This window comes from Musa acuminata, chromosome BXJ3-5 (genome assembly GCF_036884655.1).
Source record: "Musa acuminata AAA Group cultivar baxijiao chromosome BXJ3-5, Cavendish_Baxijiao_AAA, whole genome shotgun sequence".
Lineage (NCBI taxonomy): Eukaryota > Viridiplantae > Streptophyta > Magnoliopsida > Zingiberales > Musaceae > Musa > Musa acuminata.
The window spans coordinates 7,297,948-7,427,500 of NC_088353.1; the positions used below are offsets into that span (position 1 = coordinate 7,297,948).

The 129,553-nt window shown below is 37.1% G+C and overlaps 14 protein-coding genes and 1 long non-coding RNA gene across 31 annotated transcripts in view; 10 read left to right on the forward strand and 5 right to left on the reverse strand.

Moving 5' to 3' along the window:
• The first annotated feature begins 8,503 nt into the window (after positions 1 to 8,503).
• Positions 8,504 to 9,458, forward strand: LOC135638492 (uncharacterized). The gene is made up of 2 exons (XR_010496616.1): positions 8,504 to 9,130; positions 9,215 to 9,458. It is a non-coding gene; the product is annotated as an uncharacterized LOC135638492 (long non-coding RNA).
• Positions 9,459 to 14,729: 5,271 nt separating this feature from the next.
• On the forward strand, positions 14,730 to 17,842 carry LOC135637844 (protein NRT1/ PTR FAMILY 2.11-like). Its single transcript, XM_065150677.1, has 4 exons — positions 14,730 to 14,881; positions 14,960 to 15,177; positions 15,805 to 16,361; positions 16,671 to 17,842. Exons 1-4 carry the CDS (start codon positions 14,788 to 14,790, stop codon positions 17,563 to 17,565), a joined length of 1,764 nt encoding a protein of 587 aa, XP_065006749.1. The 5' UTR covers positions 14,730 to 14,787; the 3' UTR covers positions 17,566 to 17,842.
• A 6,326-nt stretch (positions 17,843 to 24,168) lies between these two features.
• Positions 24,169 to 27,447, forward strand: LOC135638149 (protein NRT1/ PTR FAMILY 2.11-like). 2 transcript variants are annotated; one of them, XM_065151123.1, is made up of 5 exons: positions 24,169 to 24,193; positions 24,349 to 24,477; positions 24,556 to 24,773; positions 25,401 to 25,957; positions 26,276 to 27,447. In XM_065151123.1, the coding sequence occupies exons 1-5, from the start codon at positions 24,184 to 24,186 to the stop codon at positions 27,168 to 27,170; spliced, it is 1,809 nt and encodes a 602-aa protein (XP_065007195.1). In that variant the 5' UTR covers positions 24,169 to 24,183; the 3' UTR covers positions 27,171 to 27,447. The 2 variants fall into 2 exon arrangements, with proteins under 2 accessions (XP_065007195.1, XP_065007196.1); XM_065151124.1 differs by lacking the exon at positions 24,169 to 24,193 and adding an exon at positions 24,212 to 24,229.
• Positions 27,448 to 33,773: 6,326 nt separating this feature from the next.
• On the forward strand, positions 33,774 to 37,051 carry LOC135638171 (protein NRT1/ PTR FAMILY 2.11-like). 2 transcript variants are annotated; one of them, XM_065151159.1, is made up of 5 exons: positions 33,774 to 33,798; positions 33,954 to 34,082; positions 34,161 to 34,378; positions 35,006 to 35,562; positions 35,880 to 37,051. In XM_065151159.1, the coding sequence occupies exons 1-5, from the start codon at positions 33,789 to 33,791 to the stop codon at positions 36,772 to 36,774; spliced, it is 1,809 nt and encodes a 602-aa protein (XP_065007231.1). In that variant the 5' UTR covers positions 33,774 to 33,788; the 3' UTR covers positions 36,775 to 37,051. The 2 variants fall into 2 exon arrangements, with proteins under 2 accessions (XP_065007231.1, XP_065007232.1); XM_065151160.1 differs by lacking the exon at positions 33,774 to 33,798 and adding an exon at positions 33,807 to 33,834.
• A 6,326-nt stretch (positions 37,052 to 43,377) lies between these two features.
• On the forward strand, positions 43,378 to 46,655 carry LOC135638156 (protein NRT1/ PTR FAMILY 2.11-like). Of its 2 annotated transcripts, none has more exons than XM_065151131.1 (5): positions 43,378 to 43,402; positions 43,558 to 43,686; positions 43,765 to 43,982; positions 44,610 to 45,166; positions 45,484 to 46,655. In XM_065151131.1, the coding sequence occupies exons 1-5, from the start codon at positions 43,393 to 43,395 to the stop codon at positions 46,376 to 46,378; spliced, it is 1,809 nt and encodes a 602-aa protein (XP_065007203.1). In that variant the 5' UTR covers positions 43,378 to 43,392; the 3' UTR covers positions 46,379 to 46,655. The 2 variants fall into 2 exon arrangements, with proteins under 2 accessions (XP_065007203.1, XP_065007204.1); XM_065151132.1 differs by lacking the exon at positions 43,378 to 43,402 and adding an exon at positions 43,411 to 43,438.
• A 6,326-nt stretch (positions 46,656 to 52,981) lies between these two features.
• LOC135638180 (protein NRT1/ PTR FAMILY 2.11-like) lies at positions 52,982 to 56,260 on the forward strand. Of its 2 annotated transcripts, none has more exons than XM_065151171.1 (5): positions 52,982 to 53,006; positions 53,162 to 53,290; positions 53,369 to 53,586; positions 54,214 to 54,770; positions 55,089 to 56,260. In XM_065151171.1, the coding sequence occupies exons 1-5, from the start codon at positions 52,997 to 52,999 to the stop codon at positions 55,981 to 55,983; spliced, it is 1,809 nt and encodes a 602-aa protein (XP_065007243.1). In that variant the 5' UTR covers positions 52,982 to 52,996; the 3' UTR covers positions 55,984 to 56,260. The 2 variants fall into 2 exon arrangements, with proteins under 2 accessions (XP_065007243.1, XP_065007244.1); XM_065151172.1 differs by lacking the exon at positions 52,982 to 53,006 and adding an exon at positions 53,015 to 53,042.
• Positions 56,261 to 62,525: 6,265 nt separating this feature from the next.
• Positions 62,526 to 65,893, forward strand: LOC135585879 (protein NRT1/ PTR FAMILY 2.11-like). 2 transcript variants are annotated; one of them, XM_065151410.1, is made up of 6 exons: positions 62,526 to 62,612; positions 62,768 to 62,896; positions 62,975 to 63,192; positions 63,820 to 64,376; positions 64,694 to 64,928; positions 64,994 to 65,893. In XM_065151410.1, exons 1-6 carry the CDS (start codon positions 62,603 to 62,605, stop codon positions 65,648 to 65,650), a joined length of 1,806 nt encoding a protein of 601 aa, XP_065007482.1. In that variant the 5' UTR covers positions 62,526 to 62,602; the 3' UTR covers positions 65,651 to 65,893. The 2 variants fall into 2 exon arrangements, with proteins under 2 accessions (XP_065007482.1, XP_065007483.1); XM_065151411.1 differs by having other exon boundaries at positions 62,604 to 62,648; positions 64,994 to 65,892.
• Positions 65,894 to 78,477: 12,584 nt separating this feature from the next.
• On the forward strand, positions 78,478 to 82,467 carry LOC103984989 (LRR receptor-like serine/threonine-protein kinase FEI 1). The gene is made up of 13 exons (XM_009402589.3): positions 78,478 to 78,717; positions 78,815 to 78,953; positions 79,035 to 79,106; positions 79,344 to 79,415; positions 79,612 to 79,683; positions 79,768 to 79,839; positions 79,925 to 79,996; positions 80,196 to 80,302; positions 80,430 to 80,615; positions 80,700 to 81,032; positions 81,288 to 81,542; positions 81,905 to 82,038; positions 82,137 to 82,467. Exons 1-13 carry the CDS (start codon positions 78,591 to 78,593, stop codon positions 82,356 to 82,358), a joined length of 1,863 nt encoding a protein of 620 aa, XP_009400864.2. The 5' UTR covers positions 78,478 to 78,590; the 3' UTR covers positions 82,359 to 82,467.
• Positions 82,468 to 83,483: 1,016 nt separating this feature from the next.
• LOC103984990 (uncharacterized) lies at positions 83,484 to 87,055 on the reverse strand. The gene is made up of 2 exons (XM_009402592.3): positions 86,614 to 87,055; positions 83,484 to 83,749 (listed from the first exon to the last, which is right to left on the reverse strand). The coding sequence occupies exon 1, from the start codon at positions 86,924 to 86,926 to the stop codon at positions 86,630 to 86,632; it is 297 nt and encodes a 98-aa protein (XP_009400867.2). The 5' UTR covers positions 86,927 to 87,055; the 3' UTR covers positions 83,484 to 83,749; positions 86,614 to 86,629.
• Positions 87,056 to 87,706: 651 nt separating this feature from the next.
• LOC135638026 (probable 1-deoxy-D-xylulose-5-phosphate synthase 2, chloroplastic) lies at positions 87,707 to 91,527 on the reverse strand. The gene is made up of 10 exons (XM_065150953.1): positions 91,368 to 91,527; positions 91,077 to 91,232; positions 90,787 to 90,951; positions 90,550 to 90,700; positions 90,138 to 90,409; positions 89,370 to 89,643; positions 88,975 to 89,282; positions 88,603 to 88,884; positions 88,218 to 88,502; positions 87,707 to 88,113 (listed from the first exon to the last, which is right to left on the reverse strand). Exons 1-10 carry the CDS (start codon positions 91,449 to 91,451, stop codon positions 87,967 to 87,969), a joined length of 2,124 nt encoding a protein of 707 aa, XP_065007025.1. The 5' UTR covers positions 91,452 to 91,527; the 3' UTR covers positions 87,707 to 87,966.
• Positions 91,528 to 95,300: 3,773 nt separating this feature from the next.
• Positions 95,301 to 100,210, forward strand: LOC135639043 (uncharacterized). The gene is made up of 5 exons (XM_065152760.1): positions 95,301 to 95,459; positions 98,400 to 98,572; positions 98,701 to 98,799; positions 98,905 to 99,056; positions 99,367 to 100,210. The coding sequence occupies exons 2-5, from the start codon at positions 98,402 to 98,404 to the stop codon at positions 99,749 to 99,751; spliced, it is 807 nt and encodes a 268-aa protein (XP_065008832.1). The 5' UTR covers positions 95,301 to 95,459; positions 98,400 to 98,401; the 3' UTR covers positions 99,752 to 100,210.
• A 642-nt stretch (positions 100,211 to 100,852) lies between these two features.
• LOC135637891 (uncharacterized protein C6C3.02c-like) lies at positions 100,853 to 105,229 on the forward strand. The gene is made up of 5 exons (XM_065150758.1): positions 100,853 to 101,004; positions 103,655 to 103,714; positions 104,430 to 104,507; positions 104,616 to 104,791; positions 104,878 to 105,229. The coding sequence occupies exons 1-5, from the start codon at positions 100,884 to 100,886 to the stop codon at positions 104,974 to 104,976; spliced, it is 534 nt and encodes a 177-aa protein (XP_065006830.1). The 5' UTR covers positions 100,853 to 100,883; the 3' UTR covers positions 104,977 to 105,229.
• A 6,518-nt stretch (positions 105,230 to 111,747) lies between these two features.
• Positions 111,748 to 116,662, reverse strand: LOC103984993 (uncharacterized). 3 transcript variants are annotated; one of them, XM_065150833.1, is made up of 6 exons: positions 116,405 to 116,662; positions 116,233 to 116,307; positions 114,894 to 115,221; positions 114,344 to 114,635; positions 112,363 to 112,413; positions 111,748 to 112,211 (listed from the first exon to the last, which is right to left on the reverse strand). In XM_065150833.1, the coding sequence occupies exons 3-6, from the start codon at positions 115,190 to 115,192 to the stop codon at positions 111,807 to 111,809; spliced, it is 1,047 nt and encodes a 348-aa protein (XP_065006905.1). In that variant the 5' UTR covers positions 115,193 to 115,221; positions 116,233 to 116,307; positions 116,405 to 116,662; the 3' UTR covers positions 111,748 to 111,806. The 3 variants fall into 3 exon arrangements, with proteins under 3 accessions (XP_065006905.1, XP_065006904.1, XP_009400870.3); XM_065150832.1 differs by having other exon boundaries at positions 114,894 to 115,224; XM_009402595.3 differs by lacking the exons at positions 116,233 to 116,307; positions 116,405 to 116,662 and having other exon boundaries at positions 114,894 to 116,221.
• A 1,157-nt stretch (positions 116,663 to 117,819) lies between these two features.
• Positions 117,820 to 123,781, reverse strand: LOC135639074 (threonine dehydratase 1 biosynthetic, chloroplastic-like). Of its 10 annotated transcripts, none has more exons than XR_010496843.1 (9): positions 123,573 to 123,781; positions 123,361 to 123,444; positions 123,171 to 123,242; positions 121,796 to 121,922; positions 119,867 to 120,116; positions 119,710 to 119,800; positions 119,485 to 119,595; positions 118,480 to 118,614; positions 117,820 to 118,164 (listed from the first exon to the last, which is right to left on the reverse strand). XR_010496843.1 is itself a non-coding variant. In XM_065152820.1 (9 exons), the coding sequence occupies exons 5-8, from the start codon at positions 119,945 to 119,947 to the stop codon at positions 118,573 to 118,575; spliced, it is 315 nt and encodes a 104-aa protein (XP_065008892.1). In that variant the 5' UTR covers positions 119,948 to 120,116; positions 121,796 to 121,922; positions 123,171 to 123,239; positions 123,361 to 123,444; positions 123,573 to 123,781; the 3' UTR covers positions 117,820 to 118,164; positions 118,480 to 118,572. The 10 variants fall into 10 exon arrangements, 3 of the variants coding, with proteins under 3 accessions (XP_065008892.1, XP_065008891.1, XP_065008890.1); XR_010496844.1 differs by having other exon boundaries at positions 119,710 to 119,806; XR_010496841.1 differs by having other exon boundaries at positions 119,710 to 119,787; positions 123,573 to 123,780.
• Positions 123,782 to 124,497: 716 nt separating this feature from the next.
• LOC135639075 (threonine dehydratase 1 biosynthetic, chloroplastic-like) overlaps positions 124,498 to 129,553 on the reverse strand; it is a 6,522-nt gene continuing 1,466 nt past the window's right edge. Inside the window, exons 3-9 of the mRNA XM_065152821.1 lie at positions 129,373 to 129,553; positions 128,285 to 128,491; positions 127,735 to 127,983; positions 127,581 to 127,654; positions 127,256 to 127,373; positions 125,189 to 125,323; positions 124,498 to 124,876 (exon numbers count right to left, since the gene is read on the reverse strand). The exon at positions 129,373 to 129,553 is cut by the window's right edge and continues 89 nt beyond it. Coding sequence (XP_065008893.1) covers positions 124,736 to 124,876; positions 125,189 to 125,323; positions 127,256 to 127,373; positions 127,581 to 127,654; positions 127,735 to 127,983; positions 128,285 to 128,491; positions 129,373 to 129,553 — 1,105 coding nt within the window. The 3' untranslated portion in view covers positions 124,498 to 124,735. The remainder of the gene's footprint in view (positions 124,877 to 125,188; positions 125,324 to 127,255; positions 127,374 to 127,580; positions 127,655 to 127,734; positions 127,984 to 128,284; positions 128,492 to 129,372) is intronic.

Sequence of the window (129,553 nt, forward strand, 5' to 3'; positions counted from 1 at the left end):
AAAAATTTAATCAAAATCTCTCTAGTTATAAAAGTAATATATATATATATATATATATATATATATATATATATATATATATATATATATATATATATATATATATATCCTAGTGTCATCAATTTTACTAACGAAAATACGAGAATACGAAAATAATGGGCAAAAAACTAATTTAAGCATTTTAGGTAGTGGTGAACATAGCAATGGATGACAACACCATTGGGGGGCGACGAGAGATGAGGACCATTCTGCATCTGCATTGACGTCGATGTAGTTGCCGAGCGACGAAAGGGCTGTTCGACATTTGCATTGACATCGGCACATAAGCAAAGTAGCATTGCTTGGCAATTGCATCAATACTGATGCATATATTGAGTGGTAAAAGGGCTACTCATTGTGTCGACATTGACGCAATTGCCGAGCAGTGAAAGGGCCGCTTGGCATCGACATCGGTGTTGACATAGATGCAAAGCTACCCTTTCGTCGCTCGGTAATTGTGTCAACACCGATGCAGTGAGAAGCCCTTTTGTCGTTCGATAACTATATTAATGTCGATGTAGTAAATAACCCTTTCCTCACTATGCATTTGACGCAATTACCGAGCGACAAAATGACTTCTCGATAATTGCATCAACGACCCTTTCGCCACTCGGCAATTGCATCAACGCCAACGTAGATGCAGAACCACCCTCATATCTCATCATCGCTTTCCTCATCCGCAACAGCCACCCATGACCCCTAGCGACCTCGTCGTCCACTACCACTATCTAGAACATTGTAATTACTTTTTTTCTCATTATTTTCATGTTTTCGTCAGTAAAATCAACGACGTTAGGATAAATGGACCTAGATTTTTCACTTTTATAACTATAAGGATTCTAATATAAATTTTTTAACTTTAGATATAAGAATGCTATAGAGGTTTAATTAGATAAAGTAACATGTAATTAGTTCCAAAACAAATGAGGTGAGATCATGTGCAATATTATCTTGCATAGTTTGATTATTTTTGTGACTCAAAATCCAATCACTTGGATCATATAGGAAAAATCTTATTATGCCCTCCCATTATGTCGATAATGTTGGGCTGACAGTCCAAAGTGGGTTCAACCCATGGTGAGCTTTATCAACCCACAACCCACACCCCTTTGACCTAACCCCAGTTCAATATAAGGGGGGTGTGGTGGCTGCATTTTTATAAGAAGGTGGCTGTGTTTTTTGGGCAGAAAAAGGCAGTAACGTGGTGATCTTTGCAACAACAAAGAGGAGAAGAAAAAGGCAGAAAAATAAGAGAAAGAAATGGAAGAAAACAAGGACAACGCAAAGAGACTGTTCTCAATCATTTAGCAGTGTTCTCATCTCATGTTAGATCAAATCTACAGTAGACTCTTGCTGTGATTACTTTGGGAGGTTTTTAATATCGTGGACAGTGACGTGATCCTTGTATCCCAGTTGTTCTCTTGTGATTGTTGCTAGGGTTTAGGGCAAGAGATTGAGATTTGTATATTCATTATTCTCATAGTGGATTATCTCTAGTTTGCCCCGTGGTTTTTACCCTTCACATTGAAGGGGTTTTCCATGTATATCTTGGTGTTCTATTTGATTGTGATTTCATTTAATTATGCTGCATATCATGGTCTGCTAGTATTTGTTCATATACAAAGGTTATTATGCTTTATATCTCCATCAACTAGTATCATAGCAAGGGTTTTGGTGATTTAATTTTTGTATTTGAACATGGAGGCCAGTAATGTTTCTCGCATGATTTGTTTAATAGAAACAATTGGATGATATGGAAACCAAGAATGGAAGATCTCTTGTATTGCAAAGATTTGTATAGACCTTTGCAAGGGGATAGTGCAAAACCCACAACTATGACAGATGATGAGTGGAAGAGGTTAGATCGAAAAACAATTGTGTTTATTCGATAGTGGCTTGATGATAGTGTCTTTCACCATGTTTCTATTGAAATTTCTGCATATTCTCTTTGAAAAAAGTTAGAAAGTCTCTATGAAAGAAAAACAGCTGGCAAGAAAGCTTTTTTGATTAGAAAACTTGTGAACCTAAAATATAGAGAGGGTGCTTCTATTGTTGAGCATTTGAATGAAATGAAATGTATTACTAACCAGTTATCCTCTATGAAAATGTCTATTGATGATGAGTTGTAGGCATTGTTACTTCTCAGTTCATTACCAGAAAGTTGGGCGACACTAGTGGTTTCCCTTAGTAATTCTATGCCAGATGGTATTATCACCATGAGTCAAGTAATAAGCAGTTTGTTGAATGAGGAGTTGAGAAGAAATAATTCAACAACATCTCAGAATGATTCACAGGCACTTATCTCAGAGAACAGAGGAAGGTCAAAGTCTAGAAGCAGTTTACGCATGAGTAGGAGCAATGTAAGCAACCTAAGAAGAACAAGAAAAAGGAAAAGGAAGTGGAGTCTATAGAGTCAAAAGATAATATCACAGCTATAGTGCAGGGTGGTGATTATTTGATTTTGTCTCATTCTGATGATTTTTTTTCTTGTGTGTGTCAGGATCTTGAGTGGATGATTAACACATGTGCTTCTTATCATGCTACACTACGGAGGGAGTTTTTTGCTACATACAGGTCTGAAAATTTTGGTGTTGTCAAGATGGGCAACTATGGCACAACATACATCATAGGCATGGGTGATATCAATTTAAAGACCAACCTTGGCTGCAAGTTGGTGCTTAAGGATGTGAGGCATGTGGTTGATTTGTGGCTGAATTTAATTTCAGTTGGAAGGCTAGATGATGAAGACTATGATAACAGATTTCATAGAGGGCAATGAAAGCTCAGTAAGGGTTCTCTTGTGATAGCTAATGGAAAGAAATGTCATTCTTTGTACATGTTGTAGGCTAAAGCTTATGGTGAGTAGTTAAATGCTATAGAAAAAGACTTCAGTATGGAGTTGTGGCATAGGCGACTGGGACACATGAGCGAGAAGGGGCTACAAGCTCTTTCCAAGAAAGAGGTATTACCAGACCTCAGAGGTATACATCTGAACCCTTGTATTGATTGTTTGGCAAGTAAACAACATAGAGTTTCATTTGCTAGTCCTGTTTTGTCTAGAAAAATGCATATCTTAGACCGTGTTTATACAGATGTATGTAGCCCTTTGAGGACAAAAACTCCTGGTGGATCTGTTGATGTTCTTGGTATAAGTGGTGCACTTTATTTTGAAACTTTTATAGATGATTTTTCCAGGAAAGTTTGGGCCTATGCTTTGAAGACCAAATATCAGATTATTAATGTCTTCAAAGAGTTTCATGCCAAGGTTGAAAGGGAGACAGAAAGGCAATTGAAATGCATAAGATCAGATAATGGTGGTGAGTATACAGGATTATTTAATAATTATTGCAGGTCACATGGAATCCAACATGAGATGACAGTTCCTGGTGCACCTCAGCATAATGCAATTGCAGAAAGGATGAACTGCACCATCATGGAAAAGAGCAGATGTATGCTTTCACAGGCCAAGCTACCCAAAAGGTTTTGGGATGAAGCTTTGAGGACTGCAGTTGATGTGATCAACTTATCACCATATACAGCCCTAGATGGTGATGTTGCAGAGCATGTATGGTCAGGGAAAGATGTTTCCTACAAGCATTTGAGAGTGTTTGGTTGTCGTGCATTTGCATATATTCCAAATAATGAAAGGTCCAAGCTGGATAGTAAGTCTAAAGAATATATTTTTCTTGGCTACTCACATGATTATTTTGGTTACCGGCTTTGGGATCCAGAAAAGCAGAAGGTGTTTAGAAGCAGAGACGTAGTCTTCTTTGAGGATCAAACTTTTGAAGATTTGAAGAAGAAGGCACCAGCCAATACTTCTGTAGAAGGATTAGCATATTGTAATTCAATTACTCATCTAGTATATCAAGGTGATGGGGGAGATGTGTATGAAGATAGTGTAGAGCTTGATGTTGATCTACCTACAAGACATGTTGAGCAAGAAGAAGTTGGAGAGCAACTTCCCGCAGAGCCTCAGTTAAGAAGATCTTCTAGACAACGTCAACCTTCCAGAAGGTACTATACAGATGAGTATGTGATGCCTACTGATGCAGGTGAACCAGAGAATTACCAGGAAGTAATTGAAAGTGAGCAGAAAGAGAAGTGGTTAGTTGCTATGCAGGAAGAGATGGATGTTCTTCAGAAGAACCACACTTATGATTTGGTGCTACTACCAAATGAAATGAAGGCCTTAAAGAACAAGTGGGTTTTCAGGTTGAAGACCAAATAATATTGTTCGCAACCAAAGTACAAAGCTAGATTGGTTGTGAAAGGTTTTGGTCAAAAGAAAGGTATTGACTTTGAAGAGATTTTTTCTCTTATTGTTAAAATGTCTTCTAGTCGTGTTGCTCTTGGTATTGCTGCTAGCCAGGACTTGGAGGTTGAACAGTTAGATGTGAAGACAGCTTTCCTTCATTGGGATTTGGAGAAGGAAATTTATATGGAGTAACCAGAAGGCTTCAAAGTCAAAGGTAAAGAGAACTTTGTTTGCAAATTGAAGAAGAGCTTGTATGGGCTAAAGCAAGCTCCAAGACAGTGGTACAGAAAGTTTGATTCATTTATGACAGAAAATGGATACAAAAGAACGGCTTCAGATCATTGTGTGTACATCAAATGGTTTGGTGAGGATTTTATTATTCTCTTACTTTATGTTGATGACATGTTTATTCTTGGAAAAGATATATCTAAAATTGACAAATTGAAGGAGCTAGGTGAGTCTTTTGCAATGAAGGACATGGGGCCAGCAAAGCAAATACTAGGTATGCAGATTTCCCGTGACAAGAAAAATAAGAAGATTTGGTTGTCATAGGAGAAATACATCGAGAAGATTTTGAAAAGATTTAGTATGAGCAATGCAAAACCAGTTGGTTCTCCTCTTACATGTCACTTCAAGTTGTGCTTAGAACAAAGTCTGTCAAGTGATGAGGAGAAGAAGAAAATGCAAAAGATTCCTTATGCTTCAGCAGTTGGAAGTTTAATGTATGCAATGGTATGTATGAGGCCAGACAATGCATATATAGTTGCTGTTACTAGCATATTTCTTGCAAATCCAGGCAAAGAGCACTGGGCAACAGTGAAGTGGATTTTTAGATATCTCAAAGGGAGCTCTAAGGTTTGTTTAAGCTTTGGAGGTAGACCACATGTGTTGACAGGTTACACAGATGCTGATATGGCAAGAGATATAGATACAAGGAAGTCTACTTCAGGTTATGTACTTACTTTTGTAGGGGGAGCTGTGTCATGGCAATCCAGGTTGCAAAGGTGTATTGCTCTCTCTACCACAGAAGCAGAATATATTGCTGCTACAGAGGTATGCAAAGAAATGTTGTGGATGAAAGAATTCTTACAAGAATTGGAGCTGAAACAGAAAAATTATGTGGTGCATTGTAACAGCCAGATTATCATTCATTTGTGTAAGAACCCAATGTTTCATTCTAAGTCAAAGCATATAGATGTCAGATACCACTGAATTCAAAATGTATTTGAAGAGAAGTAGTTGCAGCTTCAGAAAATTCACATAGATGATAACGGAGCAGACATGTTGACAAAGACTTTACCAAAAGAAAGATAGGAGATATGCCGACAGCTGGTCATCATGGCTTCACATTGAGGAGTCATGAGACAGCCTCCCTTATGGGCTGAAGGGGGAGGTTGTTAGGCTAACAGCCCAAAGTGGGTTCAGCCCATGGTGGACTTTATCATCCCACAGCCCACACCCCTTTGACCTAACCCTATATCAATATAAGAGGGGTGTGGTGGTTGCATTTTTATAAGAAGGTGGCTGCGTTTTTTGGGCAGAAAATGGCAGCAACATAGTGATCTTCGCAGCAGCAAAGAGGAGAAGAAAAATGTAATGTAGAGAGAAAGAAAGGGAAGAAAACAAGGACAATGTAGAGAGACTGTTCTCAATCATCTAGCAGTGTTCTCATCTCAGGTTAGATCAAATCTACAATAGACTCTTACTGTGATTACTTAAAGAGGTTTTAGATATCGTGAACAGTGTCGTGATCCTTGTTTCCCAGTTGTTCTCTTGTGATTATTGCTAGGGTTTAGGGCAAGAGATTGAGATTTGTATATTCATTATTCTCATAGTGGATTATCTCTAGTTTGTCCCGTGATTTTTACCCTTCACATTGGAGGGGTTTTCCACGTATATCTTGGTGTTCTATTTGATTAGGATTTCATTTAATTCTGCTGTATATCATGGTCTGCTAGTATTTGTTCATATACAAAGGTTATTCCACTTTATATCCCCATCAGATAATGAATTACAAATACTAAAAATCACTTTTTAGGAGATATTCTCATGCTCATTAGACGTTATATGTACATTTAATAAATCCGACATCATCTTTTGTGATGGTTGAATAGAAAGAGCCAAATATGAAAAATCATATATATATATATATATATATATATATATATATATATTCTCAAATAATTATCAAAATGTAATATAAAATTCTTTGAGGGGTGACTTAGAAGACGCATTCCACGTGAATAAACTTAACTTCAGAACACGAAGAGCACCGCTGTGGACTGTCCGTTCGCTAGAATTATAACCTCCCCAACATTCAAGAACAATACCACGTTGTCATTCACTCCACCAAAAGAAGTTGCACCAAACAGAACACGTCCACGTGAGGGCTTACTTTGCTACCTCGAATACGTCTAGCCACTTGCTCGGTAATTATATTAAAGAAGATGGAAGAAAAAATATTCACCTCAATTAGAACTCGTCGTATGTGCCGGGTAAGCTTGGTAAAAAAGAAAAAAAAATTATATATCATCTATGTTATCGAGGGATTAAGTTGTTGATATACTGGTCGGTTGGACGTGAGTCGAACCGTATATGTAGAGAGCGATTATTTGACTCGATCCCTCTAATGTCCAAGTTAGTAAGTAGTTTGAAGCATTATCGTACTGAGCTTCTTAACATGGTTGGGAAGGTGTAACATATCAGGGCGTTTGAAGTGTCATACAATAATATTTCGATATAAAAAGTTGTAATGTGTTCTATTGGGTCGGCATTGCTATCAAATGCCTCCAAAGATGGGAGGCAAAAGTTTGCTAAAATCAGTTCTTCTTGGATTTTCAGAGTAAATGGCGACCGACCTAAGGTGGGGTTGACCAATGCTTCCTCTTTGGATTGTCAAAACTTCATCGCATCTCCTCCAAACATCGGTCCATCTATCGTAGTTGTATCTCTAGGAAATCCTCTGTTGAATCCATCGATTAAGTCTTAAATTCAGGCAAGATAGAGTAATGGTGTGGTCCGTTGAATTCCATGGTTGGTGAGCAAAGTGCACCCCCCCCCCCCCCCCCGATTGACGGTTTGACAAGTCTCAGATGCTCATAGGATGTCATCAACATTACGTCAAGTGGGGGAACCACGATGGATACCAATGTCGGTGGCGGTTGAGCTGATGATCGTGGCTGGGCTAGTGGCATCACTTATTGGGTTAATTAAGGCAAAAGGAGCGATAACATGTATTATGCCTGTTAGCATTTATACTTACTGGGTGAGATTTAAGAACACATTGGTGGGAATGAGTAGGTGGCTCGATGTCGTCCTTTGGAGGTGAGAGGCCTTGGTCATTGAATAGACGCCAATATTGCATCGGCATTTGCGCTAAAGTGGATGTATTCATCTATGGAAAGGATGGCTACTGCCCCTCTTGAGTGAAAGTATTGTAAGTCGGGGGCAAAGCTTCCTTGCTCGAGCGTTCATTAAGAGAGTCGATGGATAGGTGTTACTATGACATTGGGCTCTCTTTTTAGCATAAAAATATTGAGGAATTAAGTCATTGATATCCTAATCAGCTTGACGTGGTTTGGACTTATATGCGTAGGATTATCCGAGGTGCCTCTAAAATTAAAACACTAAACTCCCGAGGTGCCACCTATACGAAGATCGAGATCGCGAGGTTTTTTGACTTGATCCATCCGATACCAAGTTAGTAACCCAAGGTATATGAGTGCAGACTCGAGTGATAAAAAAAAAAGTAAGCCCATTTTTATTATGTGAAGATAAGATTTTATACCTAGTCATAAAAGAATAGAATATTTCATAAAATATTCTGTAAGAAAGCAACTTCTAATCGTCTACCTTGAACTCTTGCCAACGTGTGCAAACAGGTGGAGAAGGGCATCCGTCTTCTTTTTCTATCATGGACACTACGTTATGATAAGTATCGAATGAAGAGTGAATGATGTTATATTCCCTATTATCCATCACATTAGTAGAAATTGAACATAAGATAATCTTATCGAAAGAATATTTTTCTTTTAATTTTGATTGTAAAAAGGAGTTTATCGTCTCTACACCATATAGATATAATGTAATTTTTTAACATAGATACCAAAGGCACCTTGTCAAGACGTGCTCCCGACACACATGCAGATGCGTTGGAGCGTGTTTCGACCTCGACGATCTTTACCTCCAACATTCGAGGACTAGTCCAACAGCAATTCTCATGTTATGCGAGGATTCAAGGTTGAGACGATGGATACGCCCTCCACACCCCGAGCTGCTGGAGAATCTGTGTCATGTCACATCACACTCTCTCCTAAATGCCTAACCCACCACAATCTCCCTTCCTCTTCCCGCTTCCCATTGCCTAACTGTAACCGAAGGCCGCCCAACTCCTTACTCTCCTCCGTGTACTCCGTCCATGTCTCCCAGCTCAATTGCCTCCCCATGCAGACACTTTGCGGGCGGCAAGGGGCGGCGCAGCGTCCTCTGCTCGCCGTGGATCACTCGGTTGCGCTCTCCCAACTGGAGAAGAAACTAGGAAGGATGAGCACGGTGGAGGTGGACGGTTCATGTCTGCATCAGCTGAGCGGGATCCAGATCGGGGGAAGGAGGTCGTAGGCGTGAGATTGTCCCTGCTTTTCCGGATTTCGCGTGCTTCGGATTCTCCAGCACAGCACGAAGATAAGGAGATCTCCGAGCAGGACCAAGTCAGCATGCGGCTCGCAGGTGCCACCAAGTGCTCGTCGTCGCCCGTGTTCTGTTCTCGCCTGCTGGGAGTCATCGGTGGCATGCGGCGGCCGTCTCATCACTTCGGCATGGAAGCAAGGAGCAGAGGTGTGAGTCCTCCTCGGCTTCTCGCATAGTTCTTTTGGTGTATTAAGTCCGAAATGGACTCTTTTAGACTGCACCAATTCGCAGATACTGTCAGACGACGGTGCTGGTGATGCTCCTGCAAGCAGGAATCTCAGAGTATGACGCTGTCGACGACGATGCCGATGACGTTCCTGCAAGCAGGAATCTCAGAGTAAGATTGACTCTCCTCTTGATCGAATCATATTGTCTAATTCGCACTATGCTTCGCTAAGTCTTTTTATCTGAAGATGCTGAAAAACTTTATGTAGCTTAATTTGCTAGACAACATTTGTGTTTTGATTTCTTTTGATGACTAGTCTTTTCCTTATAGTTTAACCTTCTGGAAATAGTCACCCAATCAAAATGTTTATCACGGTACAGATCAAGTCATGAGTTCAAATACTATATCAACTACTTCATATTTCGTCCTCTCATGGACAGTAGTTGTGCACTTGCAATACTTTCGTCAACAGACTGTTCGTCACTTTTATTTACTTGTACATATGTTTGGCAGCATATTTTTTCTTGTATTTGTATGTTTTTACTTGAAAACTATGAGCATGAACAATTTATAGGGTTGCAGAATGATCGCTTACTAGAAGAAGCAAAATTATCCCAAAATGACCTAGTTTTCACATGCCATAGCTTTTTTTGTGTAGGCTGCGGTGTGGAATGAAACGTCATTTATCTCAGCACCCGAAAATCACTCAGGTGTTATAGGGCTAGATGGGGGTTTGGGGTAGTGTTGGGCGTTGATTCGATTCACAAGTTTGCACATAAGGCCTATGGGAACTTACGTGCAAACTTGTCTACCGCTTGTGTTCAGAATTAATCAATTTGCTCTTTTACAAGTCTTTTGGGGCTTGAACGAGATTGCAACTAAGCTAACCCTTTGCAGACAAATAATACAAGGGTGCCTCACGACTTAGGTAATTCTAGTTAAGTCCATGATAGTTTGATGTTTAATTAATATTTGTACAATACATACCCTTCTATCTAATTGGTTTGCACTATGCACTTGGGTTTAATTGCTTGTGTAAGCCTGATCTGACTTGAACATGAAAGGGAATGTTAGAATTTAATATGGTTGATCTTTTCCTAATAACTTAAGTTTTAAGATTATCATTAGCGACTACTGTACATGAACATTTGCGCTTGAAGTTCTCCTCAAAGAACTTCACTCGAACTCATTATACCGAAAAACATCAAAACCAACCTGAGTGACCTCTCATGATTAACATGCTTACTGTATCTTCTGGTAATAAAATTTCTGAATTCATGATGGTGGATCATATTTGTTTGAGACTGTCCATTGATTTGCTCACCCAGACTCACTTGATGCAGAAAGTGGTATCTGTATCTACTAGATTTCACACGGTGTCTTGGGAACTTTTTTCTTTATTCCCAGAGGAGATTCTAAATTGATACAGTGTTTTAAACATACCTTAAGGCAGTAATTTTCTTGGTGCTAGTCATATGCTGATGAAAAGACAAGAAACACTAGTAAGAGTCTAAAATTTGTTCTACAACATTAGCTATGCCTCGAGAGTAGAATAAGTGTCTTTGAGTATATTTAGTCGATAAGAGATCATACTTCAAGTTGACTATGCTCCAACAGTCAATCTGAATTTGTATCTATCTAGATGCTTACGATGTTTCATGACACTGGGATGTGCTTTTAACCTCTTGCAAGGTATTATTATTCTGTGCCGCATTGGTTAGCACATATGGGTCAACTGACACAGGCTAAAAATTAGCCTAGTCATATATTAGCACCATCAATTCAAGACAGCCAGGGGTGTGCCAGTAACTTTCTCCCACAGTTATGTTTAGGGCTGTGCCGACATGTACCGATCGACATCCTAATCTTTCAATTTCCAATATCATAAGTATTATGATGAAAAAGCCCCCTAAGCATATCAGTATGATCGATCGATCGTCTGTGGTTTATGTATGCATGTGTTTTTTCAAAATCATGTGTATCTTATCTGTTATTTATGGATCATTTGGAAGTGAAATGATCGATTTCCTTTTGTGTAATTTTGGCATATACAACCAATTAAGGATTTTTATGCCATGTGAGTTGGATACATTCTGCATGACTTGCCGTGCCATGACGCGCCGTATCAGCCTGTGCCATTTATGTGCCAGACATGTCCAGACTCTGAATATGAGCACAACCCACAGCAGCACTGCAATCCTGATCAAACAGGTGATGCTATTTATTACCATCTTATATACAATATTAATTGTGAAACTTCCCTCTATATTCTGATAACAGCTCTATAAAGTCAGAATAAAAAGGATTCATGTAAAGAAGAGACAGTTTAAGTAAGCACATGAAATTAAGCATCCGATGATTGATTTGATTGCTCTGAGTAAGTATCGGTGCACAAGAGCTTTTTATGCATCTCTGACCAATATTAAATGATTTGCCACCCTTTTTTGCTCAGTTTCATCAGTATCATCTCTTTATCTAAGGCTTATGTGATTGAAGCAAAAATTTCAAAACCATTAAACATGATCACTGTTATCATTTTATAACAACATCTCAACTGTTCCTGAAACTTTTGGAAGATAATTGTTATTTTGTCAATAAAATCTCAAAAACAACAGTCATGATTGGAATGTGCCCTGCTTCTTGAATGAATACCCTTCCTCTTCTTCCATGTGGATCAGATCAAAATTTGAAAATTGTCAAAAGGGCCCAGTAAATAAATTTGAAGTTTTTTTGCAATATAGTATAAAAGTTTAACTTGATGAATTTATCTTGTTTGAAATTATTTCTCCACTGCTGGCAGGACTGTCCGAGTCCTGGTGAACAATACGGTGCCATATCAACCTAACAGAAAGTCTCCAATTTGTGTGAACGAAACAGAAAAACACATTTAATTTTGAAACACGAAAAGGTCTACGGTGAAAAGCACCATTTCTTCCGACAGTGCAGAAGTTACCTTCAAAATGAATTTTGATGAGAGAAGAATCACTGGCATGGAAGAATTCCTTCCTTCAAAGACCATGAAGCTGACCAGCGAGTAGCAGTGTTACTGAATTCTTATGAGCTGCATGTTCAGAAAAGAACCGAAGGATTAGTGTCAATGAACTCAGAGGATGTCTTATAATACCATTCAATGACAGCATCAGATATTTCTGAATCAGATGTGAGTTGAAACTCTCTTTCACACCCTTATCCTCTGATAATTTGAAGACAAATGATCTGATATCATGATGACCAAGAATCAAATGTGAGCATCAGATGACTTCAGAATCAGATATGAAGTGGAACTTTCTCTTCCAGGCAACAAAGTCTCCTCAAATTGTCATCAGTTATAATGTAAGGCAATCATTTCTTTCTAAAACAAGTTATCTGGTTCCATGATGACAATGACGAAGTAATTGATTCTTCAACAATAACATAGGAGCTTGCAGATAATTGTCATGGAAGCTTGCCAATTCTCCAACTTATTAGTTTGATCTGACACCTGCTGCAACTAAGATGCTTTCTTTGCTCATCTATGTTTCGTTTGACATCTACTAGGTAGAGGTGTGACCCTCAACTTTGCATACACCTTTTCATAAATCATGATTGAATGGAGGCAATGCCTCTTTTTATTCCATAAAATGATTATATTACTAGTTATATCTTACTCTGAACTATCTCATAAACCTTAGATCAATGTGAAATTGTGTAAATCTGCATAACATGTAACCACAGGTCTAACCTCACTGATCCATGTTTACACTCCTATCCGAATGCTTTGATATTCCAAACTAGTGGACTTTGGCACATCCCTCTAAACCTTGAAACTTCAAAGGGGGAAAAAAGTAGCTGGTGGCAATCTCTCTCTCTCTCTCTCTCTCTCTCTCTCTCTCTCTCTCTTTCTCTCTCAAAACCATCCACCAAAATTCTACATTATTTCATATATATTCAATTTAGAAGCATAGAGAAAGTGTAGTCCTTACGTCGAGCTCAATTGACTACTCTACTGACATTAACTTGGATCGAAACAGTTTGAATTAACGGTCCAGTAACATCGGCTATTACTATCATCTTATAGCAATCCACATGAGTGTTAGGTTGTCTATCTTGGAAAATTTTGAACCAATAATTCAGTGACATCGGCTATTACTATCATCTTATAACAATCCACATAGCGTTAGGTTGCCTGCCTTGGATCTATCTGAACTCTGCACTCAACTCGAAGTTTCGTGGATAGTGTACGATTGTAAGATTAGACCGGCTTTAATTGCCGTGCCATCACTGCTACATCATTGATTTAGCAGCAGTAATCTCCATCTTGAAATCCAAGCAAACAAACAAAGAACTGTAATCTCCTCCCTGTTTCCCACTTCAACATGGTGGTGGAAGGATGCATGACCACACGATGGGTATGTGTGGTCTTTCTCACAGAAACAAACAACCGCGGGTATCGGCGTCATCTCCATCAAGATGGTGTCTGTGTGTTCAACATAGTCACATGGCCTCCCCTTGCTTTCTTCTTCTTCTTCTTCTTCTTCTTCTTCTTCCTCTCGGCGTCATCTCCATCAAGATGATACGTATGTGTGTGTTCAACATAGTCACGTGGCCTCCCCTTTCTTTCTTCTTCTTCTTCTTCCTCCTCCGCCTCCCGAAGTAAAAAGAACACATATCGAAGTCGATATACATCTCAGACTAATAGATTTTTGGATGTTCTGATCTCTGCAAAGTCGATATACATGTCAGACTAATAGATTGTTGGGTGTTCTAATTCCTGCATAGTGGGTAGACATAAATGAAATTTGGAGGTTTGTGGAAAGTGGATGATGGCATACGGCACACCGATGGAACATCAATGTGGAAAAAAGCAAGAAGAGACAAGAAGATGATTGGCACCCATTCTGGCCCGATTTAGATATATGACATTCTTTTCATGCTTTCGGGAGTCAAAAGATTCTCAAAAGGAGAGAGAGGAAAAAAGAAGAAGCCCCAAGTGACCACCGCACCACTTTCCTCCAACGATGATCTCTATTTGAGTTGTATTTGGGACTCCAAATCACTGTTCATAAGAGAGTATATAGTTTAGAGTTAGGAATGCCTCGTCGCATGCATTCGATGCATCCAACACCAATCATACGAGAGACTACGATAACGTCAATTGGATGTCGGGAATCTTACGGTGTCATCTTAGAATTGTTAAATGATATTTATGTACGAAAAAAGAATTAAAAATTTAAGAAAACAATCTTATATTGATAAATATCATGAGAGCAGATGATATATATATATATATATATTCGAATATAACTCATAATCAATTAACTTAAGTTTTTGGATTAAGTTAATATTTAATTTAATCTAATTAATTTAATTCATTTATCATTAATGAATTTTTAACCGGAAAGATTTTCCCGCCAAAAGGCAGATTCATACTTCGTGTGTGGAGGATCTCACTTTCGTCCCTTTCCCCACCTTCTTTTAAGGGTAGTGGACTGACTGCTTTGAACGGTACTCCGTTTTTGTGTGGTCGATCTCGGCTGTCTCTTTCTCTAGACTGTGCAGGCTCTCGAAGGAAGTAGAGCTTGGATTCCCTATATCTATCTCTCGCTCTCTTCTATACTGTGTCGTTCATCAGAAGAGAGAGGAGAAGGGAACACGAAGCATGACGACGTCGACGCCGGAGGAACCACAGAATGGGGAAGCAGCGAAGCCTGTGATCAACTACAGAGGGTGGAAAGCCATGCCATACGTGATAGGTACGTGGAACACATGCTCACCCTCCACCTTCGCCCACGCACCACTTGACATCTCACGAGAAGGAGAATTCTGGGCAGGAAACGAGGCGTTTGAGAAGTTGGGGACGATCGGCACCTCCGCCAACCTCTTGGTCTACCTCACCACCGTTTTCCACATGAAGAGCGTCGCGGCCGCCACCCTCATCACCGTGTTCAACGGCACCACCAGCCTCACCCCCCTCCTCGGGGCCTTCCTCGCCGATACCTATCTCGGCCGCTACGCCACCTTGGGGGCCGCTTCGGTTGCTTCTTTCTTGGTATGCTACCACCTTGAAGAGCTGCCATTCTCTCTCAGTAGCTCTTCTCATCTTCTTCGTATGTGTTTGATGAAATGCCAACCAAATAAAACTCCCAGAGAGTAAGCTGAAGATGAACTTGTGTTCGGACAGTTCTACTGACATGCATTAGAGAAAGAAAAAGAGAATAACATTTAGAAATAGACTATGTACTGACAAAAGGGGAACAAAAAGTAAGCATAAATAAGATCAAACTTTTTGCCACCCACCAGATATTAAAAAAGAAAAAAACAGAAACAGCTATTTTATCAAACACTTGAAGAGACACCACCGAGAGTTGCATGAAATTTGTTGGTCCTTTTGTTTAGATGCTTGAAGGGGTAACAAGTCATGTGAGCTTTGATATGATGCAAAATGATAGGGCCCAATATATTAATAAATGATCTGTACAATATGATTGATATAAGCCTTCGTGATAAATAGTACACAATGAGACATGTCGGCACATGTTAGCCATCATTGAAAGCCAGTAAAGCTGGTCCCGGGACGGTCACGCTTGTTGGTCATCATACTCCAATTATTGATAGTAAGCCTATCAGATTGCTGTCTTCTAATCCTACGTGTCCATGACGATTGATGATGTTGAAGGGCATGCTCATTCTCACACTCACGGCTGCCGTCTCCAAGCTTCACCCTTCTCCCTGCAGCAGTCATGGCGACGCATGCCACGGCGCGAACCAAACTCAGCTGGCCGTCCTCTTCGCCAGCTACGTCTTCATGGTCATCGGAGCCGGCGGCATACGCCCCTGCAACCTGGCGTTCGGCGCCGACCAGTTCGACCCCACCACCGAGGCGGGGAAGCGGGGCATCGCTAGCTTCTTCAACTGGTACTACATGACCTTCACCTTCGCCATGATGGCCTCCTCCACCCTCGTCATCTACGTGCAGAGCAACGTGAGCTGGTCGCTGGGGCTGGCCATTCCCACGGCGTTCATGTTCATCTCCAGCGTGCTCTTCTTCGTCGGGACCAAGATCTACGTGAAGGTTCGGCCGGAGGGCAGCCCGATCACCAGCATCGCCCAGGTGCTGGTGGCGGCGTTCAGGAAGCGAGCGCTGAAGCTACCTGATGACCTCAAGGGCTCTCTTTTTGACCCTCCACATCTCAGTTCTCTGATCTCCAAGCTGCCGCACACCGACCAGTTCAGGTACTTGGGAGCACAAGAAGTGAGATTTCAACTCAGAAGAACGCACCAAACCTATATTTTGATGGCATAAGATGATCTAATAAATTAGTGGAACAATTTAATTAACCTCAATCCATTTGTAACACTTCCTTCGAAGTTGATAACATCCAAACTATTGCAGTCCAAAGCTACTACAATTTGCTTCATGAGGTTTATAATAAAACTATCACTAAGTTTACTATATTCTAAGAAAAATAAAGTTATCAACTTGATATGTTCAACTATCACTACTACACGTGAATTTTTTTTGCTTTTTGCTTACAATTGCAGTTTTCTTGACAAAGCTGCGATCATAACCCCCATGGACGATATCAAACCGGATGGCTCAGCTTCAGATGGATGGAGATTATGTAGCTTACAGCAAGTGGAACAGATGAAATGTTTAGTAAGAATCATCCCTGTTTGGTCTTCATGTATCATCTTCGAGGTTACCGTCGTTCTGACATGGACTTACGTCGTCTTCCAAGCCCTTCAATCCGATAGACATCTCGGGCACAGTAATTTTGAGATTCCTGCTGCAACTTTTACTGTGTTCGCCATGGCGGCCATGACCATTTGGTTGCTTGTTTACGACCGTTTCGTCGTCCGATTGCTTCAGAGGGTTACTGGAAAGGAAGGTGGCATCACGCTGCTTCAAAGGATGGGGACTGGCATTGCTCTTTCGGTCGTGATGATGATTGTCGGTGGCTTGGTAGAGGAACGGCGGCGGAGTTATGCGCTTCACAAGCCGACACTGGGGACTGCATCCAATGGTGGTGCCATTTCATCAATGTCCAGCCTCTGGTTGATCCCTCAGCTCGTTATTGCTGGTCTTTCGGATGCTTTCAACCTCGTCGGCCAAGTTGAGTTCTACTACAAGCAATTTCCCGAAAACATGAGGAGCATGGCAGGGGGTCTGCTCTTCCTGGGTTTTGCATGTTCCAACTATCTGGGCACCTTGATAATAACTATCGTCCATCGAACAACTGGTGGACATCAGAAGAGCAATTGGTTAGCAGAAGATCTTAACCAGGGAAGACTAGATCTTCTCTACTTCTCGATCGCATCATTATCTGCCGTTAATTTGGTCTTCTTCATTGTATGTGCAAAGTGGTACAAATACAAAACCTCAGACAAAGACCATGAGATTGCTCTGCAAACAAAGGAGATCAGAAGTTCTGTATGAGCAAGTATCTGATGCACTGGATCTTTACAGTGCACAAGAATAAAGAACAAGGATATGGAATCAGGTTTCATCAGAAGAGAAGTAACAGTTCTGTTAATCATGCCTTTTCCTATGTACTGTTGATTCCTCTTTTTTCTTTTTATTACTATTTGAAGCTGCAAAACTTTTATAAGAGCAGAATGCTGTTCATGGTAGATGCACAAACAGTGGTTCACCCTCTCTACATGTTATATATGCTAATATCAGATAATTTCCATTGTGAAACTTTTTGTGCTCATTGATATCTATTTTGAACTCAACTGATAAGTCGCTTGATAAACCTAACATACTCCAAGAAATAGGCATTATTTATATTCCTGTGCCGAGTAGTTTGCCCAGATAGGCCTGCTTCTAAGACTAAAAGATCTTCACCAAGATAAAGTGGGATAGATCATGCAGATACATGCAGTGTATCAAAGATAAAGCTGTGTAACTCTTAATTGATGTCAGTCTAGCCTGCCTTCAATTGGTTTGAACTTCAAATTATGACATAAAAGTAAGCACCCATCATATATGCAAGTAAGATGAGCATCCTATCCCCAGATCTCACATTGGCAGGAGCCTCATGCACCGCACCGGGTATGTCCTTTTCTTTTACAAATCATCTGCTAATACGAAAAGTCATCACTAAGTTGTAAGTTCATGAACCTGTACCATTTATGTGCCAGACGACTCTGAATATGAGCACAACCCACAGCGGCACTGCAATCCTGATCAAACAGGTGATGCTATTTTTTACCATCTTATATACAATATTAATTGTGAAGCTTTCCTCTATATTCTGATAACAGCTCTATAAAGTCAGAAAAAAGGATTCATGTGAAGAAGTGTTAATTTAAATAAGCACATGGAACTAAGCATCCAATGATTGATTTGATTGCTCTGAGTAAGTATCGGTGCACAAGAGCTCTTCCGACAGTGCAGAAGTTAGCTTCAAAATGAAGTTTGGCGAGAGAAGAATCACCAGTATAGGAGAATTCCTTCCTTCCAAGACCAGGAAGCTGACCAGCGAGTAGCAGTGTTTCTGAATTCTTACGAGCTTCATGCTCAGAAAAGAACCGGAGGATAAGCGTGAGTCTTAGAATACCATTCGATGACAGCATCAGATATTTCTGAATCAGATGTGAGCTGAAACTCTCTTCCAAACCCTTATCCTCTGACAATTTGGAGACAAATGATCTGATACCATGACGACCAAGAATCAAATGTGAGCATCAGATGACTTCAGAAACAGATACGAAGTGGAAGTATTAAGTTTTTTGTATTGATTAATATTTAATAATTATTATAATTATTATTTATTATTATTAAATTATTTCTGCATAAATTAGATTAAAGAATATTTTGTGAATATAATTTATAATTTATATTCCGATGTTTTATCTAACTAGTAATTATCAAAATAGCTTAAGATGATAGAATTATTAGATATAAATTATAATAAATAATTTCTTATTTATAAGATATTTTAAAGTATATTTTAAATTATTGTATTGGTTTTGTGACCACTAAAGTGGTCTAGACTAATAACTTATAAATTTATATCAAAAATTAGTTCTAAATGATATTAAGAAAAATAATATTCATAATGACATAAGAGATATAGATAATTCAATCTATTTTGAATAGTTATATGGTATGGTAGGATTATATTATTTTGGATATCTTTACGGTTAGAGTTGCATATCGAAAGATAATAATACTATTCTATAATAATGATATCAATTCTTCGCAATGATAAAATCTTGTATGAATATTAGATATATCAATATCTCACCTAAACATAAAATCGAAATGATATCAATAATACAACATCTATCGAAAAACTTAAAAGTATTAATATTATATTATTTTATTAAAATGATACTTCATTAATTGTATTCTTACGAACATTCATATATTTTTTAGATTAAATTATTATGACTTAAGTATGTACAATTTATACTAAGAGTTAGATATTAACCTTATTTGTTGAAAGCATCGTAGACTTAAATACTAAAAGTTATGTGAGATAAATAATTGAATTATTGAAAAGGGTATAAAAGGTTTAGTTTTAATAATTATTAATAATGTTTAGACTTTATTACATAATATAACTAGCACATTGAAATATTAAAAAATTGATCTAAAATGATTAATAAGTCAGTATCTTAATAAAAGAATTAACTATAGCTCAGTATTACAGTATTTGAGGATTTCTAGGATATATCCTTGTTATTATTGATAAAACTACAAAACTTAACGAATTTATATTTAAGAACTATTTTTAGGTATTTTTATTATTTATGTAGAAAAATTGAAAGAGATATAAATTTTATTGTCCTAATTATAATATAAGGATAGTTGAATCTAATAATATAAGATTCTTAGACAATAGTGAATCAATGAAGGTGAAAATTGTAAAATTTAATCTTGATAAGGAGATCCTTTATCATTTTATATTTGAGAAGTTGTTCCTCAAAATATTTTATATATATATATGAATCATATTATAATATAGGAATCTAAAGGATCCCTTATTGTTTTCACAAATTATGAAAAGTGATAATTCTGAAAAATAGTATGATGCAATAAAAGAAAAGTTAAAATCGATAAATTAGAATGAAGTTTGAGAATTCATCGAATTGTCTAATAATTATAAAAGAATCATAAGAATCATGAGTCTTTAAGATAAAATATAACTCAAGGAAACATTGAATATATAAAGTCAACCAAGGTTTTACTCGGTTTATCTAATGGACTCATTAGGAATCATTATTACATTAGTAACATATATGCTTTTAAGTTACATGGATGTAAAGTTAATTTTTTTGAAAAAATATAAATTTACAGAGAAAAAATATAAAATTTGGCATGTAAATTTAGAAAATTTATTTATAATCATAGTATATAAAGTTTCATGATACCATTAGCTTCTTCATATTTAAGAAAAATACGATGACCATACTTTATATATGAAGATTATTATGAGCAAACTTGTTATATTGGTATAATATTCTGTTTATTAATTGTGATATTTATTTATTACACGAACAAATAAATTTCTTATAAAAAAATTTAAGATGATTAATATAATTGAGAAAACTTATCTTATTGATAAAGATATTTAAAGATATCTTAATACTTATTAAGACGGTATTATAAATAATTTATTAATTGAGTCTTGAAGAGATTTAATATGTAGTTTTATTTAGCAAATGACATATGTGTAATATTCAATCAAAACCATTGTTTTCTAAAATTAACTTAGAAAAGAATCAAATAGAGTAATAAATAAAAAAATATTACTTATGCATACACAATTGGAATCTATTATATACTAAAGTCTATCTCAAACCATATATCAGTTTTGTAGTTGGAATACTATGTAAATATTAGAGTTAAACATGATATAAAATATTTAAAAGTTATAAAGAAAGTAATAAGAAATCTACGAGGGACGAAAGATTATATGCTTATATGAAATCAAATTAATTTAAAATAATTATATTTTCAGATATTAATTTTATAAATTATCTCGATAGCAAGAAGTTCACTTCTTAAATAATATAACATAAATTAGAGGGGCAATTTGTAAGAATAATATAACATAAATTATATTATCAATTGTAAAAGCTAAATTCATGACATGCTTTCAGGTTATTAGTTAAGCTTTATAATTATGAAATTTCATCTGAAGACTTGGTGTGATTATACTTGATTATCAAGTCATTAAAGATATTTTGTAATATACCACAATAAATTTTTTTCTCTAAGAATGACAAATACTATACAAGTTCTAACCATGTTGAAATAAAATAGTCAGTGGTCAAAGAATGAGTACAATAACAACTAGGGTGAATTAAGAATCTAGGTTCCACTATATTGATTATCGATCCATTTATTTTGATCTTACTACCTAAAGTATTTTAAAAAAATAATCTTATAATTTATTTTGTAAGCAAATTATAAAAGATTTAGTGATGCATATTTAAGTGAACATTATAATTCATATTTTTGTTTACATAATTAAAATTATTTATTTTTACTATATTATTAACATTTATATATGTATATATTTTGGTTAAATATGAATAATAGGATTGTCTTAATAAGATAAATTACAAAGGTAATTATAGACTATCATAGGAAAGACTAACAATGTTGTATTATAAGAGAGTATAATATTAATGACATAGAACCACTATAACTCATATTAGTAAATAGATTTAATAAAGTATTATTGTATCTTTTGGATTTATTGGTTTATTTTAAAAATTCATGACTATGTATAAAATACTTTTTATAATTTTTAGAATCTAATTATGTAAAATTATTTTAAAATAAAATTTTGTTTTATTTATTTTAATTTTAAATTTTATTATATTTTACCAATTAATGGGCTAAATGAAAGAATTTAGATTATACGATTTTATCTAATTAGATAAAATATATTATAGATCTGATTAAATTATGATTACAATCATCATTAGAAAGTTCAATTATAGTAAGATTTCTTAGGAGATCATCTTAATGGAAGGAACTCGTGTAATTACGTCATAGACCCTTTATTTTCACCTATAAATGAATAAGATCTTCTAGGGACAAAACATCATAAATTGAGAGTATAAATTTATTCTCAATCTCCAAGATCTATTCTCAATCTCCCTATGTTTCTATTCCATCATAGTAATATTGAGAAACACATAAGAAGAAAGGAGATCAAAGTGTTGATAATCAGATAAATATTTTTTTGAATGACATTGAATGGTACGCACATCTTGACCTTAATATATATTTTTTAATTAATTATATATATATATAATAATATTATAATTATAAATTTTATGTTTATATTCTTTGCTTATCTATCCCTTAGTTTGAGATCTAATATATAGAGGTGTGACCCTCACCTTTGTAGACACCTTTTCATAGATCTTGATTCAGCTGAGGCAATGCATCCTTTTATTCCATAAAATGAGTTATATCTTACTCAGAACTATCTTATAAACCTTAGATCAATGTGAAATGGTGTAAATCTGCAGAAAATGTAACTACTGGTCTAACCTCAATCGTCCATGTTTACACTCCTACCCGAATGCTTTAATCATCCAAGCTAGTGGACTTTGGCACCTCAGTAAACCTTAAACATACAAAAGGGTAACTCTCTGTTTCCCAAAACCATCCATTATTTCATATATATTCGATTTAGAAGTAAAGAGAAAGCTTTATTCAGACACCTAAGTTCAGTCTTCACGTCGACATCAACTGAATGAATTATAGAATGTGAGTGCGTCATCTACTGACATTAACTTGAACCGAAACATTTTGAATTAATAATTTAATAACATCGGTTATTACTATCATCTTATAGCGATCCACAGTGTTTTAGGTTGCCTGTCTTGGATCCATCTGAACTCTGCACTCAACTCGAAGTGTATGATTGTAAGATTAGAGCGGCTTTAATTGCTGTGCCATCACTGCTACATCGTTGATTTAGCAGCAGGAATCTCGATCTTGAAATCCAAGCAAACAAACAAAGAACTGTAATCTCCTCCTCGTTTCCCACTCGAAGAAGGTGGTGAAAAGATGCATAAATACACGATGGGTATATATATGCGGTCTTCCTCACAGAAACAAACAACCACGGGTCTCGGCGTCATCTCCATCAAGATGGTCTGTGTGTTCAACACAGTCACGTCGCCTCCCCCTGCTTTCCTATTCCTCCTCCTCCTCCTCCATTGAAAGAACACATATCGAACACAAGACCTGCTTTCCTTTTTCTCCTCCATTGAAAGGTCACATATCGAACACAAGGACGACATCTCACACTAATAGACTGTTGGGTGTTCTGATTTCTGCATAGTCGATAGAAATGTGGACATAAATGAAATTTGGAGGTTTGTGGAAAGAGGATGGCATCCAGCACACCGATGGCTGGGTTTCCAATGGATTTATCCTTGAAGAACATCAACGTGGAAAAGCAAGAAGAAAGAAGAAGATGGTTGGCACCCATTCTGGACCGATTAAGATATAAGACATTCTTTACATGCTTTCAGGAGTCAAAAGATTCTCATAAGGAGAGAGAGAGAGAGAGAGAGAAAAGAAGCCCCAATAAGACAAGTCCCAAGTGACCAAACCACTTCCCTCCAATGATAATCTCAATTTGATTTCTTATGTGGGAGTCTAAATCACTGCTCATAAGAGAGTGTATATAGTTGGAGTTAGGAATGCCTCGTCGTAAGCATTCCATGCATCCAATACTAATCATACGAGAGACTACGAGCACGTTGATTGTATGTGACATTCTCGTAGTGTCATTCCTAGAAATATTATTAGAAGATAAAGAGATTAAAAAAATTAAGAGAATAATTTTACATTGATAAATATCAGCTTAAGTTCTTAAATTAAATTAATATTTAACTTGATATATATATATATATATTAATGTTGATTAATTTAAGTCACTCATCATTCATGCATTTGTAAGAAAGATTTTCCTCTCCTACATGTTTAGATTCTGCAACCTACAAGTTAGATAAATACTTCGTGCAGAGGGTTGGATCCCACTTTCTCCCTTTCTCCATCTTAACGGTGTTCATGCTCGCTGGTACTGGTTATACTTACTCGTAGACTGCTTTGAACGGTACTCCGTTTTTGTGTGGTCGATCTAGGCCGTCTCTCTCTCCACACTGTGCAGGCTCACGAACGATGTAGAGCTTGAATTCACTATATCTGATTCTCGGTCTCTTCTACACTGTGTAGTTCATCAGAAGAGAGAGGAGAAGGGAACGCGAAGCATGACGACGTCGACGCCGGAGGAACCACAGAATGGGGAAGCAGCGAAGCCTGTGATCAACTACAGAGGGTGGAAAGCCATGCCATACGTGATAGGTACGTGGAACACATGCTCTCCCTCCACCTTCGCCCACGCACCACTTGACATCTCACGAGAAGGAGAATTCTGGGCAGGAAACGAGGCGTTTGAGAAGTTGGGGACGTTCGGCACCTCCGCCAACCTCTTGGTCTACCTCACCACCGTCTTCCACATGAAGAGCGTCGCGTCGGCCACCCTCGTCACCGTGTTCAACGGCACCACCAACCTCGCCCCCCTCCTCGGGGCCTTCCTCGCCGACACTTATCTCGGCCGCTACGCCACACTGGGGGCCGCTTCGATTGCTTCTCTCTTGGTATGCTACCACCTTGAAGTGCTGCCATTCTCTCTCACTAGCTCTTCTCGTCTTCTTCGTATTTGTTTGATGAAATGCCAACCAAATAAAACTCCCAGAGAGTAAGCTGAAGATGAACTTGTGTTCGGACAGTTCTACTGACATGCATTAGAGAAAGAAAAAGAGAATAACATTTAGAAATAGACTATGTACTGACAAAAGGGGAACAAAAAGTAAGCATAAATAAGATCAAACTTTTTGCCACCCACCAGATATTAAAAAAGAAAAAAACAGAAACAGCTATTTTATCAAACACTTGAAGAGACACCACCGAGAGTTGCATGAAATTTGTTGGTCCTTTTGTTTAGATGCTTGAAGGGGTAACAAGTCATGTGAGCTTTGATATGATGCAAAATGATAGGGCCCAATATATTAATAAATGATCTGTACAATATGATTGATATAAGCCTTCGTGATAAATAGTACACAATGAGACATGTCGGCACATGTTAGCCATCATTGAAAGCCAGTAAAGCTGGTCCCGGGACGGTCACGCTTGTTGGTCATCATACTCCAATTATTGATAGTAAGCCTATCAGATTGCTGTCTTCTAATCCTACGTGTCCATGACGATTGATGATGTTGAAGGGCATGCTCATTCTCACACTCACGGCTGCCGTCTCCAAGCTTCACCCTTCTCCCTGCAGCAGTCATGGCGACGCATGCCACGGCGCGAACCAAACTCAGCTGGCCGTCCTCTTCGCCAGCTACGTCTTCATGGTCATCGGAGCCGGCGGCATACGCCCCTGCAACCTGGCGTTCGGCGCCGACCAGTTCGACCCCACCACCGAGGCGGGGAAGCGGGGCATCGCTAGCTTCTTCAACTGGTACTACATGACCTTCACCTTCGCCATGATGGCCTCCTCCACCCTCGTCATCTACGTGCAGAGCAACGTGAGCTGGTCGCTGGGGCTGGCCATTCCCACGGCGTTCATGTTCATCTCCAGCGTGCTCTTCTTCGTCGGGACCAAGATCTACGTGAAGGTTCGGCCGGAGGGCAGCCCGATCACCAGCATCGCCCAGGTGCTGGTGGCGGCGTTCAGGAAGCGAGCGCTGAAGCTACCTGATGACCTCAAGGGCTCTCTTTTTGACCCTCCACATCTCAGTTCTCTGATCTCCAAGCTGCCGCACACCGACCAGTTCAGGTACTTGGGAGCACAAGAAGTGAGATTTCAACTCAGAAGAACGCACCAAACCTATATTTTGATGGCATAAGATGATCTAATAAATTAGTGGAACAATTTAATTAACCTCAATCCATTTGTAACACTTCCTTCGAAGTTGATAACATCCAAACTATTGCAGTCCAAAGCTACTACAATTTGCTTCATGAGGTTTATTATAAAACTATCACTAATTTTACTATATTCTAAGAAAAATAAAGTTATCAACTTGATATGTTTAACTATCACTACTAGACGTGATTTTTTTTTTTTTTTTTTGCTTTTTGATTACAATTGCAGTTTTCTTGACAAAGCTGCGATCATAACCCCCATGGACGATATCAAACCGGATGGCTCAGCTTCAGATGGATGGAGATTATGTAGCTTACAGCAAGTTGAACAGATGAAATGTTTAGTAAGAATCATCCCAGTTTGGTCTTCATGTATCATCTTCGAGGTTACCGTCGTTCTGACATGGACTTACGTCGTCTTCCAAGCCCTTCAATCCGATAGACATCTCGGGCACAGTAACTTCGAGATTCCTGCTGCAACTTTTACTGTGTTCACCATGGCGGCCATGACCATTTGGTTGCTTGTTTACGACCGTTTCGTCGTCCGATTGCTTCAGAGGGTTACTGGAAAGGAAGGTGGCATCACGCTGCTTCAAAGGATGGGGACTGGCATTGCTCTTTCGGTCGTGATGATGATTGTCGGTGGCTTGGTAGAGGAACGGCGAAGGAGTTATGCGCTTCACAAGCCGACACTGGGGACTGCATCCAATGGCGGTGCCATTTCATCAATGTCCAGCCTCTGGTTGATCCCTCAGCTCGTTATTGCTGGTCTTTCGGATGCTTTCAACCTCGTCGGCCAAGTTGAGTTCTACTACAAGCAATTTCCCGAAAACATGAGGAGCATGGCAGGGGGTCTGCTCTTCCTGGGTTTTGCATGTTCCAACTATCTGGGCACCTTGATAATAACTATCGTCCATCGAACAACTGGTGGACATCAGAAGAGCAATTGGTTAGCAGAAGATCTTAACCAGGGAAGACTAGATCTTCTCTACTTCTCGATCGCATCAGTATGTGCCGTTAATTTGGTCTTCTTCATTGTATGTGCAAAGTGGTACAAATACAAAACCTCAGACAAAGACCATGAGATTGCTCTGCAAACAAAGGAGATCAGAAGTTCTGTATGAGCAAGTATCTGATGCACTGGATCTTTACAGTGCACAAGAATAAAGAACAAGGATATGGAATCAGGTTTCATCAGAAGAGAAGTAACAGTTCTGTTAGTCATGCCTTTTCCTATGTACTGTTGATTCCTCTTTTTTCTTTTTATTACTATTTGAAGCTGCAAAACTTTTATAAGAGCAGAATGCTGTTCATGGTAGATGCACAAACAGTGGTTCACCCTCTCTACATGTTATATATGCTAATATCAGATAATTTCCATTGTGAAACTTTTTGTGCTCATTGATATCTATTTTGAACTCAACTGATAAGTCGCTTGATAAACCTAACATACTCCAAGAAATAGGCATTATTTATATTCCTGTGCCGAGTAGTTTGCCCAGATAGGCCTGCTTCTAAGACTAAAAGATCTTCACCAAGATAAAGTGGGATAGATCATGCAGATACATGCAGTGTATCAAAGATAAAGCTGTGTAACTCTTAATTGATGTCAGTCTAGCCTGCCTTCAATTGGTTTGAACTTCAAATTATGACATAAAAGTAAGCACCCATCATATATGCAAGTAAGATGAGCATCCTATCCCCAGATCTCACATTGGCAGGAGCCTCATGCACCGCACCGGGTATGTCCTTTTCTTTTACAAATCATCTGCTAATACGAAAAGTCATCACTAAGTTGTAAGTTCATGAACCTGTACCATTTATGTGCCAGACGACTCTGAATATGAGCACAACCCACAGCGGCACTGCAATCCTGATCAAACAGGTGATGCTATTTTTTACCATCTTATATACAATATTAATTGTGAAGCTTTCCTCTATATTCTGATAACAGCTCTATAAAGTCAGAAAAAAGGATTCATGTGAAGAAGTGTTAATTTAAATAAGCACATGGAACTAAGCATCCAATGATTGATTTGATTGCTCTGAGTAAGTATCGGTGCACAAGAGCTCTTCCGACAGTGCAGAAGTTAGCTTCAAAATGAAGTTTGGCGAGAGAAGAATCACCAGTATAGGAGAATTCCTTCCTTCCAAGACCAGGAAGCTGACCAGCGAGTAGCAGTGTTTCTGAATTCTTACGAGCTTCATGCTCAGAAAAGAACCGGAGGATAAGCGTGAGTCTTAGAATACCATTCGATGACAGCATCAGATATTTCTGAATCAGATGTGAGCTGAAACTCTCTTCCAAACCCTTATCCTCTGACAATTTGGAGACAAATGATCTGATACCATGACGACCAAGAATCAAATGTGAGCATCAGATGACTTCAGAAACAGATACGAAGTGGAAGTATTAAGTTTTTTGTATTGATTAATATTTAATAATTATTATAATTATTATTTATTATTATTAAATTATTTCTGCATAAATTAGATTAAAGAATATTTTGTGAATATAATTTATAATTTATATTCCGATGTTTTATCTAACTAGTAATTATCAAAATAGCTTAAGATGATAGAATTATTAGATATAAATTATAATAAATAATTTCTTATTTATAAGATATTTTAAAGTATATTTTAAATTATTGTATTGGTTTTGTGACCACTAAAGTGGTCTAGACTAATAACTTATAAAATTATATCAAAAATTAGTTCTAAATGATATTAAGAAAAATAATATTCATAATGACATAAGAGATATAGATAATTCAATCTATTTTGAATAGTTATATGGTATGGTAGGATTATATTATTTTGGATATCTTTACGGTTAGAGTTGCATACCGAAAGATAATAATACTATTCTATAATAATGATATCAATTCTTCGCAATGATAAAATCTTGTATGAATATTAGATATATCAATATCTCACCTAAACATAAAATAGAAATGATATCAATAATACAACATCTATCGAAAAACTTAAAAGTATTAATATTATATTATTTTATTAAAATGATACTTCATTAATTGTATTCTTACGAACATTCATATATTTTTTAGATTAAATTATTATGACTTAAGTATGTACAATTTATACTAAGAGTTAGATATTAACCTTATTTGTTGAAAGCATCGTAGACTTAAATACTAAAAGTTATGTGAGATAAATAATTGAATTATTGAAAAGGGTATAAAAGGTTTAGTTTTAATAATTATTAATAATGTTTAGACTTTATTACATAATATAACTAGCACATTGAAATATTAAAAAATTGATCTAAAATGATTAATAAGTCAGTATCTTAATAAAAGAATTAACTATAGCTCAGTATTACAGTATTTGAGGATTTCTAGGATATATCCTTGTTATTATTGATAAAACTACAAAACTTAACGAATTTATATTTAAGAACTATTTTTAGGTATTTTTATTATTTATGTAGAAAAATTGAAAGAGATATAAATTTTATTGTCCTAATTATAATATGAGGATAGTTGAATCTAATAATATAAGATTCTTAGACAATAGTGAATCAATGAAGGTGAAAATTGTAAAATTTAATCTTGATAAGGAGATCCTTTATCATTTTATATTTGAGAAGTTGTTCCTCAAAATATTTTATATATATATATGAATCATATTATAATATAGGAATCTAAAGGATCCCTTATTGTTTTCACAAATTATGAAAAGTGATAATTCTGAAAAATAGTATGATGCAATAAAAGAAAAGTTAAAATCGATAAATTAGAATGAAGTTTGAGAATTCATCGAATTGTCTAATAATTATAAAAGAATCATAAGAATCATGAGTCTTTAAGATAAAATATAACTTAAGGAAACATTGAATATATAAAGTCAACCAAGGTTTTACTCGGTTTATCTAATGGACTCATTAGGAATCATTATTACATTAGTAACATATATGCTTTTAAGTTACATGGATGTAAAGTTAATTTTTTTGAAAAAATATAAATTTACAGAGAAAAAATATAAAATTTGGCATGTAAATTTAGAAAATTTATTTATAATCATAGTATATAAAGTTTCATGATACCATTAGCTTCTTCATATTTAAGAAAAATACGATGACCATACTTTATATATGAAGATTATTATGAGCAAACTTGTTATATTGGTATAATATTCTGTTTATTAATTGTGATATTTATTTATTACACGAACAAATAAATTTCTTATAAAAAAATTTAAGATGATTAATATAATCGAGAAAACTTATCTTATTGATAAAGATATTTAAAGATATCTTAATACTTATTAAGACGGTATTATAAATAATTTATTAATTGAGTCTTGAAGAGATTTAATATGTAGTTTTATTTAGCAAATGACATATGTGTAATATTCAATCAAAACCATTGTTTTCTAAAATTAACTTAGAAAAGAATCAAATAGAGTAATAAATAAAAAAATATTACTTATGCATACACAATTGGAATCTATTATATACTAAAGTCTATCTCAAACCATATATCAGTTTTGTAGTTGGAATACTATGTAAATATTAGAGTTAAACATGATATAAAATATTTAAAAGTTATAAAGAAAGTAATAAGAAATCTACGAGGGACGAAAGATTATATGCTTATATGAAATCAAATTAATTTAAAATAATTATATTTTCAGATATTAATTTTATAAATTATCTCGATAGCAAGAAGTTCACTTCTTAAATAATATAACATAAATTAGAGGGGCAATTTGTAAGAATAATATAACATAAATTATATTATCAATTGTAAAAGCTAAATTCATGACATGCTTTCAGGTTATTAGTTAAGCTTTATAATTATGAAATTTCATCTGAAGACTTGGTGTGATTATACTTGATTATCAAGTCGTTAAAGATATTTTGTAATATACCACAATAAATTTTTTTCTCTAAGAATGACAAATACTATAGAAGTTCTAACCATGTTGAAATAAAATAGTCAGTGGTCAAAGAATGAGTACAATAACAACTAGGGTGAATTAAGAATCTAGGTTCCACTATATTGATTATCGATCCATTTATTTTGATCTTACCACCTAAAGTATTTTAAAAAAATAATCTTATAATTTATTTTGTAAGCAAATTATAAAAGATTTAGTGATGCATATTTAAGTGAACATTATAATTCATATTTTTGTTTACATAATTAAAATTATTTATTTTTACTATATTATTAACATTTATATATGTATATATTTTGGTTAAATATGAATAATAGGATTGTCTTAATAAGATAAATTACAAAGGTAATTATAGACTATCATAGAAAAGACTAACAATGTTGTATTATAAGAGAGTATAATATTAATGACATAGAACCACTATAACTCATATTAGTAAATAGATTTAATAAAGTATTATTGTATCTTTTGGATTTATTGGTTTATTTTAAAAATTCATGACTATGTATAAAATACTTTTTATAATTTTTAGAATCTAATTATGTAAAATTATTTTAAAATAAAATTTTGTTTTATTTATTTTAATTTTAAATTTTATTATATTTTACCAATTAATGGGCTAAATGAAAGAATTTAGATTATACGATTTTATCTAATTAGATAAAATATATTATAGATCTGATTAAATTATGATTACAATCATCATTAGAAAGTTTAATTATAGTAAGATTTCTTAGGAGATCATCTTAATGGAAGGAACTCGTGTAATTACATCATAGACCCTTTATTTTCACCTATAAATGAATAAGATCTTCTAGGGACAAAACATCATAAATTGAGAGTATAAATTTATTCTCAATCTCCAAGATCTATTCTCAATCTCCCTAAGTTTCTATTCCATCATAGTAATATTGAGAAACACATAAGAAGAAAGGAGATCAAAGTGTTGATAATCAGATAAATATTTTTTTGAATGACATTGAATGGTACGCACATCTTGACCTTAATATATATTTTTTAATTAATTATATATATATATAATAATATTATAATTATAAATTTTATGTTTATATTCTTTGCTTATCTATCCCTTAGTTTGAGATCTAATATATAGAGGTGTGACCCTCACCTTTGTAGACACCTTTTCATAGATCTTGATTCAGCTGAGGCAATGCATCCTTTTATTCCATAAAATGAGTTATATCTTACTCAGAACTATCTTATAAACCTTAGATCAATGTGAAATGGTGTAAATCTGCAGAAAATGTAACTACTGGTCTAACCTCAATCGTCCATGTTTACACTCCTACCCGAATGCTTTAATCATCCAAGCTAGTGGACTTTGGCACCTCAGTAAACCTTAAACATACAAAAGGGTAACTCTCTGTTTCCCAAAACCATCCATTATTTCATATATATTCGATTTAGAAGTAAAGAGAAAGCTTTATTCAGACACCTAAGTTCAGTCTTCACGTCGACATCAACTGAATGAATTATAGAATGTGAGTGCGTCATCTACTGACATTAACTTGAACCGAAACATTTTGAATTAATAATTTAATAACATCGGTTATTACTATCATCTTATAGCGATCCACAGTGTTTTAGGTTGCCTGTCTTGGATCCATCTGAACTCTGCACTCAACTCGAAGTGTATGATTGTAAGATTAGAGCGGCTTTAATTGCTGTGCCATCACTGCTACATCGTTGATTTAGCAGCAGGAATCTCGATCTTGAAATCCAAGCAAACAAACAAAGAACTGTAATCTCCTCCTCGTTTCCCACTCGAAGAAGGTGGTGAAAAGATGCATAAATACACGATGGGTATATATATGCGGTCTTCCTCACAGAAACAAACAACCACGGGTCTCGGCGTCATCTCCATCAAGATGGTCTGTGTGTTCAACACAGTCACGTCGCCTCCCCCTGCTTTCCTATTCCTCCTCCTCCTCCTCCATTGAAAGAACACATATCGAACACAAGACCTGCTTTCCTTTTTCTCCTCCATTGAAAGGTCACATATCGAACACAAGGACGACATCTCACACTAATAGACTGTTGGGTGTTCTGATTTCTGCATAGTCGATAGAAATGTGGACATAAATGAAATTTGGAGGTTTGTGGAAAGAGGATGGCATCCAGCACACCGATGGCTGGGTTTCCAATGGATTTATCCTTGAAGAACATCAACGTGGAAAAGCAAGAAGAAAGAAGAAGATGGTTGGCACCCATTCTGGACCGATTAAGATATAAGACATTCTTTACATGCTTTCAGGAGTCAAAAGATTCTCATAAGGAGAGAGAGAGAGAGAGAGAGAAAAGAAGCCCCAATAAGACAAGTCCCAAGTGACCAAACCACTTCCCTCCAATGATAATCTCAATTTGATTTCTTATGTGGGAGTCTAAATCACTGCTCATAAGAGAGTGTATATAGTTGGAGTTAGGAATGCCTCGTCGTAAGCATTCCATGCATCCAATACTAATCATACGAGAGACTACGAGCACGTTGATTGTATGTGACATTCTCGTAGTGTCATTCCTAGAAATATTATTAGAAGATAAAGAGATTAAAAAAATTAAGAGAATAATTTTACATTGATAAATATCAGCTTAAGTTCTTAAATTAAATTAATATTTAACTTGATATATATATATATATATTAATGTTGATTAATTTAAGTCACTCATCATTCATGCATTTGTAAGAAAGATTTTCCTCTCCTACATGTTTAGATTCTGCAACCTACAAGTTAGATAAATACTTCGTGCAGAGGGTTGGATCCCACTTTCTCCCTTTCTCCATCTTAACGGTGTTCATGCTCGCTGGTACTGGTTATACTTACTCGTAGACTGCTTTGAACGGTACTCCGTTTTTGTGTGGTCGATCTAGGCCGTCTCTCTCTCCACACTGTGCAGGCTCACGAACGATGTAGAGCTTGAATTCACTATATCTGATTCTCGGTCTCTTCTACACTGTGTAGTTCATCAGAAGAGAGAGGAGAAGGGAACGCGAAGCATGACGACGTCGACGCCGGAGGAACCACAGAATGGGGAAGCAGCGAAGCCTGTGATCAACTACAGAGGGTGGAAAGCCATGCCATACGTGATAGGTACGTGGAACACATGCTCTCCCTCCACCTTCGCCCACGCACCACTTGACATCTCACGAGAAGGAGAATTCTGGGCAGGAAACGAGGCGTTTGAGAAGTTGGGGACGTTCGGCACCTCCGCCAACCTCTTGGTCTACCTCACCACCGTCTTCCACATGAAGAGCGTCGCGTCGGCCACCCTCGTCACCGTGTTCAACGGCACCACCAACCTCGCCCCCCTCCTCGGGGCCTTCCTCGCCGACACTTATCTCGGCCGCTACGCCACACTGGGGGCCGCTTCGATTGCTTCTCTCTTGGTATGCTACCACCTTGAAGTGCTGCCATTCTCTCTCACTAGCTCTTCTCGTCTTCTTCGTATTTGTTTGATGAAATGCCAACCAAATAAAACTCCCAGAGAGTAAGCTGAAGATGAACTTGTGTTCGGACAGTTCTACTGACATGCATTAGAGAAAGAAAAAGAGAATAACATTTAGAAATAGACTATGTACTGACAAAAGGGGAACAAAAAGTAAGCATAAATAAGATCAAACTTTTTGCCACCCACCAGATATTAAAAAAGAAAAAAACAGAAACAGCTATTTTATCAAACACTTGAAGAGACACCACCGAGAGTTGCATGAAATTTGTTGGTCCTTTTGTTTAGATGCTTGAAGGGGTAACAAGTCATGTGAGCTTTGATATGATGCAAAATGATAGGGCCCAATATATTAATAAATGATCTGTACAATATGATTGATATAAGCCTTCGTGATAAATAGTACACAATGAGACATGTCGGCACATGTTAGCCATCATTGAAAGCCAGTAAAGCTGGTCCCGGGACGGTCACGCTTGTTGGTCATCATACTCCAATTATTGATAGTAAGCCTATCAGATTGCTGTCTTCTAATCCTACGTGTCCATGACGATTGATGATGTTGAAGGGCATGCTCATTCTCACACTCACGGCTGCCGTCTCCAAGCTTCACCCTTCTCCCTGCAGCAGTCATGGCGACGCATGCCACGGCGCGAACCAAACTCAGCTGGCCGTCCTCTTCGCCAGCTACGTCTTCATGGTCATCGGAGCCGGCGGCATACGCCCCTGCAACCTGGCGTTCGGCGCCGACCAGTTCGACCCCACCACCGAGGCGGGGAAGCGGGGCATCGCTAGCTTCTTCAACTGGTACTACATGACCTTCACCTTCGCCATGATGGCCTCCTCCACCCTCGTCATCTACGTGCAGAGCAACGTGAGCTGGTCGCTGGGGCTGGCCATTCCCACGGCGTTCATGTTCATCTCCAGCGTGCTCTTCTTCGTCGGGACCAAGATCTACGTGAAGGTTCGGCCGGAGGGCAGCCCGATCACCAGCATCGCCCAGGTGCTGGTGGCGGCGTTCAGGAAGCGAGCGCTGAAGCTACCTGATGACCTCAAGGGCTCTCTTTTTGACCCTCCACATCTCAGTTCTCTGATCTCCAAGCTGCCGCACACCGACCAGTTCAGGTACTTGGGAGCACAAGAAGTGAGATTTCAACTCAGAAGAACGCACCAAACCTATATTTTGATGGCATAAGATGATCTAATAAATTAGTGGAACAATTTAATTAACCTCAATCCATTTGTAACACTTCCTTCGAAGTTGATAACATCCAAACTATTGCAGTCCAAAGCTACTACAATTTGCTTCATGAGGTTTATTATAAAACTATCACTAATTTTACTATATTCTAAGAAAAATAAAGTTATCAACTTGATATGTTTAACTATCACTACTAGACGTGATTTTTTTTTTTTTTTTTGCTTTTTGATTACAATTGCAGTTTTCTTGACAAAGCTGCGATCATAACCCCCATGGACGATATCAAACCGGATGGCTCAGCTTCAGATGGATGGAGATTATGTAGCTTACAGCAAGTTGAACAGATGAAATGTTTAGTAAGAATCATCCCAGTTTGGTCTTCATGTATCATCTTCGAGGTTACCGTCGTTCTGACATGGACTTACGTCGTCTTCCAAGCCCTTCAATCCGATAGACATCTCGGGCACAGTAACTTCGAGATTCCTGCTGCAACTTTTACTGTGTTCACCATGGCGGCCATGACCATTTGGTTGCTTGTTTACGACCGTTTCGTCGTCCGATTGCTTCAGAGGGTTACTGGAAAGGAAGGTGGCATCACGCTGCTTCAAAGGATGGGGACTGGCATTGCTCTTTCGGTCGTGATGATGATTGTCGGTGGCTTGGTAGAGGAACGGCGAAGGAGTTATGCGCTTCACAAGCCGACACTGGGGACTGCATCCAATGGCGGTGCCATTTCATCAATGTCCAGCCTCTGGTTGATCCCTCAGCTCGTTATTGCTGGTCTTTCGGATGCTTTCAACCTCGTCGGCCAAGTTGAGTTCTACTACAAGCAATTTCCCGAAAACATGAGGAGCATGGCAGGGGGTCTGCTCTTCCTGGGTTTTGCATGTTCCAACTATCTGGGCACCTTGATAATAACTATCGTCCATCGAACAACTGGTGGACATCAGAAGAGCAATTGGTTAGCAGAAGATCTTAACCAGGGAAGACTAGATCTTCTCTACTTCTCGATCGCATCAGTATGTGCCGTTAATTTGGTCTTCTTCATTGTATGTGCAAAGTGGTACAAATACAAAACCTCAGACAAAGACCATGAGATTGCTCTGCAAACAAAGGAGATCAGAAGTTCTGTATGAGCAAGTATCTGATGCACTGGATCTTTACAGTGCACAAGAATAAAGAACAAGGATATGGAATCAGGTTTCATCAGAAGAGAAGTAACAGTTCTGTTAGTCATGCCTTTTCCTATGTACTGTTGATTCCTCTTTTTTCTTTTTATTACTATTTGAAGCTGCAAAACTTTTATAAGAGCAGAATGCTGTTCATGGTAGATGCACAAACAGTGGTTCACCCTCTCTACATGTTATATATGCTAATATCAGATAATTTCCATTGTGAAACTTTTTGTGCTCATTGATATCTATTTTGAACTCAACTGATAAGTCGCTTGATAAACCTAACATACTCCAAGAAATAGGCATTATTTATATTCCTGTGCCGAGTAGTTTGCCCAGATAGGCCTGCTTCTAAGACTAAAAGATCTTCACCAAGATAAAGTGGGATAGATCATGCAGATACATGCAGTGTATCAAAGATAAAGCTGTGTAACTCTTAATTGATGTCAGTCTAGCCTGCCTTCAATTGGTTTGAACTTCAAATTATGACATAAAAGTAAGCACCCATCATATATGCAAGTAAGATGAGCATCCTATCCCCAGATCTCACATTGGCAGGAGCCTCATGCACCGCACCGGGTATGTCCTTTTCTTTTACAAATCATCTGCTAATACGAAAAGTCATCACTAAGTTGTAAGTTCATGAACCTGTACCATTTATGTGCCAGACGACTCTGAATATGAGCACAACCCACAGCGGCACTGCAATCCTGATCAAACAGGTGATGCTATTTTTTACCATCTTATATACAATATTAATTGTGAAGCTTTCCTCTATATTCTGATAACAGCTCTATAAAGTCAGAAAAAAGGATTCATGTGAAGAAGTGTTAATTTAAATAAGCACATGGAACTAAGCATCCAATGATTGATTTGATTGCTCTGAGTAAGTATCGGTGCACAAGAGCTCTTCCGACAGTGCAGAAGTTAGCTTCAAAATGAAGTTTGGCGAGAGAAGAATCACCAGTATAGGAGAATTCCTTCCTTCCAAGACCAGGAAGCTGACCAGCGAGTAGCAGTGTTTCTGAATTCTTACGAGCTTCATGCTCAGAAAAGAACCGGAGGATAAGCGTGAGTCTTAGAATACCATTCGATGACAGCATCAGATATTTCTGAATCAGATGTGAGCTGAAACTCTCTTCCAAACCCTTATCCTCTGACAATTTGGAGACAAATGATCTGATACCATGACGACCAAGAATCAAATGTGAGCATCAGATGACTTCAGAAACAGATACGAAGTGGAAGTATTAAGTTTTTTGTATTGATTAATATTTAATAATTATTATAATTATTATTTATTATTATTAAATTATTTCTGCATAAATTAGATTAAAGAATATTTTGTGAATATAATTTATAATTTATATTCCGATGTTTTATCTAACTAGTAATTATCAAAATAGCTTAAGATGATAGAATTATTAGATATAAATTATAATAAATAATTTCTTATTTATAAGATATTTTAAAGTATATTTTAAATTATTGTATTGGTTTTGTGACCACTAAAGTGGTCTAGACTAATAACTTATAAAATTATATCAAAAATTAGTTCTAAATGATATTAAGAAAAATAATATTCATAATGACATAAGAGATATAGATAATTCAATCTATTTTGAATAGTTATATGGTATGGTAGGATTATATTATTTTGGATATCTTTACGGTTAGAGTTGCATACCGAAAGATAATAATACTATTCTATAATAATGATATCAATTCTTCGCAATGATAAAATCTTGTATGAATATTAGATATATCAATATCTCACCTAAACATAAAATAGAAATGATATCAATAATACAACATCTATCGAAAAACTTAAAAGTATTAATATTATATTATTTTATTAAAATGATACTTCATTAATTGTATTCTTACGAACATTCATATATTTTTTAGATTAAATTATTATGACTTAAGTATGTACAATTTATACTAAGAGTTAGATATTAACCTTATTTGTTGAAAGCATCGTAGACTTAAATACTAAAAGTTATGTGAGATAAATAATTGAATTATTGAAAAGGGTATAAAAGGTTTAGTTTTAATAATTATTAATAATGTTTAGACTTTATTACATAATATAACTAGCACATTGAAATATTAAAAAATTGATCTAAAATGATTAATAAGTCAGTATCTTAATAAAAGAATTAACTATAGCTCAGTATTACAGTATTTGAGGATTTCTAGGATATATCCTTGTTATTATTGATAAAACTACAAAACTTAACGAATTTATATTTAAGAACTATTTTTAGGTATTTTTATTATTTATGTAGAAAAATTGAAAGAGATATAAATTTTATTGTCCTAATTATAATATGAGGATAGTTGAATCTAATAATATAAGATTCTTAGACAATAGTGAATCAATGAAGGTGAAAATTGTAAAATTTAATCTTGATAAGGAGATCCTTTATCATTTTATATTTGAGAAGTTGTTCCTCAAAATATTTTATATATATATATGAATCATATTATAATATAGGAATCTAAAGGATCCCTTATTGTTTTCACAAATTATGAAAAGTGATAATTCTGAAAAATAGTATGATGCAATAAAAGAAAAGTTAAAATCGATAAATTAGAATGAAGTTTGAGAATTCATCGAATTGTCTAATAATTATAAAAGAATCATAAGAATCATGAGTCTTTAAGATAAAATATAACTCAAGGAAACATTGAATATATAAAGTCAACCAAGGTTTTACTCGGTTTATCTAATGGACTCATTAGGAATCATTATTACATTAGTAACATATATGCTTTTAAGTTACATGGATGTAAAGTTAATTTTTTTGAAAAAATATAAATTTACAGAGAAAAAATATAAAATTTGGCATGTAAATTTAGAAAATTTATTTATAATCATAGTATATAAAGTTTCATGATACCATTAGCTTCTTCATATTTAAGAAAAATACGATGACCATACTTTATATATGAAGATTATTATGAGCAAACTTGTTATATTGGTATAATATTCTGTTTATTAATTGTGATATTTATTTATTACACGAACAAATAAATTTCTTATAAAAAAATTTAAGATGATTAATATAATCGAGAAAACTTATCTTATTGATAAAGATATTTAAAGATATCTTAATACTTATTAAGACGGTATTATAAATAATTTATTAATTGAGTCTTGAAGAGATTTAATATGTAGTTTTATTTAGCAAATGACATATGTGTAATATTCAATCAAAACCATTGTTTTCTAAAATTAACTTAGAAAAGAATCAAATAGAGTAATAAATAAAAAAATATTACTTATGCATACACAATTGGAATCTATTATATACTAAAGTCTATCTCAAACCATATATCAGTTTTGTAGTTGGAATACTATGTAAATATTAGAGTTAAACATGATATAAAATATTTAAAAGTTATAAAGAAAGTAATAAGAAATCTACGAGGGACGAAAGATTATATGCTTATATGAAATCAAATTAATTTAAAATAATTATATTTTCAGATATTAATTTTATAAATTATCTCGATAGCAAGAAGTTCACTTCTTAAATAATATAACATAAATTAGAGGGGCAATTTGTAAGAATAATATAACATAAATTATATTATCAATTGTAAAAGCTAAATTCATGACATGCTTTCAGGTTATTAGTTAAGCTTTATAATTATGAAATTTCATCTGAAGACTTGGTGTGATTATACTTGATTATCAAGTCGTTAAAGATATTTTGTAATATACCACAATAAATTTTTTTCTCTAAGAATGACAAATACTATAGAAGTTCTAACCATGTTGAAATAAAATAGTCAGTGGTCAAAGAATGAGTACAATAACAACTAGGGTGAATTAAGAATCTAGGTTCCACTATATTGATTATCGATCCATTTATTTTGATCTTACCACCTAAAGTATTTTAAAAAAATAATCTTATAATTTATTTTGTAAGCAAATTATAAAAGATTTAGTGATGCATATTTAAGTGAACATTATAATTCATATTTTTGTTTACATAATTAAAATTATTTATTTTTACTATATTATTAACATTTATATATGTATATATTTTGGTTAAATATGAATAATAGGATTGTCTTAATAAGATAAATTACAAAGGTAATTATAGACTATCATAGAAAAGACTAACAATGTTGTATTATAAGAGAGTATAATATTAATGACATAGAACCACTATAACTCATATTAGTAAATAGATTTAATAAAGTATTATTGTATCTTTTGGATTTATTGGTTTATTTTAAAAATTCATGACTATGTATAAAATACTTTTTATAATTTTTAGAATCTAATTATGTAAAATTATTTTAAAATAAAATTTTGTTTTATTTATTTTAATTTTAAATTTTATTATATTTTACCAATTAATGGGCTAAATGAAAGAATTTAGATTATACGATTTTATCTAATTAGATAAAATATATTATAGATCTGATTAAATTATGATTACAATCATCATTAGAAAGTTTAATTATAGTAAGATTTCTTAGGAGATCATCTTAATGGAAGGAACTCGTGTAATTACATCATAGACCCTTTATTTTCACCTATAAATGAATAAGATCTTCTAGGGACAAAACATCATAAATTGAGAGTATAAATTTATTCTCAATCTCCAAGATCTATTCTCAATCTCCCTAAGTTTCTATTCCATCATAGTAATATTGAGAAACACATAAGAAGAAAGGAGATCAAAGTGTTGATAATCAGATAAATATTTTTTTGAATGACATTGAATGGTACGCACATCTTGACCTTAATATATATTTTTTAATTAATTATATATATATATAATAATATTATAATTATAAATTTTATGTTTATATTCTTTGCTTATCTATCCCTTAGTTTGAGATCTAATATATAGAGGTGTGACCCTCACCTTTGTAGACACCTTTTCATAGATCTTGATTCAGCTGAGGCAATGCATCCTTTTATTCCATAAAATGAGTTATATCTTACTCAGAACTATCTTATAAACCTTAGATCAATGTGAAATGGTGTAAATCTGCAGAAAATGTAACTACTGGTCTAACCTCAATCGTCCATGTTTACACTCCTACCCGAATGCTTTAATCATCCAAGCTAGTGGACTTTGGCACCTCAGTAAACCTTAAACATACAAAAGGGTAACTCTCTGTTTCCCAAAACCATCCATTATTTCATATATATTCGATTTAGAAGTAAAGAGAAAGCTTTATTCAGACACCTAAGTTCAGTCTTCACGTCGACATCAACTGAATGAATTATAGAATGTGAGTGCGTCATCTACTGACATTAACTTGAACCGAAACATTTTGAATTAATAATTTAATAACATCGGTTATTACTATCATCTTATAGCGATCCACAGTGTTTTAGGTTGCCTGTCTTGGATCCATCTGAACTCTGCACTCAACTCGAAGTGTATGATTGTAAGATTAGAGCGGCTTTAATTGCTGTGCCATCACTGCTACATCGTTGATTTAGCAGCAGGAATCTCGATCTTGAAATCCAAGCAAACAAACAAAGAACTGTAATCTCCTCCTCGTTTCCCACTCGAAGAAGGTGGTGAAAAGATGCATAAATACACGATGGGTATATATATGCGGTCTTCCTCACAGAAACAAACAACCACGGGTCTCGGCGTCATCTCCATCAAGATGGTCTGTGTGTTCAACACAGTCACGTCGCCTCCCCCTGCTTTCCTATTCCTCCTCCTCCTCCTCCATTGAAAGAACACATATCGAACACAAGACCTGCTTTCCTTTTTCTCCTCCATTGAAAGGTCACATATCGAACACAAGGACGACATCTCACACTAATAGACTGTTGGGTGTTCTGATTTCTGCATAGTCGATAGAAATGTGGACATAAATGAAATTTGGAGGTTTGTGGAAAGAGGATGGCATCCAGCACACCGATGGCTGGGTTTCCAATGGATTTATCCTTGAAGAACATCAACGTGGAAAAGCAAGAAGAAAGAAGAAGATGGTTGGCACCCATTCTGGACCGATTAAGATATAAGACATTCTTTACATGCTTTCAGGAGTCAAAAGATTCTCATAAGGAGAGAGAGAGAGAGAGAGAGAAAAGAAGCCCCAATAAGACAAGTCCCAAGTGACCAAACCACTTCCCTCCAATGATAATCTCAATTTGATTTCTTATGTGGGAGTCTAAATCACTGCTCATAAGAGAGTGTATATAGTTGGAGTTAGGAATGCCTCGTCGTAAGCATTCCATGCATCCAATACTAATCATACGAGAGACTACGAGCACGTTGATTGTATGTGACATTCTCGTAGTGTCATTCCTAGAAATATTATTAGAAGATAAAGAGATTAAAAAAATTAAGAGAATAATTTTACATTGATAAATATCAGCTTAAGTTCTTAAATTAAATTAATATTTAACTTGATATATATATATATATATTAATGTTGATTAATTTAAGTCACTCATCATTCATGCATTTGTAAGAAAGATTTTCCTCTCCTACATGTTTAGATTCTGCAACCTACAAGTTAGATAAATACTTCGTGCAGAGGGTTGGATCCCACTTTCTCCCTTTCTCCATCTTAACGGTGTTCATGCTCGCTGGTACTGGTTATACTTACTCGTAGACTGCTTTGAACGGTACTCCGTTTTTGTGTGGTCGATCTAGGCCGTCTCTCTCTCCACACTGTGCAGGCTCACGAACGATGTAGAGCTTGAATTCACTATATCTGATTCTCGGTCTCTTCTACACTGTGTAGTTCATCAGAAGAGAGAGGAGAAGGGAACGCGAAGCATGACGACGTCGACGCCGGAGGAACCACAGAATGGGGAAGCAGCGAAGCCTGTGATCAACTACAGAGGGTGGAAAGCCATGCCATACGTGATAGGTACGTGGAACACATGCTCTCCCTCCACCTTCGCCCACGCACCACTTGACATCTCACGAGAAGGAGAATTCTGGGCAGGAAACGAGGCGTTTGAGAAGTTGGGGACGTTCGGCACCTCCGCCAACCTCTTGGTCTACCTCACCACCGTCTTCCACATGAAGAGCGTCGCGTCGGCCACCCTCGTCACCGTGTTCAACGGCACCACCAACCTCGCCCCCCTCCTCGGGGCCTTCCTCGCCGACACTTATCTCGGCCGCTACGCCACACTGGGGGCCGCTTCGATTGCTTCTCTCTTGGTATGCTACCACCTTGAAGTGCTGCCATTCTCTCTCACTAGCTCTTCTCGTCTTCTTCGTATTTGTTTGATGAAATGCCAACCAAATAAAACTCCCAGAGAGTAAGCTGAAGATGAACTTGTGTTCGGACAGTTCTACTGACATGCATTAGAGAAAGAAAAAGAGAATAACATTTAGAAATAGACTATGTACTGACAAAAGGGGAACAAAAAGTAAGCATAAATAAGATCAAACTTTTTGCCACCCACCAGATATTAAAAAAGAAAAAAACAGAAACAGCTATTTTATCAAACACTTGAAGAGACACCACCGAGAGTTGCATGAAATTTGTTGGTCCTTTTGTTTAGATGCTTGAAGGGGTAACAAGTCATGTGAGCTTTGATATGATGCAAAATGATAGGGCCCAATATATTAATAAATGATCTGTACAATATGATTGATATAAGCCTTCGTGATAAATAGTACACAATGAGACATGTCGGCACATGTTAGCCATCATTGAAAGCCAGTAAAGCTGGTCCCGGGACGGTCACGCTTGTTGGTCATCATACTCCAATTATTGATAGTAAGCCTATCAGATTGCTGTCTTCTAATCCTACGTGTCCATGACGATTGATGATGTTGAAGGGCATGCTCATTCTCACACTCACGGCTGCCGTCTCCAAGCTTCACCCTTCTCCCTGCAGCAGTCATGGCGACGCATGCCACGGCGCGAACCAAACTCAGCTGGCCGTCCTCTTCGCCAGCTACGTCTTCATGGTCATCGGAGCCGGCGGCATACGCCCCTGCAACCTGGCGTTCGGCGCCGACCAGTTCGACCCCACCACCGAGGCGGGGAAGCGGGGCATCGCTAGCTTCTTCAACTGGTACTACATGACCTTCACCTTCGCCATGATGGCCTCCTCCACCCTCGTCATCTACGTGCAGAGCAACGTGAGCTGGTCGCTGGGGCTGGCCATTCCCACGGCGTTCATGTTCATCTCCAGCGTGCTCTTCTTCGTCGGGACCAAGATCTACGTGAAGGTTCGGCCGGAGGGCAGCCCGATCACCAGCATCGCCCAGGTGCTGGTGGCGGCGTTCAGGAAGCGAGCGCTGAAGCTACCTGATGACCTCAAGGGCTCTCTTTTTGACCCTCCACATCTCAGTTCTCTGATCTCCAAGCTGCCGCACACCGACCAGTTCAGGTACTTGGGAGCACAAGAAGTGAGATTTCAACTCAGAAGAACGCACCAAACCTATATTTTGATGGCATAAGATGATCTAATAAATTAGTGGAACAATTTAATTAACCTCAATCCATTTGTAACACTTCCTTCGAAGTTGATAACATCCAAACTATTGCAGTCCAAAGCTACTACAATTTGCTTCATGAGGTTTATTATAAAACTATCACTAATTTTACTATATTCTAAGAAAAATAAAGTTATCAACTTGATATGTTTAACTATCACTACTAGACGTGATTTTTTTTTTTTTTTTTGCTTTTTGATTACAATTGCAGTTTTCTTGACAAAGCTGCGATCATAACCCCCATGGACGATATCAAACCGGATGGCTCAGCTTCAGATGGATGGAGATTATGTAGCTTACAGCAAGTTGAACAGATGAAATGTTTAGTAAGAATCATCCCAGTTTGGTCTTCATGTATCATCTTCGAGGTTACCGTCGTTCTGACATGGACTTACGTCGTCTTCCAAGCCCTTCAATCCGATAGACATCTCGGGCACAGTAACTTCGAGATTCCTGCTGCAACTTTTACTGTGTTCACCATGGCGGCCATGACCATTTGGTTGCTTGTTTACGACCGTTTCGTCGTCCGATTGCTTCAGAGGGTTACTGGAAAGGAAGGTGGCATCACGCTGCTTCAAAGGATGGGGACTGGCATTGCTCTTTCGGTCGTGATGATGATTGTCGGTGGCTTGGTAGAGGAACGGCGAAGGAGTTATGCGCTTCACAAGCCGACACTGGGGACTGCATCCAATGGCGGTGCCATTTCATCAATGTCCAGCCTCTGGTTGATCCCTCAGCTCGTTATTGCTGGTCTTTCGGATGCTTTCAACCTCGTCGGCCAAGTTGAGTTCTACTACAAGCAATTTCCCGAAAACATGAGGAGCATGGCAGGGGGTCTGCTCTTCCTGGGTTTTGCATGTTCCAACTATCTGGGCAGCTTGATAATAACTATCGTCCATCGAACAACTGGTGGACATCAGAAGAGCAATTGGTTAGCAGAAGATCTTAACCAGGGAAGACTAGATCTTCTCTACTTCTCGATCGCATCAGTATGTGCCGTTAATTTGGTCTTCTTCATTGTATGTGCAAAGTGGTACAAATACAAAACCTCAGACAAAGACCATGAGATTGCTCTGCAAACAAAGGAGATCAGAAGTTCTGTATGAGCAAGTATCTGATGCACTGGATCTTTACAGTGCACAAGAATAAAGAACAAGGATATGGAATCAGGTTTCATCAGAAGAGAAGTAACAGTTCTGTTAGTCATGCCTTTTCCTATGTACTGTTGATTCCTCTTTTTTCTTTTTATTACTATTTGAAGCTGCAAAACTTTTATAAGAGCAGAATGCTGTTCATGGTAGATGCACAAACAGTGGTTCACCCTCTCTACATGTTATATATGCTAATATCAGATAATTTCCATTGTGAAACTTTTTGTGCTCATTGATATCTATTTTGAACTCAACTGATAAGTCGCTTGATAAACCTAACATACTCCAAGAAATAGGCATTATTTATATTCCTGTGCCGAGTAGTTTGCCCAGATAGGCCTGCTTCTAAGACTAAAAGATCTTCACCAAGATAAAGTGGGATAGATCATGCAGATACATGCAGTGTATCAAAGATAAAGCTGTGTAACTCTTAATTGATGTCAGTCTAGCCTGCCTTCAATTGGTTTGAACTTCAAATTATGACATAAAAGTAAGCACCCATCATATATGCAAGTAAGATGAGCATCCTATCCCCAGATCTCACATTGGCAGGAGCCTCATGCACCGCACCGGGTATGTCCTTTTCTTTTACAAATCATCTGCTAATACGAAAAGTCATCACTAAGTTGTAAGTTCATGAACCTGTACCATTTATGTGCCAGACGACTCTGAATATGAGCACAACCCACAGCGGCACTGCAATCCTGATCAAACAGGTGATGCTATTTTTTACCATCTTATATACAATATTAATTGTGAAGCTTTCCTCTATATTCTGATAACAGCTCTATAAAGTCAGAAAAAAGGATTCATGTGAAGAAGTGTTAATTTAAATAAGCACATGGAACTAAGCATCCAATGATTGATTTGATTGCTCTGAGTAAGTATCGGTGCACAAGAGCTCTTCCGACAGTGCAGAAGTTAGCTTCAAAATGAAGTTTGGCGAGAGAAGAATCACCAGTATAGGAGAATTCCTTCCTTCCAAGACCAGGAAGCTGACCAGCGAGTAGCAGTGTTTCTGAATTCTTACGAGCTTCATGCTCAGAAAAGAACCGGAGGATAAGCGTGAGTCTTAGAATACCATTCGATGACAGCATCAGATATTTCTGAATCAGATGTGAGCTGAAACTCTCTTCCAAACCCTTATCCTCTGACAATTTGGAGACAAATGATCTGATACCATGACGACCAAGAATCAAATGTGAGCATCAGATGACTTCAGAAACAGATACGAAGTGGAAGTATTAAGTTTTTTGTATTGATTAATATTTAATAATTATTATAATTATTATTTATTATTATTAAATTATTTCTGCATAAATTAGATTAAAGAATATTTGGTGAATATAATTTATAATTTATATTCCGATGTTTTATCTAACTAGTAATTATCAAAATAGCTTAAGATGATAGAATTATTAGATATAAATTATAATAAATAATTTCTTATTTATAAGATATTTTAAAGTATATTTTAAATTATTGTATTGGTTTTGTGACCACTAAAGTGGTCTAGACTAATAACTTATAAAATTATATCAAAAATTAGTTCTAAATGATATTAAGAAAAATAATATTCATAATGACATAAGAGATATAGATAATTCAATCTATTTTGAATAGTTATATGGTATGGTAGGATTATATTATTTTGGATATCTTTACGGTTAGAGTTGCATACCGAAAGATAATAATACTATTCTATAATAATGATATCAATTCTTCGCAATGATAAAATCTTGTATGAATATTAGATATATCAATATCTCACCTAAACATAAAATAGAAATGATATCAATAATACAACATCTATCGAAAAACTTAAAAGTATTAATATTATATTATTTTATTAAAATGATACTTCATTAATTGTATTCTTACGAACATTCATATATTTTTTAGATTAAATTATTATGACTTAAGTATGTACAATTTATACTAAGAGTTAGATATTAACCTTATTTGTTGAAAGCATCGTAGACTTAAATACTAAAAGTTATGTGAGATAAATAATTGAATTATTGAAAAGGGTATAAAAGGTTTAGTTTTAATAATTATTAATAATGTTTAGACTTTATTACATAATATAACTAGCACATTGAAATATTAAAAAATTGATCTAAAATGATTAATAAGTCAGTATCTTAATAAAAGAATTAACTATAGCTCAGTATTACAGTATTTGAGGATTTCTAGGATATATCCTTGTTATTATTGATAAAACTACAAAACTTAACGAATTTATATTTAAGAACTATTTTTAGGTATTTTTATTATTTATGTAGAAAAATTGAAAGAGATATAAATTTTATTGTCCTAATTATAATATGAGGATAGTTGAATCTAATAATATAAGATTCTTAGACAATAGTGAATCAATGAAGGTGAAAATTGTAAAATTTAATCTTGATAAGGAGATCCTTTATCATTTTATATTTGAGAAGTTGTTCCTCAAAATATTTTATATATATATATGAATCATATTATAATATAGGAATCTAAAGGATCCCTTATTGTTTTCACAAATTATGAAAAGTGATAATTCTGAAAAATAGTATGATGCAATAAAAGAAAAGTTAAAATCGATAAATTAGAATGAAGTTTGAGAATTCATCGAATTGTCTAATAATTATAAAAGAATCATAAGAATCATGAGTCTTTAAGATAAAATATAACTCAAGGAAACATTGAATATATAAAGTCAACCAAGGTTTTACTCGGTTTATCTAATGGACTCATTAGGAATCATTATTACATTAGTAACATATATGCTTTTAAGTTACATGGATGTAAAGTTAATTTTTTTGAAAAAATATAAATTTACAGAGAAAAAATATAAAATTTGGCATGTAAATTTAGAAAATTTATTTATAATCATAGTATATAAAGTTTCATGATACCATTAGCTTCTTCATATTTAAGAAAAATACGATGACCATACTTTATATATGAAGATTATTATGAGCAAACTTGTTATATTGGTATAATATTCTGTTTATTAATTGTGATATTTATTTATTACACGAACAAATAAATTTCTTATAAAAAAATTTAAGATGATTAATATAATCGAGAAAACTTATCTTATTGATAAAGATATTTAAAGATATCTTAATACTTATTAAGACGGTATTATAAATAATTTATTAATTGAGTCTTGAAGAGATTTAATATGTAGTTTTATTTAGCAAATGACATATGTGTAATATTCAATCAAAACCATTGTTTTCTAAAATTAACTTAGAAAAGAATCAAATAGAGTAATAAATAAAAAAATATTACTTATGCATACACAATTGGAATCTATTATATACTAAAGTCTATCTCAAACCATATATCAGTTTTGTAGTTGGAATACTATGTAAATATTAGAGTTAAACATGATATAAAATATTTAAAAGTTATAAAGAAAGTAATAAGAAATCTACGAGGGACGAAAGATTATATGCTTATATGAAATCAAATTAATTTAAAATAATTATATTTTCAGATATTAATTTTATAAATTATCTCGATAGCAAGAAGTTCACTTCTTAAATAATATAACATAAATTAGAGGGGCAATTTGTAAGAATAATATAACATAAATTATATTATCAATTGTAAAAGCTAAATTCATGACATGCTTTCAGGTTATTAGTTAAGCTTTATAATTATGAAATTTCATCTGAAGACTTGGTGTGATTATACTTGATTATCAAGTCGTTAAAGATATTTTGTAATATACCACAATAAATTTTTTTCTCTAAGAATGACAAATACTATAGAAGTTCTAACCATGTTGAAATAAAATAGTCAGTGGTCAAAGAATGAGTACAATAACAACTAGGGTGAATTAAGAATCTAGGTTCCACTATATTGATTATCGATCCATTTATTTTGATCTTACCACCTAAAGTATTTTAAAAAAATAATCTTATAATTTATTTTGTAAGCAAATTATAAAAGATTTAGTGATGCATATTTAAGTGAACATTATAATTCATATTTTTGTTTACATAATTAAAATTATTTATTTTTACTATATTATTAACATTTATATATGTATATATTTTGGTTAAATATGAATAATAGGATTGTCTTAATAAGATAAATTACAAAGGTAATTATAGACTATCATAGAAAAGACTAACAATGTTGTATTATAAGAGAGTATAATATTAATGACATAGAACCACTATAACTCATATTAGTAAATAGATTTAATAAAGTATTATTGTATCTTTTGGATTTATTGGTTTATTTTAAAAATTCATGACTATGTATAAAATACTTTTTATAATTTTTAGAATCTAATTATGTAAAATTATTTTAAAATAAAATTTTGTTTTATTTATTTTAATTTTAAATTTTATTATATTTTACCAATTAATGGGCTAAATGAAAGAATTTAGATTATACGATTTTATCTAATTAGATAAAATATATTATAGATCTGATTAAATTATGATTACAATCATCATTAGAAAGTTTAATTATAGTAAGATTTCTTAGGAGATCATCTTAATGGAAGGAACTCGTGTAATTACATCATAGACCCTTTATTTTCACCTATAAATGAATAAGATCTTCTAGGGACAAAACATCATAAATTGAGAGTATAAATTTATTCTCAATCTCCAAGATCTATTCTCAATCTCCCTAAGTTTCTATTCCATCATAGTAATATTGAGAAACACATAAGAAGAAAGGAGATCAAAGTGTTGATAATCAGATAAATATTTTTTTGAATGACATTGAATGGTACGCACATCTTGACCTTAATATATATTTTTTAATTAATTATATATATATATAATAATATTATAATTATAAATTTTATGTTTATATTCTTTGCTTATCTATCCCTTAGTTTGAGATCTAATATATAGAGGTGTGACCCTCACCTTTGTAGACACCTTTTCATAGATCTTGATTCAGCTGAGGCAATGCATCCTTTTATTCCATAAAATGAGTTATATCTTACTCAGAACTATCTTATAAACCTTAGATCAATGTGAAATGGTGTAAATCTGCAGAAAATGTAACTACTGGTCTAACCTCAATCGTCCATGTTTACACTCCTACCCGAATGCTTTAATCATCCAAGCTAGTGGACTTTGGCACCTCAGTAAACCTTAAACATACAAAAGGGTAACTCTCTGTTTCCCAAAACCATCCATTATTTCATATATATTCGATTTAGAAGTAAAGAGAAAGCTTTATTCAGACACCTAAGTTCAGTCTTCACGTCGACATCAACTGAATGAATTATAGAATGTGAGTGCGTCATCTACTGACATTAACTTGAACCGAAACATTTTGAATTAATAATTTAATAACATCGGTTATTACTATCATCTTATAGCGATCCACAGTGTTTTAGGTTGCCTGTCTTGGATCCATCTGAACTCTGCACTCAACTCGAAGTGTATGATTGTAAGATTAGAGCGGCTTTAATTGCTGTGCCATCACTGCTACATCGTTGATTTAGCAGCAGGAATCTCGATCTTGAAATCCAAGCAAACAAACAAAGAACTGTAATCTCCTCCTCGTTTCCCACTCGAAGAAGGTGGTGAAAAGATGCATAAATACACGATGGGTATATATATGCGGTCTTCCTCACAGAAACAAACAACCACGGGTCTCGGCGTCATCTCCATCAAGATGGTCTGTGTGTTCAACACAGTCACGTCGCCTCCCCCTGCTTTCCTATTCCTCCTCCTCCTCCTCCATTGAAAGAACACATATCGAACACAAGACCTGCTTTCCTTTTTCTCCTCCATTGAAAGGTCACATATCGAACACAAGGACGACATCTCACACTAATAGACTGTTGGGTGTTCTGATTTCTGCATAGTCGATAGAAATGTGGACATAAATGAAATTTGGAGGTTTGTGGAAAGAGGATGGCATCCAGCACACCGATGGCTGGGTTTCCAATGGATTTATCCTTGAAGAACATCAACGTGGAAAAGCAAGAAGAAAGAAGAAGATGGTTGGCACCCATTCTGGACCGATTAAGATATAAGACATTCTTTACATGCTTTCAGGAGTCAAAAGATTCTCATAAGGAGAGAGAGAGAGAGAGAGAGAAAAGAAGCCCCAATAAGACAAGTCCCAAGTGACCAAACCACTTCCCTCCAATGATAATCTCAATTTGATTTCTTATGTGGGAGTCTAAATCACTGCTCATAAGAGAGTGTATATAGTTGGAGTTAGGAATGCCTCGTCGTAAGCATTCCATGCATCCAATACTAATCATACGAGAGACTACGAGCACGTTGATTGTATGTGACATTCTCGTAGTGTCATTCCTAGAAATATTATTAGAAGATAAAGAGATTAAAAAAATTAAGAGAATAATTTTACATTGATAAATATCAGCTTAAGTTCTTAAATTAAATTAATATTTAACTTGATATATATATATATATATTAATGTTGATTAATTTAAGTCACTCATCATTCATGCATTTGTAAGAAAGATTTTCCTCTCCTACATGTTTAGATTCTGCAACCTACAAGTTAGATAAATACTTCGTGCAGAGGGTTGGATCCCACTTTCTCCCTTTCTCCATCTTAACGGTGTTCATGCTCGCTGGTACTGGTTATACTTACTCGTAGACTGCTTTGAACGGTACTCCGTTTTTGTGTGGTCGATCTAGGCCGTCTCTCTCTCCACACTGTGCAGGCTCACGAACGATGTAGAGCTTGAATTCACTATATCTGATTCTCGGTCTCTTCTACACTGTGTAGTTCATCAGAAGAGAGAGGAGAAGGGAACGCGAAGCATGACGACGTCGACGCCGGAGGAACCACAGAATGGGGAAGCAGCGAAGCCTGTGATCAACTACAGAGGGTGGAAAGCCATGCCATACGTGATAGGTACGTGGAACACATGCTCTCCCTCCACCTTCGCCCACGCACCACTTGACATCTCACGAGAAGGAGAATTCTGGGCAGGAAACGAGGCGTTTGAGAAGTTGGGGACGTTCGGCACCTCCGCCAACCTCTTGGTCTACCTCACCACCGTCTTCCACATGAAGAGCGTCGCGTCGGCCACCCTCGTCACCGTGTTCAACGGCACCACCAACCTCGCCCCCCTCCTCGGGGCCTTCCTCGCCGACACTTATCTCGGCCGCTACGCCACACTGGGGGCCGCTTCGATTGCTTCTCTCTTGGTATGCTACCACCTTGAAGTGCTGCCATTCTCTCTCACTAGCTCTTCTCGTCTTCTTCGTATTTGTTTGATGAAATGCCAACCAAATAAAACTCCCAGAGAGTAAGCTGAAGATGAACTTGTGTTCGGACAGTTCTACTGACATGCATTAGAGAAAGAAAAAGAGAATAACATTTAGAAATAGACTATGTACTGACAAAAGGGGAACAAAAAGTAAGCATAAATAAGATCAAACTTTTTGCCACCCACCAGATATTAAAAAAGAAAAAAACAGAAACAGCTATTTTATCAAACACTTGAAGAGACACCACCGAGAGTTGCATGAAATTTGTTGGTCCTTTTGTTTAGATGCTTGAAGGGGTAACAAGTCATGTGAGCTTTGATATGATGCAAAATGATAGGGCCCAATATATTAATAAATGATCTGTACAATATGATTGATATAAGCCTTCGTGATAAATAGTACACAATGAGACATGTCGGCACATGTTAGCCATCATTGAAAGCCAGTAAAGCTGGTCCCGGGACGGTCACGCTTGTTGGTCATCATACTCCAATTATTGATAGTAAGCCTATCAGATTGCTGTCTTCTAATCCTACGTGTCCATGACGATTGATGATGTTGAAGGGCATGCTCATTCTCACACTCACGGCTGCCGTCTCCAAGCTTCACCCTTCTCCCTGCAGCAGTCATGGCGACGCATGCCACGGCGCGAACCAAACTCAGCTGGCCGTCCTCTTCGCCAGCTACGTCTTCATGGTCATCGGAGCCGGCGGCATACGCCCCTGCAACCTGGCGTTCGGCGCCGACCAGTTCGACCCCACCACCGAGGCGGGGAAGCGGGGCATCGCTAGCTTCTTCAACTGGTACTACATGACCTTCACCTTCGCCATGATGGCCTCCTCCACCCTCGTCATCTACGTGCAGAGCAACGTGAGCTGGTCGCTGGGGCTGGCCATTCCCACGGCGTTCATGTTCATCTCCAGCGTGCTCTTCTTCGTCGGGACCAAGATCTACGTGAAGGTTCGGCCGGAGGGCAGCCCGATCACCAGCATCGCCCAGGTGCTGGTGGCGGCGTTCAGGAAGCGAGCGCTGAAGCTACCTGATGACCTCAAGGGCTCTCTTTTTGACCCTCCACATCTCAGTTCTCTGATCTCCAAGCTGCCGCACACCGACCAGTTCAGGTACTTGGGAGCACAAGAAGTGAGATTTCAACTCAGAAGAACGCACCAAACCTATATTTTGATGGCATAAGATGATCTAATAAATTAGTGGAACAATTTAATTAACCTCAATCCATTTGTAACACTTCCTTCGAAGTTGATAACATCCAAACTATTGCAGTCCAAAGCTACTACAATTTGCTTCATGAGGTTTATTATAAAACTATCACTAATTTTACTATATTCTAAGAAAAATAAAGTTATCAACTTGATATGTTTAACTATCACTACTAGACGTGATTTTTTTTTTTTTTTTTTGCTTTTTGATTACAATTGCAGTTTTCTTGACAAAGCTGCGATCATAACCCCCATGGACGATATCAAACCGGATGGCTCAGCTTCAGATGGATGGAGATTATGTAGCTTACAGCAAGTTGAACAGATGAAATGTTTAGTAAGAATCATCCCAGTTTGGTCTTCATGTATCATCTTCGAGGTTACCGTCGTTCTGACATGGACTTACGTCGTCTTCCAAGCCCTTCAATCCGATAGACATCTCGGGCACAGTAACTTCGAGATTCCTGCTGCAACTTTTACTGTGTTCACCATGGCGGCCATGACCATTTGGTTGCTTGTTTACGACCGTTTCGTCGTCCGATTGCTTCAGAGGGTTACTGGAAAGGAAGGTGGCATCACGCTGCTTCAAAGGATGGGGACTGGCATTGCTCTTTCGGTCGTGATGATGATTGTCGGTGGCTTGGTAGAGGAACGGCGAAGGAGTTATGCGCTTCACAAGCCGACACTGGGGACTGCATCCAATGGCGGTGCCATTTCATCAATGTCCAGCCTCTGGTTGATCCCTCAGCTCGTTATTGCTGGTCTTTCGGATGCTTTCAACCTCGTCGGCCAAGTTGAGTTCTACTACAAGCAATTTCCCGAAAACATGAGGAGCATGGCAGGGGGTCTGCTCTTCCTGGGTTTTGCATGTTCCAACTATCTGGGCACCTTGATAATAACTATCGTCCATCGAACAACTGGTGGACATCAGAAGAGCAATTGGTTAGCAGAAGATCTTAACCAGGGAAGACTAGATCTTCTCTACTTCTCGATCGCATCAGTATGTGCCGTTAATTTGGTCTTCTTCATTGTATGTGCAAAGTGGTACAAATACAAAACCTCAGACAAAGACCATGAGATTGCTCTGCAAACAAAGGAGATCAGAAGTTCTGTATGAGCAAGTATCTGATGCACTGGATCTTTACAGTGCACAAGAATAAAGAACAAGGATATGGAATCAGGTTTCATCAGAAGAGAAGTAACAGTTCTGTTAGTCATGCCTTTTCCTATGTACTGTTGATTCCTCTTTTTTCTTTTTATTACTATTTGAAGCTGCAAAACTTTTATAAGAGCAGAATGCTGTTCATGGTAGATGCACAAACAGTGGTTCACCCTCTCTACATGTTATATATGCTAATATCAGATAATTTCCATTGTGAAACTTTTTGTGCTCATTGATATCTATTTTGAACTCAACTGATAAGTCGCTTGATAAACCTAACATACTCCAAGAAATAGGCATTATTTATATTCCTGTGCCGAGTAGTTTGCCCAGATAGGCCTGCTTCTAAGACTAAAAGATCTTCACCAAGATAAAGTGGGATAGATCATGCAGATACATGCAGTGTATCAAAGATAAAGCTGTGTAACTCTTAATCGATGTCAGTCTAGCCTGCCTTCAATTGGTTTGAACTTCAAATTATGACATAAAAGTAAGCACCCATCATATATGCAAGTAAGATGAGCATCCTATCCCCAGATCTCACATTGGCAGGAGCCTCATGCACCGCACCGGGTATGTCCTTTTCTTTTACAAATCATCTGCTAATACGAAAAGTCATCACTAAGTTGTAAGTTCATGAACCTGTACCATTTATGTGCCAGACGACTCTGAATATGAGCACAACCCACAGCGGCACTGCAATCCTGATCAAACAGGTGATGCTATTTTTTACCATCTTATATACAATATTAATTGTGAAGCTTTCCTCTATATTCTGATAACAGCTCTATAAAGTCAGAAAAAAGGATTCATGTGAAGAAGTGTTAATTTAAATAAGCACATGGAACTAAGCATCCAATGATTGATTTGATTGCTCTGAGTAAGTATCGGTGCACAAGAGCTCTTCCGACAGTGCAGAAGTTAGCTTCAAAATGAAGTTTGGCGAGAGAAGAATCACCAGTATAGGAGAATTCCTTCCTTCCAAGACCAGGAAGCTGACCAGCGAGTAGCAGTGTTTCTGAATTCTTACGAGCTTCATGCTCAGAAAAGAACCGGAGGATAAGCGTGAGTCTTAGAATACCATTCGATGACAGCATCAGATATTTCTGAATCAGATGTGAGCTGAAACTCTCTTCCAAACCCTTATCCTCTGACAATTTGGAGACAAATGATCTGATACCATGACGACCAAGAATCAAATGTGAGCATCAGATGACTTCAGAAACAGATACGAAGTGGAAGTATTAAGTTTTTTGTATTGATTAATATTTAATAATTATTATAATTATTATTTATTATTATTAAATTATTTCTGCATAAATTAGATTAAAGAATATTTGGTGAATATAATTTATAATTTATATTCCGATGTTTTATCTAACTAGTAATTATCAAAATAGCTTAAGATGATAGAATTATTAGATATAAATTATAATAAATAATTTCTTATTTATAAGATATTTTAAAGTATATTTTAAATTATTGTATTGGTTTTGTGACCACTAAAGTGGTCTAGACTAATAACTTATAAAATTATATCAAAAATTAGTTCTAAATGATATTAAGAAAAATAATATTCATAATGACATAAGAGATATAGATAATTCAATCTATTTTGAATAGTTATATGGTATGGTAGGATTATATTATTTTGGATATCTTTACGGTTAGAGTTGCATACCGAAAGATAATAATACTATTCTATAATAATGATATCAATTCTTCGCAATGATAAAATCTTGTATGAATATTAGATATATCAATATCTCACCTAAACATAAAATAGAAATGATATCAATAATACAACATCTATCGAAAAACTTAAAAGTATTAATATTATATTATTTTATTAAAATGATACTTCATTAATTGTATTCTTACGAACATTCATATATTTTTTAGATTAAATTATTATGACTTAAGTATGTACAATTTATACTAAGAGTTAGATATTAACCTTATTTGTTGAAAGCATCGTAGACTTAAATACTAAAAGTTATGTGAGATAAATAATTGAATTATTGAAAAGGGTATAAAAGGTTTAGTTTTAATAATTATTAATAATGTTTAGACTTTATTACATAATATAACTAGCACATTGAAATATTAAAAAATTGATCTAAAATGATTAATAAGTCAGTATCTTAATAAAAGAATTAACTATAGCTCAGTATTACAGTATTTGAGGATTTCTAGGATATATCCTTGTTATTATTGATAAAACTACAAAACTTAACGAATTTATATTTAAGAACTATTTTTAGGTATTTTTATTATTTATGTAGAAAAATTGAAAGAGATATAAATTTTATTGTCCTAATTATAATATGAGGATAGTTGAATCTAATAATATAAGATTCTTAGACAATAGTGAATCAATGAAGGTGAAAATTGTAAAATTTAATCTTGATAAGGAGATCCTTTATCATTTTATATTTGAGAAGTTGTTCCTCAAAATATTTTATATATATATATGAATCATATTATAATATAGGAATCTAAAGGATCCCTTATTGTTTTCACAAATTATGAAAAGTGATAATTCTGAAAAATAGTATGATGCAATAAAAGAAAAGTTAAAATCGATAAATTAGAATGAAGTTTGAGAATTCATCGAATTGTCTAATAATTATAAAAGAATCATAAGAATCATGAGTCTTTAAGATAAAATATAACTCAAGGAAACATTGAATATATAAAGTCAACCAAGGTTTTACTCGGTTTATCTAATGGACTCATTAGGAATCATTATTACATTAGTAACATATATGCTTTTAAGTTACATGGATGTAAAGTTAATTTTTTTGAAAAGATATAAATTTACAGAGAAAAAATATAAAATTTGGCATGTAAATTTAGAAAATTTATTTATAATCATAGTATATAAAGTTTCATGATACCATTAGCTTCTTCATATTTAAGAAAAATACGATGACCATACTTTATATATGAAGATTATTATGAGCAAACTTGTTATATTGGTATAATATTCTGTTTATTAATTGTGATATTTATTTATTACACGAACAAATAAATTTCTTATAAAAATTTTTAAGATGATTAATATAATTGAGAAAACTTATCTTATTGATAAAGATATTTAAAGATATCTTAATACTTATTAAGACGGTATTATAAATAATTTATTAATTGAGTCTTGAAGAGATTTAATATGTAGTTTTATTTAGCAAATGACATATGTGTAATATTCAATCAAAACCATTGTTTTCTAAAATTAACTTAGAAAAGAATCAAATAGAGTAATAAATAAAAAAATATTACTTATGCATACACAATTGGAATCTATTATATACTAAAGTCTATCTCAAACCATATATCAGTTTTGTAGTTGGAATACTATGTAAATATTAGAGTTAAACATGATATAAAATATTTAAAAGTTATAAAGAAAGTAATAAGAAATCTACGAGGGACGAAAGATTATATGCTTATATGAAATCAAATTAATTTAAAATAATTATATTTTCAGATATTAATTTTATAAATTATCTCGATAGCAAGAAGTTCACTTCTTAAATAATATAACATAAATTAGAGGGGCAATTTGTAAGAATAATATAACATAAATTATATTATCAATTGTAAAAGCTAAATTCATGACATGCTTTCAGGTTATTAGTTAAGCTTTATAATTATGAAATTTCATCTGAAGACTTGGTGTGATTATACTTGATTATCAAGTCGTTAAAGATATTTTGTAATATACCACAATAAATTTTTTTCTCTAAGAATGACAAATACTATACAAGTTCTAACCATGTTGAAATAAAATAGTCAGTGGTCAAAGAATGAGTACAATAACAACTAGGGTGAATTAAGAATCTAGGTTCCACTATATTGATTATCGATCCATTTATTTTGATCTTACCACCTAAAGTATTTTAAAAAAATAATCTTATAATTTATTTTGTAAGCAAATTATAAAAGATTTAGTGATGCATATTTAAGTGAACATTATAATTCATATTTTTGTTTACATAATTAAAATTATTTATTTTTACTATATTATTAACATTTATATATGTATATATTTTGGTTAAATATGAATAATAGGATTGTCTTAATAAGATAAATTACAAAGGTAATTATAGACTATCATAGAAAAGACTAACAATGTTGTATTATAAGAGAGTATAATATTAATGACATAGAACCACTATAACTCATATTAGTAAATAGATTTAATAAAGTATTATTGTATCTTTTGGATTTATTGGTTTATTTTAAAAATTCATGACTATGTATAAAATACTTTTTATAATTTTTAGAATCTAATTATGTAAAATTATTTTAAAATAAAATTTTGTTTTATTTATTTTAATTTTAAATTTTATTATATTTTACCAATTAATGGGCTAAATGAAAGAATTTAGATTATACGATTTTATCTAATTAGATAAAATATATTATAGATCTGATTAAATTATGATTACAATCATCATTAGAAAGTTCAATTATAGTAAGATTTCTTAGGAGATCATCTTAATGGAAGGAACTCGTGTAATTACGTCATAAACCCTTTATTTTCACCTATAAATGAATAAGATCTTCTAGGGACAAAACATCATAAATTGAGAGTATAAATTTATTCTCAATCTCCAAGATCTATTCTCAATCTCCCTATGTTTCTATTCCATCATAGTAATATTGAGAAACACATAAGAAGAAAGGAGATCAAAGTGTTGATAATCAGATAAATATTTTTTTGAATGACATTGAATGGTACGCACATCTTGACCTTAATATATATTTTTTAATTAATTATATATATATATAATAATATTATAAAATATAAATTTTATGTTTATATTCTTTGCTTATCTATCCCTTAGTTTGAGATCTAATATATAGAGGTGTGACCCTCACCTTTGTAGACACCTTTTCATAGATCTTGATTCAGCTGAGGCAATGCATCCTTTTATTCCATAAAATGAGTTATATCTTACTCAGAACTATCTTATAAACCTTAGATCAATGTGAAATGGTGTAAATCTGCAGAAAATGTAACTACTGGTCTAACCTCAATCGTCCATGTTTACACTCCTACCCGAATGCTTTAATCATCCAAGCTAGTGGACTTTGGCACCTCAGTAAACCTTAAACATACAAAAGGGTAACTCTCTGTTTCCCAAAACCATCCATTATTTCATATATATTCGATTTAGAAGTAAAGAGAAAGCTTTATTCAGACACCTAAGTTCAGTCTTCACGTCGACATCAACTGAATGAATTATAGAATGTGAGTGCGTCATCTACTGACATTAACTTGAACCGAAACATTTTGAATTAATAATTTAATAACATCGGTTATTACTATCATCTTATAGCGATCCACAGTGTTTTAGGTTGCCTGTCTTGGATCCATCTGAACTCTGCACTCAACTCGAAGTGTATGATTGTAAGATTAGAGCGGCTTTAATTGCTGTGCCATCACTGCTACATCGTTGATTTAGCAGCAGGAATCTCGATCTTGAAATCCAAGCAAACAAACAAAGAACTGTAATCTCCTCCTCGTTTCCCACTCGAAGAAGGTGGTGAAAAGATGCATAAATACACGATGGGTATATATATGCGGTCTTCCTCACAGAAACAAACAACCACGGGTCTCGGCGTCATCTCCATCAAGATGGTCTGTGTGTTCAACACAGTCACGTCGCCTCCCCCTGCTTTCCTATTCCTCCTCCTCCTCCTCCATTGAAAGAACACATATCGAACACAAGACCTGCTTTCCTTTTTCTCCTCCATTGAAAGGTCACATATCGAACACAAGGACGACATCTCACACTAATAGACTGTTGGGTGTTCTGATTTCTGCATAGTCGATAGAAATGTGGACATAAATGAAATTTGGAGGTTTGTGGAAAGAGGATGGCATCCAGCACACCGATGGCTGGGTTTCCAATGGATTTATCCTTGAAGAACATCAACGTGGAAAAGCAAGAAGAAAGAAGAAGATGGTTGGCACCCATTCTGGACCGATTAAGATATAAGACATTCTTTACATGCTTTCAGGAGTCAAAAGATTCTCATAAGGAGAGAGAGAGAGAGAGAGAGAAAAGAAGCCCCAATAAGACAAGTCCCAAGTGACCAAACCACTTCCCTCCAATGATAATCTCAATTTGATTTCTTATGTGGGAGTCTAAATCACTGCTCATAAGAGAGTGTATATAGTTGGAGTTAGGAATGCCTCGTCGTAAGCATTCCATGCATCCAATACTAATCATACGAGAGACTACGAGCACGTTGATTGTATGTGACATTCTCGTAGTGTCATTCCTAGAAATATTATTAGAAGATAAAGAGATTAAAAAAATTAAGAGAATAATTTTACATTGATAAATATCAGCTTAAGTTCTTAAATTAAATTAATATTTAACTTGATATATATATATATATATTAATGTTGATTAATTTAAGTCACTCATCATTCATGCATTTGTAAGAAAGATTTTCCTCTCCTACATGTTTAGATTCTGCAACCTACAAGTTAGATAAATACTTCGTGCAGAGGGTTGGATCCCACTTTCTCCCTTTCTCCATCTTAACGGTGTTCATGCTCGCTGGTACTGGTTATACTTACTCGTAGACTGCTTTGAACGGTACTCCGTTTTTGTGTGGTCGATCTAGGCCGTCTCTCTCTCCACACTGTGCAGGCTCACGAACGATGTAGAGCTTGAATTCACTATATCTGATTCTCGGTCTCTTCTACACTGTGTAGTTCATCAGAAGAGAGAGGAGAAGGGAACGCGAAGCATGACGACGTCGACGCCGGAGGAACCACAGAATGGGGAAGCAGCGAAGCCTGTGATCAACTACAGAGGGTGGAAAGCCATGCCATACGTGATAGGTACGTGGAACACATGCTCTCCCTCCACCTTCGCCCACGCACCACTTGACATCTCACGAGAAGGAGAATTCTGGGCAGGAAACGAGGCGTTTGAGAAGTTGGGGACGTTCGGCACCTCCGCCAACCTCTTGGTCTACCTCACCACCGTCTTCCACATGAAGAGCGTCGCGTCGGCCACCCTCGTCACCGTGTTCAACGGCACCACCAACCTCGCCCCCCTCCTCGGGGCCTTCCTCGCCGACACTTATCTCGGCCGCTACGCCACACTGGGGGCCGCTTCGATTGCTTCTCTCTTGGTATGCTACCACCTTGAAGTGCTGCCATTCTCTCTCACTAGCTCTTCTCGTCTTCTTCGTATTTGTTTGATGAAATGCCAACCAAATAAAACTCCCAGAGAGTAAGCTGAAGATGAACTTGTGTTCGGACAGTTCTACTGACATGCATTAGAGAAAGAAAAAGAGAATAACATTTAGAAATAGACTATGTACTGACAAAAGGGGAACAAAAAGTAAGCATAAATAAGATCAAACTTTTTGCCACCCACCAGATATTAAAAAAGAAAAAAACAGAAACAGCTATTTTATCAAACACTTGAAGAGACACCACCGAGAGTTGCATGAAATTTGTTGGTCCTTTTGTTTAGATGCTTGAAGGGGTAACAAGTCATGTGAGCTTTGATATGATGCAAAATGATAGGGCCCAATATATTAATAAATGATCTGTACAATATGATTGATATAAGCCTTCGTGATAAATAGTACACAATGAGACATGTCGGCACATGTTAGCCATCATTGAAAGCCAGTAAAGCTGGTCCCGGGACGGTCACGCTTGTTGGTCATCATACTCCAATTATTGATAGTAAGCCTATCAGATTGCTGTCTTCTAATCCTACGTGTCCATGACGATTGATGATGTTGAAGGGCATGCTCATTCTCACACTCACGGCTGCCGTCTCCAAGCTTCACCCTTCTCCCTGCAGCAGTCATGGCGACGCATGCCACGGCGCGAACCAAACTCAGCTGGCCGTCCTCTTCGCCAGCTACGTCTTCATGGTCATCGGAGCCGGCGGCATACGCCCCTGCAACCTGGCGTTCGGCGCCGACCAGTTCGACCCCACCACCGAGGCGGGGAAGCGGGGCATCGCTAGCTTCTTCAACTGGTACTACATGACCTTCACCTTCGCCATGATGGCCTCCTCCACCCTCGTCATCTACGTGCAGAGCAACGTGAGCTGGTCGCTGGGGCTGGCCATTCCCACGGCGTTCATGTTCATCTCCAGCGTGCTCTTCTTCGTCGGGACCAAGATCTACGTGAAGGTTCGGCCGGAGGGCAGCCCGATCACCAGCATCGCCCAGGTGCTGGTGGCGGCGTTCAGGAAGCGAGCGCTGAAGCTACCTGATGACCTCAAGGGCTCTCTTTTTGACCCTCCACATCTCAGTTCTCTGATCTCCAAGCTGCCGCACACCGACCAGTTCAGGTACTTGGGAGCACAAGAAGTGAGATTTCAACTCAGAAGAACGCACCAAACCTATATTTTGATGGCATAAGATGATCTAATAAATTAGTGGAACAATTTAATTAACCTCAATCCATTTGTAACACTTCCTTCGAAGTTGATAACATCCAAACTATTGCAGTCCAAAGCTACTACAATTTGCTTCATGAGGTTTATTATAAAACTATCACTAATTTTACTATATTCTAAGAAAAATAAAGTTATCAACTTGATATGTTTAACTATCACTACTAGACGTGATTTTTTTTTTTTTTTTTGCTTTTTGATTACAATTGCAGTTTTCTTGACAAAGCTGCGATCATAACCCCCATGGACGATATCAAACCGGATGGCTCAGCTTCAGATGGATGGAGATTATGTAGCTTACAAGTTGAACAGATGAAATGTTTAGTAAGAATCATCCCAGTTTGGTCTTCATGTATCATCTTCGAGGTTACCGTCGTTCTGACATGGACTTACGTCGTCTTCCAAGCCCTTCAATCCGATAGACATCTCGGGCACAGTAACTTCGAGGTTACCTTTGTTCTGACATGGACTTACGTTGTCTTCCAAGCCATCTCGGGCACAGTAATTTTGAGATTCCTGCTGCAACTTTTCCTGTGTTCACCATGGCGGCCATGACCGTTTGGTTGTTTGTTTACGACCGTGTCGTCGTCCCATTGCTTCAGAGGGTTACTGGAAAGGAAGGTGGCATCACGCTGCTTCAAAGGATGGGGACTGGCATTGCGCTTTCGGTCGTGATGATGACTGTCGCTGGCCTGGTAGAGGAACGGCGAAGGAGTTATGCGCTTCACAAGCCGACATTGGGGACTACATCCAGTGGTGGTGCCATTTCATCAATGTCCAGCCTCTGGTTGATCCCTCAGCTCGTTATTGCTGGTCTTTCTGATGCTTTCAACGTCATCGGCCAAGTTGAGTTCTACTACAAGCAATTTCCCGAAAACATGAGGAGCATGGCAGGGGGTCTGCTCTTTCTGGGTTTTGCATGTTCCAACTATCTGGGTAGCTTGATAATAACTATAGTCCATCGAATAACTGGTGGACATCAGAAGAGCAATTGGTTAGCAGAAGATCTTAACCAGGGACGACTAGATCTTCTCTACTTCTCGATCGCATCATTATCTGCCGTTAATTTTGTCTTCTTCATTGTATGTGCAAAGTGGTACAGATACAAAACCTCAGACAAAGACCATGAGATTGCTCTGCAAACAATGGAAATCAGAAGTTCTGTATGAGCAAGCATCTGATACACTGGATCTTTACAGTGCACAAGAAGAAAGAACAAGGACATGGAATCAGGTTTCATCAGAAGAGAAGTAACAGTTCTGTTAGTCATACCTTTTCCTATGTACTGTTGATTCCTCTTTTTTCTTTTTATTACTATTTGAAGCTGCAAAACTTTTATAAGGGCAGAATGCTGTTCATAGTGGATGCACAAACAATGGTTCACCCTCTCTACATGTTATATCTGCAAATATCAGATAATTTCCATTGTGAAACTTTTTGTGCTCATTGATGTCTATTTTAAACTCAACAGATGAGTATCTTGATAAACCTTACATGCTGCAAGAAATAGGCATATTTATATTGCTGTGTTGATGAACCTTTACGCCATAGTCGAGATGTCAGCACGGTTCGGTCCAATCCCGGATGTGCAAGGTTGTCCATACAAAAGCTTAGGTGGAAGAAGTGGTCGTCGGGTCACGTTGAGCTATGGGCCTCGTCACCTGCTTTTTCGTCGTCGAGTTCTTGCCCTTAGCTCGAGGTCGGGAGGGGGATTTCCTGACTCGACCTCTCCGAAGTTTAAGTTAGGATGGAGTGGAATAACATAGAGTTGAGTATTCAATCCCCCCAGTGCTGGCCAGGTGGTGGGTTTTCATACCTACACACGGGGGGTCGATCGTACCTCGTTTGTTAATGACTACTGATCCCTTAAGCGGTCAGCCTATGCCTTTCGTGCGGACGCTGATCGACCTGCACGGATCGACGTCAAGTGGCACCGTCCCGAGCATTCCAGGGCGGCTCTGTACCCGACGACGTCGTTCTGAACCTTTCGGGACAGCTTCGTACTCGACGATGCCGCTTGCACAGCCTTGTACAGCCCAGGAGGATGATTGTGTTGTCTAAGTCCGATGTGTTGCTCCGACGTGGTCCACCACATCAGCTTTGAAGTTCCATGTTGGTGCTATCGTGACCGTGGAACGCTGCCAAAGACCTTGCTACCAAATTGTGCCCAATCACTGTGCTAGTTTCCCCATATTGGCTTCTAAGACTGAAAGATCTCCACCAAGGTGGAGTTAGGTCATGCAGATGCATGCAGTATATCAAAGATAAGGCTGTGTAAATCTTAATTGATGTCAGTCTAGCATGCCTTCAATTGGTTTTCAGCTCAAATTATGACATAAAAATAAGCACCCATCATATATGCAAGTAAGATGAGCATCCTATCCACTAGGATTTGTAAGCTTAAATGGTGGGACCTATGTAAATAAGGCCCACACCTCATCCTGACAATTTTATAGGCGATTTGATCCATCAATATAGCATGGTCCACAGTCCAGAAAAGTGAGAACAATACTATTTGTGCCTTTCGACTGCCCTCTTAAAATCGCTTATAACATAGAACAGGTGCTAAGTGATATCTAAAATCTGCAATGAGTTACCGATCAGTAACAGATCAAGATTCGCTTTCCGGTCTCTATTAATATGAATGATAATAATTTTATTGAGACCTTCGGTCTAGTGGTTAACCTAACGGTAATTCAACTCATTATGAGTATGGTTATTACTCTTGATATGTATGTTAACTAAATGTTAACAATGATTTTTTCATAATATTTTAATTGAAATTGACTTTATGTAAGAATCCTCCGGTTTCATTTATCTTTAATATTCAAATCATATTTATAAACTATGAAAAATTATTTATAAACCTTGCTAAGTTTCAAAAGCCTAATATATGGAACTTTGACTCATTTTTGTTGTTAGTCAGCTTCGTTAACTTCAAATCCGACAGTTCTTTATTTCTATGACACTAAAAGAGATGTATTATATATCTACGAATGATATTATCATCACATGCAATAATTCTATGGAGATTAATCAACTCATTAAACAATTAACAGTTTAATTCTTCATAAAAAATTTATAAACCTTAAGTTATTTTCTAGAAGTGGAAGCGATGTTAAGGACTTTTCTTTATCTCAAAGGAAGTATATTCGAGATCTATTATTAAAAATAAATATATAAAATATTAAAGAAGTTACTTTCTCACTCTCATCCACTCGATCACTCAGATTATATAATGATAACTCTACTAGGAATCTCATATAATACTAATAAGTACTTGATTTCTTGTAATATTTATCTCTTACATATCTATATATTTTATTTGCAATCACCAAATTATCACGATTCATGCATCAGCCCTCCGCTATATATTGGCTAGCACTAAAATATATCATATGATATCTTAAAGGAACTCTCAACTTATTCATCGTAAACACTCATCCCTGATAGAAGATAAGATTTCCCCAATTATATGAGGAAATCTCTCTATTCTGTTTAAGAGAAATTCTTCCTCCTAATCTGTATAAATAGGAGAGGGAACATGTTAATAGATTCAAGCTAAAGCTATTTCACTTCTTTAATAAAGCTTCATTCAATATTTGTTCTTATCTTTTATTCTTTTTATCATAGTATCAGAGCAGTGAGAAAAGCGAAGCTTCGCTCTTACCTTTGGCCAGCGACCAACGTCGCTGAGAAAAGCGAAGCTTCGCCTTTGTCTTCGGCCGGCCAGCGACCAACGCCGCTGCAGCCACATTCCTGAGAGGCTTCACGGCCAATCCTCATCTTCCTCGCCGTGGTAGTTTTCGCTGATCTGCCAACAGTCGGCGGACTTAAGGAGAACGAAGGGCGGATGTAAGGAGAACGAAGGGAATGCCTATGCCCTCATAGCAACAGCAACAACGATATGCTCTTGCCCTACTCACGAAGCCTTTTGCTTTAAACCATTCTTTCGATCCAAGATTGGTATCATTGTTAGGAGCACCATCTTGCGGGGGCATGATAGAAGATAAGATTTCCCCAACTTGATAGAGGATAAGATTTCCCCAATTATATGAGGAAATCTCTCTATTCTGTTTATTCTGTTGAGGGAAATTCTTCCTCCTAATCTGTATAAATAGGAGAGGGAACATGTTAATAGATTCAAGCTAAAGCTATTTCATTTCTACAATAAAGCTTCTTCAATTATTATTCTTATCTTCTATTATTTCTATCAATCCCTTCATCTCAATGTCTTCCTCAATGCCGATTGAACAAGTAATACTAATGATTATTCATCTATATCAGCTTAATTTCTTCCTTAGAGCAAACTTGATTAGTTGGAGTTCTAAAAAATAGAACACAATCGTAAGATCCATCACTAAAGTTGAATACCGGACCATCACCACCACCACTACAAAACTCAACTACGTCATCAATCTACTATATGAACTTGGTATCACCTCCCAATCCACTCCAATAATATACTGTGATAATGCCAATGTCACTTACCTATGCTCTAACTCGATGTTTCACACTCGTATGAAACATATTGTCATCAACTTCCACTTTGTCAAAGATCAAATTGTCAAACATCAACTGCAAGTTTCTCATATCCATACTTCTAATAAATTAGTTGATTCTCTCCTAAAGACATTCACTCATTGGATATTTCAATTACATCGTCTCAAAATTGACATCCTTGATGGAAGTTCAATCTTACGGGAGAGCATGATAGAGGATCATAATATAAACAAATATGGAATAATAACTTTCCATTTCTTATATGTTTTAATCCTCAACCAATATATGATTTGATGATCAATTAAATATATGATTAAGGAAAATCTCTCCCTCAAAATCACTATAAATATATATTATTTCACCGAATGAAACCATCTCTTTGATAGTAAATTCTTCACCTTCCGTCTAGTTGATGTATGAGAAAAAGAAGGGAAAAAACACTAACCAATTTGAAATCACTTCCATATATTTGGCCAATAATCATAAGTTGGTTAGAAAAAGATCAAGTCAAGTTTGTATTTAATTATTATAAATCATTTATTATCTTCGGATTCTATATTGACAGGAGTCTCGTTCACTATATACGATATTTTTTTTATAAATCATCTGCCAAAAGTCATCACTAAGTTCACTAACTCGTAATTTTTTTTTATTTGATCTATTTAGTTATAGAGAAGATATATATAATGCATCGTCCTTTTTACATGGTCAATTCGTACATATTTTTCGTACCTAAATTTTATGCAATTATACATTGAAGATTGCAACTGTGTTTTGAAACATATTGTAGTACAGTGATACCTTCTAGATCTATCAAGGTGATAGATGCATGCAGGGAATGGTGATCCTGACGCTGACGGCCGCAGTCCTCCGATGTGTAGACAAGTGGAACAAGGCACTCGGTGTTTGGGCCTCTTCCATTCTATTCTCAGTGGGTGGGCGCTATTCCTCTGCCTCGCCTCCTTTGTCTCGGCTCCACCAGCGTTCACCCCTGCGAAGTCTTCGGCATCGACCGATTTGACTGCACCATAAAGCAGGAGCAGTGTGGCCACAGCAGCTTCTTTAGCTGGTACAACTACACCACTGCAGCATGGTCACGGCCTTCACGATTATGGTCTAAATACAAGAAGGCTTCAGCTGGGCTTGTCAGTTTGGCATCCCGGTGGCCGGATGCTCCTCCCATCATCTTTGTGCTGCCCAAGAACAGCGTGTTCTCAGGTGTTGTGCAGGACCTTGTGGCTGTGTTCAGGAAGAGAACATTCTCACTGCGGCGCCACAAGACAAAGTGGAAAAGACTGGTTGCATTACAACAAAATATCCAGGAAGAATACATTAGTGATATAGCTTCCCTTCACACTTCAGTTCAAGTAAAAATCTGTCAGCTTTGAGATCCCTTCTACAGCTGATCTTGTCATCGGATGAAACCGAGTATTAATTCGTACTTATCACTAGGTTCTTGAACAAAGCTTTCTATAACGTGAAAGGGAGATTAAGGAAGGCGGCTCACCTGTAGATTCCTGGAGATTATGCAGCGAGCAGCGGTGGGAATAAATTTGTGCGCTTTCCTCATCATTGTCATACGAAGGAGCACTGGCAATCTGGATGATAACATTAACATTGGCAGGGTAGAATACTAGTACTACCTGAGAGCCATGTTGGGCTTGAGTAATCTGCTATATTTCCTGGTTTGTGGTCACTCCAGAGTGAAAGAAAGAAGAGAGGCATGACCCCATGAAGTATCTCCAGGAGCAGAGCTGCAAATAAGAGGGTTATAATCAGAAGCCTACTGAAGGCTTAGACATTGTAAAGACCAAAGGGCAGACATTGTGCCAGAATCCATGACACTAATATTATAATGCTAAAGCTTTCTAGTTCTTTGTGCCTAAGCACGTTGAAACCTTTCGATGATAATTTCAACTAGCAGTAAAAGGTGTTCCTTAGTTTCCTAGCTATCTGAAGTGAAGATTTTCTCTATCCTCTGTTGCAACAGCAGAAAATTTCCCTTCCTCCCTCATGAAGGTTCGCACACGATTGAGAATGGTGCAAACACAGGAGGAACAACAAAAGATCCTATCGATAAGGATCCCAACGAGGACGTTCTTAAAGCACATTCTGGGAAATGCCAAACCAGATGTAGTCGCTGGTTACACTTAAATGCTCGAGTGTGATGCACCATAAACAATCATCATATTCCGAAATCATCTAGAGGTCTCAATATAAATTGAACCAAGTGAGATTTATTAAGAACAATGATCTATTTAGGCATTTTTGTTGGGGTTCTTTTAACATATCAAATATGGATCAAACAATTGTTTTATAGAATCAAAACCTTCGTCTTGATTCAAAAACATACTTTATAGATCCAAAATAATGGATTAAGAATATTTACATAAAACTTATTTAATCCACTATAATATGTATAAAATCCTACAATAATTAATAAACATATTAACACGGAAGCGTACCTGATGAATCCATTAGAGTATTTTTCTGAATTGATTAGTGATTTGGTCTTCCAATTGCAAAGTATCTTTTGAACTTTAGATTTCTCTTTGACGGGTGAATAGAAACTTCATTCGATACTACAACCGGGGACCATAACCTTATTTATAGTCATAACTGATGAATCTACAATTATGTCTCAAGAGTTTCATATTCCTAACTTATCTCGTCATTAAGTTAGGAATATGACTGGTGGTATCCACATAATTAATTTTTATAATAATTATGTCCCTTAGCCAAATAACTTTACTTTAATTAGATTACTTTAATTTTGGCTAATCAAAATAATGGCTTAACACATTTAATTATACATGTGTGACTCTTAAAATTCTAACAATCTCCCACTGAGTCACATATGTATCCTTATAAATGTGATATTCTTTATGAGCTCAAAACTATTGTCATTATTAAACAGGACATACAAAACAATCTCATCCATTAACCATATTAATATAGGACCAAAGTGATTTTCGCTATATCAATCATAGCTAAACCCATCAATGATCACTAATATTAACATAACCAAATGACATAGATCAATTATGAAATGTGTAGCATGAAAATTACATGAGTGTGATATGTACATGTCAATTTTCAACTGGTCCAACTTTATCTTTATGAGATCATTAATAACTTTAATAGCCATAATGTACAAAGTATAATAAACTGAAGCTTTATTTCTGATCAGAAAATATGTCTGTACAAATACATAATTTGGTATAGAACATACAACAAACATATGATAGGCTCCCACTAAACTGAAGTTTCCTCAAATTCTGATATACCCATATGAGCAGTATGCTCATGAAAGACCTTGGGCGGTAAACCTTTTGTGAGAGGATCTGCCAACATAAAGTTTGTTCCCAAATGTTCTATAGAAATTTGTTTACTTTGTACCCTTTCTTTCACAACTAGGAACTTGATGTCAATGTGCTTTGACTTAGTCGAGCTCCTATTGTTGTTGGAGTATAAAACAACTGATTTGTTATCACAGTATATCTTTAGTGGTCTTTCAATCCCTTGTACTATTTGCAGCCCTGTGACAAAATTCCTCAGCCAAATTCCATGATTAGACGTCTCAAAACATGCTACAAATTCCGCTGCCATAGGGGAAGAAGCAATAAGAGATTGCTTGGCACTACGCCAAGAAATCGCCCCACCAGCCAACATATAAATGTAGCCCGAAGTGGATTTCCTATTGTCTTGGCATCCAGCAAAATCGGAGTCAGAATACCCAATGATCTCCAAATTATCTGATCTCCTATATGTGAGCATATGATCTTTTGTCCTCTTTAAATATCTCATGACTCTTTTAGCTGCCTTCCAATGATCCATTCCAAGATTGCTTAAATATCTACCTAACACTCCAACAATGTACGCTATATCCGGACGCGTACAAACTTGTGCATACATTAGACTCCCTACAGCTAATGCATAGGGAATCTTCTGCATTTCTTGAGTTTCCATATTTCCTTTAGGGCACTGATTGAGACTGAACTTGTCTCCCTTTGCGACAGGGGTGTCTCCTGATTTACAATCATGCATGCTAAACCTTTTGAGTACTTTATCGATATAGCTCCTCTGTGATAATCCTAGAATACCTCGGGATCTATCTCGGTGTATTTGGATTCCTAATACAAAAGAGGCGTCACCAAGATCTTTAATCTCAAAAATTCTAGATAGAAATCTCTTGGTTTCGTGCAATAAGCCTATATCATTTGTGGCAAGCAGAATATCATCCACATACAATATCAGGAAAATGAATTTGCTCCCACTGAATTTGTGATACACGCAATCATCAACAGCGTTCATCTCAAAACCAAATGAGATAATTACTTGATGAAATTTGTGATACCACCGACGGGATGCCTGTTTTAGTCCATAGATGGATTTTATCAATTTACAAACCATTTTCTTTGGGTCTCCTGACACAAAGTATTCTGATTGCACCATATAAATTATTTCATCAATGTTTCCATTGAGAAATGCTGTTTTAACATCCATCTAATGAAGCTCTAAATCAAAATGTGCAGCTAGAGCCATAATTGTCCTAAAAGGGTCATTCGTTGAAACCGGAGAGAAGGTCTCTTTAAAGTCAATCCCTTCCTTTTGAGCATAGCCCTTTGCCACAAGACATGCTTTATACCTCTCCACATTACCTTTAGAATCCCTTTCGGTTTTAAAAATCCATTTACAACCAATGGGTTTCACACCTTCTGGTAATGGGATAAGTTCCCAAACTTTATTGTCTTGCATAGACTTATACTCTTGATTCATTGCTTTAATCCACTTATCCGAATTAGAATCCTCCATGGCTTGACGGAAGTTGATTGGATCATCTTCTATTATACCACTACTTTCTTCATGTTCTTGGAGAAATATCATATAATCATCCGAAATGGTACTCCTTCTTTCCCTAGTGGATCGTTGCAAAGATATTGGCTCTTGCGGCACAGATTCTTGAGGATGTTGAGTTTGTTCCTTATGAATAATTTCTTCATACGAGTTGAAATGACTATATCCTTTTGAGGTATAGATTTTGCCATATTAGTAACAACTATATGAATCAGATCATACTGAACCAATTCTTCCTCGAAGGTAAAGTCTTTAATCTTATTTCTCCTCCCAAACTCAATATCCTCAAAGAATGTAGCAATACCTGTCTCAAAAATATTTCTTGATTTGGGATCATAAAATTTATACCCCTTAGATCGCTCAGAATAACAAATAAAGTAACCGTTCATTATTCGGGGTTCCAATTTATTTTCATTAGGCCTGTAAGGCCTTGCCTCAGCTGGACAACCCCGTATATGAAAGTGTCTTAAACTAGGCTTTCTCCTAGTCCAAAGTTCATAAGGAGTTTTTGCAGTTGCTTTAGTTGGTACTCTATTAAGAATGTAAGCTGCAGTTTTTATTGCTTCTCCCCAGAGTGACTCTGGCAAAGTAGATTGAGAAATCATACTTCTTACCATATCCTTAAGTGTGCAGTTTCGTCTTTCAGCTACACCATTCATGCTAGGTGACTCAGGCATTGTATATTGAGGGACAATTCCACACTCCTCTAGGTATAAAGCAAATGGTCCTGGACGTTGTTCACCTGAGCCGTCATTTCTGTCGTAATATTCCCCTCCACGGTCAGATCTGACGCTTTTTATCCTTTTGCTGAGTTGATTTTCAACTTCAGCTTTAAATGCTTTGAACACATCCAAAGATTGAGATTTTTCATGTATCAAATACAGGTATACATATCTAGAGTAATCGTCTATGAATAATATAAAGTATCATTGACCATTCCATGAAGGTGTAGGAAATGGTCCACAAATATCTGTTTGTATCAATTCTAAGACGTCTGTAGCTCTATATGCACCTGATCTCTTAGGTTTGGTTTGTTTACCTTTAATGCATTCAACACAAACATCTAGACCTGATAAGTCAATGGGATCAAGAATCCCATCTGACACAAGTCTTTCAACTCTATTTCTAGAGATATGACCCAAACGTTTATGCTATAATATACCAGAATTTTCAATTTTATATTTAGTACCTCGCAATTCTGCATTCAAGGTTTCATGATAGAATGCTATAGTATCAAGTAAATGTAGATTGTCATAAGTCATAAGTGAACCAGTTCCAATCATATTTGAATTTAAAGACAAAGTAAATTGATTGTTTCCAAATAAACAAGAATAACCAGATTTGTCCAAATAAGAAACAGAAATTAAGTTCCGTTTAAATGACTGTACAATAAAAGTATCTTTTAAATCCAAATAATATCCGGTACATAATAACAATCTAAATATGCCTATAGCTTTCACATCTATCGATTTTTCGTCCCCCACATAAATGCTTCTCTCAGCGTTATTGGGCCTTCGGTAGCTTAGGCAACCTTGCATTGATACACTGATGTTAGTTGTTGCACCGGAGTCTAACCACCAAGTGTTTCTAGGTACTGAAGTTAAATTGACTTCTGAATAAACCAAAGTAAGGAATGTTCTCTTTTTAGCATGCCAAGCATGATATTTAGCACAGTCCTTCTTTAAATGCCCAGATTTCTTGCAGAAGAAACAAGTATCATCCTTATTTTGTTTCTTCTATACTGGACCCTTATCAGTCTCATTCTTTCCACATTTGTGTTTTCTTTTCTTGCCCTTAAAGTTGGTTTCGTTTAAAACCAGTACTGGATTGAGGTTAGCAGATATTTTTATAAGAGAATCTAAATAAGATAACAACAGATAACCAGAAATTATGCTCATATTTATTACCATAAACTTAAGTAAATTCAAATAATGATATAACTCATCTTAAGATACCAAGTGCAACATTAATATCTTGTCTTTGGACTTCAATATTAATTGCTAGTGGTAGTCTTGTTGTAATGATCAAATACTGATAATAAGGCATGTCAAATGAAAAACCCATCTTTGGATTGATTTATCATTTACATGTATAACTTTATAATTATCACGTATTACCATTACAAGTATGTATAAAATTCTGCCAGTCATTAACCTTCCTTTGGGCCGGATAATTACCGCATGGATGTAAATACACACTACATTTAATATTTTCATGAGAAATGTTATATATGAGAGGTCACTTTGACGACTTCATATATTAAATTACTCAATCTAATATTAAACAATCACTAATTGAATTTGGACCATATTAGTCAAATTGGTTTGATCTTAATTTGTTGACTAAAATATTTAAAGCATGTAAATCATTCAATTTATGTCAACAAACAACTTTATAGAACCAATATTATGTTTAATCCAACATAATATTGTAATAATATTATTAAACCAACATAATATTGTAATAATATCTAATTAATTACATTCATATTAATTAGATAAAATCCAAAAAGAATTTAGGAAATTTATGCCTTGTAGTGCAAAAAATGAATTTTTACACATTGATGAATAGGAAAAGACACAAAGTGGAAAAGATAATCCAAAATTAAACTGATATCACATCAGAAAAAGGCACTGAATTGAATGTGAAGCATACTGTAGCATGATTATATAAAACCATAATCTTTTCCAACGATAATAGAACCAAATCACTTCAAAATAGCATGATTACATAAAACTATCATCTTTCCCAACGATGATAGAACCAAATTACTTTAAAATATTGATGAAAACATCATTAAAATTCATGAGAAAAAAGCTTAAATGTTCATCAATCATTGTAGGATGGCCTGATACTACTTGTTGGGGTTCTTTTAACATATCAAATATGGATCAAACAATTGTTTTATAGAATCAAAATCTTCATCTTGATTCAAAAATATACTTTATAGATCCAAAATAATGGATTAAGAATATTTACATAAAACTTATTTAATCCACTATAATATGTATGAAATCCTACAATAATTAATAAACATATTAATACGAAAGCGTACCTGATGAATCCATTAGAGTATTTTCTGAATTGATTAGTGATTTAGTCTTCCAATTGCAGAGTATCTTTTGAACTTTAGATTTTTCTTTGACGGGTGAAGAGAATTTTCATTCGATACTACAACCGGGGACCATAACCTTATTTATACTCATAACTGATGAATCTACAATTATGATTGTATTCATAATTGATGAATCTACAATTATGTCTCGAGAGTTTAATATTCCTAATTTATCTCGTCATTAAATTAGGAATATGACCGGTGGTATCCACACAATTAATTTTCATAACAATTATGTTCTTTAGTCAAATAACTTTACTTTAATTAGATTATTTTAATTTTAACTAATCAAAATAATGACTTAATATATTTAATTATACATGACTCTTAAAATTCTAACAATTTTCACATAAACTTGAAAGGCAGTACATAACAAGCATTATAGCCATGTAGGCTGAGAAGACGATGCAAATTATTGCAAGGTGATACCTTTATCCAGATGAACAGTACTCTGAGTCGAGTTTAAGAAGAAACATATAAGCGACGCGATACTCTCTGTGACTAAACAGAGAAGGAACGAGAGATTCCACATCGGAAATGGAAACCGGTGCCGCCCACCGCCCCACCGCCCTTGCAAGCAAGAAACAAGGCCCTCAATGAGGAGTCGGCAAGACCATGCTCAAGTAGAAGAGAGTTCCATGGTCACCTTGTTCACCACAGCCTTGGGTCTCAAACGATGCTTCCCGTTAGCGAAGCAACGATTACCGGAGACGCCCGATTCGCCGGGTATCCGCCTCTCACGCTTCGCACGTGCGGGCAGAAGCATCCAAAGCCCCCGGGTACCGTGCATCCGGCCGGTGGATGTCGTCCTTCCTAATTGTAAACGACGGTATGGACGAGTCAGCCCTGGAACAGTTCATGGGTGATCTCACCAGTTCCAGCCATGCGGGTCCCGCACGCATTTGCGTGACACCGGGGATCATTCCAGGGCTGGTTCATCACTCCCGACATTAATATCCGCCCCCTCTCTCTCTCTCTCTATAAATATACGAGTAAATATCAAGAAATGATTTTGAAATTTCACCGTACAGTAATTACTTTCTTCTCATTTATTATCAGACATCCGTGCGATAAATGCAGCTTAAATATTATTAATCATCGTATTAATAAATTTAAAAAAATACACCTTATTACTTTCATCAATTATTTTATGTACCATTTTTTTAAAAAATTTAAGGAATATTATTATAAATTCGAGTATTGACAGCTTCGGGCTACCAGTCAACTAATAAAAATAACTACAGGTTCTTAAGATTTGCAGGAATATTAGCGACAAATTTAGATTTAGAGAGATAAATCTAATAAATTAATTATTTCAGAGGGATTTATATATGTAATTTTGTATATATATATATATATATATATATATAAATATAATTTGAATCGAAATCCTCCGCCCCGCACGATTCTCGACGCCCTGTTCCCTGTGGACCCTCCTTGCCTGCCCCCTCTCTCTCTCTCTCTCTCTCAGGCTTATTATTTCTCATCATTAAGAGAAGCTCGCACGCCCAATTAATACTCTACCCTTCACCGCACCCTCCCCATCCACAATCTCTCTCTCTCTCTCTCTCTCTCTTTGCAACTCCATCTCCTGCTTCACTCCAACAAATCGGCCAAAGCCAGGAAAGCAGCAAATGGAGAGGCAATGCACCATCATGGTAAGCCCATGGTGGATCTGTTGTCGCGCCCTGTCAGTCTCAGCTTCACTCGTTTGTGCTCTCACCTTCCTACTCCACTTCGCTCGCGCCTTGACTCCTGATGGTAACACTTCTTCTTCTTCTTCTTCTTCTTCTTCTTCTTCTTCTTCTTCTTCTTCCTCGTGGAGAAATGGAGTGAGTGAATGAGTGTGGGTTGGCAGGGGAAGCTCTGCTGGAACTCAAGCTGGGCTTCAGCGACTCCAAGCAGCTGCTGCGGAGCTGGCGGCCCACCGATCCTGACCCCTGCTCCTCCTGGCTCGGCGTCACCTGCCACCTCTCCGACCTCACCGTCCGCTCCATGTTTGCTCTCTCTCTCTCTCTCTCTCCGCTGCGTCTTCTCCACCAGCGTGCTCCTTCTGATCCCTCCCTGTTCTGTGGCAGTAACTTGCCCTACATGCAGCTCGGCGGCATCATCTCCCCCAGCATCGGTCGGCTCCGAAGGCTTCAGAGGCTGTAAAACCCATTGCTTTCTTCCCCTTTTTTTGTCCTTCTCAAGACATCTTTGAATGCGTATGATAACCTTGATTGTAAGCAGATATAGCACTGGAATAGGAAAAAAGGCTGCTTTTTTAGTTTTCGGAACCTGTTTCGGTCGCCATTCCAAATAAGATATATTAAACAGTGTTCTTCTTCCCTAACATTGAAACACATTACTTGGTGAAACAATTATTACAAGGATTACTTTGGCAGGGCGTTGCATCAGAACAGCTTGCACGGGCCCATTCCACCTGAGATCAAGAGCTGCACTGAGCTCAGAGCACTGTATGTTGCTTTTTTATTGTCTCTCCATCTCTGTGTATGTGTGTTTTGTCCTTTTACTCTGTTTAGTTATTGATGGTGTCCATTTGATTATTGTTTATTGGTTGCGAGAATATGCTACATTGTGTTCTTCAATGATGTACACTTGATTATTTGCTGTTGGCTGCATCAATCTGCCGCATTTCCTTCCTTTCTCAAGGTATCTGAGAGCTAATTACCTTCAAGGAAGCATTCCACCTGAGATCGGAGAACTTGTGCACCTCACCATCCTGTACTTTCTCTAATCTCTTGCTGCTCTTCTGCTCTGTGATTGTGCTTTTTCTCAGTTTTTTGTGGACGATGTGGAAAAATGTAGGGATTTGTCAAGTAATCTGTTGAGGGGTGCGATTCCTCCATCTATCGGTCATCTGTCTGAACTGCGCTTTCTGTGAGTGTTTTGATGCAACTATTGTTGGCTCACCATCTTCTTTTTGTGAATGTAAGCTGTTTGACTCTGATCCTTTCATCTGCAGAAATCTATCAACCAACTTCTTCTCTGGTGAAATTCCAACTGTTGGAGTCCTTGGAACTTTCAGAAACACTTCGTGAGTCATACATACTTGAGCTCTTTCTTTCCTCCTCTGACCTGGCATCCTTTCAGAAGCACATCGTCATATGATTTAAATTAGCTGAAGTGCAAGTTTTCTTTCGGCAAGAAGTTTCCTGTCACTTATCTCTGAGTGTTTATGTTCATGTAGCATACCTGTAATACAAATTTTGAACGGGGTTGCAAAGTTAATGCAGGTTTGTCGGGAATCTAGAACTGTGTGGCTTGCCAATTCAAAAAATTTGTCGTGGTACATTGGGCTTTCCTGCAGTGCTACCACATGCCGATACTTTTGCTTCTTCAGGCATGTTTCAGAAATGAAACATTTTCCACTCCATTCCTTTTATTTTTCAGAATAATAGGAGGATTGACTGACCATTTTTCATTTGGCATCCTGAATTTGTCTTCAACCTCCCATGGTAACTTGTCAGGAATCTCATCGATCACACAGAAAAGATCATCACGTTTTCTGAATGGGATTATAATTGGTGCTGTGACTACCATGGCCCTTGCCTTAGTTGCAATCCTTGGATTCCTTTGGATCTGCTTGTTATCAAGAAAGGGAAGATTTACTGGGAACTATGTAAAAGTTGATGAAGATCTTGTTCAAGATGCCGGTAAGCTATATATTGTGTCACTGCATCTCTCCTATTATCCCTCAAAATGTTAAAACTTAATTGTATTAATTTCAATCCATTTAGGCACCAAGCTCATCACTTTCCACGGAAACCTCCCATATTCATCCCAGGAAATCATAAATAAGCTGGAGCTACTCAATGAAGACGATGTAATTGGCTCTGGAGGATTTGGTACAGTCTACAAGATGGTAATGGATGATAATAGTGTTTTTGCTGTGAAAAAGATCAATCGCAACCGTGAAGGATCCGATCAAATTTTTGAGAGGGAGCTCGAGACATTGGGCAGCATCAAACACATTAACCTTGTCGATCTTCGAGGCTATTGCAGGCTCCCATCTGCAAGGCTTCTCATTTGTGATCACTTGGCCTTGGGGAGTCTAGACCAGTATCTTCATGGTAAGCAACTCTGGCAAGATATTTCTTTTCCATTTTCATGTTAAAAGATCATATATCGTAGAGGTTTTGAATTGGATAAATCAATCAGAATATCCTTTCAAAATATTTCTTGACTGCTGTTTCTCTATTATGAATGTTACTCTGGGAATTGCATAGTTGCCTGGGACATGACATTGGAATGTATCAATAGATCCAACAAAAAAGGTCAAGAAAATGTCTAAAATTTGTGTATCGACTCTAAATTTCTAAATTCAGAAAATAGTGATGAAGAACAACCCTTGAATTGGAACGCACGTATGAAGATTGCTCTTGGCTCCGCAAGAGGATTGGCATACTTGCACCATGACTGCACTCCCAGGATCGTTCACATGGATATCAAATCCAGTAACATTTTACTTGATAGAAGCCTGGAGCCTCATGTATCTGATTTCGGTCTTGCCAAGCTGCTCGTAGACGGTGATGCACGTATCACTACAGTAGTTGCTGGTACTTTCGGCTATCTCGCACCTGGTATGCTACTTCCTTCCTTGCATGATTTCATTCATTTGCATTAGTGTCTTGTGAAAGCTTCATAAAATTTCTATCCTAAAAACAAGCTGACCTTAGTATTCTCAGATAATACATACTGTTACATAAATTACTCAGTGTACGATTATCGATTACTTTGGAAACTTGTCAGAGCTAATCATGAAGCTGTGCTGGTTTAGATCTTAGTTTTGGATTGAAGTTAGGTTAACGAATGCAGTATTCTTTTCTTCTTATTTTTTGTGCAAAGAGTAAATGATGACTGGATTTGATGTCAAAGTTTAGACCAAGCCAGCTGAAGTCACCCATTGGTTTGTTTGACAAATAGTACTACTCCTGTGTTCCAGAGTACCTGCAAAATGGACGTGCAACAGAGAAGTCAGATGTATACTCCTTCGGTGTGCTCCTGTTGGAGTTGGTGACAGGGAAAAGGCCTACAGATCCATCCTTCGTTAGAAGAGGATTGAACATTGTTGGCTGGGTGATCAAAACACTCCTATTTCCTTATTCTTTCACCAATCATCATCACATCTTCCATGGAAATCTTGATAGTGGCTCACTTTATATGTACATTCGCAGCTGAATACACTGGGAGAAGGCCATCGTCTGGAGGAAATTGTTGATGAACACTGCAGTAATGTAGATGCCGAAGCAGTAGAAGCAATCCTTGACATAGCTACAATGTGCACAGACGCTGTTCCGGAGGACCGCCCTACCATGAGTAGGGTCTTGCAGATGCTCGAGGAAGAGATAATGTCACCCTGCTTGAGTGATCTCTATGAATCTAACATGTATATTTAAGTGCATCTTTCTCATGATTTCATGGAAGCATGCTTTTTGTACATAGACACTGCTTGTGAGTGAGGACACTTTCCCCATTAAATCCTAGCTTGAAAGTTTTGTAGTTTAAGCAAAATTTGTGATAGAAGCTTGATGAAGTCATCGTCGCGCGCCTATGTAACCCATATGGAACAAAAGGTTGTCTATACCTGAAACCGAAAGAGGTGGATAGGTAGAGAACATCATGCACACCTGCAAGTCTAAGATGATATCATCTGTTGCAAGTCATATTTGGTGAGCTTTAGATTGTGGTAGTGGTGCAAAACAAGGGACAAGAGTAGGAGATGCAGAACCATACATCTTTATAGTCAAAAAGAAGGCAGTCTTGTGTCCTCTGGGCCATTCCCACCTAACTTTCTAGTCAATGCAGCAACCTTCAAATGATTCAAAGCTCTGCAATGCTTTGCAACATGCAGAATGCAAGGCCCTACAGCACATGAACCTGGAACTAATGTCCAAAGCCTTCTTCACTGTATCTACCACTGTGTCTAGGATGCACACCATGTGAACCAGGAAGTCATGTCTGAAGCCTTCTTCACTGTGTCTAGGAACCCTAATCCTAATCCGATTCAAGTGGGTTGGATAGATGTAAATATCTTCGAAAAGTACATCATAATTTGATTTATTAAATAAACCAAAATAGAAAAGGGGTCACAAGAACCACACTTACTTAGTTTACCCAGTTTTTAAGGTTTTTAAGAATATGTTGGACCAGACCATCTCCATTTGATCTCAGATATGTAAATATCAACCAGTACAAACCAAACAAGCATTGATATGGACCAAGATAAATGGAAAGAAAATGAGAAAAGTAATGCATGAGAAAGAAAAAAAAAAAAAACCAAATCGACTTGCTAGCTAATCTTTACGACATGCCATATTGCAAAATGAATAATGCATCCACTAATCATTTCAATGTCATAATGCATTGATGAAAATAAACGATCATTTTATATTTGATTTCTTTTGCCTATCCCTTAGTTTCTACTATGGTAACTATACAAGTCCCAGACTTTGCAGCAGTACTTACCTAAAGCATCCAAGAGAGATTTAGCCCACCTGAGTACTAACCTGAACAAAGGAATCTTTCCTCAACATTGCTGCGATATATTAAAGGTAAAAGCAAAACACTTGTTTTGACACAGCCAAATGAGTGTACTTATTAAGAGACTGTAGCCAAATGCAGAACATTTTGACAAGTACAAAACATGGTTCATTACAGCCAGCTCATATGATCATGCTTATGTCTTCTTGCATAGACACACAGGATTGTTCACGGCTTCATCCAAACTGAACAAACATTTATGTTATTGTCTTTGAGCGAAGTTGTCACAAAAGGCTAAGAAAAGTACCTGATTAGTCATCAGAACAATAAAATGTCAAAAACTTGAAGATATTGAATATGATTGAAGATTTAAGATTCAGATATGCCAGATAAAAAATAATCACACTGTTTCAGACTCATTAATTGTGCAATTGAGTGGACACAGCAAAAAATATGAAATGAACGATGATGTGACTTCACAATCACTCAAGTTCCAGTGACAACATTTGCCGCGCATAACTTAGTGGTTGTAACTTTGAGTTAACTAGTCATAAATCTGTAACAAACAATAAGTCAACAAGTATCTTTTAATCTACACTTGAGAACCTAATATACTTTGGCTCGAGCCCTATTTATACAAGGTATCAAACTAATAAAAAGTAGAGAAAGATACAGGAAACAGCCAATAAAATCAAAGAGTGACATCCATAAAATCATAGCAAATCCACATGCACAGACTTTCAGCATTTTGCAAATTATTTCTATAGGTAAGCTATCGATATAAGAAAGAAGAATCACAGAGCAAAATACAATTTGATGCAGACACAAACTGTGACCTAAACGATTTCAGTCTCTTTAAGCTGCCCAGCTTGTAATCTGAAAAAAAATATTGTATATTTTAAAATTTTCACCTCTATAATAAGACATCGATAACCTTTCTAGACTAGTAACATTTTATATATATGCTATTAAAACTATATGATGTATAACTGCTAAGAGTTTAAATCTACTTGGGAAGGGTTATACGGTAACTCCCACTTCAGATCAGGGGTTGGGAGTTAAACTAATTTCAATTGTCGACACTTACAATTAAAATTTGAACTACATGGGTTTTCCTTCAGAAGTAAATAAGTCAAGGACTGGACCTTAAAGTGCTATGCAGAACACATTCACACAGAAACCATTTTCCCAAATCAACTTGAAATTTCTTAAAAATTAACTGGAGTAGCACCCATAGGAGCAGGCTAGAGACCCCATTCAACAATCTGCTAAAGGTAAAAGTCAAGGCAAAATTAGCAACCACATTAAAGTTCACATTAATGCCCGAGCCTTTACAATTATAAGGCTCTTTAAACAAATGCAAAAGGTGAAATTTGAATGCTATGGATTGTTTCCTTTGCTACCATGCACAAAAAGGGGAAGAACTACATGATACCAAAATCTCAAAATAAAATTGCAAAGGCAAAGCAACAGGCATCTGATAAAAGAATCTATCTGATTCACTTCAACCCCATTTTGGATGCAAAAACCTAATTTCTAATGAGATCAAAGTGATCTGTAGATTAATCAGAAGATCCATTCAATTCTTAAGAAATCCCCTGATATCATGGATCCACCCTAGAGTTGATCCGCATTTTCACTTTTGTCTCTCAATTTGATCTTTGATATACCAGTTTTCTAGTATCTAAACTATGACCCAGACGTAAGCAGCCCATTTCTCTGCCTACTTCCAATATCCACCGATGGGTGATCCTATAATTGACAAGTTTATCAAGCTACATGAACCAGAGAAAGAAAAAAGAAAAGTCTAGTGAAACAAAAGGGACTTTATGGCCTTCCATCTTTGGGGTTTGCCACCTTTCAGATCCCCAGTTGATGTTTTCCATATGATTCTGATTAGCTTCTAATTCTCAAATTGTCTCAATACCCACTTAAGGTTTCCTGCATAACAATCTCTTGCTAACCTTGTTCAGGATTCTGGTAAATGGTGACTATAAGAATTTCTATCGCTTCATTGATCCTTGTTTCCTAAGAAAATTCGATCTTACAGTTTGTGCACATTTCAAGTTGTTCCTAGTCAGATATTCCATCACAATTTCTCGTTCAAACGATATCTGATGATCAGAAAGAGAACACTCTAAACCGTTCCAAAAAGAATGTACAGGGAACGACAGCAAAGAAAAGCTACAGGATCCATGAAACTAGTTGAAAGGAACTTATAAATCATTAAATCCAACTTCAAACAATAATGGAGACCCCAATGACCGAAAGCTGATAGAAAGAAGTATTAGATTGTGATATAAGGTCTAACTCGGTTAGACCAGTAAGATGATTTCCAGGTTAGACATAACATTAAGAGCACAAAAAATGATATGACATTGAAATTTCATAATATGTACATCAATACACACACACACACACACAGAGACAGATAGAACCCCATTTATCATCTTAGTATAACACACTGAAAATAGATCTCAAGAAGAGACTAAGGTCCTTAACAAGGCTTAGAGATTACTCGGCCACAGACAATTAAGTTTCTTTGGCATCAAGATTCCAATTCTGGACTAGTCACCAAAACCCTAGATTATGGTCTCCGAGAGGTCAATTTCGATCAAAGGTTATTCATACATTTAAAGTTAGATGACAAACTAATGACTAAATTGCACAATTCAAGGATTGAGTATCATAATTAGGTTCCACCAGCAAACACAGAGAAAACGCTAAATAACAGTAAGAACACAAAATCAGGTATCACATCAGGAAGTTATACGAAAGAACAGAGCAATCCTCGTTTATCAACTTCATAGAATGTAGTCTGAAGAGAGATCATAAAATGGAGTTAGATCTTCATTTTCTACTACCTAAAATCGTTTATCAACCATAGAGATTACTACCTAAAGCAGTTCCTACCACACCCAATATCCGCAAGCAAAATATGATCTTTAGCCTATAGATTCTAGTTCGGACTTGCAACGAAACCTAGAATAGGATCTCGACCAGAGAGCCATATATACATAGGGAGCGACGGGCTGAGGAGCGTTATTGAGTCCTAAAAATCTCTCCTTTATTATATAGATAAAGAAAACCCTTGCAAACAAAGAACCAGAATCGAATCCGTCGTCGTTCCAAAAAGAATAAGAGAAGAGATGAAGAGGGTCGGGGTCATACCGATCGATGGACCAGATCATTTAGAGGACGAGCGGGAGGGAGGGACATCGGAGGGCTCGTCAAGGAGGAGGTCGTCGTAGGGGTCGCGGCGGCCGAATGCCTGGCTGATCTGGGGGTCGCTTCTCAGCTGGGCGTTGAAGCGATCGAAGGTCCAGAAGCCGTAGGGGCGGAGGGGGAGGCTCCAGTTGGCCTTTGTTTTCTCGCACCGCTCCCGCATCTCGTAGATGTGCTTCCGCTGCGCCTCGTCCCGCTTCCGAGGGTCCTCCATCATCCGCAGGATCAGATTCTCCGCGAATTCCATCACGAACCTCATCCTGTCCTTCTTGATCCTTTCCTAACTCTCCCTTTACCTGCAACGGATGTAGATAGCGATCGAGTATTCTTCTCCTTCCAACCTTCTGCGATACTTGAACGCCAGGCGAGCGCGTCGATTCATCATGTATCAGAGAAGACGAACCCTAATCATCGTCGTCACGTTCTCTCTCGTGGCTGACACGTGACGATGGGTTCGTGTGGGCCCCCCAATACCGTCGGCGACTCACGAATGGACACGTAAGACGAGAAAGTTATTGGGACGATTCGTCGGTACCCGCTTGTAATTTAGGTATTTTATTCCCGAATAATATTACTAACTCTCCATGATTTCAAGAGATTTAATATATATATATATATATATATATATAGTGATTGAATATTTCCTGAATAATATTGCTAACTCTCCATGATTTCAAGAGATTTAAGGAATTGGTCCCAACATATGAAAGTTGATGATATTGTACCATAAATGAAGGAAAAATATAATTAACATAGAAATGCATTGTTAGTTTGTCATGTGAGAGTAACATTACTCTCGAGGCCCAAAAGATATGGCCCAAAAGAGATGGCTTAATCTCATCTCCAAGAGGATGTCTCTTTCGTGGACAATATTACAATCTGTGTTTGTCTTCTAAAAAGTGCTGAAGGAGCCGATGTAAATAACGCCCAGGATTGTTGGATGTCCTCTTGGGGTGGGTAAGGGTCCATCTCATTCAATCCATGGCTGAGAACAAAGGAAGGAACACAGGCAGCAATGGAACTCAGGGAACAAAATCCATCGCAAAATTAACTTTTACTTGGACAACAGCAGTACATCAAATGAAAATTACACAGTTCCTTGTAAAAGAGACCAAATGGAAACCTCTCTGAACAAAGGTCGAGAGAGATGACAACACAAGACCAACTAGTTTCACAGGGTCTCTGGTAATACAAGAAAGAATTCGAGAAATGGGTACTTGGCATCCATATACAAGCTCAATACCCAGTCATTATGGTGTTATCAATTCCATTTCTTTTTGAGTTTCAGGTCATGCAACTTCAGTGGAGATGCAATGCCTCTTTCCTTCTGCCCAAAAGACTCAGCACTGTGGCTGCAATATGTCTCGAGGAAAGTCCAGCTACTTCAAATTGATCCTGTGGCGATCCATGGTCGATGTATCGGTCTGGTAGAACCATGGACCTCAGCTGCAAGAACCCAAATCAAATCAGTATTTGAGGAGGAGAAAGTGAAGAAAATTATGATTCAGATCAGTAGTATGTCGTATATGCTTGAGGAGAAAAAGATTTGCCTTTATGTTTTTATCCAGCAGGCCACTCAAGCTAAGGAAGTGAGTGACGTGTGATCCGAAACCTCCAATGGAGCCCTCCTCCACCGTGATCAGGATCTCATGCTCATTTGCCAGTCTCCTTATGAGCTCCACATCCAGAGGTTTACAGAACCGAGCATCAGCCACTGTGGGGAAAATTCCATGCGATCTCAGTGAGTCTGCAGCCTTCAAGCATGTCTGGACTATTGAACCATATCCAAGGATGGCCACCCTGTTTCCTTCCATCAGAACTCTTCCCTTCCCGATCTGTTGAAAGAATTAACATGAATGAATCAAGTTGCTAATTGGTTTTACTTGCAAAAACCATTGTAATTCTTCGAAACTCAATGACAAGATGGGGGCACACCTCAAGAGGGGTGCCTTTGTTGTTTGGAGGAAGGGCCACACCGACTCCATTCCCCCTAGGGAATCTGAAGCAGCTAGGTCTGTCATCGATCGCCGCCGCTGTTGCAATCATGTGCATCAGCTCGGCTTCATCGGCTGGGGCCATTACGATCATGTTGGGCAAGCATGCCATGTACACGATGTCGAATGCTCCACAGTGGGTAGGTCCATCACCTCCGACAAGGCCAGCTCGATCCAGTGCGAACCGGACGGGTATCTTTTGTAAGTCCACATCATGAACCACCTTCACATATGGAATGTTCAGCAATTAGATCACGAGGCTATAGCAACATCTATGGCCTGAAGACCTCGTGTGCTTTGTGCTCAATTTTACCTGATCATATCCTCGTTGCAGAAATGATGAGTAGATGGCACAGAAAGGCTTGAGGCCCTCGGTGGCCAAACCAGCTGCAAAGGTGACTGCATGCTGCTCTGCAATTCCCACATCAAAGCATCTTTCAGGAAATTTGTGCTGAAAATAGTTCAGCCCTGTCCCACTACCCATGGCAGCATGAACAGCGACGATCTTGTCGTCAACCTGGGCTTCTTTAATAAGAGTCTCTGCAAAGTATTGAGTGTACGAAAGGGTGGATGACTTTGATTTGAATTGCTTCCCAGTTTTTGGATCAAACTTCACAACACCTGCAGCAAGGAAAACATGTTTTCTTCATGGGAATCTGGAAAATGATTGGTCCATGCATAGAAGAGAAAACAAACAAACAATCTCACCATGCATTTTGTCAGCAGCAGACTCAGCGGGGGGATACCCCTTGCCCTTCTCCGTCACAATATGGATAAGGACAGGTCCCGGAGCAGGCAAAGACTTCACCTTCTCAAAGATGGTAACCAAGTCTTCCACATCGTGCCCATCTACAGGCCCAATATAATACAAACCAAGCTCCTCGAACAGTGAAGACCCTGTAGCACTCATCATTCCACGAGCATATTCATCCACCTTTGCAGCAATGTCATGTGTCTGCCCACCAATCTGCTTCGTGATATTCTGAACCACAGAAAGAACGATTCCATCAGAATCTATCATTTAGATATAATGTTTGGACGAAAAATCCGTGATTTTTGGAAAAGGAAACAATTTTGACATAATAACGCAGAAAGAGCTCATTCTAACCATCGGTCATCGGTGGTTTTAGCTTTTGAACAGTTGAATTAGTCTAAGAAGCCACCAAAGGAACAAAAGCTCCAGACGTAAGTTTTCCTATCTCAACAGATCACGGTATCACACATGGTCTACACTGATCTACTTAGAACAGCTTAAATAATAAGCATTTGATCAGACATTTTCTTTTGATAAATACAGGGAAATTTCTACACAGCAGAATTTTGAGAATCAATTATGACACACATATAGTCATACACCGAAGTGGTTCATAGAGAAAGAGCCTTACCGGTTCAGCTTTCTCAAAACAATTAAATGCAGCACTAAAAGGAAGAACAGTTGAGTAAAACAAAAGAACGACATTTGCTAAAACATGCTACCTTAGCGGCTTCACGGAGCTTGCGCAGCTTAGTGCTCGATTGAAGTTTGGTGAGGGCCTTACTCAGCGCACCAACAGGAGTGGCTGGTCCATCAAGTGTTGCAGTCGGTAACGAAACTTGCTTATTATCATTCAACACGATAATAAGGTTGGAGTCCAAGTAGCCAGCATTGTTCATGGCCTCGTAGGCCTGGCCAGCAGTCATGGCTCCATCGCCAATGACAGAAATAACATGATTCTTCTTCCCTAGCAGATCTCTTGCAACAGCCATTCCTGCCAACACATCCGATAAAAACAAACGATGGGTTACGGTTTACATGTTCCACTAGCTCAAAAGAAGTTAAACAATATGAGAAGTGATCAAAATGAGACAGCAAGAAAGAGAGAAAACTGAGGGGAGCAGGCGAGCTTACCTAGCCCAGCAGAGATGCTTGTGGAACTATGGCCAGCACCAAAGGCATCATAGATGCTCTCATCTCTCTTGGGAAATCCGGCAAGCCCTGCGGTCTGCCTGATGGTATTCATCCTTGACCTTCTCCCCGTCAATATCTTATGAGGGTAGGCCTGCTCTTCATCCAATTCCTATTCAGTATCCATTTCGTAGAGCAGAAGTACAATTTCTTTGGCTACTACTAAAAGAGGAACCTGACCTGATGGCCGACATCCCAAATGATCTTGTCCTCGGGGGCATCGAACACATGATGGAGAGCTACAGCCAACTCCACCACTCCCAAGCTCGAACTCAAGTGGCCGCCAGTCTTGGCCACAGCGAACACGACTTCTGCTCTGAGCTCAGCCGAGAGCTGCTCCAAATCCTGTAAAACAGAAATTTTGCCACCAAACGAATCATAAAGCTGCAACCTTTGTGCCCCATTTCGATCGATCACAGAACAACAAGACCACCGACAAGTCACTGCATCGAGCAGAGATCTCGAATTACCCGCGTGGAGAGGTTCTTCATATGAATCGGGTAGTTGATGCTATCCAGCAGAGGGGTTGCTGGCTTCTCCCCCGAGTAATCGATCTTCCACCCACTCTTTTCCTTCGTAATCATCACCTTCCCATCGCCGCTTGCCCCACCCGCCCTCACGCAAAGCTAAAGAGGAGAAACAAACCACGAAACTCTGAGCACGGCGGAGGCCAAGATGCACGTACAATCAACGCGGAAAACCAACTTTCGATGGCAAAACTAAAAAATGGAAGCCGGATAGAAGGAATCGAAGTGTTCTACCTGTCTTCTGCCGTTTGCGCTCGAGCTTAGAGCTTTAAGGAACGGAGCAGCAGAGGCAACCATGAGAGACCTTGCTTCCACCATTGTGAGTACGAGAAAGAGAGCGGGAGCACTCTCAGATTAACAGCGTGAGAGAGAGAGAGGGGTCTGATGGAGGTTGGGAGCCAATGGTGCGACCATTATATAGAAAGGCGGTGGAAACTCCCGCAACGCTTCAATGGCGACAAATCGGCGATAAATCGACGCTTTATCTTAGATTAGCAGAGCATCGACGCGGCAACGGTTCGAGAGCGGTTCAAGGTGGGTCATGATGGCCCTTAACCGGTTTGCAGTAGACCGGACCAGCCGTGAGCTGTATCTCAACCAATTAACTCAGCTAATAGCCTAAACTCGAACCCGACTCGGACACCTAATTTGCATCAAATCTGATCAGATCCGAACCCGATTTAAATGTCAGGAGCATGAAATAATTATAACAACATAGACAATATATGATGATGATAAGATGATGTTGTACATGAAGTCGGTCAACATACGTTGCTTGTAAGCAACAAAATGCATAGATGATCCAATACTAAAACAGTGTTAGAAAGCTAAGGGGTGTCCTTTCGTTCCTGCACAAACAAAGATACAGTGCATACCAAACTCTCGTCAGTACGAAATTCGAGGATGATCGATTCATAGACTCGAGCCTATCAAAATAAAATCCTTATCATTCTTCAAAGTGCATTAACCATGATAGCTATCCTCTTATACATAAACCCAAAATCAATGCCTTATCTACAACACTGATCCCAAGGCCAAGCTTGTTAGTTTCATGCTTGCAAGACTCCAAACCAGTGCAATGAGGAGGAAAGTTAAGACTGAGACAAGCTCATGGGGTTCCACTAAATGTGTTACACATTGCACTCAGGTAGCAACAAGAACCTCAAAGTTGTGAAACCCATGGTGCCTGTAAACTTCTTGGCTGCTGCTCCTTTGTCGCCACCTTCTTCCGAAGACTTTCATTCTTATATCATGATTTAGAGAATTGAAGTCAGTGAAATGGGACTACCACATACGTTGTCTGACTAACACACACTGTTCTTTGCACCCCAAAGAGAGAGAGATCGATATGTCTTCTCCTGTCCCTTTTGTCATTAAAATGACATAATGTGGGCGCTGGGGCACAACCTGTGGGCATAAGAAAGAGTTGTGCCTGCACTCAAGAGAAATGATTTGACAAATGCATGCAGGCAGTCACTGTCCTAAGAATATTGCTATGATTTGTATTCTTAGGTACACACGAATAACATGCTAGCTTTGGGAAACAATAATGAGTAACCACCTGACAAAGGATTGAATGAAGCCTAAGATTTAACGTTGCGAGGTGGCGATGAGTCCAGCAATTTAATGAGTTGAAGATAAGGCTGGTGAGTAAATTACAAGTTTTAATCAGTTTCAAGCTGGCTTGAGAGGATGACTTGAATGCAAATAATTATGTATGGTTGATATTAGTAAATAAGAATTAAATAACCAAAATGAGATTTTTGATCTTAATATTTTACCATCAAATGCAAAATTTTGATCAATTAAGTTACTTGACTTGTTAAAATAGTTATATATATATATATATATATATATATATATATATATATATATATATATATATATATATATTATGGATATCAGATACGTTAGTTGATGTATTATTACTTTTTATAATGAATCGTCCGAATCAAAATAAAGATGAATATTAAGAATACACAAAACACGATATAATATCATATAATACTATTGAGATTTCTCGATCATCAACAGACAAATATTAATGGGCCAACGAAAAATCCGGCGCATCTTTTACACGCTCTCCACTCTAAATGTCCCATCAATAATAAGTTATTATATGGATTAGATAATATGTCGAGATCATTCGTAAATATATTTATAATTATCTTTTATTTTATGAATCACATAATTTGGATTCCAATGATATCTCGAATGTTGTTTGGCATGATTCACGTGTGGACATAATTGTATATTCACATCGTGTCTCACGAACTCCACACCAAGTCAAACATTGACGTGAGTTTGTGTTTCCTAAAAATAAAATGAAATGTAAATAAAAATATACAAAAAATTAAAGGCCAAGGATGGAGGTTGCAAGAGTTTGATGTGTTACCATTCTTTTGTACTCCATGACTGATCCTCAAAATTAGACATTAGGATTATATATCTATATATATATATATATATATATATATATATATATATATATATATATATATATATATATATATATATATAGTCTTAAAATGATTACTAATTTATGTTTAGGCTTCGATTAAAGTATGATCTTTTTTCTAATGTGACTTTGGGATCAATGACCCATCCACATCGACATCGTATCATTTTTTGTTTTAGTTTATATGGTATGTCCCTCTCACACAAGCAAATTGTATTTGAAACATGTTTCAGCAATGCTGCACTGTATATGAACCTTGAAGATCTTGAAACATGATAACAATCATATTGAAATGATCCATGACTTGGTGAAGCACTAAGTGGCCATTCAAGGAACAGTTTGCTCATTGCGAAGATCTAAAACTTATGGAAGGAATCACTGCTCCAATTTGAAGATTCTTCGGTACTCTTTCAACTCATCCTCATGACCCATTTGAGAATAAAGAATTTGCTGCTTACATCTGAAGCACATGAGATGTTAAGACTAAGAGTTGAAAGCAGTCAAAATCTAGTCATAGTTTCTTTGTAGTGGGAACAATTTCACATGAAATTGTTCCCACTATATATATATATATATATATATATATATATATATATATATAGAGAGAGAGAGAGAGAGAGAGAGAGAGAGAGAGAGAGAGAGAGAGAGAGAGAGATCAACCAATTCAACATGAGGAAGGAGTAGCCAAGATTTCTCCTTGTGCTGTGTTAATGTTCTACTCTCAATGTACTTCCCTTGGGGATTGCTGAGATGGATGAATCAAATACTTGTTTAAATATTCCTTGTTAAAATCTAGAACTTGTAGTTATGAACACTTGAGAATTTCATATACAAGCCAAAAAGGAAAAAACTAAAAGAAGTAATAGATTATATTGATTTTAGTAGGTCTCTACAATGGTGTTTGTTTATACCACCCTATTTTTAGTCAAGGTTGACTTGATGCTCCCCTCCATGGGCTTGAATTGGTTTTGATTTGTGGGCTTATACTAATTATGTTTTATGAGCTAAAATTGAATTCAATTTATCTTGCACACTACTTGAGGTTAAGAATAACATGAAGCTATTCTTTAATTAGCTTAACTTAGTCTAATTTTAATTGATTTGGGATTCCCCTTCAAAAGTTGTGTGCAATTAAACTAGACAAAGTTTGTGGAATTGAACTAACTTTAATTAGCTTTAGTGAGATCACATACCCTTCCTTGTTAGGATGAGTTATGTGTGGGATTCATATGTAATTTTTGATATTAAATTAAGACATATTTTTAACTATTGATAATTATTTAAAATAATAAAAATAAAATTACTTAATTACCAATCATACATACTCTTATTTCATTTATCAATCGATCATCTTCACAAGTATCCATATCGGAACCTTAGTTGCATCGTTTATTGTTGCTCGATGAAAAGAAAGACATCGTTTGTCATTGCTCGTCGCTACCCAGTCGATGATGTCACTTGTTGCGATGCTCGTTATTATATATTTTTAAAATATTTATGTTACGGATATTTTCGAAATATTAAGAAAATATAAAATGAGATGGTGTAAATAATAAAAATGGATCCAATTTGTGAGTTTCCAAACGCTCACAACTGGGTTCGCCCGAGGGTCTTGTATCAGGGGCGTCAGATTCCGATCTGATGGACTGTAACGAAGGAGCTACTTAACCATGGCTCGCCCGAGAGACACTGGACCAAGCAATAGAGATCGGGAAACACAAAGGAAAGGGGCGGTGTGCTTCATGGCGAAGTAAACCCTCACCGGCTTCTTTCCCTCGGTCATGTCTGTTTCCTAGATCGGCGATCCTCTCTCGTCTACCTCCGCGTGCAAAGGCGGCCATCACTTTGCGCCTCTTCCCTTTCCGACGGTGCGTCTCTCTCTCTCCGGTGCATCTTCCCCTCCATCGCTCTTTCTTCCTTCCCGTTGTAGCTGTCCCTCTTTCTCATCCTCGTCCGTTGCCGCCCCCAGCCGAGTCTCCCCGACAGCCCCCCTCCCTCTCCCTCTTCCTCCTCCTTCTCTGTGCTTCTTCCCACCTCCCGCCTCTCCCGCTGTTTCACTCCCTCTTTCTCCTCCTCCGTGGCCACCCCAGCTGCCTCCCTGACAACCCCTAGCCCTTTCCTCTCCTCCTCCTCTCCCTCTGTGCTTCTCCCCCTTCGTCTTCCCTCCTTCTGCCTCTCTCCTTCTTTTTCCTCCTCCTCCGCTGCCCCTTCCCGAGCCTCCTCGACAGCCCCCCTCTCCGCCGCTCTCTCTTCTTCCAAGCAGAGATGCCGCCCCTCGCCGAGCCTCCTCGATAGCTCCTCTCTCTCTCCCTCTCTCCGCTTCTTCCTCCGATGAGCTTCCTTCTTCTCCCGGCAACTTCCCCTTCTCTACTTCTTTCTCTCCCTGAATTGTTTTAATTATGGTTAATAATGGTTAAATTTTGTTAATACTAGTTTATGAATTGTTTAGAGGACTGAATTTGTCTAGTATTTTCAATTGTCGCTGTTTTATAGATGATTAAATGAATGTAATTTGATATCTTAATGGCAATATTTTGAATATGAAACTCGTGTAGTGTCTAATTTTTATTTTAATATTTATCTTTCTTCTTATTTGTATTTTTATAATTTTTATATTGATGGGCGTCTCACTTATCTCTCATGAGTGCCTAACCCCTTTGGATGTTCAGAACTTTCGTGCCTTTTAGTGCATAGCACCTTTGACAACTCTTGTCTTACATGACATCTTATTGGATGCCATATCAATTGCATATATCACACCTCAAAGCTTTACAATTATAGGATGGAAAGATCAGGAGTAAGGACAGTCTTATATCTTTGTTTCTTTTAACCTAGAATTTATCAAACTGTTATATTCTTTAAATTTCTCCAATTGAGCTATAGACTTGTTTCTTAGCTATTGGGTCGGTAGATATGGGATAAAAGTTTGGAGCCAACTTCTGTGATAGAGTAGATCCACTAAAATATTGAGCAGTGGTGTAGCATCAGTTCCTATTTCCAAATTAGCATTTTCTTTCGACCCAATCTTTTTTTTTTCCTCCTTATCCATCCAGGTAAGACAATAAACTATCACGATCTGATATGAACATTAAAATATTGTATTGTCAAGTTCTGTTTTTAAGTGTTTGTCAAATTCATAAGTGGATGAGTTTATTGATTGGTACCAGAGGCTATTGATTTCTCTATTTCTTGCTCTCCATGGTAACAAGATTGAGAATGATCCAAAGTGTGACCAGAAATTTGCAGTGTGATGAGGATAAAGGCACCTGAATCTTCAATGCTAGGCTTGAAAGCCGATCTGACAATGCGGACATAAAGATGGAATATTAATTGCTCTCAACAAAAGAATGCTGGATGGTTCGGAACAGAGGATAAAAATTTGGGGATGTGGGGATGAATTTTAATGGTTTTGTAGAAAAATCTAAGATTCCTTACCTGAGCACAAGAAGCAATGATGCCATCTTCATCCTAGGATGTCGATGAAGTCTTTAAAAGGCATATACTCCTGAGCATGTGATGGATAAATCATAGAAACACATCCAAACCAAAATTTAGGACAGCATTCAGGACTATGAATTCTTGGTCTACTTTGTTTAATTTTAAGACTTCTTTGAGCTGAATCCAGATGGATTAAGCACTTGAATCAGCCATATAAATGTATAAGCATTTTAAATAATTTACTGATCAGAACTACCTTAATTTGATTTATGGATTCTTTTAGAAAAAAATGCATCTAGGTAATGTATGGATTGAAATAGTGAAATTATTGGTAAAATTTATCAAGTACTGCTCGAGTACCATTTGAAAATCGACCTCTATAAAAGCTACAGGTTGCAGAGATTACACTTAGACAATTGAAATTGCTCTGGCGAGCCATAAGTCCCAATAATTGGAGAATATTGTGATGGTTAAACAGTAAAATTAATAGTTTTGTTCCAACAAATCAATTGCTTTTTTCTACATACTATCATTCCTACTTTAATTAGCTGGCTTCTTTGTTGTTTGCAAGCTTTCTTTACAATCTCTACGACACTGATTGAACTTGTGCAAGCTATTCTTGAACACTGAAAAAGTAAATAGTCAAACGACTTTTGCTTCCAAGTGCTTGTTTGATTCAGCAGGCTGTTGAGAGAAGTAGGGCATTCTTTACAATACAATGGTTAAAAAAATTGAAACTCAACTCCATTTTTTTTTTTCTCTTTACAATTAATAGTTTTCATAGTGATGTTTATTGTATTTGATGCATATTAGATATAAAATAGTTAGCATGGTCTTGAATTAGATGGATCTTTGGTTTATAGATGTGAACAAGAACCATGTAATTTACAATAAAATGTAGGATCTGTTACTGATTTGTTTTACAGTATCATTAACTGTTTATTTGTTGTGGATTCTGAGTTTTAAGCTCCACTGAAAATTTGCTGCATTCAAATCTATTCAATTTTGCTGTTTACTCCAGCTTTTTGAAGTATGGTCAACATAAACAGATAATTGACACTTATTGAAATCTTGTTTTATGTCACATGATTGGCTCTTTTTGAAAACTTGTTTTAGGTCACAGCTGATTTTACAAAATTATGTGAGCATTTACCAGTCTTTTTATTGAGTTCTTTACAAAATTGACTCCATCTTGATGATAAAGTGGAGAATTTTTTTTATTTGCCTAAAAAAGAAAAAAAGGTCATGTAACAAGACTTTGCTTAAATTTTAAATTAAGCCAAACTTTTCCTTTTTGTCTGTGCATCCTATGACACTTTGTTCATCACCGAGTTAATGATCATAGGTTGCTAAGTTTGCTTGATCTGCAGACATGTACAATAATTTGGGCAATCAGACTGGGATGCAAGGACCCACGACCAATCCTCCTCCCAATCCATTTGGCAATGCATTCTATGGAGCTGGATCTGGACTTATTCGAGGTGGCCTTGGGGCATATGGAGAGAAATTCTTGGGCTCAAGTTCTGAATTCATGCAAAGTAATGTAAGAAACTATATCTATGGTAACACATAGAGTAGCTATAATAAATGGCTGATGATTTCTTATATTTCATGTGTATGTTCATAAGCATTTGTTAGTCATATTCTAACATATGGGCTCTGATGAAACAGATAAGCAGGTATTTCTCCAACCCTCAATATTATTTTCAAGTGAATGACCAATATGTGAGGAACAAATTGAAGGTCATATTGTTTCCATTCCTACACAGGGTAAATTGACTATGTTTTGTTATCTTCAGTTTCTACTCTTTTTTATTTCAATCAGATTATCCCAAAAGGATTCTCTTTTTTTACTCGATGTTACAATCTTTCCAGGGCCACTGGACTAGAATAACTGAGCCAGTTGGAGGCAGGCTGTCTTACAAACCCCCAATATATGACATAAATGCCCCTGATCTATACATTCCTTTTATGGCATTTGGAACCTACGTTGTTATAGCAGGCTTTTCGTTTGGTCTTCTTGGAAAGTAAGTCTTGCCTTGGCCTTATTAATACATGCCATTGTCATAAAAGATTTAGATACCGGTCGCATCGATACATACTGGTTGCAATTTACAATGCCGACTATTGGTTGTTATGGGACCATATGGCTCAGTTTGGATGAGTATTCATTTTTTATTATTTCTGAGTGATGTCGAGCAATATGGATCGGTATACTACCCAGGATACTAATACCAGTCTGACAGGGTGCCGATATCAGTATCAGACTAAGTTTTTTATATCTTGATTGTCATCCTTAGAGCAACATTAGCCCTAACCATTGCTCCTCTCTCGCAGATTTACTCCAGAAGTTTTGAGCTTGCAGTTAACAAGGGGACTTGCCGGCTGGTTTATGCAGGTTCTTCTATTGAAGGGATTGTTATATTCGTTAGGAAGTGGGGAAGCGCCACTTCTTGATATGGTGTCATATGGTGGGTATGCTTTTACGGGGTTGTCCTTGACTATGTTGGCAAGGCTTTGCTGGAGTTACTCATACTATTTCCTAATGCCGTGGATGAGTTTGTGTATGGGGGTGTTTTTAGTGAAGACCATGAAGAGGGTACTTTTCACAGAGATGAGGAGCTATGAAAAGCATTCCAGCCGGCAACACTATCTACTACTCTTCATGGCGATTGCTCAGTTCCCTCTATTCTTCTGGCTCGGCAAAGTAGCAGCAGGATAGAGTTCATTTCAGCTACTATCTTTGTTTATGATGTTTATTTCCCCTTTCTGGACCCCTAGGGCACGATAAATCAGTCAGTTATCTTCACAGTTGGGAATTGAGAAGAAACGGAAAAAGGAAAACAATCTGCAACTGGTAGTTTTTGTTGTCATGGCGTCTTCAGGAGCTGGTTCATATTGGGAAATCAGGATTTTGGGGATGGTGCTTGCATGCAGTGCATAGTTAATGGTTGACATACATTGGATGGATACCTCCTTGTGAACTTTGACAGGGATCAGTCTACAATCCTGATGGTGCTTTTCTTAGCATTTTTTTATCTGAGTGTATGTAATTTGACCAAATTGAAATAAGAACTTATTTAACTAATATTGTCACATTAAGCCAGAAATACTTAAAAGTTACTTTGATATATTACATGTTTGTAGTATACTATTTGAAATTAGATTTATTTTTGGTCAATTGAGGTGATCTAAAAGAACGAATATATATCTATTTTGATTGGTGAAGAGGTGATTTATTCTTCATCTCATGTGCTTACTATCACTGAACATTGCAATCTGGTTTCTCTCGCAGAATTTCGGTAATGCCTTTGATTCCATGCTCCTTATCAGACTTGTTGGCAACTTGGGACAAGCCCTGAACTGTTGTTGATGCTTCTTAAATATCCTCATATATTAGACATATCCTATCAATTTTGGTATCTCTGTGCTAGTAAGAAGTATAAATATAAATATAAATATAAATATAAATATAAATATGTAATTTATAATAGAGGGATGCTGAGTAATTTTCTTTGTAGATGGGGCTAGTAGGAATAAGAAGTCTGTCATCAAGTTACCTCCTCCGTGATTCCCAGTGGACGGCTTTGATTTATCCGATCACGCCTTAGATTCCGATGCCGAAGGAATATTCTCCATAAATATAGATAGAATAGTACGAGCAAAACCGGATCTGAAATCATCCATCATCCAGTTCCTTATCCGATGGTCTAATCGGACGGCTATTACTTTTTCGCAATTCGATGACTTTCGGATATTCCTCGTAAATAAAGCGCTAATTACATGGGCAAAATCGGAAACTAAGAATCCGTCGTCAACTGGCCCATCCCGCAGCCCGTCTATAAAAGCAACCCATGGGTCCTCACTGTTTCAAGCCGTCTCCCATTTCTTCGCTTTCGAGCTTTCTAGGGTTTCATCCCCAACTATCTCTTCCTCTCGCGCTTCGAGTAGCCGTCATGCCTCGCCGAAGCTCCGGTAATGTCTTTGATTTTTAATCCCTCCTTCTTTGTAGATCTCTTAGGGTTTGGAGCATCCCCAGATGCTGCGTTCCTATGCTTTTTCCTCTCGTCGTATTTGAGGTTCTTGTCGATCTCTGTGCTTTAACCTCATTTGTCCAGAAAAATTCCTTGCTGTGTTTTTGACAAAGGGAATAAGATATTGTTATTTGCAAGCATGTATTCTTTCTGTGATTTGACAAAGGGAACAAAACATTGTGTATGCTAGTCAAGATAAAGGGACACTTCTGATTGAGTGGTATATTTTAAGGTTTAAATACCAGGATTCAAACATATGTCATGGCCAAGATCACATACCGATCCATGTTGTGTGTCGGTACTGATTGTTTCAGATGGTACCAATAGTGGACTGGACTTTTCCTCTCTTTGAAGCATATTTACCTTCAATTATAAGACGGCAAAGATCGATACTAATTGGACCGGTTAATATTAGTACCTGACTTATCCTTAGCCATATAAGCCCTCAATATATGTAGGACCTATTATTAATCATGTAATGAAAAAAATATAAATACAACTTGTAAAATGCTAAATTATCAAGCATACCACACCAATCAACGCATATATTGAAATATAATTCTTAATTTTTTATCATGCATCTGAATAAGATTATAAATTTGGGTAATCAGTAGTTAACATCATATAAGCATGCCATATATCTTGTTGTCCCTTATTAGTGTTAAAAAAATCAATATTGGCATGTTTAGTGAACTTCTTGGAGTTCTTTGTAACATTGTGTTCATAACATATTGCTGATATACATGGATATTGGCTTGATTCGTGACTTATCTGGTGTAGATCCATGCGGATTTGGCCAAGATATATGAATTTAGACTACATCTTGCATAGATCTAACTTAAGGTCACATAGATTTATGTTAGATCTAGGCTAGATATGGTTCCAGTTACCTTAACCACAAAATCAAGAAATCTAGTTTTGAACTTACCTTAATTTGGATAGAAATTCTTTTCTTGCTGGAGATTTGAAGCTTGACTGGAGAGGCTAGAAATATGAAGTGAGATACTTGTTTGGAAGCCTGAAATACATTTTTGGGTTTTTTGATAGGTGGGACATAGTTTTGACCGGGTGGTAGGCTTATTGCCCAGTTCAAATTTGTTACGAGGCCAATATCTGGTGATACACCTATATGCCTGTAATTTACTGAATGGTATGACTGATTTGTATTGGTACCATTGGGTTCTGCCTGGTCTGTGGTTGGACTAGTAACACTATTTATCAGTTCCCTACCTATATCAGTATAGGCATCCCTAATGGGCATAAGTATTTGGTAGAGAGTGATAAGCTCTTGCTAGTAAAAACTAATGTTGTAAATATACTTGAAGAGTCGACTCTTATTGATGTGAAAACAAGGGCTTGCAATTGATCCAAGATTAATGTGGTAGCAAACCCATCCAAACTTAGTGTATGGTCTTCAATTCAAATGGAAGGGACCATTATCGCAACAGTAAATCTCAAAAAGAAAAAGGGATGTCACAGGAAGAAATAAATAAAGTAAAACACAAAAATGGGAAAGAAGAGTAAAAACACTATGCTGGCATACTTTGGCTTTAAACATTGATTTCATTTTCAAATTTCATCATCTTTTTAAGATATTGATGATTCTTTAAGTCTCAGCTGAACTTTTGTTTCCTTAAATTAGGTTCTTGAACTGCATAGCTCTTTGAGAAGTGTTTGATCCTATCAAAGTGTTGTTAATTATTTTATCCTTGAGTAACATAATCCTATTTGTACTAACATTTCTGGATCCATTCCTTGATTTAGATACTACTTTGTTTACCATGAAATAAACTCAAACTCTTTCTTAACTTGTGAGGGTCATACATGGGCTTTGGTGTTACCCAACTAAATTGCTTCTTTGTGTTACAAAAGGAAAGAAAAGAAAAATTTTGATGCAAATACAAAAGAACTTTAGAAATAGACTTGACTCAACTCAACCTATACAAAGCTCAAAATTTGCTTCTTTTTAAGATACTCAATATTCCATCTCGAATAAGCATGTGTTCATATTACTGAAGCATCACATAATATTGCCTTTTGCAGATTTATCAACTCGTATTCGTTCTGATGGTGTTTATCTTTATCCATTTTTTACTCTTGACATTAGCAGGACCAATAACATATGCTTAAGACTTTTGCATCCTTGATGATATTTGTTATGAATTTCTATCTATGGTCATATCTCTATTTTTTGGCCTTTCAGAAAATGTTCTTTATTGCACTAAATTTTCCGTAGTTATTATCCATTTTTTCTTTTTTATTTGTGTCCAGAGTGATATGGTGAAAAGAAACTATTTAGTTAACCTTAGTTACTGATGTGTGATCAATTTCCTCTCATTTAAACTTCTAGGTGAAGTCCCTTTGCTTCAAGAATATCAACTGAACATTTTGCATTTGTCTCTTGCTCAGGATGTTTGATTTTTTGTTTTTACAAGCTTCTTGGCTATGTAAATGGATGATTCATATATTTTCCGGCTTTGATTGATGATATTTAGGAAGCTTCAATTTGTTGTGTGAATGCTTAATTATATTGTTTGTATTATGTAACTCATTTGTCCATAGGCTAATTAATTATCATATAAACTCTGTAGGTCGTCCAGCCCCACGTGCTGCTCCTCGTCCTGCTCCAGTGAGGAACCCTCCTCAACCTGGTAATACTTGGTTGCTGACCCTTTCTTTTGAATGGTTGAGAGATTTTTGATAAATAACCATCAGATATATCCTACAACTTTTGATACGTTGTTATTTCTCCATATTCAACCTATGAATATTCCATCCTTGATTGACACAATATATTTGTCTAAATGTAATTTATTGCCATTTTATCATTACTGAATAATGTTTGTTTTCATACAGTAACATGGTGGTATGTGTTTGTACACCTGATGTTGGAATGAAATTATCACTTTCGATTGTCTTGTTGTGGTTGCATTTATGGGAATTATCGGTTCTTGTTTGTTTTGTTTATTGTGTTCCTTTGCGAAATTATGTTTTGTCAAGCCTTTGCATTTTAATGTTCTCTAGATTTGTTCACTCCATTTCTTTGGGTACACTGTTATAGCACATAGCAATGAGAAGTCTGGCAAAAGGATTTTAAGAAGTTCCAAGTGTGATGACTAGTTTTTAATGAAATGGCTTCCAAAGTAGTTTAAATTCATCTATATCTTTTTGATATTGCCACTATGAAAGATAAATCTTGCCATCATTGACTGTGATATGTGGTCATTGTCACCTAGTTCAGCACTTTCCTTTAGCTGTTGCAATTCGCTAGTGTGCTACTTAGGTCATCCTGATCTTTATTTTTTCCTTTTTTCTATGATACTAGATGAAACTTATGCTTCCAATTTCTTATTCATTTATTTGCAGTACATCAGGCACCACCTCCAGCTCCTGCTCAGGGTGGTGGATCTCTCCTAGGAGGAATTGGATCCACAATTGCTCAAGGTTATTGTCTTCTTCCCTCCCCATTTTGACATATTTATACATGCATCGAATTTTGTAATCCCAGTTGATGGATATGTCAACTCATGGTGAGCTGTGGTCCTTGATCAGGCATGGCTTTCGGCACGGGCAGTGCTGTTGCTCACAGAGCTGTCGATGCTGTTCTGGGGCCTCGCACCATACAGCATGAGACCGTGGTATCTGAAGCTCCTGCTGCTGCTGCTGCCCCAGTGAGCAATGCTGTTGGCACAGATGCATGTGGCATCCACTCTAAGGCTTTCCAGGATGTATGTATTCTAATCTCTCGCCCTCTCTATTGACTCATTTCAATAATTTACACTAAAGCTTCTTTCCTTTATATATGTGAATGTAGTGCATCAACAATTATGGTACCGACATCAGCAAGTGCCAGTTCTATTTGGACATGCTAAATGAGTGCCGTCGAGGTTCTGGCGCTGGGCTGGGTGCCTGATCTATATATAATTTTCACGAAGTCCACATTTGCTCATGCTGGTCGTGTTTCTTTGATAAGTAATAATGGCACCTTGAACCTTTATCTGCTAAAGATACACTTTGCTATCCTAGATTGGCCCTTGGAAGTGAATCAAAAAAACATTTTCCATCTGCCATTTCCCTTGCTATGATTATGATGTGTAAGCATCCAACTAAACTTTATCACCTGGTGTTTTAGATTCAATGTGATGCTGGAATGACAATTTTATTGATTGCTTGTTGCCAATTTGATACATTTTTAGCAATGAGTTTGGATTCCAGAAAGGCACAAGTAGAAGGTATGCTTGATATCACTGTCTTACATGTAATGGTTGACCATGGAGAATGTGCATCTTATAGGTCTGCAACTGTGCTCAATCTAGATGGGATACCAATCAAATATTCAAGTATTATGATCAGGTATTTAATTATCAAGTAGGGCAAATCTGACGTGTAGATTAGTGATGGATAGGTTGATGATGTTAATGAAAGAGAGTATAGTCTTTTAGGATATTTAATCAGCGAAGGGAATCTGAAGGAGTTTGTCATGAGCTAATTAACTAGCATTTCATTGCAGAAATGGGTGTGGATTGGAACTTTCAAAGAAGATGATAGATTTGCTTTGCCTCTTTGGACACAAAGATGTGTGATATTGTTTCAAGGTCATACCATCACTCTCGCTCCGTAGGTCGGCTATTTAAATAATTGCGAAGGGTAAGGGTTTGCCCTGCATAAATCGAATACTTCGGTTTGTCCATATATAATACCGACAACTTCGATGACCCTCAAAAGATCTCAATGTTGTAGAGGTGGGAGGCTTTATATCGGGAATTGGCTCCTTGGGTTCCACACTCCTTTGATGGCGAGACACCTTCCTCACAATGGTCCAATCGAGTCGAGCCCAACAACTCGAGCGATGGCTCGTGAACAATGAAGCACCAGAACCTTCATTTTCAAAGAATGCATGTTCATGTTTGTAAAGTATCACGATCATAAGGTAAGGTTGTAGAGGATTAAAAGGAGGAATGGGATAAGTGATGAAAGGTTTAAATCATACCTCGAAAAGCTAAGCTGAGACCCACGTTGATCAGCCAATTCACATCTATCTTTCGAATGGCTTCAGAGGAAGAAAGTATATCCCTCAGCTAAAGCCCCTTTGAGCGATTAAGTAGTAGCTATTTTTTCCCTTACATAATCGAAAACAAGTCACAAAAGGTTTGCAAGTCAGAGTAACTCGTAGTCATGCAACATTACTCGATCGAATGGATGTTGACCAGGTCGGGGGATTATAGATATTGCGATTAGTAGAGGTTCGAATATGAGATATCTGCTAGAGCTCCTATCTTATTGGATCCTATAGATGAGATCCAATAAGAGCTAATGAGAGATTATTAGATAGAGACCTAATGATTTAAGAGGTTCGAGTAATTGGATGAAGATCTAATACCCAATAAGGCATGATCCATTAGGGTTAAGTTAATTAGGGATCTCTATAAATAGAAGGGAACTAAAGGGTCATAGGCTAGGTTCTTTTTTGTTGTCATCTCCTATTCTCCTCTCTCCCTCTCCTCAACGTGCAACCCTTATTTGGAGCGTGTGGACAACAAGAAGGGGCAACCCTTTCTTGATTCTGATGTGTGTTGCGAGGAGGATTATGCAACAATTTGAGGAGCGTCATTGTAGCCCTTGTCGTGTGGATCACCATTAGAGAGGAGGACAGTTGACCTCTTTCATCCTCTCCGATAGATATGTAGGAATTCATGAATATACGATCTCCGTAGGTAACATAGTCTCATATGTACGCGTAATTATTTGGTTTCGCGGGTTTTTACGCACCAATTTTTGCACGATGATAAGAAACCTTTTTCAACGGGAAATTTGTATTTTTTGTTTTTGTTCACTGCGCATGTGATGTCATCCCAGATTTCCCAACATGTCCCATTGTTGGTAATGAGGGCTCTTGGGATTCTAAAGCGGGTGATGATGTTTTTCATATGAATTTCTCTATTTGTTTCTCGATGATCGATGCTAGTGTTTCACGCTCTACCCACTTCGTGAAATAGTTCACTCATATGATGAGGAACCGTCGTTGGCTTGAGGTTGGCGGAAAAGGTATGAGAAAATTCATCCCTCATTGGGCGAATGGCCATCTGTAATCAATCGGGCTTAGAGGGATCGTTGGTTGACATTATTTCTGAGCAAACTTTTGGTATCCCTGGCATCTTTGGGTATAGGTTATTAATCTTTGTGCAACGTCGACCAATAGAACTCTCATCGAAGCACTTTGAAGGCTAGGGTGTTTACCAATATGCTCCCCACAAATACCTTCATGCACGTCAGCGAGCACCCTCTCGGTTTCTTGGGTGTAGACATATGAGGAGTGGTTAGCTAAAGGACCTGCAATATAGGCTATCATTAATTATGCAATACTACGCTTGATGATACTTAACTCTTTAGGCTTCTACGAGGTCAGTCAAGAGTGTCTCATCTCTTTTATAGTATAGGATCTTGTCCATGCAGCTCGACTCTCCCTTGACCATAGATACATCATGCTTCTCAATTGTTTGAGTTGGTAGTGTCTCGACTAAACGCCAGCCTTCCTTCGAAGCTCGAGCGGATACTAGCCTACGAGGGCGTCAGCTTAGGCATTTCTTTTGTAGGAGACATGTAATACATTGAGTTAGGAAAAACTACCGGTCAATTTCTACACCTCAATGAGGTACTTTGCCATAGTCACATCTTGAGCCTCATAGTTCCCTTTCACATGGCTCACAACTAATTGTGAGTCGCTAAACACCATTTAAGTCTTAGACTTGAAGCTTTTGGGTGAGCTAGAGCCTTGAGAGGAGTACTACCTCATTGTTGGAGATCTTGAATTCAAACCGAATGACTTGTTCGGATACTTGTTTGTTCAGGCCCTTCAGGACAAGTCCGACACCATCTCTTTCTGAGGTGGCGGAGCCATCTATAAACAGCGTCCATGCTGAGGGGGTGTGACTATCGACTGTCGACGAGAGTTAGCTCTAAGATAAAATTGACCAATGCATAGGTCTTAATAGTAGTCCTCGACACATATCGGAGGTCGAACTCATCCAGTTCTACTGACCATCTTAATAGTCATCCTGAGACATCGAACCTAGAAAGAACATGTCTGAGTGGTTGGTTGATGATCACCTATACAACATATGCTTGAAAATAGGGGTAGAGCTTCCTTGCCACAAGTATCAATACAAATGAAAGCCTCTTGATAGGGAGGTACTGTTCTTTGGGCCCCACTTAAGACACGACTAACATAGTAGATAGATTTTTGAACTCCAGAGTCATCCTGAGACATTGGAAAGAGGCTTTGCTAGCATGGACGCTATTTGTGGATAGCTTTACCACCTTAGAAAGAGGCAGTGTCATATTCATCATGAAGGGTCCGACCAAATAGGTATACAAACAAGCCATTCTGTTTAAATTCAAGATATCCAATAATGAAGCATAATATGAATTACTCATCTCGGGGCTCTAACTCGCTCAGAAGTTTCAAGTCCAAGACTTTAACAATGTTCAATGATTTGCAACTAGTCGTAAGCTAGGTGGAAGGGAGCTATGAGGCCCGAGATGTAACCATGACAATGTACCTCGTCGAGGTGTAGAAATTGGCTTGCAATTTCTCCTGACTCAATGTATTACGAGTCTTCCACAAAAAAAAAAGCCCAAGCTGATGTGCTCGCTAAGCTAGCATCCGCTCAAGCTTCGAAGGAAGGCTAGCCTTTAGTTGAGATACTATCAACTCGAACTATTAAGAAGCACGACGTATTTATGATCGAGGAGAAGCCGAGCTAGATAGACGAGATCCTATACTATAAAAGAGATAGGATGCCCCTAACTGACCCCGTAATGGCCCAAAGAGTGAAGTATCATCAAGCATGATATTGCCTAATTAATAATCGCCTATAGGTTGGAGAATGGGAAAATGAATTTAAAAAAAACCCTTAACATGCATCATCTTAAATTTTGAAGTTGTGAGGAATTCATCATAAATCTATCCATCGATTTCATTTTTACGCTTAGCCATCACCTCTGATAAAAGTGAACAATTTCTACACCTTGTCGAGGTACAAAAAATGGCCCACAATTTCTCCTGACTCAATGTAGTACGGGTCTTCCGCGAAGAAAACGTCCAAGCTAATGTGCTCGCTAGGCTAGCATCCACTCGGGCTCCAAAAAAAGGTTAGTCATTAGTCACGATATAATTGACCCAAACCATTAAGAAGCATGATATATTTATGGTCGAGGGGAGTTGAGCTGGATAGATGAGATCCTATGCTATAAAAGAGATGGGACATTCCTGATTTACCTTGTAGCAACCCAAAGAGTTATCATCAAGCATGTAATTGTATAATTAATGGTCACCTATAGGTTAAGGAATGGGAAAAGAAATTTAAAAAAAAAAACAACTCTTAACTTGAAGTTGTGAGGAATTCATCATAAAGAAATTTATCTTTATGGTAACATGACATTAAACTTATGAAAGATTCATCGCTATGGTAACATGTCAGTGTGTTACTCTTTTCCTTTGGATGATTAAATCTCTCATTAGACTTAGGACTTGTTAGTGTGTCATTTTGTCTCGTAAAGATTCCACAACAATCAATAGTTCGTTATGTCTCCCTTTTGGTCATGTCTTGATAGTCCTAAGATCTTTTGTTTGAACTCGAATTGCAAGCTTATTTGTGTCACCTCCATCCTCACGTCATAAGGCCTTTGCCACTTTTGATTGTGTTCATTTTGTTGGTAATTGACCTTCATCTGCCCTCAAATGAGGCAATCGAAGATGAATTTTAGCTCTGGATTAGTTTGTCGTCTAGTAATTCTTGAAGTATACTAACTTTGTTGAAGAATGGTGCTTCGATATTAGCATCTTAGGACTGCCTCAAACACAAACTCTAGTGCCTATTGCTTCTCTTGTAAATTTAAAGGACAAAACATTGATATATTCTATAAGAACTCTCACCTCTACAACCTCTTGTCCCTCGTGAATGTCTTCTAGCTTCAATTTCAACTTTATAAGTTGAGAGTCACTTCGTCGTAGTATTTATTATCAATTGTGCCTTTTGAGATCAAGTGTATGTCTCAAAACTCTCTTCGACTTTTACACCATATAAGAGTCTTATACCATTAGGAAATTCAAGGACAACATGATTTCCCTTTTGCGTTTGCAAGGGATCAGATCATTGACCTCCATCCACGGAAAACACTATGAAATTGATGCTATCGCACCATGTTTCTTCTTCTAAATAGACTCCATTCATGAACCACATATAGCCTAAGATGCTCTACCCCTCACTCTTCATTAGGTTGAGTAGGCTTGCTTTTCAAAGGTATCTCTTCATAATGTGTGATACATTACACAAGAAGTATTTGTTGAGAAATCAAGACTTATCTTTTGTAAATTTGATCTATTGGAGCAAATTTACTTTCTTTTTATTCCATGTAGTAGAAAAAATTTTCATGCTCTATAGCATTATTGCTTTGTGATGACCATGGAAAATATATCATTCGCATACAAAATCATCGCATGAATACCAAATTTTATGAACAATCAATTCTCTCCCTTCCTGGGCCCTTGCCTGAACTTAACCATTCTCCAACTTGTAGAGTCTCAATGCTCTTACTTACATCAAGCATTGTCAAGTTAGATTAACGTTATCGAGTTATTACTCGAACTCAACTATCTTAACTTTTATGCACACACATGTTCTTCCTAACTCATTTATTCTTACGATGCCTCTGACGTAAAGGGTTAACCATTCATTTGAATATTATGCTCGTTCCTTTAAATGATTTCATTTTCCACATCTCTATGCTCATTTTTCCCAAATAATCGGGTGTGCCTTCATATAGCCCCGCTACGTTTGCACGTTATATACCAAATGTTGGATTTAGCAGGTGTTGTCTAAAGATGTGTGACACACTTGTGATATTCGTCTACAAAAGGTTAGCATTCTAGTAATCTCATACAATCCCATAGAGACCTACAAGGAAAAGAAAAGTTAATGGGAGCCAAACACTAGATCACACAAGCAAACATTATATAAAAATGAACTTTGAATGATTGAGTAACCTATGCACATAAGTGTACATGTGACACCAGTTGTAAAACCACATTGACGAAGAGATTGCCCCTCAAAATGTCATGTGACTTGAAGGATAGGATATGATTCAAATGGAAAGACCAAACCAAAAATCATAACAGAAACATTAGGAGCTTGAACCTCAAAAGAAAGTAACCTTTTTCCTAGGATTGGGCATCATTCCTTATTCTAAGTGGAAGATTTTGATTATCGTTTTCCTTGTAACTATCTGAGACACTAAGGATGACCCATCTAGACATATAACCCATTCGTAGACATATAATTGAAGCTTCAGCCGAATTAGTAACACCAAAGGATACCAGGGTGATAAGACAATTGATGTTTTACATTACAAGATCATCAAGCAGAAATCAACTATGAAAATGGGATTCGTTGAGCGCGACTGTTGCTCTACCCAAAATGTGTGACAGTGTGGAGTGTTCATGCCGTGCACGACCCAACGTACAAGCTTAAAATGATGTCAGTTAATGTTTCCACGATCAAACACATATTCTTATCATCAATTTCTCAGTAACCAAAAGTTCTTTTTCCTAACAGTAATAGAGCTCCCTTTTTTCCTTTATCTTCTCCATGATGACAGAAAAAATAAAAAAAAGAATAACATGATGTATAAGAAAGGATTATATATGAATTGACACCGAAAATGCAGAGAACTAAGTAATGGCAATCATACGTATCTACGGGTTTCAGGTTGTAACATAAATAAGAATATTCCTCCAGCAACTGAAACATTAAGGGACTCGAAACCACCAGCCATAGGAATGCTTACTAGCTTGCAGGCCTGCACAGTTTGCTTTGACAATCCATGTCCCTCACTACCTAATACCAAGCAAAGAGGCTCACCTGCCAATGACTCTGCAAGTTCATGAGACAATGAACGAGTCGTATTGGATCCATCAGCGCTACTCCCTGGATGACCTGCCAACATCTTCATCTTATTCTTAGTCTTTAAGGTCATTAGATGAGACCACGTACCAGAAACCACAGGGAGCTGAAAGGAAGCTCCACGAGATGCTCGAAGTGCCTTCTCATTTAAAGGATCACAGCAGTTAGGAAGCAGAAAGGCACCATCCTGTGTATAAGACAAGCCAATTGTTTCAAGAAAGTTGTTATTGCCCTCTCATAATATTCTCAAACTTGTGTCACCACAGAATTTTTTTTTTCTAAGTTAGTGACATATAATAATAGAAATACAATTAGCTTCAAGGAATGATAAGCCCTACCCATTTGAAAGCCATAGCTGATCTTATCAGAGTGCCAAGGTTACCAGGGTCCTGCAACACAAATGGAAAGAAATATTTAATTTGGTTGAAGCATCATGACCTGAGACAACAGAGTTATTGAAGACGATAATTTGCAGACTCCAAAGTTGAACAGATGAACACTCATTTCTAGATACCACAGAGTTGACCATACTCAGCTATAGAGCATCTCTATGAGTGTTGTTACCCAAAAGAATAAAAAGAAGGTTGCAAGCTATCACATGGAAGATTTAGAATGAATATTTTATCTATATGTCAAACAGGTAGAAGAGGGAAAAATTATATTTCTCATATCCGTGGGTCCACCCACTCTCTGAAGGATGCTTATTATTATACAACAAACCTCATACAATGAAATCTTTGCAGATGCAATCAGAAGATTGGTGAAGGAGATCTATTGTTGCATTGTTACCAGAAATTTAAGAGAAAACCTGGCATGAAGCATGTAAATGAAAATAAGTTACATCAGAGGTTCTTTCTGTACATTCAGTGAAAATGTGACTAACAAGAATGAAAAAATCAGATGTCAATCGAAAAACAGCCAAACACTGTGGTATATGATACATGAGCAAATCTAACTTCCCTTTCCATGTTAAAATGGCATACAGTTCTGGTTAGGTTCTCCAGGTGGTATAATAGAGATCATCTCCAAAACTCAAAATATGATGAGGAATTGCCAACAAACAAGGGTGTTCCAATCCTACAGCTACCCGGATACTATATCCAAAAAGACACATTGAAACTATAGTAACGTGCTGCACCTGTATAATGCACAACAGTCCCCTTTAATCTTTGCAATAGGTTGTGATTACTTCTAAAGCCCTACAAACAGTTTAGAGAATTTGAACATTGTGAAATCTTGAGATCGATTGAATTTCCTGGCGTGTTTTGTCTTCCACATACAACTTCCAAGTAGCAACTGAAACTAGGCCATATAACTGGAAAGTCTAAAAGCAAACAACTTATGACAGTTAATAGATGCAAACCAGCGCTAAATCTTTGTGAAGAACATAAAAGCGAACAAATTGTGATGGAAAGGTCAGGAAAACTGCAGCGATTGTAAACACTGCATAAACAAGATTGGAATCTCTAATTTTCAAACAGATGTAATAGTTATTCGGTAAAAGTATAGTTCATGGGTGAGTGATATAAGAGCAATCTCATGCATAGATCTTATATTAATGCTGGAGGTCAACCAACAATTGAATGTTTCATCCCATTCGCTTTTACCTCCTAGGAATCTACATCAACGCTGCCAGAAACTGCATACATACAAAACCATGTAACATTTTTCATTGCACTACTGTAGTCCTGGTGATAATTCATTAGTAATGCCATTTCACTGTAACAAGCCAAGTTTACTATGAGAATTTAACAATTATAAAATCAAATCGAGCTAATTGGACATAAATAACTACCCGAAGTTTTTTTCTTTTTTTTTTATGTTCACTTTTTTCCCCGGGAAGGAATGTTCCTTGGGACATCTAAAAGATCTTTCTTTTACCATATTATTAGTAAAATTAGTCAGAAATCTGATTAAAACCTCAAAGATCTTTCTTTTCATGTTTAAAGCAGAGCTACTACATTGATCAATCAGATTGCAAGACAATCAGATCATACGTAGTTTCCCCGAGGATGATTAAAATTGATGCATAGAGAAGCAAATTTACTCAAGAGTGATAATGGATAGACTTAACTGAACTGCACTTGTGATAGCTGTTGGTGCGAGACAATTTTCTTTATAACTGCCTTAGCAGAGGGATCAATTAAGACACCAGTAATCTTGATTTCTATGTAGCAAATTTGAGAAACAAGTAATGGAACAAAAGCAGACAAACAGGATCAATTAAGACACCAATAATCTTGATTTCTGTGTAGCAAAATTGAGGAACAAGTAATGGAACACAAGCAGACCCCAGGATCAAACAGGAAAAATTGGTACCTGGATCCCGTCAAGCACCAATAGCCGGTGAGATGAAGGGAACCAACGTTGACAAATTTCATCATTCTCCTCAAGGTTTAAGAAAGTTCCAGGGAGCCTCATAAGGGCAATAGCTTCAATGGAATCAATTGACTGCATACCAGAGACTTTCTTCATCACAATAGGGCTCACATGCACGACAGGAGCAGAGAAATGATGGAATCCTCCAAGAGTGTCTGCGCCATCTAGCAAAAGCAAGCAATCCACCATAGAATCATCATCCCCTTTCAATTGCTGAAACCTGCATATCTCCCTGCAAATTTTTGTGCCAAAAAATAAACATTTTTTTAGCAAAGATGTTATAGAATGCACCAATTTCATATATACAGAATGTTATGTAGTTCTAGGTTATTCCACGAACCAGAACTTCTAAGAAATCCCATAACAAAAGGGCACGCGTTAGAAAAGATGCAGCTTCTTCTGCTCTTTTCTACAACAATGCTTCTCAAAGATTCAAACTTTAACACACATTAAGATATGAACGACCGGTTTAATCACCCAGGAGACTGACAAGATGGGGGTACGGCCCACAACAAGGGCGGAGCCGCAGGACCGACGGTAGGAGGAGCTGAGCCGGAGCTTGACGCAGTGCTTGACGAATGGGTTGGACGCGCTCGTTATCCTCGCAGGCCACCGCAGGAACAGAGGAGAAGGAGACGAAGACCACGATGAGACTTGATCGCCGCCATCGATCTCAGGTACTCCTCTTCCCCCACCTCCTCGTCCGCTGCCAGCAGAGGAAGGAACAGCCGACGCGCCGGAGTGGACACGAAGCCGCGAGCCGGCCGGCATCACCATCACAGCCACCATCTTCTGTTCTTCTTCTTCTTCTTCTTCTTCTACTACGGTGAGAAAACACGATACAAGTAACGAGCAGTACAAAATTTGGGTTGGGCCATATAAGCGCCATATTTTGATGGACCTTGTTCCCATATCCACTTCTCTATCCATCATCAAGTTAATTTATTTGAATAAGCAAACAGAAAGTAGATGTCATAGTAATCAGGATCAAAGTCGACATCAATCAAATCAAGTCACATATCACTTGGTCATCAGTTTAATTAGAGGGTCAACTCATTGAACTACAAGTTTAATTATTTTTTGAAAATATATAGGTTATGCAAAATATATATTATATAAATATTTTTTATGACATGAAAGAAGATGATAACGATGAAATAGACATGAGAGAATAACGAGTGTTCTGAAAGACACCCAAATGCTCTTGGAAAATTTTCATATATCTTTGATAATATGACATTAAGGATATTTTGATCATTGCTAGGTAAAATAGTATATAAAAACATGGTACGCAATCCACGCTCTTGCTATGTAAAGATGCTAACATATGCAATTAGGCGAGCATGCGAGAAAAGAGAATAAGACGATGCTTTCATTAATAATGTACACGATTATTCTACCAGAGGCTATTGTTCTTTTTGGTTTATGTCCTGCAAAAGCAAGGGAAGCAAATGCTCCATAGCACTGACAGTGTGCAGAGGAGGAATAATATGGTCATGATTTATGGGGGTGTAGAGTGAGTTCCCTTCCCACGAGAGAAAATTGCTGCAGTCCAAATGAACAGCAAGTGTAGAATCATGTTTGTTTATATGATAATAATGGCGGCAACAGTTTCAGGAGGCTCACTTAGCAACATTATTGGACGCATCAACAGATTCCTACTTGCAGAAGGTGGTGAAGGTGAAAAGAAAGCTATTATTGTAGATCAAGAGATGGTCAAACATTTAGAACTCAGACCAGAAGATAAGCATATAAATGGGGATCCAAAAATTCAATTCACAACCAGCCGTTAATCCAACGCAAGCAAGAACTGCATTCAAGAAACTTACAGGGTTTATAACATCGATCCAATCTTTAGACAGCGACTCCACAAATTCTCCTCCTATGAGATTCCGGACCTTCGGCTGCAAATTCCTCATCAAGTCAATCCTTGAATTCAGAAAAGACGAGATGTTTCGCCGATAGAATCAAAGGCAATGATTAGAACAAGGATCGAATTACCCGATGAATGGCGTGGACCGGAGATGCTTCGGAGGCAGTGGAGCAACGGACCTCGAGGACGGGGGCAGGAGACGGCCGTGGCGCAGAGGAAGGAGAGGACAGAATGCGTCAGATAGAAGGGCGGGGAGGAGAGGGATCGGTGATCAATGGAGTATGGAATTAGGGTTTCGGGGAGAGGGGAAGAGAAGAGGATCGGGGGGTTATTACCACCCGCGAAGAGGAGCGCAACTTACTCGACGAGAGCCGACGACGAAGAGTGCCGAGTGAAGGCGTCATTTATCTACATAAAGCGTCAGCTACCTGTTTAAGCGTACGCGACAACCTACCTACCTACCTACCTTAATGATGTCATCTCCAGGGGGACCCGACGACCTACCATAAGCATTCACGAGGCTTCTGGCTAAACGAACGGCTAATTATATATTAACGTTTGTAGTTTTAATATTTCGATCTATAGATTTAAAAAAATTATATTAGAATCTCTATAATTATAAAAATAAAATATATTATCATAATATTATTAATTTTATCGAAAAAAATATATAAATGATAAGTAAAAATATAATTTTAATATGCTAATTATATTTTTGGTGATGATGAATAACGATGCTATTAGGGGTCGTGAGTGACTATTGTGGATAAGAAGAAAGAGCGGTGATAAGAGGTGAGGCGACGACGCAGATGTTTGTATTTGTGTTAAGTCACTTGGCAATTGCTTGAGGCCAACACAGATGCAGATAATGCAAAAGGGCAACTCAACATGTGCATTGATGTCGACGAAGATGTAGTGCAACGTCAACGTAGATGTAAAGTGACACTGACACAAATGCATATGTAGAGTGGCACCACTTAGTATATATATCAACACCAATGTAGATGCAGAGTGACAAAAGGATTATTCAACATTTGCATCGACGCTAACACAAATATAGAGTAGCATTGTCATTCCCTGCATTATTGTTGGCTCCGATATAGATACAGAGCATCGGGATCTATGTCATCGTCGACCATCATAAAATAATATTTTTATGCTTTCGTCAATAAAACCAATAACGTTAAGATACATGAAGCTAGGTGCTTCACTTTGAATTCAAATATAAATTTTTGAAGTCTAAAGATCCAAATGTTGAAGTTTAACTATAAAGACAAGTGACAACCATCAAACTATGTGTTATTGTTTCTTTAGACATATTGATCTTTAAGTTTCATCGGCGTACCTTTGAGATCCGCACTAAGACAGATAGGCGATGGGATTTTCAACTTCTAAGGCATTCGTGTCCAAAGTATAACTTTGGACATCTACATCGAAAATATATTTAAATTCACAAAGACATTAATCTGTCAAAAAAAAAAAAAACAAAGTTTCTTAGTCAAGAGTAATTATCTATCATCGACAATTTACTCGAATAAAGATATGAATAGACTTATCAAAGTAAATAATTTGAATCAAAAATTTAAGCTTTACAATCAATACTATAGACTTTACAATAACAACATGGTTTTAAAAAATAATAAAAACAATCAATAAAAAAATAAGACAACATGGTTCTGTTCATTCTCAAGTGGCAGATTACTCCCTCAACTCAAAATCACATACAGCTTCAGATGCTTGATCTGGCTACTCACTGCATCAGAAGACAATAGGACTCGTTGTTGTCATAGGTATACTCGTATGCCAGATCTTGAGCTCGACGCTTAAATTCTTGCATGTTCTCCTTCGGCACTTGGATGCCTACTAAGACATTTGCACCAGTCTCACCCTATCAAAAATCAGACAATAAGGATACAATTAAGTTACCGTATTTGATGAGCTTCTTATGGAACTCCAAGAAACCTCCATCACAGGAGGTGAAACTGTTTAATCATCTTTCCTCACACCTTCTGTTCGTTTTGTGAGTTTAGCAGAATGAATCTTGTACAGGTTATTGTTCACTTTTTGCCTCAAAAAAATAAAAAGAACATGTCATTGCATTCTTCCATATATAAGGTTTTAGTTGTGGTGTATCCAAGGTACTGGTAACAAATAAGTAATAATCTCACGATCAGCATAAAGTAGAAGAGGATAAGTACCAAACCTGTGCTCGATAATGGAACAGGCTGATTTTCCATCGTGGACTAAAGGAGTCCAAGAATTTAACAAGAGCACCTGGCCTCTATAGGAAGATAAATCAGCAAAGTAGTTCATCTTGCACATTTGACCAGCCTCCTATCTGAATAGGTAAGGAAGACGAGTAGAAGAGTTTATAGCATTACACAGTATGAAGCTTTCATAAAACCATACATGTACCATCTCTGTTATCTATATGCAAAATGAATATTACTGTGGAACTGTCAAAAATGTGTTGGTCTTTTTGAAGTTCAAACACTAATTGACAAGTCTAAACAAGGATAAGCCCAAACCTACCAATATGGTATAAGATAAACCCATTTCAAACTCAACAAATGTAAATTTTGGATAGAGGTGGCTACAATATAAGACTACACCACTTACAGCAAACAATTGTCAATATCAGTAACTTGATGAATTGCCCTTTTGGAAAGCAGGCATTCAAACAGTATACAGCCATTTAAATATCACATGCTACCTTTGTGCAATGCCAAGTGCATCGAGTAACTGAAGAAGGAAAAGAATAAAAAATAAATGAAAACAATGAGATGCTTTTGCCATCACGGTTTGTTGGGGTAGGGAAGAAAATATTTTCCAAGATCCAAGTAAAGGACAGATCCAATCACTGAAGAGTTTCTCTTGAAAATCAAATATTTTACAGTGACATCTATAATCATTTATTAAGTTTCACTGTTATGGAACTTATTCTATACAAGTGATATCTCTCCAGGTTTACTGTCTGTCACCTTCCCCTCTGTGCCTCCTCTTTTGTTTTTTTGTATTACATAATTCAGGCACTTTATGAAATAAGTTTGACAGTCTCTCTGTCTTTTGGCTCAGAATAGAAAAACAAAAGAAAACCCCAAATTCATTTATTTATTCTTTTTGGAATCATGTAACATCAGCTTTAGCTAATAGGATAGCAAATGCCAAGTATATTAAGTTATTAAAAGCCAAGTAACTTACAAAATACCTCAGATGATCCTTTGCCAAGTCATAATTAATAAGATTGATAGTTTGAAATTGTGCAGATTTCATTCGGTTCACCATGGCTCCTAGTTCAGTGTCAGTATGAAGTCCCACACTGCAATATCAAAAGACCAATTGGCTTTAACAAGAGAGCAAAACTTTTTACCACCACATAAAGTGCAAGACTGCATTTAAAATAAGATATTGAAGGAATGAAAGAACATCTTACTTGCCTGTAAAGAACAAGAGCATCTTCTCTACATGAATCATATCTGTATTTGACCTCTGTAATATTCATAGAGCCTACCTGCAAGGCTCTCCTGTGTCTAGAATTTAGAAGTCAAACACTAAAAATAAAGTAGATTAAAGGAATGTTTGCAGATTACCAGTTTACAGAATGTCTTAAAAACTCCCATGCTCCTCTGGTAGAATAGTTGCAAGCATAGCCTCACGTTTCCGACCAACATCAGCAAGTCCAGTTAACAACCTCAGCCTATCAAAGTTCATGTTTGCTCCACTGGTTATTGCAACAACATTTGTACCTTTCAAACCATAGTATTTGCAGTATGCTTCTGCACCAGCTAGAGGGAGTGCACCAGCTGGTTCTAGAATGCTCCTTTTCTCCGCAAACATATCCTGTATTTGAATGTAAAACTTTTGAGTGATCCAACATCAACTATTTTGAAATTATACATTAGTTGCGAGACAGCCAAAAATTAACAAGTGGGCAAAAGCTAATGTTCACAATGTTAGAAATAATGAAACAACATGAAACACAATGTTAGTTGCAAGACATGTTTGAATGGTGTCTTTATTAACGGTCAAAACTTGTTTAGTGTCAACCCTCCTAACAGCCAGAGACTCGAGAATCAGAAACAGAATTTAAGTATATTCACTGACAATATACAATTGTAAACAAGACACACCTTAATAGATGCACAAATAGCATCATGACTGACAAGAACCACTCCGTCAACAAGTTCCCTGCACAAATGAAATGTCTCTTCTCCAACTACTTTTACAGCAACACACCTACATGCTCTAGCATCACAGCCACCGTCTTCTGCTTTTTTCTACAATAATGATTCTCAAAGATCCGGACTTGAACACACATTCAGATGTTAACCACTGGAAACTGGTTCAATCACCGTAGCAGGTCATTTAGAAAGACTAGATTTGAAGAGTAGAGACAAGGAGAGTGACAAGATGGGGTTGAGGCCAACAACGACAACGAATTCGAAGGAGTGACGGTAGGAGGAGCTAATCCGAAGCTTGATGAATGGGTTGGACGTGCTCGTTATCCTTGCGGGCTACCCCAGGAAGGAAAGAGGAGACAAAGACCAGGATGAGACTAGTTTCGTGTCCTCTTCCAGCTGGAAAGGACACGAAACTGCAAGTCGGACACCATCGTCATCATAGCCACCGTCTTCTCTTCTTGCTCTCCTTTGGATGACACGACAGAAGTAACACCAGCTGTAGTCATTGGGTTCGGCCAAATAAGGTCCATATGTGGTTCGGCCTTGTTCCGAACCATCTTCAAATTAATTAATTTGCACATGTCATGTCTACAAAGCATAGTAATCACCTATCCATCTGGTCAGATCTCAAATCAATCGATCCAAGTATACGTATAACTGTATGATAGGCTAGAAATATATCACATATGGATAATATTATATAAATAACTTTTATAATGTGAAAGAGGACAATAAGACATGTTGAGGTGATGACAGAGTCTAAAAGGTTTTCTTCTCTTTCATCCTTACAATAAAATAAAAGACTCAAATGCTTAAAAAAAATCATATATTTCTTATAATAAATTAGACTAAGATTCAAATGAATTAATTAGTGAACCAGGCCAATTGATGTTTTGATTCTCAGTTTAAAGTTTAAACCATCCAAGTGATTGGTTTGATCCGGATTTTATAACTGTTATAGATGCACATCTTGAAAAATAACAATTTTTCATAGTTCATTTAATTTATTTGATCTGAACCAAAAATAAAAAAATCCCTTGTTTGGCAACAGAAATTTAAGCAAAACCTACACTACTCAAAAGGCTTAAAGGGCATGTGGATTAGTGTCCCCAGCAATTGCGTGACACATTTATCACACAATACAAAGCTCATCACCTAGTTGTGGAGAGTAGGCCACGGAGAGAATACTTAAGTCGAGAATTGCATGTACAGATTGAACAAATATTTTAATAGCAAGTGTTTTACTAGGAAACTAAGTGACAAGATATAATGAAAGCAGCAACATATCATATCAATAATAATTATCTTAAAGGAACTCTTTGGGATGGATATGATCACCTGACTGTGTTTGCCATGCCACCTGGATCACTCAGAAAGAAGTTGACTTTGGAGGTAAAACATGAATTATATCCCTAGAAATGGAAATGACGTCCAGGACGTAACGCCATGTCTATCTGCAAACAAGCTGACATGATAGCAAAACATTATACAAATTTCCACAAGGTCAACTAAACTCCACCACTACAAATTAAAGAGAGTATTGTTGCTCAATTCAAGCCAGCCTTCATCACACCTTAACCCAATATCCGAAGGTTATCAATTGGTAGGCTTAACTATTGTACTGGTTAATCACAAATACCAAGAGTTTAAGCTTTTAGAAAAGGACCCTCTTCAGCATCTCTTCTCAAGAGCAAACCAGTTAGGTTTGACGTGTGAATGAAACCCAAATGTTATACTTGTGCAAGTCCAAATAATGTTTGAATTACCTACTCTATATTTTTAATTGAACACAGGAAAAGAGAGGACAGATACAGGATTCAAACTCATGACCTACTCTAATTCTATCTTCACGTTTGAATTGTGTAATCATAAATTTAAAAATCTTAAATTTTAGGAAAGAAAAGAATCCAATATATGCTTTAAGATCCTGACAACATTTACAAGTAGGTGAGCATGCAAGAAACCGTTCAATACTTACCAGACTTGCAAGCATGCAATCCACACTCTTGCTAGATAAAGATGCTAACATTTACAAGAAGGTGAGCATGAATAAAAGAGAATAAGATGATGCGTTTATTAATAATGTACAAGATTATTCTACCAGAGATCATATTGTTCTTTTTGGTTTGTGTGCTGCAAAAGCAAGAGAAGCAAATCCACACTCTTGCTAGGTAAAGATGCTAACATTTACAAGCAGGTGAGCATGGATAAAAGAGAATATGATGATGCTTTTATTAATAACGTACAGGATTATTCTACCAGAGACCATATTGTTCTTTTTGGTTTGTGTGCTGCAAAAGCAAGAGAAGCAAATGCTCCATAGCAGTGACAGTGTGCAGAGGAGGAATAAAGGAATAATGTGTTCATGATTTATGAAATGTAGGCATTGCAAGTGAGGTCCCATGCCAAATGAATAGCAAATGTAGCATCATGTTTATGATAATGATGATGGCAAAAGTTTCAGGAGACAGGGCAGAGAGGCTCACTTAGTAGCATCATTGGAAGCATCAACAGATTCCTACTTGCAGAAGGTAGTGAAGGTGAGAAGAAAGCTATTATTGTAGATCAAGTGATGGTCAAACATGTAGAACTCAGACCAGAAGATAAGCATATACAAAATAAGATTCAAAAACCCAATTCACAACGAAGCCCGTCACAATGATTGATCAGCCATTAATCCAACGCAAACATGAACCGCGTTTAAGAAACTTACAGGGTTTATAACATCGATCCAATATTTGGACTTTGACTCCACAAGCTCTCCTCCGATGAGATTCCGGACCTTCTGTTGCAAATTCCTCATCAAGTCAATCCTTGAATTTTAGAAAAGACGAGATGTTTCGCCGATAGAATCAAATAGAACAATCAAAGGCATCGATTAGTACAAAGATGCAGAGAACTACCGGATGAGTGGCGTGGATCGGCGATTTTCGGAGGCAGTGGGAATCGAAGGACCCCGAGGCCGGAGACCGCCGTGAAGCCTGCCGCTGTAAAGGAAGGGGAGGATAGAATGCGTCAGAGAGAAAAGCGGGGAGGAGAGGGATCGGTGATCAATGGCGCATGGAATTAGGGTTTCGGGAAAAGGGGGAAGAGAAGAGGATCGGGGGGTCATTACCTCCGCGAACAGAAGAGCGCAGCCTACTTTAAGAAAGACGACGTCGAGCGTCTAAGCTTTACCCGACAACCGACGAGCCTTAATGATGCCATCTCCACTGGGAGTGAGCAATCCCAAACGGATAGGAGAACTATTGCCTTGAAGGAGGAGCTCACTGGCCAAGTGCCTTGTGACTTAGAGAGAGCCATGAGACCCGCTGTTGCCTCAGAGATTAGTTCTTGTAATTAATTATAGGAGAACGACGAGTAACTATCGAACGATGTGTTCTTGTTTCAGCTAATTACAGAGATTAGTTCGTGTAATTAATTATTTTTAATATTTCTATTCCTATCTTTTTAAAAATTATATTAATTTTTTTTATAAAAATAAAATATTTAACTTCGTTTCTTTTTACAATGTCGACTAAAAATACCCAATAATAAATCGAAATGATAATTTTAAAATATAAGAATCGAGATATTAAAAATATCCAACTTTAAGTTTCTTACGTATACCTTTGAGATTTGAGATCCGCACCAAGACTGATGGGTGGTGGTATTTCAAGTCGATTCATGATCACAGTATAATCCTGCTAAAATCCAGCTTCCAAAGATATTTAAACTCAGAAAGACATTAATCCAATCCCAAAAAATAGTTTCTTAGCATTTCAGAAGTCATTATGTAACACCCATAATTTAATGATTTATCCTCAACAAGAATCATGTTAATTTATCAGTCACCTTATCGATCGTGCAACACACAATGTAATGATTTATGCTCATCAAACACCAAGTTAATATATCAGTGGATCACGATACATTCACCTGATTGGCATGAGGTACAATGGACAACATGATTCTCTTCTTTCTCAGGTGGCAGATTAGTCCCTCAACTCAAAATCATACACAGCTTTAGATGCATGTTCACATTCTTCCATCGAGAAAGCTTCCGAGAAAAGAGATATTGATAGTAAATAGCAGACACAGATAAACAAAGGAATTCAGCTGTTCTGCTCTCAGTACCTACTACATAAATAGAGAGAGCCAGGGCTGCATCCGCATTTCTACTGGAAACCAAAACACGAGAACAAACAGAAGAGCAGTCAAGAAAATTCGAAGAACAATCAGTACTACTCATGAATTTCTCCTCCAATCGTAAAGCTTCTGATGCTTGATCTAGCTTACTCACTGCATGAGAAGCCGATAGGACTCGTTGGTCATCTCATAGGTATACTCATATCCGAGATCCTGAGCTTGATGCTTAAATTCTTGCATGTCCTCCTTCGGCACTTGGATGCCTACTAAGACATTTGCACCAGTCTCACCCTATCAAAAATCAGACAATAAACATATGTCACCTCACCATCTTCGATGAGCATCTAATGGAACTCAGATGGAACTTCCATCACGGGAGGTGAGACTGTTTAATCATCTTTCGCATGTCTTCTGTTTGTTTCAGAGTTTAGTGGAATAAATCTTGTATAGGTTATTGTTCACTAATTCCCTCAAAAAATAAAAAGAAAATATCCTTGCATTCTTGCAAATATAAAGTTTCCTTTGTGGTATATTCAAGGTAATGGTAGCAAATAAGGAATAATCTGGTGATCAACGTAAAGAAGAAGAGGAAAAGTACTAAACCTGTGCTCGATAATGGAACAGGCTAATATTCCAACGTGGACTAAAGGCATCCAAGAATTTCATAAGAGCACCTGGCCTCTCTGGGAAGATAAATCTGCAAAGTAGTTCATCTCGGACATTCGACCAGCCTCCCATCTGTATACGTAATGAATACCAGTTCAAGAGTTGATACCATTACACAGTATGAAGCTTTCATAAAACCATACATGTATGTTAAATACAAGATTACATGATGAGTCAGTTAATAAGTTGGGAACAAAGAGTCGACTAATTGTACAAATAAATATAAAAAGGTAAAATTCCACACACACACACACACACACACATATATATATTGAAGAAATGAATAGAAGCAGACTGCTCTGTCATCTATTTGCATAATGAATATTAATTTGGAACCGTAAAAAATGTGTTAGTCTTTAAAGTTTAAACACTAATCTAACTGGCAAGTCTGTGATAAATGATTAACCCAAACCTACTGATATGATATAACCCAGAGGCATATCAAAAGTAGCAAATGTAAATTTTGGATAGCAATGGCAACCATATATGACTACACCACTTACAGCAAACCATTGTCAATATCGGTAACTTGCTGAATTGCCCTTTTGGCAAGCAGGCATGGCAAACAGTATCCAGCTATTTAAATATCACATGCTACCTATGTTCACTTCAATGCCTAGTGCTTTGAGTAACTGAAGAAGAAAAAGAATAAAAAATAAATGGAAATAATGTGATGCTTTTATTGCAGTGATTTAAAAAGTATTAGGCGCCAAAAAGCACCAAGGTCTTAAAATGCTTGAGGCACTAGGTGCTCACCAGAACAAAATGAGACGTTCTGAAATATTAAAATATAAATAATATATAATATAATTGATAAATAGAGATTAACAGTGCTAAAATCTAAATAGAGACTATTATATGATAATAGTAGTTAACAATCTACTGTTAACAGTATTTAATCTATTGTTAGCAGTAGCCAGACGGGAGAAAAGAGTCACCGACGATGAAAAGTAGGGAAGGAGAGCGATGGTGACGGAGGAACTTTCGGACGACAATACCGACGACAGAGGAAGCTCCGGACAGCAATAGCAACGGCGGAGAAAGCTTTGGATGATGACAACGGAAGTTGCAGACGGTGACGTCGTGGGCAGAGGAAGCTTCAAATGTGTCCGTCGGTGGCGAAGGAAGCTGCGGTCCTCTCCGTCAATGGTGGAAGGAGCTACACACGGAAGCAACGATGGTAGAGGGAATTGCGCATGAAAGCTACACCTTTGGACTTGTTCGTTAGCGGCAGAGGAAGCGTCGGTCCTGTGCATCGGCGATGAAGGCAATGAAAGAGATGCGGCGGAGGCAGAGGTTGTGCTAGGGTTGCTCGAGGTCATGCGGGGGAGGGGGGGCACGGGGCAAGTGGTGGGTTTGCAAGTAACTTTATGTAGCTTAGTTGGTTCAATCAAACCAATTAGCTACTATTCAATCGAACCGTAGACGCTAGGGTTCATCATGGTTTCAGCCAGGTGCTCGCTCGAGGCGCCCAACGCCTAGGTTCAGGCAAGTAGCCAAGTGGTGCTTCACTGAAGCGCATCGCTTGGCGAATTTGTGAGGCGCTCAGGCCTTGCCTCGCCTCACCCAAGTGCCCGAGTGCCTATTTAAACTCCCATTTTATTGTCTTAATTTGTTGGGTCTTAGGGAAGAATATGCTTTCCAAGTTCTAACTAAAGGACAGACCCATTCACTGAATGGTTGTTCTCTTAGAAATGAAATATTTTATGGCAACTACTGTAGTTATTTAACAAGTTCCTTTGTTATCGAACTTATTCTATCCGCTGTCTGTCTCCTTCCCCCTCTATGCCTCCCCCTTTCTTTTTTTATTTTTTTTGTATCACATAATTCATACACTTTATAAACTAAGTTTGATAGTCTTCCTGTCTTTTGGCTCAGAATAGAAAAGGCAAAAGAAAACTCCACATTCAATTATTTATTATTTTGGAAGTATGTAACATCAGCCTTGGATAATAGGGTAACAATTACCAAGTATATTAAGTTATCAAAAACCAAGTGACTTACAAAATATCTGAGATGATCCTTTGCCAAGTCATCATTAGTAAGATTGATAGTTCGAAGTTGTGCAGAGTTCATTCGGTTCACCATGGCTCCTAGTTCAGTGTCAGTATGAAGTCCCACACTGCAATAACAAAGACCAAGTGACTTTAACAAGAGAGCAAAACCTTTTACCACCACATAAAGTGCAAGACTGCATTTAGAATAAGATATTCAAGGAATGAAAAAGTGAATTTCAACCAATAGATCAACAGTATTGTGCATTTTTTACTGGATTAAAAACCTACTGATGGTTTTTCTAGATCTAATATCAAATGAGCATCTTACTTGCCTGTAAAGAACAAGAGCATCTTCTCTACGTGAATCATATCTGTATTTGAACTCTGTAATATTCATGGAGCCTACCTGCAAGGCTCTCCTATGTCTAGAATTAAAAAGTCAAAACACTAAAAATAAAGTAGATTAACATAATGTTTGCAAAGTACCAGTTTACAGAATGTCTTAAAACTCCCATGCTCCTCTGGTAGAATAGTTGCAAGTACAGCCTCTCGTTTCCGACCAACATCAGCAAGTTCAGTTACCAACCTCAGCCTATCAAAGTTCATGTTTGCTCCACTGGTTATTGCAACAACATTTGTACCTTTCAAACCATAGTATTTGCAGTATGCTTCTGCACCAGCAAGAGAGAGAGCACCAGCTGGTTCTAGAATGCTCCTTTTCTCCTCAAACATGTCCTGTATTTGAATGTAAAATCTTTTAGTGATCCAACATCAATTATTTTGAAATTATACATTAGTTGCAAGACAACCAAAATTTAACTAGTGGGCAAAAGCTAATGTTCATAATGATAGAAAGTTTGAAACAACTTGAAGAAGAACAACACAAGAAATCGCTTCAGTACACATGTTTGAATGGTGTCTTTATTAATGGTCAAAGCTTGTTTAATGTCAACCTTCCTAACAGCCAGAGACTCGAGAATCAGAAACAGGATTTAAGTATATTCACTGACAATATACAATTGTAAACAATACATACCTTAATAGATGCACAAATAGCATCACGACTGACGAGAACCACACCGTCAACAAGTTCCCTGCACAAACGAAATGTCTCTTCTCCTACTACTTTTACAGCAACACCATCTGCAAATCCACCTACATGCTCTACCATGATCCTCTGCCCATGATGCAAAGACAGTGCCATTGCATTTGCATCAGAGGGTTCAACTCCAATGATCTTCACCTGTAGAAAAAAAAAGTGATCAATTCCTCTGACCCTTTTTTTTCTCAGCTTTATTTAGTTGAATGGTACAGTAACAGATTTGAAATTGAATTTTCAGTGTTATAATGAAAGCAAGTTTAACTACATGAACCTAATAATGCAATTTTGGTTTCACTAGAACAGGAACAGGAGCTCTCAAAATGATAGATAAAAATATTACTAAAATATCAAGTAATACTGTAAAAGTATATTAAAATTGCTTCACAACGGAACTTATTAATGAGGACCCATCCTTGAAGAAATTTTCCTTGCATTAGTCTGGCTTCTTTGAAGCGTATAAGACCCACTTAGAGGATAAGAGTTGTAGGTCTTCTGTTTAATGGGATTTTGCAGGCTGATGAGATTTGCTTTCCTCCCACATCTCCAAGACACATTAAAACTCACAAACCCAAGCGAATATGCTCGGAGACTTATTATTTGTGTTATGCAGTTATTTTAGTGGGGTTCCAATGGCGATCTTTCTTCTCTCTTATTTTCCTAAAGGTCTTTATATTCTTTGAGTACATGAAAAACCCAATTGGTGGGTCATATCCTAATAATACACTGACCATAAGAAACCAAGACTTTAAAAGCAATATATTACTTGTTAACATTTCTAGATTTACCAACTAAAATCAATTTATGAACTTTGGTCAATAAAATTTAGAACTGAATGTTCCAATCATACAAGGATGTTGAAGTAGCAAAGTATAATATAAACATGTCCCAACAATATATTGCTTTACAACATTAAACCAATAAGGGGTATTTAATAATGTGCATTTATCTAAACCTTTGTTACAAATATTATAAAACGAGTTATAGGCTTAGAAGATATAAAGATACTATCGTAATGGACAAACCTCTGGGCAGACTCGTTTTACGTAAGCAGCAATTCCTGCTATTAGTCCACCACCTCCTACAGGAACAAATATTGCATGCAATGGACCTGTCAACTGGCGAATAATTTCCATTCCAATGGTTCCTTGACCTGTAATAACATCAGGATGATCAAAGGGGTGTATGAATGTGTGGCCTTCCTGC

Bases quoted from the DNA above. Each gene is read 5' to 3' on its own strand.
- LOC135637891 (XM_065150758.1), top strand. From the start codon at position 100,884: ATGGGTCCTCACTGTTTCAAGCCGTCTCCCATTTCTTCGCTTTCGAGC. The intron at 103,715-104,429 runs GTAATACTTGGT...ATTTATTTGCAG, and splicing joins GAGGAACCCTCCTCAACCTG to TACATCAGGCACCACCTCCA. The intron at 104,792-104,877 runs GTATGTATTCTA...ATGTGAATGTAG, and splicing joins ACTCTAAGGCTTTCCAGGAT to TGCATCAACAATTATGGTAC.
- LOC135638149 (XM_065151123.1), top strand. The intron at 24,478-24,555 runs GTACGTGGAACA...AATTCTGGGCAG, and splicing joins AGCCATGCCATACGTGATAG to GAAACGAGGCGTTTGAGAAG. The intron at 24,774-25,400 runs GTATGCTACCAC...ATGATGTTGAAG, and splicing joins CTTCGATTGCTTCTCTCTTG to GGCATGCTCATTCTCACACT.
- LOC135638156 (XM_065151131.1), top strand. The intron at 43,687-43,764 runs GTACGTGGAACA...AATTCTGGGCAG, and splicing joins AGCCATGCCATACGTGATAG to GAAACGAGGCGTTTGAGAAG. The intron at 45,167-45,483 runs GTACTTGGGAGC...TTACAATTGCAG, and splicing joins CCGCACACCGACCAGTTCAG to TTTTCTTGACAAAGCTGCGA.
- LOC135638026 (XM_065150953.1), bottom strand. From the start codon at position 91,451: ATGGTGGAAGCAAGGTCTCTCATGGTTGCCTCTGCTGCTCCGTTCCTT. The intron at 90,410-90,549 runs GTAAGCTCGCCT...ATGTGTTGGCAG, and splicing joins AAGCATCTCTGCTGGGCTAG to GAATGGCTGTTGCAAGAGAT. The intron at 88,503-88,602 runs GTGTGCCCCCAT...TTCTTTCAACAG, and splicing joins ACAAAGGCACCCCTCTTGAG to ATCGGGAAGGGAAGAGTTCT.
- LOC135637844 (XM_065150677.1), top strand. From the start codon at position 14,788: ATGACGACGTCGACGCCGGAGGAACCACAGAATGGGGAAGCAGCGAAG. The intron at 14,882-14,959 runs GTACGTGGAACA...AATTCTGGGCAG, and splicing joins AGCCATGCCATACGTGATAG to GAAACGAGGCGTTTGAGAAG. The intron at 15,178-15,804 runs GTATGCTACCAC...ATGATGTTGAAG, and splicing joins CTTCGGTTGCTTCTTTCTTG to GGCATGCTCATTCTCACACT.
- LOC135585879 (XM_065151410.1), top strand. The intron at 62,897-62,974 runs GTACGTGGAACA...AATTCTGGGCAG, and splicing joins AGCCATGCCATACGTGATAG to GAAACGAGGCGTTTGAGAAG. The intron at 63,193-63,819 runs GTATGCTACCAC...ATGATGTTGAAG, and splicing joins CTTCGATTGCTTCTCTCTTG to GGCATGCTCATTCTCACACT.
- LOC103984993 (XM_009402595.3), bottom strand. From the start codon at position 115,336: ATGATGGATAGAGAAGTGGATATGGGAACAAGGTCCATCAAAATATGG. The intron at 114,636-114,893 runs GTCAGTCTCCTG...AAAAATTTGCAG, and splicing joins GTGGGCCGTACCCCCATCTT to GGAGATATGCAGGTTTCAGC. The intron at 112,414-114,343 runs GTACCAATTTTT...TTTGTGTTGCAG, and splicing joins TGGTGCTTGACGGGATCCAG to GACCCTGGTAACCTTGGCAC.
- LOC103984989 (XM_009402589.3), top strand. From the start codon at position 78,591: ATGGAGAGGCAATGCACCATCATGGTAAGCCCATGGTGGATCTGTTGT. The intron at 79,840-79,924 runs GTGAGTGTTTTG...TTTCATCTGCAG, and splicing joins CTGTCTGAACTGCGCTTTCT to AAATCTATCAACCAACTTCT. The intron at 80,616-80,699 runs GTAAGCTATATA...CAATCCATTTAG, and splicing joins AGATCTTGTTCAAGATGCCG to GCACCAAGCTCATCACTTTC.
- LOC135638171 (XM_065151159.1), top strand. The intron at 34,083-34,160 runs GTACGTGGAACA...AATTCTGGGCAG, and splicing joins AGCCATGCCATACGTGATAG to GAAACGAGGCGTTTGAGAAG. The intron at 34,379-35,005 runs GTATGCTACCAC...ATGATGTTGAAG, and splicing joins CTTCGATTGCTTCTCTCTTG to GGCATGCTCATTCTCACACT.
- LOC135639043 (XM_065152760.1), top strand. From the start codon at position 98,402: ATGTACAATAATTTGGGCAATCAGACTGGGATGCAAGGACCCACGACC. The intron at 98,573-98,700 runs GTAAGAAACTAT...CTGATGAAACAG, and splicing joins CTGAATTCATGCAAAGTAAT to ATAAGCAGGTATTTCTCCAA. The intron at 98,800-98,904 runs GTAAATTGACTA...CAATCTTTCCAG, and splicing joins TGTTTCCATTCCTACACAGG to GGCCACTGGACTAGAATAAC.
- LOC135638180 (XM_065151171.1), top strand. The intron at 53,291-53,368 runs GTACGTGGAACA...AATTCTGGGCAG, and splicing joins AGCCATGCCATACGTGATAG to GAAACGAGGCGTTTGAGAAG. The intron at 53,587-54,213 runs GTATGCTACCAC...ATGATGTTGAAG, and splicing joins CTTCGATTGCTTCTCTCTTG to GGCATGCTCATTCTCACACT.
- LOC103984990 (XM_009402592.3), bottom strand. From the start codon at position 86,926: ATGAGGTTCGTGATGGAATTCGCGGAGAATCTGATCCTGCGGATGATG.
- LOC135639074 (XM_065152820.1), bottom strand. From the start codon at position 119,947: ATGTTGGTCGGAAACGTGAGGCTATGCTTGCAACTATTCTACCAGAGG. The intron at 119,596-119,713 runs GCAAGTAAGATG...TTGATATTGCAG, and splicing joins GATGCTCTTGTTCTTTACAG to TGTGGGACTTCATACTGACA. The intron at 118,615-119,477 runs GTAAGTTACTTG...TTACCTATTCAG, and splicing joins AGGATCATCTGAGGTATTTT to ATAGGAGGCTGGTCAAATGT.